Source organism: Periplaneta americana, chromosome 2, assembly GCF_040183065.1.
Source record: "Periplaneta americana isolate PAMFEO1 chromosome 2, P.americana_PAMFEO1_priV1, whole genome shotgun sequence".
NCBI classification, from domain to species: domain Eukaryota; kingdom Metazoa; phylum Arthropoda; class Insecta; order Blattodea; family Blattidae; genus Periplaneta; species Periplaneta americana.
This window is the reverse complement of record NC_091118.1, coordinates 74,897,260-75,021,666: the sequence shown is the minus strand read 5'-3', so window position 1 is coordinate 75,021,666 and position 124,407 is coordinate 74,897,260. Positions and strand designations below refer to the sequence as shown.

The window sequence follows — 124,407 nt, the reverse complement described above, 5'->3', positions numbered from 1 at the left end:
TTGGTGACTTCAGAACGCTGGGGGGGATAGTAACTGAATACTATGGAATTGTGCCACATAGTTTCATTTTAATATTAGACAGGTTTTCTAAAATGTACCTTGTTTTCAGTTTACTTTTTGTATTTATTCAGTGCTAACATATATTTTTTAAATTTTCTTTTGAGATTTAGAAAGCCAAAGCGTCTCCCTGACCTACCCACTTGCTTACGCCCATGAAAGCATTGTAAAAGGATAAGATATGACGACTTTATAGAAGTGTAGACAAAGACTAAGAAATTATTTAAAGTAGTTTTATCGGTAGGCCTACCTATATAAACAAGCTCAATCTTTCTTCCCCCTCCCCCCCACGATATTGAAAGGCTAGATCCACCTATGAAATTAGTAGGCCCCTAATGCGACAAATCATGCAATAATAATTTATTTTAAATATTTTAAAACTTTATATTATTACGAAGGACATCAATAGCTTATGATATATGATAAACTAAATTGATTTATTCGTCATGACTAATTTTTGTGATGGTTTAGCTTGCATATATACATTCCACTTCTGGTGGAAATATTTTATGAAGAGTATAGCGCTTTTTAATACATTTTCTTACAGATTTAATAACAGTAACATTGTGAAATATCACATTCTCGGCTCTGATCGAAACCATGCTCTGTGCTCTGCTTAAGGGAACAGACTTAGTTGATATTTTTGTACCCAGATGGTGAAACACATTAGTAATGCCGCGCTATCTCGTGGACCGGTTGAACACTACGTAATGACGTTATTATAACTAGTTTCTTTTGCAGAATTTAGACGAAAGTAACAGTGTAACAGCTAGTAACTAGTTATTTCGTGTCCAAGTTATTTTTGTAACCGCTACAATTAAGTAACTGTTATAAAGTAACTGCTACGTTATTTTTCGCCCATTCATAGTGGAGGGGGTAACACTTGTTCAGTCTCGCTTGCATCTCGTCACATAACATCGGTCGGTAGTAGATCCCACACCACAATACTGTTCTCTCCCTCCGAGTTTCACCAGGTTCCGCACGAGCTATACTCAACTATAATCTCTAGCTCTCTTCTCTAAACTCACGCCGTGTAAATGTACAGACGCAATTCCGCCGCTCAGAGCGCTGTTCGGTTCTAGATATTAGTAACAGAACACTTATTGACATTGACATTTGGGACATTTCAAGGACTCATTGTTGCGTATTAAATGCTTCGTACAATATTTTATGGTCAATAGATGTAAGTTCAAAACTTCTACGTCTCAATTATATTACAATAAATGGTTGTCACTTTTTATATGAAAAGGTATTACATATTATAAACTCAGGCACTACCTTCCTGTTGTTCAATTCATACATCATATCTTTTCGAACATAATGAAAGACACTTAATACATTTTACATGAGCAATGTAATCTACCCTTTTCATATGTTTATTATTATTATTATTATTATTATTATTATTATTATTATTATTATTATTATTATTAATTTATTCTGTTAAGAACAATAAAATAATGTGTTTAGGGTACAAACCTGTTGCTAGGAAGCGTAATGTGACCAACAGCCTTTCCTTTATACTAATGGAAATCCTCATAGCTGTGTCTTTTTTGCCTATTATTACAGGTCCGATGTGATATCCAGGGTTTTTCCCACGTAGATCTAGTTCTCCTCTGCCTTCTTCAATTCAGAAGAATTTCACACTATAGCCGCCGCAAAACGTTGTGTTTCTGCTGTAGTTGTAAACACACTGACCAACCTGTTCTTTTCTATATGCTCGCAACACTTTCTCTCACTCTAAACTGTCTGCACTATGTAAACGGTCCGGAGAGTAACATTAGAGCTTAGAATTATATAAATCTCATGAGAGCTCGCTAATGGGTTTAGAGAAGCTATATTCTGTCACCCTGTAAACACTCCATTAGATAGCTCTCCTGATACTTTAGATCTTCTCTCGCTCTAAACTGTCGCCGTGTAAACCTAGCATAATGGCATACTCTAGAGCAAAGTTAAAAAGTAAAGGTGATAGTGCAGCTCCTTGCTTTAGCCCGCAGTGTATTGGAAAAGCATCAGACAGAAATTGTCATCTAGCTTGTACTAAAAAAAATTGAAAGTTACAATATACAAAACAGTTATATTACCGGTTGTCCTGCATGGTTGTGAAACTTAGACTTAAAGTACTTAGAAAAATAATTGGGGCTAGGAGGGACAGGAGAATGGAGAAAGTTACATAACGCAAAACTGCACGCACTGTATTCTTCACCTGACGTAATTAGGAATACTAAATTCAGATATTTGAGATGGGCAGGGCATGTAGCACGTATGGGCAGATCAAGAAATGCATATAATGTGTTAATTGGGAGGCCGGAGGGAAAAACGCCTTTGGGGAGGCCGAGATGTAGATGGGAGGTTAATATTAAAATGGATTTGAAGGAGGTGGGATATGATGATAAGGACTGGAATAATCTTGCTCAGGATAGGGACTGATAGCAGACTGATATGAGGGCGGCAATGAACCTCCGGGTTCTTTAAAAGCAGTAAGTAAGTAAGTAAATAACTAAGGAAATCTTCTTCGAATGTGGTGTGATGTTAAGGTGGAAGTCTAAAAAACTAATAGCCTGGCCTTAGCGTATTATTTCCTAACTTCCAACATTGGGTGCCAACGAATTTTTATGAAAAAAATGGAACATTTACATGAAGTTTAAGGAAAAACTTGCTACCGGCGTAGCTCAGTCGCGTAAGGCGTTTGCCTGCCGATTCGGAGGTGCGCTTGGGCGCGGGTTCGATTCCCGCTTGGGCTGATTACCAGACCCCGTGGAAAGTATTGCTTACAGGAAAACGTGCCATATAGTAGGCCTATAGCTAATGTTCATGAACCGAGGACTCTTGCACGCATCAGTATGCAGGTAGGAGTACTGGGTGTTCATTTCAAAGTGTGTCATGACGTCACTGTTGATGAGTCAGCGATTTGAAGCGAGTTTCAGCTTTTGTGTCAGAGAAGTTGCCTATTAATCTAGGCGTTCAATCTGAACTTGAGAACGTGTACGGTATAACTTGAACGTCGTAGCAACAGATGGCGGTCTGTACGGTCTATGTGCTACCATAAACCTCTTTCGAACTGTGCTTTGCACGGGCAAGTCGTACATCGGTTGCGTACGGTAACATTCCACAATACAAATCAGATGCTCCGTTTCCATGTTGACCGTCGAAGTTAATGTCAACAAATACGTAAGTAATCGTCTTAACCCTCTCCACATATCCCGAAAGTAAGAAAAAACTCACCTCAGTACATGTTTCCAAACAGTTCACATTCCTGCCACTACCGGCGTTACCGTACGTATCGGTAAGTACTCTTCTGAATGAACGCCGTACTTACTAGGCAACTTCTCGTGCACATAAGTAATACACCTCTGCGGAAGTGTAGGAAAATTGAATTCTCTAGGTTCATCGGCTAGCCACATAACGGCATACAGCGAGCCATGACACACTCTGAACTGAACACTCAGTAGTGCCGGCGTAGCTTAGTACAACGCAGTCAAAAGCAATCGACACGTGTCTTCACAATACCGAGACCAAAAGTACGCAAGATAGAAGCACTAAGGAAATATGTTCGTCAATTTGGAGAAAATGTCTTTTCCATCCATGGTAATGAACTGTTTTGTGTGTAAAATTGGCAGCCGACATGGCATGCAACATTAAGAAGCATATAAATAGCACTAAGCATAAACGCACATGTAACAGACGACAGAATTTAAGCAAGGTACAGCAGAAATCCCCTTCACAACTACTTGAACGAACATTTTATGAAGATATGTGTGGCATTTATTGCTTCAAATATTCCATTAAACAAATTAGAAAACGCGAAAATCTGTGGCTTTTTACAAAAGTACACTGGAAGACAAATTCCTAATGAAGCAACACTGCGGAAGAAGTATGTGCAACATGTATATGAAAAATGTCAGTGTGAAGTGAAGTGTAAATTATAAAATGAGAAGATATGGGTTTCTATAGATGAAGGCATGGACTCCGTTGGAGTCACGTTGCTGTAGACCCTATCTCTTAATGAGTGAAGTGTTAGAGAGGGTTAATTATTCCACCATATGTGACATTTTTGATAGTGCTATGGAGTTGCTATGGCCATCACGTGTGCAATTCGAAAATGTGTTACTATATGTTACAGATGCTGCAAGCTATATGAAGAAATCTGCTAAGTTTCATGAAACACGTTATCCGAATATGATACACGTTACATGTCTTGTACACGCATGTCATAGACTGGGAGAAGAAGTGAGAGCACAATTTCCGGACGTAGACTTATTGCAAAAAAAAAAAAATTGTTAAGGCGCCACATGGTGTTTCTCAATTAAAACATCAGTATTCTCAAGTACCTATTCCTCCATGTCCCGTCATTACCCCTTTGGGGATCATGGTTAAATGCGTGCATTTATTATAGTGACAATTTCGAATCTGTAAAGAACATGATTCAGTCATTTCCTTCAAGTAATGCCGCAGCAATCAAGATTTCTCAAGAACTCTTTAATAATACAGACATTAAACATGATATAAAGCAGCGGTCGTCAGCGGAGTGCACGCTCGTGCTAGCATCTTTTACCCGCTAGCCCTCTAGTGCATTTATGGCAGCGGACGGGTAAGTAATATTTCAGTGGCGGCTTTTGGTTTGTACCATAAATTACGTAACTCAGTGGAATTCAATAGTACTAATAGTGTAATGAAGCACCCAATGTTCACATGCGTATTTAAGTAAGCATATTTTACATAGTCAATAAATACTCAGGATTTCCGTTTCTAATGTCAAATAACTTAAAAAAGTCACCTCTGAAATTGTGGAGTCTAGTCAATGGAGGAGACAAGCCACAGATCCTGATATTTCACTGGAACGTGAGGAAATAATTTCTCCGGACTAAATTCTATGACAATATATTATTCTAATGGTAGGTAGCTGCTCAGGACAGAGTCCTTCGGCAGCGTCTATTATACATTCTTTCAACAAATCACCATCTGTGAATGGTCGGAGTTTTCTTCCAAGACGCAGAGAAATTTTGTAACTAACTCGAACACTGACATCATCTTCATGAACATCTTACTGTGAATAACACAGAGTATACTAAAAAATCCACAAGAACGCTAATGTGAGCAAGGCCGGCAGCATATTGTATGGAAATTCTTCCCGGTCAACCACGGACGGTATCGACCTGTGATGTCACCTAAAGTTTCGTCCACTAGCGCACAAGATCGCACATTTCATTCTTCGCATGTGTGAAGTCTGCTGTACACTTACTCATTCACGTGATTTGGTGTATATCCAACGTGGGTTATGTTCAATAATATAATTTTATTGTTACATTGTATTTACGAGCATTTTCCAATTGAATTAAAAATGGATAGACTTGTTATGTGCATGCAAGAACCCCCACTTTTTGTTTTACATTGAAAAAATATATCATTAGGAGAAATCTAATACATAAAGTACGGAAATAAGTTTTGAAAGAAACTGCTATTTATATGATTCTCTTTTTTAAACGCATAAAATAATCGATCATTGCTACGATTTTGTCGTGTTACTATCAGGTCGCAATTGAGAATAGCAATGTATGGAAAACAAACTACGTACGTCGTGGCGAAACTCTGTTCGAAACTGTCGACAGTTCTAGAAAGATCGAAACAGTCTTGTCCAGTATCAGACAGTCCGGGACAAAATTGTCTCGTCCAAGACACGATGTCCGACGCAGTATTCTGTGGGCCTAGGGAAACGCTCTCTGACTAACTGCACATCAGTATCGGAATAATAATAATAATAATAATAATAATAATAATAATAATAATAATAATAATAATAATAATAATATCTGTCTTGAGTTGGTGTTTTTTTTAACTGCTTGACCGTTTCGATTCTTTCGTCGTCTTTAATTTGTCATATTCATTAGCATGACAGTTGTCATAGTCACGCTGCAGGTTGTACTTTCTTATCTATCACATTGAGTATCTTACTGCAAATTAAACATCTGGCTACATTTTCAAACTCAGTAAAAATGCCTCCTCCCACGAAGGGTTAAACAACGTAGGGGTGGAATATCTACGTAAATCACTATTTGAACTTTCTGCCATAGTGTACGTACACAAACCATCCACAAGTGTGTAGTACTTACTACTCTAGTCTCCACTGATCGTCTGCATCATCTAAGGCCAGATTCCTCCCTCTCCCTCCCACGAAGCATGCACGGACGCGCAGGCTTCCCTGCTCTCTTTACCCAATACCCATTTCAGCGAGTGCTGACGACCACTGATCTAAAGTATATTACGTCAAATGTTGGGCTTTTGCCAGCTGCTATTGAAGCTTTAGAAAAATCTGGTGCAGAACTCGTGAATCAAATACACTTGGTAACAAACATTATTAGTAACATGAATCGCGTTGAAAATGATGTTGGGAAACGTGTATCTGCAAAGATGAAAACAATGTTGGACGCAAATGATGGATACCAGACCCTTAGTAAAATTGCTTATGTTCTGTCAAATAAATGTTCTTCTAGTGATGTTAATATAAGCTGTAGTGATATGAAGTATTTTAAATATGCTCCGATTGTATCTGCAGATGTGGAACGTACATTTTCTATATATGAGTCATTCCACGTCAAATCGCACAGCAATAAAACACGACCTTCTCGGAAATGGTCGAATTTTTTTTTTCATGAATCCAGACATCAAATAAGGAGACCCGTATTGTTTTATTTTCACAATTATTAATTATTTGTGTAGTTATGACTATTTGAAGTTACGCAAATTATGCGCGCACTGTTACATAAACTCACTTGGAACTCTGTGTCTACATATAATTGAGATTTGCGGTTTGGCGCATTTGAAAGACTAAATACAACACTTTTTATTACTTTAGGCGTATCACAAATAAATTAAAAATTTGGCCTATTTTTTTAATCATTTCTTTTTCAAAGCAAAATTACTATATTAAATAGCCAAGTTAAAAACCTGAAAAAAAAAATATAGACTTGTTCGCTGATGTATTATCTGGAAACTACTGCATTTATAAATATGGGATCGGTACCCATACATTTGTAACAATTTATTTTCCGGAGGCATACACGCGCTCGCGATGCCCAGTTAATGAACTGCTTGCAGCCATAGGCTAGAAGGCTGCTCGTGGAAAGTTTTACGAAATTCCCCGTTGCATCTGATGTCACTATACTAATCAAATGATTAATACCTTAAGGAACAGTAAATATCTTATCTAAAATTATTTTATTATTGTCAGTTCAGTTAAGAGGGGAAGCCCTTCACAGTGCTCTATGTTTATACTGTATTATAGCCAAGTGTTTGATGATAGCAAGGCTGGGTAAGGCAGTAAACTTTATGACAGTAAACAGATGGCAGGAGACAAAATATAGAAGAGAAAAATAATCAGTTTGGGTTTGAATTTCACGCAGTGACGTGACTTCTATACAACATGAGTGATGGTAAAGATCGCGTAATATAATATAACAAATGTTTAAATCCATTTACCTTCCTAATCACGCTTTTAAAAAGGAAAGTACACTAAGACGCGTAAGTCGCGACTTATTGATAAAGCTCAATTTAAAGGAGTCTTTGAACGTGCAAATATGTGATTCGTTCCGTAAAAATCAATCAATTTCCGGATAGGCCAGGTGAAATTATATGTGAAGCCGGAAGTCTTGTGATATTAATAAACATGAATCAAATGAAAGTGCGGACAGAGAAAGTGATTATCCCAGTTCTTCTTCTAGCAGTTCTATGGATACAGTGCTAGAAATCACTAATATTGAGGAATGAAACAAGAGTTTGATGTCAATAGAATCTCCTATCAAAAAAAGAAAGCTACAACAAAAACGATACCCCCGTGAAAAGTTTCAAAAAGTAAAAGGCTCCCTAGCATGTAAAGTTTTTCATATAGAAGATGCATCGTCATCCATTCAAAAGTCAGCCATATTTTATTTTTGACGGAATGCAAAGAAATCTACAACCTGAAAATTACATAGTTATTGCAGATATTTCTGAAAATTATTCATTTGTAATACAAGATTCAATACAAGGTGTGCATTGGAACATATGCCAAGCCACAATACAATACAATTTTAATTTTACTTCCTATTTTATTTTATTTTATTTTATATTCTCTTATAGGCCTATTAATATTATATCGGAACTGCGACCGAACACGAGCGCTGCTCATCCGGTCTCAAATTTTGTTAATACTTCTGTATCTCCTTTTTTATATTGATTGTATTATTTTATTTCTATTTCACTTATTTGTAATTATAGTCTTTATTCTGTATATTTAAATAAATAAATTAATTAATTAATTAATTCTTCCGTAGTATATTTCAAAGGAGGTACAGAAATTCGTTACAAAAGTATTGTCATCTCAGAAACCATGAAACATGAAACCGATCCCTTTCACTTTTTTCAGTCCGAAGCAATCAATTTCTTAAAGCAAGAATTTAACGATATGAAAAAAATCATCTAGTTTTCCAATGGATTAAGTTCACAAAAAAAAAAAAAAAAAAAAAAAAAAAAAAAAAAAAAAAAAATTAGAAATAATTGCTTACATGAAGACGATTATGGAATTAGTGCTGAATGACACTTCTTTGCAACGTCGCATGGTAAAGGTCCATGTGATGGCATTGGAGATACTGTTAAAAGACTTGCCACGAGAGTTAGCCTATACAAGATCCTATAACAACACAAAAAAAAAAAAACTTGGTCACAAAAAACATTTCTAACGTGTCATTTATATTTTGTCCATTCAATAAGCACAAAAACAACACTGAAAATTTGCAGGCCAGATATCATAATCCAAAACCAATAACTGGTACATTAAAATTATATTCTTTCACCCCGTTCTCAAAAACTGAAGATTTAGTAAAACAATTTTCTTTCAAGAAAGAAGGTAGGCGAATGAAAATTTAAAGTGTGAATGAAAATAAACATTTAAAAAGCATAATGTACAATTATTTGAAGATATCATAATAAGTAAATTAGCAGTGTTTCCTCGAGTGACTTGATCCGTACTGGGTGTAATGTTGCAACGTTCAGTCAATCATCCAGCGCCGATAAACCTCCCAGCGCGCTTTAACGCTTCCCGTCCACTGCTACTGCGCCGACCGCTACACATTGTGTCGTAAGTAATTAAATTTCCATTAAACTATTGGAGATCCCATTCTGATTGTTTCTGGAATTATTAAGAATACTTCAGTGCACCTAGTAGGAATTTTTTTTAGATTTTTAATAGGGCTATTTCACATTGATATATAACTTTTAAAAATTGAATTATAAAAAAATATTTGTAATAATTATATTACAATTAGTTAGTAAATATTTAATAAAAGACAGTACTTTAAGCTTTTAAATGCATTTTTCAAAAAATTTTAACATCAATATCGTCAGAAATATGACGCTTTAAATGTTGCATTGTGCGACATTTTTAACGAATTTTAACATGTAATATTTAAAAAACATGTGGACTTAGGAGGAAATAAAAATACACTTGTTGGTTTATTAGACCCATAGAATTGGTAAAAAAAAAATATATATATAAACGCAATCAGAAATATGAAGGTCAAAATTTGTATAATTTTGTGCGATTTGACGTGGAATGACTCATATAGAGTTGGTAAAAAAAATATAAACGCAATCAGAAATATGAAGGTCAAAATTTGTATAATTTTGTGCGATTTGACGTGGAATGACTCATATAGAACATTGCTGTCAGATAACATAAAGGGATTTTTCGTTCAGAAATTTGAAAATATTGGTAGTTCATTGCAACGCATCAATACGTAAATAATATTACCAGTATGTCAAGTACAATGTAATATTTATGTCTCTTAATGAGAAAAACTTAGAATTACACTTTGTAAACTTCATAGCTAATCATTGGAAACTAGTCAAACGAACGCACAAATAATGAGGCTTTCATGCATTATACTTCATTTCTCATGAACCAAACTGTAATACTGCCAGCGTCACGCGGTCTATCGTTATTTACCCCATCCCTCTCAAAGCAGGTATGCTGTGTTGCATACTAAGCTGATAGCAATACTTTTCCCGGAGCCTACTGATTACCTAGTTTGATATTTTCCAAGGTTTTCCACAACTTTATGACAAATTTCTGGTAACCTCTGCCGAATCTTCGATCTCATCCCGCCAAATATCATCTCGCTATCACGAATCCTATCAACGCTAAATAAACTCATAATTGATACAGCGTTGTTAAATAACCAAATAAAAAAGGTGAAATCTATAAAAAAAAAAGTATTAAAAGGTACAAAAATTGCTAATTCTTGTATTGAACATTTACCTTTATATTGAGATCAGCTTAATCTGATCAGCAGAAGGAAGAGATATTGGCTGGGTTACTGGCGAAGAAGCTTATTGAAGGATTCACTGGAAGGAATGGTGAACGAAATAAAGGTTAGAAACAGAAGAAGATACGGTACCAGATGGTAGATAAGATTAAGATATATGGATGGTATACGGAGCTTAAGAGGAAGGTGGAAATGGGAAAATTGAAGAATACTGGGTTTGCAGTAAAGGACCTGTCCTTGGGCAGAAAACTTTAAATTAATACATTAACTTTATTTTTTAATTATTTATTTATTGTTCTATTTGCTACGTGTTTGTGAATTGACAGACTAAAATGAAAGCTTCTTGTGATATTACCGATGATGATAATCAGGGAACGGATTTATATGGACTAAAAATATATGAAATATGTAAATATATATGTAGTTATTTTTACCAAAATATGGAATTAAATATGGATTTTTACCAAAATATGGAATTAAATATGGACTTAAAATTATAAAAAAATGACTATGTACGTTAAATATTGGTACATTTTAATCAAACTAAACAAAAAATATAATGGACGTACCTTATCTTCCAATGTAGTTTCAACAAAACACAATTTTTATTGTCTGTTACCATAACAATAGGTTACAAACATTTCTTTCAAGTGCTGAAAAGTGAATCTTCTTCTATTGTCTCTGAGGATAGATTTATACTGACTAAAAGAGCGTTCGACGTCACAAGAAGTAACTGGTACATAATTCAATTTCACAATGTCTGCTGGGGATAAGTCCAAGTTAATCTTCACTGTTGATTCACCACTCATCACAGCATCAACCTTTTGTAGTTCTTCATATCCAGGGTTTTTTGAAAGTACAGTGTCCACCTTAGCTCTTACTGCATCTGCAACTTTACCTCTACCACGATTCAGTTGTTCCACAGTACTATTTATAATTTCAAAACTTTCAGATAGTGAAAGGTGCCTATTTTGGAGACTTTTGAGCGTTTTTATGATGCATGAAAATGTATGCTGAATGTGAGCTAAGTCATTCTTCACACTTATGTCACAGGTAACTGTTTTCGCAGTATCAATTGAGACTGCATCTTCAGAGTCCAATGCAAGGAGAACATTGTTAATAGAGTCTATATGTTCGGCATAATATTCAACTGCTTCTAGCCATGTACCCCATCTAGTTAAAATTGGCTTTGGTGGCAATGGAATTTCAGGGTACATTTCTTTCAACACGTTAACTCTACTGGGAGCTTTGAGAAATACTTTTTTCACTGATGAAATCAACAAATCTACTTTAGGGAAATTGTCTCTGACCACTTCTGCCACACGATGAAATGCATGCGCCACACAAGTAAAATGAGTCAATTTAGGATATACAACAGATAATGCTTGTCCAGCTTTGACCATATAAGGGGCAGCATCGCTAATAAAGAATAACACATTATCGTACATAATACCCTTTGGCCACAGGATACCCATAGCTTCGTTGAACAGTTTAACTATAGTTTTGTTATTGCACTTTTCTAGAACATCACAATGTAAAAGAATTCGTTCAGAATATTGTTCACTTAACAAACCGATAACTACATTACCAACAAGTCTACCTTCTTTGTCGGGAGTCTCATCAATGGAAACCCAAATTGAACTATCTTTAATTTCATCTCTTATCTTCTGTATTGTCTCATCGTAGATGGATGGAGCATACGTCTTCCTAAGTGTTGACTCATCCGGGATTGTATGTTGAGTATATTTTTCAAGGAATTCCCTGAAGACCTTATTCTTTAGTTTGTAGAGAGGAATATCAGCAGAGATGAGAGAACGGCACAGGTCGATGTTAAACTCAGATCTTACATTCGATGTTGTTGGTTGTGTTAAAAACAATTGTCTCTGCTTGGAATTTAGTTGTTTGTTGGCCTGATGTTTACTAGTTGTAATGTGTTGTTGCACCAGGAACTTTTGTGTAGATGATACTGCACACTGACACAAATTACAAAATAATATTTTATTGTCAGTTGATAAACCATCTTCTTTAAATTCTGAAATGTAACTTGTTAGTTTTGATTTTAAATTGACTGAATGACGTACTTTTGGCATATTTACCGTCTTTATAGTATGATTTACAAAACTGAACCTATGTGTACTCTGACTGGCATTTAACTGTTGAGCTGCACAACTGAAGTCTGTTAAAAATTTTAAATTAAATTAATACAGTTTTGTAACTTACTTTCCCATTGTTGATAGGACTGCTAATTTTCAAATAACTCTGATGTTAAAGGGATTACTGAACATGTGTTTAAATCTCTATTGTTGAAATGTATTTTTAAAAGTTAATGGAATTTTGTTTTGTTTTATTGTTAAACCTAATATAATATGGACTGTTTTATATGAAATATGGAAAATATATGGAAATTAACGAAAATATGTACTAAACTCTAAAATATGGAAAAATATGGAAAATAAAAGTAGGATTTTTCAACCCTACACATTGTGAAACATAAAGATAATGCAAAATATAAATTATATTAGCTTTATAAGTAAATATGTATTTACATATAAATCCTTTCCCTGATGATAATAATATGATAATATAATTAATAATAATAAAGCCATCACGACGGTGCAGTGACTAGAGTGCTGGACTCATAATCCTGTAGACCTGGGTTCGATCCCCAGTGTACATTCGATTTATGACATGTTGGGCAAGTCCATGGTCCACGTAACACAGTTTTTCTCCGGGAACTCCGGTTCCCCTGTGGCTTCCCAATAAATCTCCACCACCACCACCACCACCACCACCACCATCATCATCATCATCATCTCATTTCATCGCGGGCGTAGCATAGACCAGCCTCATATGACGCATCTGGGAATTACCCTGTCGGTAAATTGGTCGCGGTGTGGAAGAGAAGGCCTAATGGCCTTAACTTCACCAGAATAAATAAATAAATAAAATAAATAAATAAATTTAAAACAACAGTTTAACGTCAGGCACATGATGAAATGTTTTCTTTTCGGTGGCTGATTTACAACTGTTTTAAATTGAGTTAACCCTGGCAGGCATTTGGCTGAGTTCATTAATTCATGTAAGTGACGTTAAGTAAAGATTCATCTTTATGGGCGAGGAAAGCTTAGTAAAGACAATTCGTTTTGGTTGCGTATAGTTAGGTTTCCGAGATTTCCGAAAATTTAATAACCAGTTTAATTAAAAATAGAAGCAGAAAGGAAAACCCGGGCAACGCCGGGTACTTTCAGCTAGTTATTAATAATGTTAGAGGAGGTGATAGTCTACGCAGAATTGACGTCGTAATTGTTCGGATAAGTTGAGAATCTTCTTCCGAGTAAATTACCTGTAAAGCGAACAGCTTCTTGACACATCTATTGTTAGAGGTCGCTTAAAATCTCTAGCAAGATTGTACATCCTATTCTTGACTGCGTTGGGTGACTTCATCAACAAATCCGATGCACATAAAATCGAAAGCAGCCGAAAAATTAGATCACTTCAGCGAATACTGAAGTATTTTTCACATCCTCCTAGTTAGTCCAGGTTTGTCTTTGATCTGTTCTATTCCATTTTGTGCTACGCGTTGTAGTTAAGATTCTTTCAAATAAACAGAATAGCCGATGTATTTGACAGAAATACACATAACTTACACTAAAAGATTCCAATTTAAGAAAAGTAAATGAAACTAGATATTTTATGTATTCTCTTCACAAAGGAGACTATAGAATGATTCTGAGAATAGCACCGTGCTATATTTGGTACAGCTGTGTGTGTTTGGGTTTGAAGAATGAATACGCAATAATTACTAATAAATTTTAGTGTAATTCGATTAACAAGAAAATGGAATGAATAACTGAATAACAATTAGTACTTGTTATTCAGTTATGAACAGGCTTTGGTCCAGGGCACAGAAACGCATGAAGTTCAGAACGCACGGACTATAGTGTTGTGTTGGTCGAGTGGAGTGGGAGCTGGAGCGCGCCGTTACTTCGTGTCTCAAGATGTAAACAGTCCGTCACAGTACGGCACAAAATGTATTTCACTCTGTACAGGTGCAGTATATACAGTACATTCCTAGTGTAGACAATAAATGTCTACAGTTAAAGTATTAACGTGAGTTGTAACCTCCAATCAGGTGTCCCTACGCTGAAGCCTGTTACACGTACCGCAGCCAAGCAGCAAGAGGGATATCCTGAACCAGCACCAACAGATAGCGCGCGTGTACTTTGAGGGATGCGCTTTGCGTGTGCACTTGTTTTCCGGTATATAAACATTGAGGATTTACGTACTGTATTAGTACAATAAATACTCTTAAAAACAACTCAAAATGCCAAATTTTTGTTGTGTTCGTATATTTAAAAAACAGGGAAAGCCTTTTGTCTTCATTCAGGTCCCGAAATATTCTGAATATATGCTTTAAACCTTAAAAAAAAAAAATTACCAATTAAATTGCGCCTCGAAAGTGCTAGCTATTAAACAAAAATAACAACTTCAAGTAAGGAATTGCTGGCTACAGTTTCATTTTGGAGAAGGGGAAAGAAAAATTAATAAAAACATATGCAAGCTCGACAGCAAGCTATGTTAGCTTAGATTATATTCAGTGCTTCTAGAAGTTTCTGAAGTTTACGCCAGCATTTTACGCCTGCAGTAAACTCTCGATTAACTGAGATATTTATTATCCAGGACGATCCATGGTGAAATCCATTTCGTGAATAATGTTTTAATGTGCTGTAAACTAATTAAAACCATGTTTTTACTTCAAATTTTCAAAATCATCCTACATAGTATTGAAAAGTGCATGTTCTTAACCTACAAAACACAGTAATAATCGTGATACTACTGCTATCATATTATATCATCTCATCAAACATTACATTTGATCTTTCTGCAATTAGAGAAAGAAATATGAGGAATTAAATCTCGATAGTCCCTTCCCTATTAAAAAACACATTGGTGGCTGCATATCCTGTTTTTACAATACTAATGATTAAAGAGGTAATATTCATCTTCGACAAAGTTCCTATTTTTTTATTCGTGCACCTCGTTCTCAAAGTTCTGGTTTATGTTCATGAATATTCAATTTACTCATATCTATATTCTGCATACTGCAGATTTCCCCATCCATCTCTTAAGGGGAATCGCTCAGTATTATGCAAATTTACGCTATTATTTATTGCAATTTAAATTAAATTATGATGTAAGAAAATGCTGAATTATATTAAAATATATTAGGTTATACAAAATAATTATAAATATAATTTGACACGCACAGATAACCAACAAGCAGGAGAACGTAATCAACTGTGGCATATGACATAATATAGCCCTACAACTTGTTGTGCCGCATGGAACGCTCCTGCCATCTAACGGTAAAACTTCGCATAAGATATCCCTATTCACATAACGGTGATGCACATTACGGACCCACCTGTGCTGTTGCAGTTACCCCTCTACACGGATCAAGACGTCATTTATACTCCGTGTACTCTAAACCTCATTCTGGTTATTCTGTGTCCCTAGGCCGAAGCCTGGTTATGAATTGTCACGAAAACCATCACTAACAAACAAAGGCTTACAATAGGCTTCAAAGTTATAAATACGAATAGCCTTCTTTTGTAATTACAACATTATTACTATATTCCCAAATGTTAATATCACATACAAATGTACTATGAAACATGCATAATAAGCAGACTACGGCCTAGGGTCACCAATTCGCGAGATTAAAGTTTGGAACGCACGGACGTGACATGACGTCATGATCCATGGTGTGCGATGGCAGTTGGTTACGTAAGAAATTAATTACACTACCGCCTTTCAAATTCTGCTTGGAGTGGGTCCTTGCAATCACCACACGTACTTGAGATCCTGTGAGTAAACAAGTATATTTTATTTCTTTTCATTTATTTATTTGATTATTTATACATGCATATTTGTGTTAGTGTTAATTTCGCTGTTTTATAATTCACACTACAGAGGAGCATGTCAAAAATAAAGAGCACCAAGCGATCCCTTCAGAACGAATTTATAGAGAACTTCAGAAAGGAATATTTTCTCATTAAAGGAAGAAGCACTGAATTTTTCAAATTCTTAAAGAAGTATGACAGAACAGAACTAGAATATTTCAAAAGCAGTGTAATAGCAAAAGGTTCTCATCATCACCATCATCATCATTGGCTCAACAACCCATTGAGAGTCCTAGCCTTCCTCAGTATTTTATTCCAGCCGTCTCTACTTCTGGCCTTGACTGTCCACATTCGTGCACCAATAAAGTTTGCGTCTTCGTACACATTATCCTCCCATCTGCTCCTTGGTCTTCCTTTGGATCTGCTTCGTCCAGGATTGGATGTAAAGACTCTTTTAGCGGGTTTAGTATCGTCCATTCTTACCAGGTGTCCAGCCCACAACAATCGATCAATTTTAATAACTGTTATAATATCTGGCTCCTTAAACAGATCGTATACAGGGACATCATTTTATTTTTACTTCAATGTTTATTGTACCTGAGGTTTTGAATGTACTTCACTCCCACCCCCTTACTAGTGAACTTACAACTGTTCTCCTCACAAACCAAGCGTATACAGTCAAAGTCGCCTTAACGTCGTAGTAAAAACAAACAGTATTGAGTTAGTGAGTATAGTACGTTCCAGATATGTTCGCGTTTTCCAGTGACGAAAGAGCTTTCAATATTGAATTATATTTGCGCACAGGTACTGTCGTCCGTTTGCCTACGTCGTATCCCGATTTTATCACCCGCAACTGTTTAAAATAACTTGAATAAAAGTAATTGTCACGTGATTTCCCCCCTTTCTACGATCCTGCGACATAACCACTTGGACGAACAGTAGATAACATGTCTGAGTAATGTTATCTTTGGGGGTTGGACAGAGGTGAAGATTGAATTTACAGTACGTAAGGTACTATTTTATATAATAGGTATAGAATTATTTCAACATGAGTTACTAGTACGAAGGACGAAACTGCTAATTGGAATTAGATGGAATAGTCTATAGTGCGATAATATGCACAAAAGAACTGAAGCCTGTATCTAAATGAACGGTCACCATTTTCAAAAATGTGTTTAAATATCCATATTATGATTATTTTTCAATTTAACTTCATTCTCTATATTGTACGCTAATGTGCTGTAGACAGTACCATATACACCACATGGATAACTCAGTTCGTGAGTAAAAACACTTACTGTTAATACTGTACTGTATTTTGATTAAACAAAATGCTAATGACAATTATCAAACTCAAAATTACGATATCTCCTAGTTTACGTAAATGGATGAACTACTTTTCTTCCTTCCTATACCTAGTAAAGTGATTTGTTTGTATTTTACGCCAGTATCATAGAACTGCAATCGTCGAAGGGGATAGCAAACGGTGTTGCCGGGTCTGAACCATTAACCCAAAGGTATAGCCAGGTTAATATTAAAAATGTTAGTAAAAACAAAATGATGTCCCTGTATTTCTTTATTATATCTAATTCTCCATTCATTATTTATTTTAACGGGTCCATAAATTGCTCACAGAATTTTCCTCTCGAAGATACTAAGTCTTCTGATGTCCTGGTTTTTTTATAGTCCAAGTTTCTGAGGCATACATAAACACCGGCCTAATAAGCGTCTTATATGTTCTTATTTTAGTTGAGATGGTTAAAAATTTCGATTTAATATATTTCAGTAATCCAAAGTAACATTTATTTGTTATATATATTCTTCTCTTAATTTCAAGACTGATGTCGTCATTATTGATCATGGAGCCAAGATATATATGTATATTTTTTTTTTATATATTCAAATTAATAGCAAAAGGTACATGGTAAATATTTAATCATACAATCAAAAGTGGCCTTCAACATCAAAATCAGATATAAAATATGAAAAGGAATTTAATCGTGATTTCTGTATAATGTTGGTGCCTACATGCCAACATACCTTTAGCGTTTATTGAAAAAAGTTATTTTGAGTGAAAGTAGGAGATATTTTTCTTTTGATACGTTGCGAATGTAGGCCTACCTTGCAATTCGGTTCATTGAATTGTGAAGAATAGTAATATGCGTTACAAGAGCGGTATGTTGAAGTTTTCATGTTCGAGGAAAAGATTGAAAAAGCGAAACGTAGTTGAGCTTTTTTAATTTCCGAGAACATGAAAACAAACATACCGCTCGTGTATCGTACATTATTTTGTGCGAAGATCGTTTATTACATACCTGAAAGAGGAATTTCTAATTAGTTGCAATGAAATCTCCATCTTGGTTTCTGTTCAATGACGGCAACTTTGGAAAACAAAGATATCTATCTTCAACATTGTTCCTATAAAATGTTTTCTGTGTTTACTATACTCCAGCAGGCCGTGATATACGTCTGTCTTTTTTTTTTCCCCCAGTCTATAAATGCGAACTTAAAACAAACGGTAAGGTTATGTAATGATTTATTTTCCATTTTAATACTTTAAGAAAATTATTTATTTCTGCACATTGAAATTATAACAGAATTATTTATTTCTGCACGTTAAAATTAATTGTTACATTTGTGCAGTTATTCAGAGTCACTGGAGCACCACCACCAGTTTTTTCTATTGTGAAACTTTTTTGCATGAATATTGATTTTCCAGTTTCCGTCGAAGTTGAAGCATTAGCACTATAGATGGCAGCATTTGATAAACCCTCCGCCTGGCAGGAAGTCGATGCACTGGAGACTGTGGTTGCAGTAGCTTTTGTGGTGTAGAGTTTACTTAATTTTGCAAATATTTAAAAACAATAATTAACAGTGCAATTTATGTGAAATTGCAGTGGTAAGTTTCCAATTTATAATTATTACTATATTAAACGTCTCTAAAAATAATATGTTAAAAGCCTAAAGCAGTAAAATGAATATGACGCTTAAGCGGTAAGAATAGGGAAATTGTTATGTGTGTTAGGTTGGGAGTACTGAATGTGGAATTTCACACTTACCGCGGATTGGTTTTGTGCGGAAAGCAAGCAAATACGCACGATCTCGCACAAATGTATTTTATGTAAGTACTGTATATTTTTTTCTTTTCTCCTCACACACAAATTATTATTTTATATTGTTAAAACTTGTACAGTATAATGTAAATTGAAACATGTCATGTTATGCAATTATTTGTTGTACTAGAAATGCACAGTATATATTATATTTGTAAACGTGAACATTTATTTTCTGCCCTGCTGTGACTGAATGTTTACTTGTTGAGGCAAGGAGTAGCTGCACTCTCAATCTCTCATTCCCCCGACCTACACAACACAGTGGTCCGTGCGTTCGTAACTTAATGCGTTGGGTACCCTGCGCCGCAGCCTGATAATAAGCATTCTTGAGAAATAATTCCTTGCATACCAAGCTTTTAGTTTCTACTCTTTTTAAAACCATTTATTGGAGATATGTGGATGCGGTATCGATTTTTTCGCATCCATTTTCATATTGCTTAAGCTCAACAACACTCTTTCATGCTTAATAAAACAATAATTTTAAAGTAAAAGCCAGCTACAAATAGAACTCGTCTGTATTCCTTGCATCACTGTTATGTAATATAAATAAGTATGATCGAACTAATTAGTAGTAAACTGTAACAAAACTAACATAATCCAATTTAAATCCTATCCAGATTCAACCTCGCAAATTTCAAGCGCAATAATTAACAACAGATTCCTAATAGAAACAACTACCAAATTTCTTGGCTTACAAATACACAATATGTTAAATCGGAAAATTCATATTAAAGAAATTACTTCCAGACTAAATTCAGCACGTTTTGCTTTTAGATCTCTGCAAGAGATAGCAAATATAACAATATACAGTATTTTGCATAATTCCACTCGGTAATGAGTTTTGGAACATTATTCTATACAGGCTGATTCAAAACCTCTGCGACAAACTCTGAGGGATGATAGATCTAACAATAAGGAGCCCTTTTTGTTAAACAACCTATGTCTTTTGAGGCGTCGTTTCGAAGTTACCATTGAAAATCTTTTGCGCGGGCGTATGTCAATGTATGCGAATGTGTATCTTTGTTTGTTTGTTGACATGTTTGAAAGAGACGAGAAGGGTCACTGCCGTCTGAAATGTTATATGATTCGGACGGCAGTGGTATTTACGTATATTGTCGTACTTAAATATGTAACCTGTAAGTATATTGTCGTACTTTACAAAGTATGTACGAACGCTACTATGTTGAATCTGAATCTTCAGATGATGAGGAAATGGAGTTATATGAACATATTTTATTAATGAAAAGAAAAGGTAGGCCTAAAATTAAAGCCGGACTGGAAATCACATTGTATCTCACGAAGATAAGGGCGAGTTTCCGTCACTGATTTCGGTTTGGATGATATTTCAGGTTGAATAGTCTCAGTTTTTTTGCCATTCATGATACGATAGAGGATTCTTTGCTATGTTCTGATTAAAATTATGTAAACTGTTAAGACATATAAATACATTATTTCAAATGTTATAATTAATATGCCTACTATTAAATCTAATCAAAATAAAATATAGCCCTACTTATTTTCAAACTGCATGATATTTGTCTCCAGATTTCTTTATTTTTCTTCTTATATAGTTTTCATCCCGGTGTACCATATAAATAGGCCTATGGGTGACATCGTACAAGTTCGATAAGTTTCTAACTGCAATTATCAGCCATCTTTCCTCATTATCAATAAAAACAATACAATTCATCATATCACTCTTCTTCATCTTTTTCTACATTCAATCGTCATAAAGAGTATAAATGTCAAAACATCTTTGTTAAATGTGTCAAGAAAATTCGCAGAACTACCGATTTCAGCGAGAAGCTCGCTCGAGGTTTTCGCCTCGAACGAGAATCTCTTCCAGTGTGTGGACGTCCATTTGAATCCATGTTATCAATCTTTGAATTTCCTCGTAACACATTTCTCGCTAGCGAGATCTCTTCAAGTGTGTACGGACCTAATAAGTGGGATCAAAGAGAATTATTATGATCGTTGGCAAAGAGTATATTCCGTCGATGCTGCTTCACCTACAGGCAATTTACTTGGAAAGGGAGTCAAATAGGATGATTTCAATATATCAGGCATACAAGTTACGAAAAAGAGGCTCTGTCCTGATTTTTTTAAATCGGCCCGGACCCCGGGCAAAGGCCTAAAAAGGAGGACATGTCCGGACAAAAGAGAACGTTTGGTCACCCTAGTTCAGACTCACTCGTAAATCATCTGCTTGTCTACCTACCAATTTCGCGCTGTTCACTCATTCATTGTTCATTAAAGTTGTGTGTCGCATTGTTGAACTGCTGTGTTTCTAGTAAAAGTAAAAGACAGAAACATTTCTTTGTACGAATTTCCGTGTTATTCAAAATTAAGACAGCAATGATAAAAAGTTATTTCGAGACAAAGAAAGGCCACAGTATTATAATTCAGTAGAAATAGGGTTATCTTATGCGAAGTTTCACCGCTAGATGGCAGGAGCGTTCCATGCGGCGCAACATGTAGGGCTATGTTATGTCATATGCTACAGTTATTTGCGTTTTCCTGCTTGTTGATTATCTGTGCGTATCAAAATTATATTTACAATTATTTTATATAAACTAGTATAATTTAATATTTTCTTACTTCATAACTTAATTTAAGTTACAATAAATAATAACGTAAACCTGTATAATATTGAGCGATTCCCCGAGATGGGTAGGGAAATCTGCAGTATGCAGAATATATACGAGTAAATGTTCATGAACCTAAACGCGAACTTTGAGAATGAAATGAACGAATGAAAAAAATATGAACTATGTCGAAGGTGAATATTGCCCTCTTTAATCATTAGTATTTAAGAACCGTACGCAAAATCAGGATATGCAGCCACCAATATGTTTTTTTATAGGGAAGGGACTATCGAGATTGAATTCCTTGTATTTTTTTTCTGTAGTTGCAGAAAGATCAAATGCAATTTTTAATAGGAAGATATAATGTGATCGCAGTAGTTATCACAATCAGTCTGCGTTTTGTAGGTTAAGGACATGCAGTTTTGAATACTATGTAGGATGATTTTGAAAATTTTAAGTTAAAACATGGTTTTAATAATTAGGGTACAGTACATTAAAAACATTATTCACGAAATGGATTTCACTACGAATCGTCCTGGATAATAAACATCCCAGTTTATAGAGAGTTTACTGCAGGCGTAAACTTCGAAGACTCCTACAACTACTGCATATAATCTAAGCTAACATAGCTCGCTGTCGAGATTGCATATGTTTTTATTAATTTTTCTTTTTCCTCTTCCAAAATGAAACTGTAGTCAACAATTCCTTACTTGAAGTAGTTACATTTTCGAGGCGCAATTTAATGATATTTTCAAGGTTCAAAGCATATATTCAGAATATTTTGGGACCTGATTGAAGACATAAAGCTTTCTCTGGTTTTTACATATAGGGACATAACAAAAATTTGTCATTTTTAGTTGTTTTTAAGAGTATTTAATATACTAATACAATACGTATATCCTCAATGTTTACAGTGGTGTAGCATGAAATTTTGAGCAGGAGAAGCTAACTCAAGTTGTCTTTCATGCAATATAAGAAAACGTATTACAAAAATAGTCTTAAAATAAACAGTACTCAATGTCAAGTCAGCAGTCGAAGATTGGTTGGAACATCGTACATAACACCAATAAGGCATGACTTTAAACGATACGTAGTAAAATATGATTTACGGTTTACACATATCTCTTAACATATAGACACTTATAAGTATAACATTAGCTCACTCCCTGTCATACTTAGAGAAATCACAATATTAGAATCATTACGTAAGTATGCGTCTGTCTTTTGGTTGTGTCCTTCATTGACAGCAAGGGAGTCGATCATTTCTTTTTTAAATCACACTTTTGTTCGTAAGTCAGTCTTGATAATGCAATTGTCCTAAAAAAAATCAAATAAATTAGTGTCAGGAACTGTTATTTCGCTCATTATTTATTATATCAGCCACAATGCACACTAACACTTCAACTGAGGAAGGGGATAACTCGGAAACTACTTATTTTAAATGTTAAAGCTAGCTTCTTGAGAGCCTTGCGACTAGGGTAGTTTAGTTAGAAAGGGATGGAAAATCTGTGGGGTGGATTACACAGAAGAAACCAGTCTGCTTGGAAGCTGGTGTGTGCAGGCTTCTTGTTTACTGCTGCATCACAAATCATCCTGAGCTGCCGCATCACAATATTTAACGCGTAAATATAAATTCTATTAAAATTAATAAATAATTTTGTCCATAAACTGCAGGTTTATTATGAAATTATTATTAACTGGGGAAGCTAAGCTTTTTAGCTTACATTGACGCTACGCCACTGAATGTTTATATACTGAAAAACAAATGCACACGCAAAGCGCATACCTCAAAGTACACGTGCGCTATCTGTTGGTGCTAGTTCAGGATATCCCTATTAAAACATATCGAAAAGAAGGACTGTTCTATCAATGCTTTATTACGTATCGATTAAAAAATCAATTAAACTGAAATAAGCTCTAGTAATAAAAAAACTATTGTTTCGTTATGGGAGAAGAAGGAAAGTTTTGGCAGTCGTCAGATCGTTCGATAGTCTGTAGCTTACACTTTATAACAAGTATCATAATTTCCCATAACTATGGTCCAGGCACCCAGCTATGGTCCAAAACGCATTATGTACTACTTAGTCCCCCAAGAGCTCGGTGTTTGCCATTTAAGGCGCCAATGTGATGGAATTATGTTCCCCATAGATGCTTCTATCTATACCTTATTTTATTTCAAGGAGTGCAGTTCGGTGGCTCCTTTGAACACCGAACTGCACTCCTTGAAATAAAATAAGGTATACCATTACACGTGGCAATGATATGGATGCTTAACAAGGTCAGTGTGCATCGTTATATTGAATGTGTGAAGACACGAAATCATTCATTTTGTGATTGTTTTATTAAGCTCTCCTCTGTAGAACTGGTACGTTACAGATATACGATTCTTTGTACAATTAAACCTGGCTATAAAGTGTTTACTTTCACGTAATAATTACACTGGCAGAGGTTAAGGACTCTGCGTGAAAAATGTTTAACCTCAAGGCTAGAAGTCAGTCCTTAACTATGTACCACAATTTTTCGTGGACCATAGTTGTATTTCATTTTGAAGTATTTGTTTCAATAAAATGTGATCAAAGTGATATTTACTTCTGCAAATACGGTATCTCAGTATATTCTAAAACACCATTTAACATTATCGTCAAGTAAATAAAGAAACAGGCTGTTCCAGCATCAATGGTACTAGCACGAATGATGGTCCGGTAAAACTAAAACTTCAGGGTAGAAGGAAAACAACCGTCCCTGTAAATGACTAGGAGAGCGATGAAATTGAATTGGATACAGATTATGATGTTTCCGGTGTACTCTCCATATTTACAGATAGTGAGTCAGATATGGAAAAGAAGACGAAATCTATTAAAATAATGCTAAAGCCACATAGTTATATGGTAGTTACTCATGGGGAGGGATTGTGGCCAGGGAGGAATTGTGGTCAGCGTTATGTGGCTGCAGCTCTTGGGATTCCTCGATCGACCGTATAACGAGTGTACCATCGCTTTAGAGAGACAAGAGGTTATTCCAGGAGACCCTGTTCAGGGAGAAAACGAGTAACTTCGGCTCGTGACGACTATTTTATTGTCCTAAACACATTAAGAAATCGCCATTCCACATCTATTGAGATCAGAAGAGCCTTCCAGAAAATAAGACAACTTAACGTGAGTGAGAGAACTGTAAGAGGACGTCTGGATGAATGTGGGCTGATTCCAGAATACCAGCTAAAGGCCCAGAATTGCTTCAGCAACATCATGTTGAACGATTACGCTTTGCTCACAATCATGCTAATTGGAACCTGGGGAGTGGCGACGAGTGCTCTTCACAGATGAATAGAGATTTAGTTTACAGATGGACGTGAAAGAGTGTGGAGAAGAGAAGGAGAACGTTTTTCTTCATGTTCCTTCAGTTCACGTGTCAGTTTCCAAGGTGGATCAGTAATGGTATGGGGTGGCATTTCGTATGAAGCTCACACAAAACTTGTTTTCATTAATGACTGCTCCAAGATACATCGAAGAAGGTCTAATTTAACATGTGGTACCATATACCCCACTTATTGGTGGAAAGTTCCTGTTAATGCATGGCAATGCTTGCCCTCATGCTACAAGAATCGTGGATGAGTTCCTTCACGACGTTGGATTGAATAGGATGACATGGCCAGCAAGAAGTCCTGATATAAACCCTATTGAACATGTGTGAGAAATGCTAGGGAAGCAAGTTAGAAGTCGTCTAACTCCTCACAGCAACTTATAGCAGCTCCGAAATATTCTAAGTAAATAGTGGAATAGAATCGGCCAGACTGACATCCAGAATCTGATCGAAGGGTTGAATCGGCGAATAGTAACAGTCATACAGTCACGGGGAGGCAATACCGCTTTTACTAACATTTGGGTGGCCACAAAATCAGTTGAATATTTGGAAGAAAATTGATATAATTTGTAAGTTTTTACACCTTTTAATTATATCCATTGTTTGGCGTTGAAAATAATAGCGCAAATTATAATGAATAAGTTTTTTTTTTCTGAGAAGCAATGTTTTCTTAATTTCATAAAGGATTTTCTGATTCTCACCTAATAAAAAATTGAGAAACTTTAGGTGGCCCGGTTTTTTTCCGGTGAGTGTAGTTGTTCATTATTGCAGAAAAATGACTTTCAGATTGCACTTGCTTATTGAGTGTTTATGTAATGTGTACTAATAAAAAGAATCCAAGTACTTTTGATTTATTTTTAATATTTCTGTGCTAGATTATGTTTCTATCCTTAAATGAGGAACTCAGTGTATTGATTTACGAATAATTACAGCTCCAGCTATAGTCCATTCATGCTTTAAAGCATGAATATATGAGTGGACAATAGTTGGGCAACTCAGAATACAACTATGTACCAATGCTTATTATTTTTTAACACTTGTAATTAAATAATTTCAAACACATATGTCAATATTTATTTAATATAAACTTACAAGAATCCGAAGCCAAAATTTAACTTAATCTGGATGAATAGTACTGAATATACAAAGAAAAATGTGACAAATGTGCGACACAAAGAAGAAAGCACTTAAAAACAGCACTATTCATTCTCTGTTTCCAAATTACCCGAAATATTTACAAAAGATCACATACAAAGCTGAGAAAGGTGCTGAAAAGAAGAGAGGAATTTCAGATAATTTCTAGTTCAGGGAAAAAACCTCACAGCAATATAAAAGAAAACTCCAATATAAATGATAGCATTGAGGGTGAGTAACTAAAATTGATATTAATTATAGGTTTCTTCATACAACGGATAAACAAATTCGAAACTTAAAACTCAGAAACAGGAGGCTGGAATGTAAAGCAGGGCAACTGAGAGCTGCAATAAAAAAAAATGAAAAATAAATAGGAATGCGGCTAAAGATATTCAGTCTACGAATATAGCACATATTGACTGAAAAGTGCAATATACACGCTTTATTTTTTTAAAGAGCAGGTTTGTGCATTTAGACAAACTAAACACTATTAGAGCAAACTAAAAATTCGCTATTGTATTTTATGATAGAAGACAATTTCTTAGTAATGAGACTTATGATGCTCTTTTTTAACTCTCCACTGCCATGTACACTTAACGGCAAAAAGAATGGGCCGACTTTTGGTCGATAGAAATGCTAAGTTCTATCGCGAGGTTCACTCGTGTAAACGTAACCCACTGCAAGGCATTGCTGTGGTGTCTCTTCATTGAAAGTCGTCCGTCTATAATGTGTAGTCCACACCTGTGGAGTAACGATCAGCGCGTCTGGCTGCGAAACCAGGTGGCCCGGGTTCGAATCCCGGTCGGGGCAAGTTACTTGGTTGAGGTTTTTTCCAGGGTTTTCTCTCAACCTAATACGAGCAAATGCTGGGTAAATTCGGTTCCGGACCCCGGACTCATTTCACCGGCATTATCACCTTGATATCATTCAGACGCTAAATAACCTAAATGTTGATACAGCGTCGTAAAATAACCCAATAAAATAAAAAAAAAAACGAGAATATTGTACGAAATGAAAATATAAAAATTGGAAATTTATCCTTTGAAGAGGTGGAAAAATTCAAATACCTGGGAGCAACAGTAACAAATATAAATGATACTCGGGAGGAAATTAAACACAGAATAAATATGGGAAATGCCTGTTATTATTCGGTTGAGAAGCTTTTATCATCCAGTCTGCTGTCAAAAAATCTGAAAGTTAGAATTTATAAAACAGTTATATTACCGGTTGTTCTTTATGGTTGTGAAATTTGGACTCTCACTTTGAGAGAGGAACATAGGTTAAGGGTGTTTGAGACTAAGGCGCTTCGGAAAATATTTGGGGCTAAGAGGGATGAAGTTACAGGAGAATGGAGAAAGTTACACAACGCAGAACTGCACGCATTGTATTCTTCACCTGACATAATTAGGAACATTAAATCCAGACGTTTGAGATGGGTAGGGCATGTAGCACGTATGGGCGAAACTAGAAATGCATATAGAGTGTTAGTTGGGAGGCCGGAGCGAAAAAGACCTTTGGGAAGCCGAGCCGTAGATGTAAAAATAATGTTAAACTGGATTTGGGGGAGGTGGGATATGATGATAGAGATTGGATTACTCTTGCTCAGGATAGGGACCAATGGTGGGCTTATGTGAAGGTGGCAATGAACCTCCGGGTTCCTTAAAGGCCAGTAAGTAAGTAAGTAAGTAAGTAAGTAAGTAAGTAAGTAAGGTTATGCTGGTAGGTGGAATCACTTGTCAACAATGTGACGCTGAAACTTATGTTCAGGATATGCAGATTACTGCCCAGCGACAGTCCTGATATATTTTATGTTTTTGAAAACTGGCTAATTAATATTAACCCGGCACACTCACAATCATGCAAATTTCCAGACTCTAGACACCCAGGGAATTCACCCAGAGCCGAGCCCGGGAATCGAACCCGGGACTTCCACATCTGGAAGTCAGCATGCTGACCAACAGATCACGGAACAGAATTTCTTGTTTCGGATATGATCAATGTAATCGTGAAGCCTTCGTGAAAAAGAAAAAAATGAATCACATCCATTCTTGGAGGCTTAATTTGCTTACTTTTGAAAGTTATTGCTGAAATAGTACGTATACAGAAAATTACAATTCAATAATATAAACGGAGGAAAATTAATCAGTTTTGTTCAACTATTGTATAACAAAACACGAAAGTACTACCGTAATAATTATTCCCGTGATAATGCTTGAAGAGAAATAAGTAAATTAACGGAAATAAGGTAAAAGTTAAAATCCAAAAAAGTGTATGGAACGAAATTTTTCTTCGTCTCTCAAATAAAGTGAAATTTCCCCATGTGTATATAGTTAAAATATCATGCATGCAGAATGTTTCTTGTTTTGGATATTTATTTCCGCCTCTTCACATAACTATACTAAAGCCATTGTGCGATCCAGTTTAATCTGGAACACGCTTCGGTTCGTTTCGATTCCACTAGATGTGAGCGGCAGCAGACGTTTCGATTCCATTCCGCTAAGTGGGAGCGGGCCTCTACATTTTTCCTTTAGAACAAAGATTTGTTAAACCAGTGAGTAAAAAACATCGCCAGCGATGTGCGCCCGGCGATGATCGCCGTAAACAAACCGCAGCTTAATGTGGGAAAAGGCTCATTGAATAAATGTAACAATTCTTTGTATAATGACATATGTGTTTAATAGTACCGTAAGTTGATTGAGTAGGCTATAATATAATATAATATAATATAATATAATATAATATAATATAATACAATATAATATAATATAATATAATATAATATAATATAATATAATATAATATAATAATACGTTTTCCCATTACTTGCACAGGCAGTGTAAGCAACCATAAGATGCAGTAGGCAGTGGGTACCTAATTGTTGACATTGTTGAGACAATTTCATAACGGTGAACACAAACTTGTGTACGTAAATGTATGGTATAAAAAGTATACTTATAAAATATAAATAAATAGCAATTCATTGGAGGCTCAAGTACAGTAAGTTTGTTTCGAATGATTCATCAGAGTAAAATGCTATATTTTCATTCTGTATAATGTAGAATGAAGTTTATCATAGTCTAAACTGTAAGCTGAGTAATACGTTGTCTCTTTATTGGAATAGCTAGTTTTTATTGATTGACATAGTAGACTAGTTATTGCAATTTATTGTTTTGTGTAAATACATTACCTTGAGGTAATTTTATTGGTGGCATTCTTGTACGTACTAGACTTGAATATTTAGGTCTAGTAGCTTAATTGAGTTGTAAATGTAACTTGATATAAAGTCGAATCCTGGTCCAGATCATTTGGGAGAGGTTCGAATCAGAGTCATCTACATAGAAAGCCGGGGCTTTGGACCAGCAACACTAAGTAACTGTATTTTCGAGACCTAAATTATGTAATATCACATAAGAATAGTAGTTAAATTTATATTATAGGTATATTTACCTTAACCAATCGAGTTTAAATGAGAAATTGTGCATTCAAGTAAATTTAGTGTATTTTTTTTACATAGGTACTATAGAAACGTATTGTATTCGTTTACATACCATTTCACAAATTGCATTTAATCCGAATTCGTTCATTCATTCATAGAGTTCTGCACAAGGTCAGGTGTTTCACTACAAACCCAGCATTCTCCAGTCTATCCTAATTTCTGCTTCCTCTTAGTGTCTGCATATGATCCATATATCTTAATGTCGTCAATCATCTGATATCTTCATCTGTCCCGAACTCTTCTCCTGTACACCATTCATTCCAGTGCATCATTCAGTACGCAGTTTCTTCTCAACTAATGACCCAATGAATTCCTTTTCCTCTTCCTGATCAGTTTCACTGTATCATAGTTTTATAACACATAAAAGTCCTGCCTCTCAATAAGAGGGCTTCAAGTAAAATTCACTAGCCATTTCTCGACCACAAAGGTCCCTACTTCATGTATAGTTACATATGCAAGTAAAAGTCTCATGAAACGAAATTTAACACTGGTGTTCCAAGAGTTCCCAAAATGTTTTATTTTATTAGGTTATTTTACGACGCTGCATCAATATCTCAGGTTATTTAGCGTCTGAATGAGATGAAGGTGACAATGCCGATGAAATGAGTCCGGGATCCAGCACGCAAAAGTTTTATTGCCTTTGAGGCTGGGACTAGGATGGATCAATGCACTTAGGCTTATATTGGTCCATTGTGTGCTCTAAATGCGATGATTGTCAAAGTCTGGCAGGTGGCCTGGTAAGTTGGAAGTAAATTCCATAGGGCCGTATTCATAGACATTCTTAGCGCGGGCTTTCGGTGGATGATCAGCGAACTAACGTTTTTCGTATTCATAAACCAGTGTTAGGGATATGATATGATATGAACCCTGTTTAGCACGCTCGCAGTACGGGCTATCGAAATGTCTATGAATAGCACCCGAAAAGACTAAGTATATGATTATGTCTCATGACCAGAATATTGTACGAAACGGAACTATAAAAATTAGAGATTTATCCTTCGAAGAGGTGGGAAAATTCAAATATCTTGGAGCAAGCAACAGTAACAAATATAAATGACACTCGGGAGGAAATTAAACGCAGAATAAATAAGGGAAATGCCTGTTATTACTCGGTTGAGAAGCTTTTGTCATCCAGTCTGCTGTCAAAAATTCTGAAAGTTAGAATTTATAAAACAGTTATATTACCTGTTGTTCTTTATGGTTGTGAAACTTGGACTCTCACTTTGAGAGAGGAACAGAGATTAAGGGTGTTTGAGAATAAGGTGCTTAGGAAAATATTTGGGGCTAAGAGGGATGAAGTTACAGGAGAATGGAGAAAGTTACACAACGCAGAACTGCATGCATTGTATTCTTCTCCTGACATAATTAGGAACATTAAGTCCAGAAGTTTGAGACGGGCAGGGCATGTAGCACGTATGGAGGAATCCAGAAATGCATATAGAGTGTTACTTGGGAGGCCGGAGGGAAAAAGACCTTTGGGCAGGCCGAGACGTAGATGGGAAGATAATATTAAAATGGATTCGAGGGAGATGCCATCACCACCATGACAACGATGACATTTTCTTCATACAGTAGTATAAAGAAATTAAAAAGTAGAAATAGATTCAGTACAATTTGGACAATAATTCTACAAAATATGAGAATAATACGTTTAAATCTCGACGAAAATAGTGAAATGATTATGTTGAAACTATTTTTCCTTTCTTTCCCGAGTTTCATAAGGATAGAAAAAGCTCCTTTAATTCACTGAAGAACAAGAAATTTACTTTGGCGGACACATTTTTTTTTTTACGGTCCAGGACACATCAATGTCGGTAATTTCAAGAAAACCACAAACGCTTATCTAGTCACTCTCCGTTGAATTGTTGCAGATAATACATTTAACAGTAGATACAATGATAGAATTTTGCACACTAAATGTGTAGACCATCTTAACTTTTTTTTAAATAAAGACATAAACACACTTAATTCCTATATATAATTATAGCGACTAAGAATTCAATTTCAGTACTGACGCATGCATTGAAGTCTTTCACATAATATTGCACACACTGAACACATTTTACACACATTTTACAAGTACTTGTCTGAAGAATATATATTTTTAAGGATCTGTTTATTCCCATACAGCTTCACACTAAGTACTTCACGTGAGAAATGAAAGTTTGTTTCCTCTTGTAACAAAGCTTTAACTGTTTCCATTTTTATTCTTGACTTTTTTTCAGTCCAGATTGAGTTCATTGTGCAGAGAAGTCTTACAACTGATGAATTACTGACAGGAAGATACATGATTAATGAGACTAGTTTGAGAAGATTACCAATGGAATGATTTTGTTTTGAAATGTTCAAAATCATCATATCACATTTCACCTGTTTTTTTATTTTATTGGATATTTTACGACGCTGTATCAACATCTCAGGTTATTTAGCGTCTGAATGAGATGAAGGTGACAATGCCGGTGAAATGAGTCCGGGGTCCAGCTCCTAAAGTTATCCAGAATTTGCTCACATTGGATTGAGGCAAACCCCCGGAAGAAACCTCAACCAGGTAACTTGCCCCGACCGGAATTCGAACCAGGGGCCACCTGGTTTCGCGGCCAGACGCGCTGACCGTTACTCCACACGTGTGGACCCGTAAAATCTTCAGCCCAGTTGCCTTTCTCATATATTTCGTTGCGTATTAATAGAATTTCCTTCTTTTTTTCACTCAAGCATTTCACTAATTCAATGAGAATTCCTTCATCTCCTGTTGCTTTCCCATTCTTAATTTCCCTAAGCATTGGATAAATAAAACATGGTTGCAATAGATCCCACATAATACGCAGAATAACCGCACAGTAAGGGGAAATTTCACTTCTTCCTTTAAAATTGAAAATCAATTATCGTCTTCTGATATGTTTGCTTCGTCTTCTATAGCCAAGTCCCATCTCATTATAACTCTTCTATATATTTCGTCCATCTGTTCAGTATTACTGGTTTGTCTGTTATTTAATTTCCGATTTCGTCCAATATCAACCACATGAATTTACTTTTCTTATTTGTGAAGTCCAGACATTTTACTTCGGTTGAATTTAATGTTATAATTTTATTATTATTGTGGTCGGAAATACTTTCATCAGTTTGTTGTAATCTGCCATGTGGCTGTGAATGGATCACGAAGAGTCATCGATTTTTTTTATTGTAAGACTAAATTTAAAATTAATTATAATTACAGTTTTATTGTGCATTGTTAATATTGTATTGTAATCTCCTGGTAGAGGGGAAGGGAAAACATGATGGCCTTATCTCTACCAGTTTCAATAAATAAAAACTAAATAAAAATGCAACGCTCTTGGACTGTGTATGGGGAACCAATACTTTTACCATGCTTCCACCCCCTCTCCTTCTCTTTCTGAATTCTGCATTCCTGGTCTAAATTCATCGTTGTCTGTTCTTTCCATACTCCATACATCTCAGATCAAAAGAAACATATTGAAGGCATAAAATTTACTTAGTCATACGTTAAAAGTGTTAAAATTGTTAAAAAAAGGTATATACCTTCGACAGACGGCCCGTTTCGACGCTATGTGTCGTCGTCCTCAGTGTCTCTTGGTTCAATTACAATTTAACAATTTTAACACTTTTAACGTATGACTAAGTAAATTTTATGTTTTTAACAAAGTGTTAACGAGAACTTTAATCAATGATATTGAAGTATTTCATTTGCTAGTATCTTGCTGTTCATTTGGAGAACATGCAATATACAGGATTTCCTGTTTATACAGGAGTAATATTAAATATAGTAATTAAATAGAGTAATATTAAATTCTATGCTTTTTTTTCAGAAATGAGACGTGTATTGAGACAGTTGTGTGCTCCTAAGCAAAAAGTAAGCAATAACGATAATTGGGCCTACATGTTTTCTTTATTTTACTTCTCATGTGAGCATATGTACTAATAAGTAAAGACGTGATAAACGTGTTAGTAGATAGCAACACAAATCTTGATTGGTTTTGAGTGAAATGACACTTCTGCTAGGGGAGAATGCGAAGTTCTAAATGCTTTGTTGAGTTAACAATCTGTTTGATAGTCTTCATTGAAGGGTCCCGGGATCGATACCTGGCCCCTAAACAATTTTTCCCTTAAAATTATTCAAGCTTGCTTTACAGGGAGATTCTATCTGAAAGTCAGATTTGCATAATATATTCGTTACTGTAGGTATGTTAACAGAAAGCCACAATTTAAGTCACACAGAATTGTGTGCACTCAAAGTTGGGTTACTGGCGTCTTGTCAGAGCATTTGAGTTGAGAAAATTGAAGCATGCAAATCTGTCTTCGAGAAACAAGACGTCATGGTTTAAAAATGTCTTCATTCTCTCCGTGGGGTAGGGGGGGAAAGATAAAATGTTTGATGCTTTAATTTTGACTTTTGATTAGGCCTACTAAAAGAAACATGTTCTTTCGAAGTTTCCACACCAATCTGCATACTGTAGCAATACCCTGGGGATGCGCTACTGAAATGTGTCAGTTTTTGAAGAAATGTCATGTTTTTTTGTTTTTTTTGTTTTTAATCTAAAGATACACTTTATAATCTCTAGAATGGCCTGCTAAAATTCTTCGTCGAAATTCGCACTAGAAATATGTTATTTCACGCCATTTTTAAATCACTGCACTCTCAGACATTTAAATACGGGGCGTGACTCTAACAACATTTCATTCCACGCGGTACTTACGCTATTTTATGAATAATTTTGAAGTTTTGAAAGATTCTCGTGTGGTGTGAGCTTTTGCTTCATGTTACCGTAAATTCGTTTCCCCTTAAATTAAGAAGAAATGCGCACAAGTGTGCATAGGTTGTTAGTGTTCGGTGCTAAGTTCGGTCACTCGGTACACTGCAGAACGTGGTACTTGTCACACCTTGCACCACAGAATTTACAGATACACTTCTCGGACACTGTATGGAATTGTGTTGTACTGCACAACCAGGCTACATTAGACTAGATGAAGAAGAAGAAGAAGAAGATTGCTGTAATAATAATATTAGTACAGTATGCGCCTAAACCAGTCATGTCAATTGATGCCCATAGGTGCAAGCGCGTGCTTTAGAGCTCAGGAAAGCCTGAGCGCTTTGCAGCGGAAAGGAAAGAGACAGACGAGAGAGGTAGTATATGCTGCTTGGTCGAGCTATATACAGGGATGGCCGGCACTGATTCAATGGATAAAGGGAAGAGAACTTATTAAAACTGTATCCATGTTAATTTTTAGATTTGTTTGAGAAGTATAACTGCATTATAAGAATGTAGGTGTTAATTTTAATGCTCATTTTTCACAAGTTTTTTTTTATTTCAAAAGAAATATTTTCTCAACTTCTTTTTATAGAAAAGTGAAATTTTCAGATATAGGCCTATTTATTTAGTAGCCTTACAGGTACTGAAACAATGTTTTCGTAAATCTAATATAGGCCTACAGTAAATACGTATTACTGAAGATAGTGTATTTTTGATTTTGATAATATTCGCATGGAAAATGTTTGTAAGAAAATGAATTAACAAAGCAACTACTGTTACATCATAAGCAAAAGATATGTGCCCATGTGTTGTAAAAATGTCAGCTCTATAGCTTCAGCTGGTTTCGAGAAAATAATTTAATATTCTGATGATAGGAAGTTGCTCACCAATATCATCTTAAAAGCATAATGCGATAAAAGTTTTGTTATGGAATATTAGTTACACTTAAAACATATACAGTACATAGATAACTTTCCTTTGTACTGTAATATTGTTTCCATTAGTTCACCGTTTATTTTTATAAGACTAAAGATACCATCAATATCAATTACAATTTACCACGTCATACTCAATCTCTTTCTTTGGGATATCACTTTCTTTATGAATGATGTGTTTCATCCACTTAGTATAATATAGTTATACTGCTATGGAATTTATGTGAATACTCTTTCTTAACTCTTTATTATGTTATTAACGTTTCAAACACAACTGCAATATTAAGAAATTGGTGTTAGTATTTTTGTTTTACAGAAAGAAGCCATAAAAAATGACATAAATTTCACGTTCCGTTTGAAGTTTGTGCACCACTGTTTTCTTAATCCAACAGGCTGCTTATTCCTTCTTCCACATTTAGCACTTGATGCCTGCGCACGACGTCAAGGTCAGAAAAATGCGCTTGCTTTGACATCACTGGCCTAAACAAGATTTATAATATATATATATATATATATATATATATATATATCGATGACTTAGTGCACACATGTGTTAAGTACATTTTTCGGTCAAATTGTGTTAAGTACAAAATCGAATTCCTGTGAGATGTATCTTTACTGTGCACAAATGTGGAAAGTGATTAATAAAATTTTCCTATGTTATGTTCACTTTTTGAGAATAGATGTTAATTGAAGTGTAATTAAGTATTGCAAATTGAAACTTGTTTTCCTCAAAATTAAGAAATTAGCACTTACCACATGTGTGCACTATATATATATATATGTATATGTGTATATATATATATATATATATATATATATATATATATATATATATATATATATACACACACACACACACACACACACATGTTCAAAATGCTTTCCATTAAGTTCCAAACAATACTCATAATGTTCGCGTAGATTTCAAAACTTGTTTGTAAATATAGGTTTTGCAAGTGGCAAAAAATCTGTACGATATTTCCTTGCAATTCCACAATTATTATCGATGGATTCTGTCGAAAAATTGATTTCTTCAAAAAACGAAATTTCGAACATTACCTTTGCTTCATATGCTAAATTCCAATGCTCCATTACCACAAGCTGTCTTTCAGTTATAATATGCACTACAAAAACTATAGACAACTCTTGTTTTATATTCCAAAGAACGGTTTCCAAAAATAAACATGTTATTTTCAGTTTTTTTAACTTATTTCTTGACTTAGGTCATTAAAATTTGTCAGATTAGTTCATAATCATGATCATAATATGTTAAAATTTCATTACATTATCTTTTAAAATGGAGAAGTTAGAAAATTCAGTAGCGCATCCCCTTAACCTCTGTTCCTTTCACAACAATGCAATAGTGCACTTTAAAATAATTTTGGAATAAAGGTTGACGATGACTGGCACTAACCAACCAGAACGGAAATCTACAGCAGTCTGTCTTCCGCAGAAAGTCTTACATTCACTGTTCAGAATATTCCGGTACCAGTTGACAGGCAGTCTGGTTTCAATCATGGAGTGGGATAGTAGTGATAGTAGCAAATTCTTAAGATGATTTTATTTTATTGAGTCTTTTAGCTGATGACGAGGGAAAAAAGAAAATATGGGGGTCATAACATTATCCAAAAAAAAAAAAAAAAAAGAAGTAAGTGTTTTAGGTAAATTTAACCATCTTTTCCCAGATTTGTGTAAAGATCCTGAATGTTTTTTTCAGTACTTTCGTATGAGCGAAGAAAAATTGTTAGATCTTCATCTGTTATTAGCACCTGAAATAATAAAGGGAAACACCACATTTCAAATATCAATTAGCACAGAAGAGCGATTAAATCTGTTAAAATTAACTTTTCATCATTCATTTTAAGAATAATCTCACTGAATAACACATAATCACGTGATGAGTGGGAAAATACTGAGAACAGCCAACACACGCCATCAGCCATCTCGGAAATTTCTGCTAGGGTTGTGTCGCGAAAATCCTGTCTGTCAGGACCGGCAGGCGATTGTTTCCATTCCGAAAAGTGTGTGTTTACCGTCTAAAATACATGCATACATCTCGCGCAGAATACTTCCGGTTCGTTCTGTTCTAGTCGGTTCGTGCCAATGAGCATCAACTTTAAGCCAATGTGTTGCCTTATGCGTAGTGAGTATTATGATAAACGTCTGTAACGTTTTTTGTATTCCTTGCTTGCAGGACACAGGCACGAACACCGATGCAACTAATGAACAAGTCGTAAGTATTTAGTCCACCTTTATTATTGCATAATGATGTACACGGTGAGCATAAATGATTGCCCTAGTTACGAAAATTATTTGTGGACCAACGATTTAACATGGAAAATATTTAGATATACAAGTACTCGTAGATAGACCAACGATTTAACATGGAAAATATTTAGATATACAAGTACTCGTAGATAGAGAAACTCTCCAAGTTTTTTAACATACCTTATAGGTGTTCGATATGGGCTTCCCTTGTGACCCTGCAGACATCAAGCCGGTAGTTCAATTCGTCCCACACACGGCTAAGTGTATCCATATCGATAGCAATGATGGCGTTGATGATGCGGGCGCGTAGCTCTGGCAGATTTTCCGATAATGGTGGTACAAAAACAGAGTCTTTAACATACCCCCACAGGTAAGAAGTCACACGGTGTTAAGTCAGGGGAACGTGGAGGCCAGGACAAGAGCTGCATGTCGTCTTTCCTCGCGCGACCAATCCATCTGTTTGGCGATCGGTCGTTCAGGAATGTCCGGACTTCGTAGTGGAAGTGAGGTGGAGCGCCATTTTGTTGACATATGAAATCAGCACTCTCACTCTCCAGCTGTGGCATCAGCCACTCTTCTAACATGTCCAGGTAAGAATGCCCTGACACGGTGGGTTCGAGAAAAAAGAAAAGGCCGTACACCTTGGACTTGGAAAGTGCAACGACAAAGACATGCATCTCTTGTTCTGGCCTCCACGTTCCCCTGACTTAACACCGTGTGACTTCTATCTGTGGGGGCATGTTAAAGACTCTGTTTTTGTACCTCCATTACGGAAAATCTGCCAGAGCTACGAACCAGCATCATCAACGCCATTGTTGCAATCCATATGGATACACTTAGCAGTGTGGGATGAATTGGACTATCGGCTTGATGTCTGCAGGGTCACAAGGGTTCTGTCGAAAAACTGATTTCTTCAAAAAACGAAATTTCGAACATTACCTTTGCTTCATATGCTAAATTTCAATGCTCCATTACCACAAGCTGTCTTTTCAGTTATAATATGCACTACAAAAACTATAGACAACTCTTGTTTTATATTCCAAAGAACGGTTTCCAAAAATAAACATGTTATTTTCAGTTGTTTTAACTTATTTCTTGACTTAGGTCATTAAAATTTGCCAGATTAGTTCATAATCATGATCATAATATGTTAAAATTTCATTACATTATCTTTTAAAATGTAGAAGTTAGAAAATTCAGTAGCGCATCCCCTTAACCTCTGTTCCTTTCACAACAATGCAATAGTGCACTTTAAAATAATTTTGGAATAAAGGTTGATGCTGACTGGTACGAACCAACCAGAACGGAAATCTACAGCAGTCTGTCTTCCGCAGAAAGTCTTACATTCACTGTTCAGAATATTCCGGTACCAGTTGACAGGCAGTTTGGTTTCAATCATGGAGTGGGATAGTAGTGATAGTAGCAAATTCTTAAGATGATTTTATTTTAGTGAGTCTTTTAGCTGATGACGAGGGAAAAAAGAAAATATGGGGGGTCATAACATTATCAAAAAAAAAAAAAAAGTAAGTGTTTTAGGTAAATTTAACCATCTTTTCCCAGATTTGTGTAAAGATCCTGAATGTTTTTTTCAGTACTTTCGTATGAGCGAAGAAAAATTGTTAGATCTTCATTTGTTATTAGCACCTGAAATAGTAAAGGGAAACACCACATTTCAAATATCAATTAGCACAGAAGAGCGATTAAATCTGTTAAAATTAACTTTTCATCATTCATTTTAAGAATAATCTCACTGAATAACACATAATCACGTGATGAGTGGGAAAATACTGAGAACAGCCAACACACGCCATCAGCCATCTCGGAAATTTCTGCTAGGGTTGTGTCGCGAAAATCCTGTCTGTCAGGACCGGCAGGCGATTGTTTCCATTCCGAAAAGTGTGTGTTTACCGTCTAAAATACATGCATACATCTCGCGCAGAATACTTCCGGTTCGTTCTGTTCTAGTCGGTTCGTGCCAATGAGCATCAACTTTAAGCCAATGTGTTGCCTTATGCGTAGTGAGTATTATGATAAACGTCTGTAACGTTTTTTGTATTCCTTGCTTGCAGGACACAGGCACGAACACCGATGCAACTAATGAACAAGTCGTAAGTATTTAGTCCACCTTTATTATTGCATAATGATGTACACGGTGAGCATAAATGATTGCCCTAGTTACGAAAATTATTTGTGGACCAACGATTTAACATGGAAAATATTTAGATATACAAGTACTCGTAGATAGAGAAACTCTCCAAGTTTTTTAACATACCTTATAGGTGTTCGATATGGGCTTCCCTTGTGACCCTGCAGACATCAAGCCGGTAGTTCAGTTCGTCCCACACACGGCTAAGTGTATCCATATCGATAGCAACGATGGCGTTGATGATGCGGGCGCGTAGCTCTGGCAGATTTTCCGATAATGGTGGTACAAAAACAGAGTCTTTAACATACCCCCACAGGTAAAAGTCACACGGTGTTAAGTCAGGGGAACGTGGAGGCCAGGACAAGAGCTGCATGTCGTCTTTCCTCGCGCGACCAATCCATCTGTTTGGCGATCGGTCGTTCAGGAATGTCCGGACTTCGTAGTGGAAGTGAGGTGGAGCGCCATTTTGTTGACATATGAAATCAGCACTCTCACTCTCCAGCTGTGGCATCAGCCACTCTTCTAACATGTCCAGGTAAGAATGCCCTGACACGGTGGGTTCGAGAAAAAAGAAAAGGCCGTACACCTTGGACTTGGAAAGTGCAATGACAAAGACATGCATCTCTTGTTCTGGCCTCCACGTTCCCCTGACTTAACACCGTGTGACTTCTATCTGTGGGGGCATGTTAAAGACTCTGTTTTTGTACCTCCATTACGGAAAATCTGCCAGAGCTACGAACCAGCATCATCAACGCCATTGTTGCAATCCATATGGATACACTTAGCAGTGTGGGACGAATTGGACTATCGGCTTGATGTCTGCAGGGTCACAAGGGTTCTGTCGAAAAACTGATTTCTTCAAGAAACGAAATTTCGAACATTACCTTTGCTTCATATGCTAAATTCCAATGCTCCATTACCACAAGCTGTCTTTTCAGTTATAATATGCACTACAAAAACTATAGACAACTCTTGTTTTATATTCCAAAGAACGGTTTCCAAAAATAAACATGTTATTTTCAGTTGTTTTAACTTATTTCTTGACTTAGGTCATTAAAATTTGCCAGATTAGTTCATAATCATGATCATAATATGTTAAAATTTCATTACATTATCTTTTAAAATGTAGAAGTTAGAAAATTCAGTAGCGCATCCCCTTAACCTCTGTTCCTTTCACAACAATGCAATAGTGCACTTTAAAATAATTTTGGAATAAAGGTTGATGCTGACTGGTACGAACCAACCAGAACGGAAATCTACAGCAGTCTGTCTTCCGCAGAAAGTCTTACATTCACTGTTCAGAATATTCCGGTACCAGTTGACAGGCAGTTTGGTTTCAATCATGGAGTGGGATAGTAGTGATAGTAGCAAATTCTTAAGATGATTTTATTTTAGTGAGTCTTTTAGCTGATGACGAGGGAAAAAAGAAAATATGGGGGTCATAATATTATCAAAAAAAAAAAAAAAAAGTAAGTGTTTTAGGTAAATTTAACCATCTTTTCCCAGATTTGTGTAAAGATCCTGAATGTTTTTTTCAGTACTTTCGTATGAGCGAAGAAAAATTGTTAGATCTTCATTTGTTATTAGCACCTGAAATAATAAAGGGAAACACCACATTTCAAATATCAATTAGCACAGAAGAGCGATTAAATCTGTTAAAATTAACTTTTCATCATTCATTTTAAGAATAATCTCACTGAATAACACATAATCACGTGATGAGTGGGAAAATACTGAGAACAGCCAACACACGCCATCAGCCATCTCGGAAATTTCTGCTAGGGTTGTGTCGCGAAAATCCTGTCTGTCAGGACCGGCAGGCGATTGTTTCCATTCCGAAAAGTGTGTGTTTACCGTCTAAAATACATGCATACATCTCGCGCAGAATACTTCCGGTTCGTTCTGTTCTAGTCGGTTCGTGCCAATGAGCATCAACTTTAAGCCAATGTGTTGCCTTATGCGTAGTGAGTATTATGATAAACGTCTGTAACGTTTTTTGTATTCCTTGCTTGCAGGACACAGGCACGAACACCGATGCAACTAATGAACAAGTCGTAAGTATTTAGTCCACCTTTATTATTGCATAATGATGTACACGGTGAGCATAAATGATTGCCCTAGTTACGAAAATTATTTGTGGACCAACGATTTAACATGGAAAATATTTAGATATACAAGTACTTGTAGATAGACCAACGATTTAACATGGAAAATATTTAGATATACAAGTACTCGTAGATAGAGAAACTCTCCAAGTTTTTTAACATACCTTATAGGTGTTCGATATGGGCTTCCCTTGTGACCCTGCAGACATCAAGCCGGTAGTTCAATTCGTCCCACACACGGCTAAGTGTATCCATATCGATAGCAACGATGGCGTTGATGATGCGGGCGCGTAGCTCTGGCAGATTTTCCGATAATGGTGGTACAAAAACAGAGTCTTTAACATACCCCCACAGGTAAGAAGTCACACGGTGTTAAGTCAGGGGAACGTGGAGGCCAGGACAAGAGCTGCATGTCGTCTTTCCTCGCGCGACCAATCCATCTGTTTGGCGATCGGTCGTTCAGGAATGTCCGGACTTCGTAGTGGAAGTGAGGTGGAGCGCCATTTTGTTGACATATGAAATCAGCACTCTCACTCTCCAGCTGTGGCATCAGCCACTCTTCTAACATGTCCAGGTAAGAATGCCCTGACACGGTGGGTTCGAGAAAAAAGAAAAGGCCGTACACCTTGGACTTGGAAAGTGCAACGACAAAGACATGCATCTCTTGTTCTGGCCTCCATGTTCCCCTGACTTAACACCGTGTGACTTCTATCTGTGGGGGCATGTTAAAGACTCTGTTTTTGTACCTCCATTACGGAAAATCTGCCAGAGCTACGCACCAGCATCATCAACGCCATTGTTGCAATCCATATGGATACACTTAGCAGTGTGGAATGAATTGGACTATCGGCTTGATGTCTGCAGGGTCACAAGGGTTCTGTCGAAAAACTGATTTCTTCAAAAAACGAAATTTCGAACATTACCTTTGCTTCATATGCTAAATTTCAATGCTCCATTACCACAAGCTGTCTTTTCAGTTATAATATGCACTACAAAAACTATAGACAACTCTTGTTTTATATTCCAAAGAACGGTTTCCAAAAATAAACATGTTATTTTCAGTTGTTTTAACTTATTTCTTGACTTAGGTCATTAAAATTTGCCAGATTAGTTCATAATCATGATCATAATATGTTAAAATTTCATTACATTATCTTTTAAAATGTAGAAGTTAGAAAATTCAGTAGCGCATCCCCTTAACCTCTGTTCCTTTCACAACAATGCAATAGTGCACTTTAAAATAATTTTGGAATAAAGGTTGATGCTGACTGGTACGAACCAACCAGAACGGAAATCTACAGCAGTCTGTCTTCCGCAGAAAGTCTTACATTCACTGTTCAGAATATTCCGGTACCAGTTGACAGGCAGTTTGGTTTCAATCATGGAGTGGGATAGTAGTGATAGTAGCAAATTCTTAAGATGATTTTATTTTAGTGAGTCTTTTAGCTGATGACGAGGGAAAAAAGAAAATATGGGGGGTCATAACATTATCAAAAAAAAAAAAAAAGTAAGTGTTTTAGGTAAATTTAACCATCTTTTCCCAGATTTGTGTAAAGATCCTGAATGTTTTTTTCAGTACTTTCGTATGAGCGAAGAAAAATTGTTAGATCTTCATTTGTTATTAGCACCTGAAATAATAAAGGGAAACACCACATTTCAAATATCAATTAGCACAGAAGAGCGATTAAATCTGTTAAAATTAACTTTTCATCATTCATTTTAAGAATAATCTCACTGAATAACACATAATCACGTGATGAGTGGGAAAATACTGAGAACAGCCAACACACGCCATCAGCCATCTCGGAAATTTCTGCTAGGGTTGTGTCGCGAAAATCCTGTCTGTCAGGACCGGCAGGCGATTGTTTCCATTCCGAAAAGTGTGTGTTTACCGTCTAAAATACATGCATACATCTCGCGCAGAATACTTCCGGTTCGTTCTGTTCTAGTCGGTTCGTGCCAATGAGCATCAACTTTAAGCCAATGTGTTGCCTTATGCGTAGTGAGTATTATGATAAACGTCTGTAACGTTTTTTGTATTCCTTGCTTGCAGGACACAGGCACGAACACCGATGCAACTAATGAACAAGTCGTAAGTATTTAGTCCACCTTTATTATTGCATAATGATGTACACGGTGAGCATAAATGATTGCCCTAGTTACGAAAATTATTTGTGGACCAACGATTTAACATGGAAAATATTTAGATATACAAGTACTCGTAGATAGAGAAACTCTCCAAGTTTTTTAACATACCTTATAGGTGTTCGATATGGGCTTCCCTTGTGACCCTGCAGACATCAAGCCGGTAGTTCAGTTCGTCCCACACACGGCTAAGTGTATCCATATCGATAGCAACGATGGCGTTGATGATGCGGGCGCGTAGCTCTGGCAGATTTTCCGATAATGGTGGTACAAAAACAGAGTCTTTAACATACCCCCACAGGTAAGAAGTCACACGGTGTTAAGTCAGGGGAACGTGGAGGCCAGGACAAGAGCTGCATGTCGTCTTTCCTCGCGCGACCAATCCATCTGTTTGGCGATCGGTCGTTCAGGAATGTCCGGACTTCGTAGTGGAAGTGAGGTGGAGCGCCATTTTGTTGACATATGAAATCAGCACTCTCACTCTCCAGCTGTGGCATCAGCCACTCTTCTAACATGTCCAGGTAAGAATGCCCTGACACGGTGGGTTCGAGAAAAAAGAAAAGGCCGTACACCTTGGACTTGGAAAGTGCAATGACAAAGACATGCATCTCTTGTTCTGGCCTCCACGTTCCCCTGACTTAACACCGTGTGACTTCTATCTGTGGGGGCATGTTAAAGACTCTGTTTTTGTACCTCCATTACGGAAAATCTGCCAGAGCTACGAACCAGCATCATCAACGCCATTGTTGCAATCCATATGGATACACTTAGCAGTGTGGGACGAATTGGACTATCGGCTTGATGTCTGCAGGGTCACAAGGGTTCTGTCGAAAAACTGATTTCTTCAAGAAACGAAATTTCGAACATTACCTTTGCTTCATATGCTAAATTCCAATGCTCCATTACCACAAGCTGTCTTTTCAGTTATAATATGCACTACAAAAACTATAGACAACTCTTGTTTTATATTCCAAAGAACGGTTTCCAAAAATAAACATGTTATTTTCAGTTGTTTTAACTTATTTCTTGACTTAGGTCATTAAAATTTGCCAGATTAGTTCATAATCATGATCATAATATGTTAAAATTTCATTACATTATCTTTTAAAATGTAGAAGTTAGAAAATTCAGTAGCGCATCCCCTTAACCTCTGTTCCTTTCACAACAATGCAATAGTGCACTTTAAAATAATTTTGGAATAAAGGTTGATGCTGACTGGTACGAACCAACCAGAACGGAAATCTACAGCAGTCTGTCTTCCGCAGAAAGTCTTACATTCACTGTTCAGAATATTCCGGTACCAGTTGACAGGCAGTTTGGTTTCAATCATGGAGTGGGATAGTAGTGATAGTAGCAAATTCTTAAGATGATTTTATTTTAGTGAGTCTTTTAGCTGATGACGAGGGAAAAAAGAAAATATGGGGGTCATAACATTATCAAAAAAAAAAAAAAAAGTAAGTGTTTTAGGTAAATTTAACCATCTTTTCCCAGATTTGTGTAAAGATCCTGAATGTTTTTTTCAGTACTTTCGTATGAGCGAAGAAAAATTGTTAGATCTTCATTTGTTATTAGCACCTGAAATAATAAAGGGAAACACCACATTTCAAATATCAATTAGCACAGAAGAGCGATTAAATCTGTTAAAATTAACTTTTCATCATTCATTTTAAGAATAATCTCACTGAATAACACATAATCACGTGATGAGTGGGAAAATACTGAGAACAGCCAACACACGCCATCAGCCATCTCGGAAATTTCTGCTAGGGTTGTGTCGCGAAAATCCTGTCTGTCAGGACCGGCAGGCGATTGTTTCCATTCCGAAAAGTGTGTGTTTACCGTCTAAAATACATGCATACATCTCGCGCAGAATACTTCCGGTTCGTTCTGTTCTAGTCGGTTCGTGCCAATGAGCATCAACTTTAAGCCAATGTGTTGCCTTATGCGTAGTGAGTATTATGATAAACGTCTGTAACGTTTTTTGTATTCCTTGCTTGCAGGACACAGGCACGAACACCGATGCAACTAATGAACAAGTCGTAAGTATTTAGTCCACCTTTATTATTGCATAATGATGTACACGGTGAGCATAAATGATTGCCCTAGTTACGAAAATTATTTGTGGACCAACGATTTAACATGGAAAATATTTAGATATACAAGTACTCGTAGATAGAGAAACTCTCCAAGTTTTTTAACATACTTTATAGGTGTTCGATATGGGCTTCCCTTGTGACCCTGCAGACATCAAGCCGGTAGTTCAATTCGTCCCACACACGGCTAAGTGTATCCATATCGATAGCAACGATGGCGTTGATGATGCGGGCGCGTAGCTCTGGCAGATTTTCCGATAATGGTGGTACAAAAACAGAGTCTTTAACATACCCCCACAGGTAAGAAGTCACACGGTGTTAAGTCAGGGGAACGTGGAGGCCAGGACAAGAGCTGCATGTCGTCTTTCCTCGCGCGACCAATCCATCTGTTTGGCGATCGGTCGTTCAGGAATGTCCGGACTTCGTAGTGGAAGTGAGGTGGAGCGCCATTTTGTTGACATATGAAATCAGCACTCTCACTCTCCAGCTGTGGCATCAGCCACTCTTCTAACATGTCCAGGTAAGAATGCCCTGACACGGTGGGTTCGAGAAAAAAGAAAAGGCCGTACACCTTGGACTTGGAAAGTGCAACGACAAAGAAATGCATCTCTTGTTCTGGCCTCCACGTTCCCCTGACTTAACACCGTGTGACTTCTATCTGTGGGGGCATGTTAAAGACTCTGTTTTTGTACCTCCATTACGGAAAATCTGCCAGAGCTACGCACCAGCATCATCAACGCCATTGTTGCAATCCATATGGATACACTTAGCAGTGTGGGACGAATTGGACTATCGGCTTGATGTCTGCAGGGTCACAAGGGTTCTGTCGAAAAACTGATTTCTTCAAAAAACGAAATTTCGAACATTACCTTTGCTTCATATGCTAAATTCCAATGCTCCATTACCACAAGCTGTCTTTTCAGTTATAATATGCACTACAAAAACTATAGACAACTCTTGTTTTATATTCCAAAGAACGGTTTCCAAAAATAAACATGTTATTTTCAGTTGTTTTAACTTATTTCTTGACTTAGGTCATTAAAATTTGCCAGATTAGTTCATAATCATGATCATAATATGTTAAAATTTCATTACATTATCTTTTAAAATGTAGAAGTTAGAAAATTCAGTAGCGCATCCCCTTAACCTCTGTTCCTTTCACAACAATGCAATAGTGCACTTTAAAATAATTTTGGAATAAAGGTTGATGCTGACTGGTACGAACCAACCAGAACGGAAATCTACAGCAGTCTGTCTTCCGCAGAAAGTCTTACATTCACTGTTCAGAATATTCCGGTACCAGTTGACAGGCAGTTTGGTTTCAATCATGGAGTGGGATAGTAGTGATAGTAGCAATTTCTTAAGATGATTTTATTTTATTGAGTCTTTTAGCTGATGACGAGGGAAAAAAGAAAATATGGGGGTCATAACATTATCAAAAAAAAAAAAAAAGTAAGTGTTTTAGGTAAATTTAACCATCTTTTCCCAGATTTGTGTAAAGATCCTGAATGTTTTTTCAGTACTTTCGTATGAGCGAAGAAAAATTGTTAGATCTTCATCTGTTATTAGCACCTGAAATAATAAAGGGAAACACCACATTTCAAATATCAATTAGCACAGAAGAGCGATTAAATCTGTTAAAATTAACTTTTCATCATTCATTTTAAGAATAATCTCACTGAATAACACATAATCACGTGATGAGTGGGAAAATACTGAGAACAGCCAACACACGCCATCAGCCATCTCGGAAATTTCCGCTAGGGTTGTGTCGCGAAAATCCCGTCCGTCAGGACCGGGAGGCGATTGTTTCCATTCGGAAAAGTGTGTGTTTACCGTCTAAAATACATGCATACATCTCGCGCAGAATACTTCCGGTTCGTTCTGTTCTAGTCGGTTCGTGCCAATGAGCATCAACTTTAAGCCAATGTGTTGCCTTATGCGTAGTGAGTATTATGATAAACGTCTGTAACGTTTTTTGTATTCCTTGCTTGCAGGACACAGGCACGAACACCGATGCAACTAATGAACAAGTCGTAAGTATTTAGTCCACCTTTATTATTGCATAATGATGTACCTACAGAATTCACAATTTATGTTCGAAATGACCGGCTTTGTGACATCTGGCAGGCTGCATATCTCCTGAAGATATGTCCAGCAATTCGCCAAATTTGGTTCTCCAAAATGGTTCGAATTTCGTTCCAGATATTTTGTTTGAGTTCCTCAAATGAAAGTGGGTTATTCATCTAAACTTTACTTTTCAGTGTGCCCTATAAATAAAAATTGCATGGATTTAAGTCCGGTGATCGATTTGGCCATAATCCAGGACTTACCACACTGTCATCAAACTCTTCTTGAATGGAAGTCATTGGCACAGAGCAGTGTGAGCTTTGGCATTATCCTGCATGAAATAACTGTACAATTTTCGTCCTCATCAGCTCATTAAAAAGTGGACGGAATATGAACTATATATGTCTTTCTCTGTTAGGCGATTCCTCAATGAAAATGGGGCCATTCATTGCACACCATACATCAATTTTTATCTCATGTAGCTGTCGTTCGTGAAAACGGTGTAGATTTTCACTGTCCCAGTAACGATTGTTTTGAGTGTTCACATAACCACTAGGGTGGAACCATGCTTTGTCTCTATAAAAATTAAAATTGGTCAAGTAGTCCATCATACTCAGACTGTTGAAACCACATGAAGTCTGCTATGATAATCACGAATTTTGTAAGGTTTTATTTTTAATTCTTTCGTACCTAGTACTGTTTAGCATAGCAAATACTACTGTGGTTAAATAGTACAAATGGCCAAATCACAAAATCACTATATTTTCCCACAGTAAAAGATAGACTAACAGTAAAGAATTATGAACCATCGTACATATCCACGCAATTCATGACTGGACACAGAAAATTTAATTCATATTTTGAACGTTTCAAAATTGATAACCCAAACGGCTCTTCATGTCCCTGTGAACACCCCACACAAACAGTCGACCACCTGTTATTTGAGTGCCCATTACAAGAACACAAGAGATACCGGCTAGAAACCCACCTTAGCAAGTGCGATACAACTTTCTCACTACCAATAACGAAAGTTCTTCTGAAGCAATGTTGCATAAAGGAATTTCACAGATTTATTACAGATGTATTTAAGACCGTGTAGAAAATAACAGTATTTAGTAACAGTGTCCTATTTATCCTTTTTGGAGCCAAATTTGTAACTTTTAAAAGTATAGTTATCATGTTGAAGTGTATGTGTTGTAGAGGATGCTTGATTTGTTGTGTATGTGAGTCATAGTTATGGGATGCTTGATTGTGTTTATGTGACTATTGTGTATTAATTTATGATGTATGTAAGGGAAAGTTGCTTAATTGTGTTATAGAGTACGACTATAAGAAATGTTATGTTTATGTGTTGTAACTGTTTTCTGTATGTCTCAATTGATGCCTGATGTTTGATTTGCAATCGCAATGTTTAAATTACGGATTGTTTATGTTTTGTTTCCATTGTGTAATATAATTTATTTTTCTTTTCAATTTGTTTTTATGCTAAGGCCTATTTTTTTGTGTAAAACTATAGCCCTAGCATACATATGTAAAATAGGGCTACCCCCCATTGGAGATACAATAAATAAATAAATACTACTGATGGAGGAATCCAAGATTACGAATGGATATACTCATAATGTAGCAACAAGTGATACAAGCGTACTCGGATGCTGACAACCGACATGAGTTGAGTAGGACCATGCTCAACTTTTAAGAGTATGTTCGGATACAAGTTTGAATTAAAAATGGTGGCGGATAGCGGAGCGCCGAAAGAATCGCTTTCAAGAAAATGGTCAGAGTGTGAAACAATATAGTTTGTCTATCTGTATGAAGCACAAGGAGTGCTGTAGAATTTAATTTTGCCTGAAAATAAGAACAAGAATGTGTGGACTTCTGCAGTGAAGCGTATAATGCAAAATTTTAACATTCCGGGAATCAGTGCTGAAGATATTAACAAGAATATCAACAATATAAGAAACACGTACCAGCAGGAAAAGTAAGAAAATACAAAAATTGTCTGCAGATGATGTGTTATGTTTCTACACTGCTATGATCGGTTTCTACTCAGTGTACACTGGGACGGATGGATAATTTAGCTGGAGTAAACTAATAACTTCTCTCCTATTTTACAGTTTTTCATAAAACTCTGTATATTACAGTACCATACTTGTTTTGTGTACGAAAAATGCTTACATTTGGATAAGGAAAACTACCCCTTTATAGGAGGTGAATCTACACAAAAAAGAATTTATTCTCTTCTATATAACAGATATACGCAAAATATAGTACACATATTTTTACGAGTATCATTCTTGTTTTGTGTACGAAGTCTGGTTACGTTTGGACAAAGAAAACTATTGCTTTATAAGGTGAAATCTATACAAAAATAATATAATATCTCTCCAATCTAACCAATTTTCATAAAACTTTGTAGATATATGTATACATGTATGTAATACAAGGGGCAGGGCTGGGCAAAATACTGACATCCAAGTATTTCAAATACAAATACAAAATACTTCAATTAATTGTATTTGAAATACAAATACAAAATACTTTAAAAAAATTAACTGAAATACATTTGTATTTCAAATACTCAAAATACATTTGTATTTCTAATACTCGATACAATATATAGGCCTAAAGAAATAAGAATATTACTGTACTGAAAATCTAAAATATTATATTAACATTAAAAGTATTTTTACCTCGAAGTTTTATATAAACACTGTAACTGAACATTCTTCCTTTTCCCAGTCAGCAATGAAATTATGCTACTTATGAATAATTACTGCTCCCTTTCAAAAAAAAAAAAAAAAACAGTTCCTCAAATGTTCATAAGATAACGATCCCCTTGCTTGTGAATGAATAAGTCCTGCAAGACAGAACAGTCTTTCTACAAGCGCAGAGGAACACAAACTTGTATTATACTTTATAAAACATTGTTTCACTGTTAGTAATTCTCTAGAGTGCACAGGGTCGTCCCTTTGCCATTGAAGAATTGTATGAGCTCATACTCCACAGCAGACAAATTCTTTTATTTTTGCTTTTCAAAGTCTGTCTTCATCGTCTGAACTGATCAAAGATGTAGCAGACAACTGCTCAGCTGATTTCATACACATATTCTGTGTCCTCTTCTTATCACTTAGTGAGGAAATGTCAGGTAGCCATCTCATCTTCAATGATGGATGGAGCAAGCTGCCAAAATAGCTCAATTTTCTTCTGGGATCAGATCAAACATCAATTTAAATCTTGATAAAAGTGAACTTATTAGGATCGGAGTTACTTGGAATAGATGGCGTAGATTACTACGTAACAGAATATGTAATCTGTTTTTAAGGGAAATTAATGTGGACAAAAGTTGGCCGTAATAGCACGTCTTCTCATTTTGCATTAAATTAAGGGCTACGGCAATGGGTTTCAGAACTGCACAATATTCTTCAAGGTACTGAAACTTAACATCTTTGAAGGTTGGCAATCCCAGTTTTTCACATATACTGCTTATATCATGTTTGAATTGCAATATTTGAGAGATTGAGTCATAAAGAGAATTCCATCGAGTTGGGCAAGGAAACTTTAATGAATATTTCAAGACATCTGATATAATTTCTGAGTATTTGAATCTCCTAGAAGCATTCCATAATGCTAAACATTTAGCAAGTGTTGGGTGATGGATCCTTGATACTGTTGGAGATTTCTTTATGACATTAAAGAAATCAGTTCTGGCAAGAAAACTAAGTGTATGGCTAGCACAACTGAAATGGGTAGGCAAATAAGACAAAAGTTCATTCATCAAATCCAAATCCAAAACTTGAGGAACAAGAAGAATAAAAAAGTATTTTGAGTACAGTATTTGAAATACAAAATACATCAATTTTATGTATTTAAATACAAAATACTTTCGAAAATCCTTACAAATTACAAAATACAAATGTATTTCAAATACTGCCCAGCCCTAACAAGGGGTCAATCAAATGTATACGAGAAATAATTTTTTTCTCCACAGAGGAATTTTAGTTCTCAAAATAATCTCCATCAGTGTTTAGGCACTTATCCCACCTGCTCACCTGATGTTTGATACCTTGTTCATAAAAGTCTTTTGGCTGCTGGTGGTAACTCTGCTGGAGTCTAATGGGATGTTTAATCCCCCTGTTTGTTGCGGCAACTAAGCAACACTTCGGCATTTAAGACCACAGTTTTCCTCTTCGTACTGTGGACAGAGCTGTTGTGAAGTTAAAGAGAAATTTCTTGTATTCGAGTGATCTTTATTGTGCCATTTATGTGAGTGAGTGAGTAGATCCGGTTATATCACCTATAAGGAGACAAGATGTTTCTTTTTTCCACCCAAAGACATTGCTGTTTTTCAGAAATGGTGTAAAGCAATTCCACAAAAAGGCAGAAAACTGCATGCTCTTTCCTATGTCTGTGATACCCATTCCTCGGAGGATTTGATTGTAAAAGCCGAGAAGTTTATTATTGACAATAAGGAGGTAGAACTTCCACGGAAGATCTGGCGACTAAAACCCAATGTCATACCATATATTTTTCTGAACTTGCCTCGATAACTTACAAAAAATGAAAAGAAGAGGAAATCCCCAAGAGAACATCAATCCCTTCTCTTAAAAATGTGCCCTTAACTGAGAGTAACAATAACGCCCATACTTCAACAGTATGACAAGCCCTGATGAACTTATAAACATTCATGCTTCCAACAATTGTGAATACTTAAAACAGAAAATTATTACTTACTGGCTTTTAAGGAACCCGGAGGTTCATTGTCGCCCTCACATAAGCCCGCCATCTGTCCCTATCCTAAACAAGATTAATGTAGTCCCTTCATCTTATCCCACCTCCCCAAATCCATTTTAATATTATCTTCCCATCTACGTCTCGGCCTCTCCAAAGTTCTATTTCTTTTCGGCCTTCCAACTAACACTCTATATACATTCGCTCTTATGTGCTACATGTCATGCTCATTTCAAACGTCTGGATTTAATGTTCCTAATTATGTCAGGTGCAGAAAACAATGCGTGCAGTTCTGCGTTGTGTAACTTTCTTCATTCTCCTGTAATTTCATCCCTCTTAGCCCCAAATATTTTCCTAAGAACCTTATTCTCAATCACCCTTAATCTCTGTTCCTCTCTCAAAGTGAGAGTCCAAGTTTCACAACCATATAGAACAACAGGTAATATAACTGTTTTATAAATTCTAACTTTCAGATTTTTGACAGCAGACTAGATGACAAAAGCTTCTCAACCGAATAATAACAGGCATTTCCCATATTTATTCTGCTTTTAATTTCCTCCCCAGTGTCATTTGTTACTGTTGCTCCAAGATATTTGAATTTTTCACTTCTTCGAAGGATAAATCTCCAATTTTTTATAGTTCCATTTCATGCAATATTCACGAGATATAATCATATATTTTGGTTTATCAGGATTTAGCACACGCGCACACACACACAGATCCACATAATATCTTTATGTCGTCTATCTCCTTCTGCCCCAAACTCTTCTCCCGTTCACCATTCCTTCCAGTGCATCCTTCTGTAGGCAGTTTCTTCTCAGCCAGTTTCTTTTCCTCTTCCTGATCAGTTTCACCATCATTCTTTCTTTCACTCTTTCTAACACAACTTCATTTCTTATTCTGTCTGTCCACTTCACACGCTCCTTTTTTCTCCATATTCACATTTGAAATGCTTCTATTCGTTTAACTTCACTTCTCGTAATGGCCATGTTTCTGGCCCATACAGTGCCACACTCCACACGAAGCACTTCACTAGTCTCTTTCTCAGTTCTTTTTCCAGAAGTCCGCAGAAGATGCTCCTTTTTCTATTAAAACTTTCCTTTCCCATTGCTCTCCTCCTTTTGACTTCCTCGCAGCTCTTGTTACTGCTTATAGTACATCCCAAGTATATGAAGCTGTTCACTTGCTCTATTGCCTCATTTAGAATTCGCAAGTTTATCTTCTTTATTTTTTCCGACAACTATAGTATTCGTCTTGTTTGCACTTACCTTCATTCCATACTCTAGTAGAAGACATTAATTATGAGACATGGATAACTGATAACTGCAGAAGTTGCGAGCAGTCTGACGCAGTAGGTCGAGTTATTTAGAGATGTTTTTACAATCTTGTTCACTTAATGGAGACTTATTTTTTAAAAATCTTTATTTCAGTGCTCAAATTGCGAGCAAAAGCCCGAAGAAGAAACTGAAGCCAGCGAAATTGGAGAGTATCTTAAGAAAAGATTAAACAAATTGCCACTTATTGAAACATGTTTAATGGAAAAAGATCTTTTGACCAAAGTTGCAGATAAAAGGTTGGAAGTGGAAACACGCAGGTTAACTCCCACCAAAGGTAAGTGACGGAAACCTAGTTTTGAGGAAATTACGATTGAAGTTCTACATACAATAAAATATTACACACTAGTTTTATGAATTTTTAAAAATTTTCTATCTATTAAGTATGTCATAAGCAGGGAAAGGGATTTGGAGTATTATAAAGAATGGTGAAATGTAGTATAGATATTCGTAGCTCAGTGACTGTCAAGCAAGCTTAATGGACGAGTACAGTCCACTTCATACAAACTTACACGCAACGTGCTGTAAATGTATTTCAGAATAAACAAATGGAATAGTTTAATGACATATAGTGGCCTACATAAATAATCTGCATTTCATTTTGAACTACATGTGCTTTTCTTGCCAACGCACAAGACATCAATAAACAACATTACAAATATACATAATTAAATATCAACCTCTTCATCCTCGCATGTCAGTGGAAATGTTGATGACTGATAGACAGTTGTCTTCTGTATGGAACTCGCCTCTGAATATGTGTGTTTTTCTGTCAGGAGAGTGTTAAATTAAATGCTCTTATTTACAATGCCATGAAATATGACAATATGTATACAACGTACAGTATACTACAGTATTTACAATATATACAATATACTACAATATTTACAACATAGCCTAATACAGTATTATTAAAGACTGAACGAAATGTAGAACCAAACGAAATGGCATTTTCAATTAATGCTATGTTTTGTAGATGAAACAATTATTCCTGCTGTGCCTTGTTTTAATAAATTGTAAATATCATTTTCAAATTTTCAAAATACAACTTTGCTCTGTTGCAAGGAGGGAAACTTTTTAACATGGAAAAACTCCGCTCTTCATCTGCAGAGACAATTGGAGACTACTTGAAACAAGATAAGTCAATTAAATTCACATGTTCAATGACGTCATTGGGACACGGCTTTGTTAGTACATTTGAAATCCGAATAAGAATACTATACCCATAATTTCTAATCAAAACTCTTGTTCATTTTTGTCACCAACACGCTTTCCTACTTCACTTTCTACTGCACTCAGTTTATTTACAATAGTCCTCACAATATATTTATTTGCTCAAGTAGTTCTACTCCTGACTCTTCTAATTGAATAATGGCATCCGGTAAATATAAAAAATTTGACTTAATATCCATGACTTCTTTTTCGATTGTTCTATCATTTAACAGTTCCTGGTGTATTTGAATCGCAGCCGCGTCATCGGGATCGAAAGACTGGACCACTTTCTTCACAGATTGGAGGTGATGTGCGTAATAATAATTGCAAGCTTATAACCATGACCTTCATCTCTTAAGAACTGGTCATGGGGGAAGCGATAATTTAGGGCATTGTTTCCTGAATTTTGATACTCGAGCTGGAGCATTTACAAAAATAGTCTTTCAATTTTGTATTGTTAGTTGGTTTCACTTTCGGCATTGTACCTGCACTTCACTACTCTGAACTGCAAACCTGCATGTTGAAGTTCTTATGCGACAACTATTCCGTTCACCTGTTGTTGACGTGCAGAAATCTGCGGAGGGGAGGGCTTGGTATAAAGGGTTGTACACAAATGGCTGTGTAGATGCCAATACTAGCTTTTATTGCTCCAAATTCCGTTCCCTAGTCATAAGTATTAATACCGAGGTTAAATTAAGTTTGTGCATTCATTATAGGCATAGGAATAATTATTATCACAAAATACTTAAATGGTTTTGAAAACATTCTCATTGAAATGTAGAAACAAGGTAAGTGACTTTAACATAGATTATGATGATAATAATAATAATAATAATAATAATAATAATAATAATAATAATAATAATAATAATAATAATAATAATAATAATAGACATTTAGCATTTTCTTCTGCTTTGTTTACGGTTAATTTTCCGTTATTTAATGACTCTTTCATTGATGAAAGTCGACCTGCGTGGCTCAGGCGGAGGGTAGGTACTGGCCGTCTGTTCCCAAGATCATGGGTTTGATGCCAGCTCAGATCGATGGCATTTAAGTGTGTTTGAATGCGACAGGTGATGTCAGTAGATTTATTGGCATGTAAAAGATCTCCTGCAGGACTAAATTCCGGCACACCGACGATGCCCAAATGACCTAAGGTGTTGAAAGCGTTTTTTCGTTGAATAAAGAGACACAAGAGTATCACTTTATTAATGGCTTTATTGCTAATCATTGGTTATTTTTATTGTTATTATTGTAAAATTAAAAAATGTATATAAAAAAGTTTATACTTGTTTTCCTACGTGTGATTTAAAGACTACAAAATGCCAGATTGTGCCGTGTTCAGAATAAACAATTATGTGAATAAAACCAAAGTCAAATACTTCCAGTTCACAAGAAATGATGACCTGGCTACAATATTTAAACAAAATGACAAACATATTGACACATCAAACTCACACTGTGGCTACATTTGTAGTGACGTGTAGCCACCCAGCAGCAGTATTTGTCGCAGAAGAAATAGATCTGGACACATTCGAGTTGCGGCACGACGTCGGAATGCGCCTAACAAGCTACATTTACTGCTCCGTGTGGCCGCTTGCATTTAACCCAACACAGTCTAATTCCAGCTACATTTGTCGCAGAAAACCAGCGACAAATGTAGCTCGTCTGGCCATGCAGAATTAGAAGGATCTATGTATGGTCTGTAAAATTTTACCTTCCTCAGAGAAGAGCCAATTGTAGATCCATAGTTAAAATGAGAGATGGTTGAAGCAAAAGTACTACATAACGATACCATTTCAAACACTCTAAATTTCACAATGTTATTAATTTTTTTCATTTCCAGGTTTACCAAAGTAGCTAGGTATCTATTGTTGTTAAGAATAAATTTTTTATTCAGCTTCCTCCAACTGAAGGCTGCCTAGAAGACAAAGCTTACCATAAAATTTTCGTTATAAGGGGGAAAAAAAAACAATGGAGAAGAAAAAGAATAAGAAATAGCACAATTAGAAACAATTGAAAAAGACTAAACAAAACATCATTAATTCCAGAAGAAACATAAAATTTCCTAGTATCTATTTGCTATTGGGTGATCACAGTCGTCTATTTAGCACTAGTTGCAAGACCCAACTGAAGTGAGCAGATCGCCATAGCAAAGAGATCAATCTATATAACTGTAGAGATGGTTTCTTAGGATTTTTATAGATCCTTTCACTGCAGACATAGATACTTCAGTGACAAGAGTTTGTCCTAGACCAAACTGCTTACAAAAATGCGCGAATACAGATATTATCTCATAAGTAATGTCGGTTTTGGAGCAGAATTTTAGATGGAGTATGTTGTGCTCAGAAATTAATCTAATCTTCAAAGTAAAGGCCATTAGATTCTGTGGTCTCAAACCATCTTTCAGCAAGATTTGTTATCTGCGATGGTATCAGTTTCTGCTTTTTGATGCAAAGGATTCAGTGATACCCATTTCAGCGGCTTCCAAGTTTTGAAAATTTCTTTTATGCAGGAAGTGGACCATGGATTGAAAAACATGGTAATCTGAAGGTGCAAGATCAGAGCTACTTCGATTAACTAAGGCTGGGTACCTCTCTTTCAAAACTTCCCGAACTCGTTCTGACTGTTGAAAATAAAGACCCACATCAACTACACATCCATTTGCAATAAATTCTCAGTGAATCACACCTTCAAAATTCCACCACACACATAATATTATTCTGGGGCCAAGCTGATTTTAACAACGACTTTGGTAAGCTAACAGATTGAGCCACTGTTTTGAGATGCCAGGGTTTCGGTAATTACCCATTTTTCATAACGTGAAAATTCTCCCTTTTCTCTCATTCATGAGATTAGTGATAAGTTGACAGATATCCACTCTGTGTTGAGCTTGTTCAGGTTCAATTTATGAGGTACATCGATGTGGTGAGACGCGATGTTTTGCTTTACAATGCCTCGCGACAGCTTTTAACATGGTCTGCTCGTGACAACTAATTTGCTGGATGTGTGGATTTGAAAAACTGGCCTAGGTTAGAAAATGGCGTCAATGAAAGAGGACTGTCTATATGAGAAATTCTATTGTATTTGGTTATTATTTCCTAAGGATGCCTAATATGCCTAAAAATCTATAGGATTGAAAGAATCTTAAAATTAAATACTACTAATGTAGTACACAAATATCATTTTGTATGTTTATGACTACTTCACGACTCACAATAAAGAAAAATAGTACCGGTACAGTATATTAAATCAATAATGAGTGATAGTATAGAGCAGAGAAGTAGGTCTACTACAAATTATTATTATCATCAATATTATTATTCACCTGATGCTTTCATCTCATTTGCAATTTCTTACATATTTTTAAAAACCACATTATTGTCGTGATATTGTTTCAAAGATTTTATAGAACCACTGTTTTGAGATGCCAGGGTTTCGGTAATTACCCATTTTTCATAACGTGAAAATTCTCCCTTTTCTCTCATTCATGAGATTAGTGATAAGTTGACAGATATCCACTCTGTGTTGAGCTTGTTCAGGTTCAATTTATGAGGTACATCGATGTGGTGAGACGCGATGTTTTGCTTTACAATGCCTCGCGACAGCTTTTAACATGATCTGCTCGTGACAACTAATTTGCTGGATGTGTGGATTTGAAAAACTGGCCTAGGTTAGAAAATGGCGTCAATGAAAGAGGACTGTCTATATGAGAAATTCTATTGTATTTGGTTATTATTTCCTAAGGATGCCTAATATGCCTAAAAATCTATAGGATTGAAAGAATCTTAAAATTAAATACTACTAATGTAGTACACAAATATCATTTTGTATGTTTATGACTACTTCACGACTCACAATAAAGAAAAATAGTACCGGTACAGTATATTAAATCAATAATGAGTGATAGTATAGAGCAGAGAAGTAGGTCTACTACAAATTATTATTATCATCAATATTATTATTCACCTGATGCTTTCATCTCATTTGCAATTTCTTACATATTTTTAAAAACCACATTATTGTCGTGATATTGTTTCAAAGATTTTATAGAACGTATATTTCCTGTACTAAAACAACTAATTTATCCTCATCGAGCTCCATTATGAATAATGTGCACTACACAACAATATAGTATTTGTAGATAGTGAAAGCGTGAAATTACAGCCACTATTAACGCATGAGCAGTACACTGCAGCTATCAGACAGTCTCCTTGCGATGAACTTCTAGCAGTCATTCGATGTTGTCTCTTTATGTCTCCTTGTGTCTGCTCGCAACCGTCGTGCCGCGTCTGATTCTGTGTGTATCACATCATAAGAAATAAATGGGAGACAAGTACCATGAGACAAAATGTCGCTTCGTGTCTGATTCTGTGTGTACCTGGCCTAAGTGTTTTATTGTAGCGATGTATCATATCTTTTGAATCACTAAGTTCTTCCGATAACCTATGAGTACTTTTCTGTGGATTTTCTTTCAAAACTCTGCGTGTATTCTCAATATTCTATACCTTAAATCTTTCAAGATGTTGTAAATCTTTAATGTTTATTTTTATATTATTGCTATACTCTAAACAACACCATCACCCTTGGGTTCACATATATTCAAGCTGCAGCAGCTGCTCTATAATCTTGTTTCCAGTAGTGCTTTAGAAGGACTCCAATCTCAAACTTTATCATTTCCATTTTATGTTCTTTGTATTAACAATATAGGTATTGATAACTGTCACATGCTCACAGTATGCAGTAATAACCATAACATCCTGTAAATTGAAACAGTCATTTAAGAAAGGGCTCAATACTATGTTTTTCCAAAATTGAGTTTTCTATGGTTATATGTTCCTAGACGGTAGACCCATCTATTCAGTATGAAATGGGCTCAATTCAGCAATATAGTATTGGAGAATCAAGCTGTGTGGTATATCGTTCATTTTAGAAATGGCTCAATTCTTAGAATGGAGACCTTTCTAAAGTGAACTTACCTGACATTTTGTGGCAGCATTCAGGAACTTATTTTATCTGACAGTAATGAATGAGCGTATTCCGAATCTCACCGGTGAGCAATCCGATGGCATCACGGTATTCCGAATTCCACCGATGACGTCATTGATGCTCCACCGGTATCACACTGGTGCCATCAACTTGCAGAGGTGGTGGCAGTCTCCATCAGCCGCCATCAGTGAATCTGATTGGTTCTTGTATAGGGTGGGAATTAGCAGATGAATAACATCATGCACTGTTGTGTCATGGCGGTGTGTTCTGCTTTAGTTCTGCTATATTGTTTGTAATGAGTACAACGTAAAAACAATATGTTAAAGGCTTCTGAGCGAACATGTCAATGGACCCGTTATTACTACCGGTTCAAGAAATAAATTGTTTATGCTATCTTGAGATGGCAATACGAAAATTTCGCAAAATTTTGCTAGCGTAGCACAGACAACAACTTGTACAGTCGCCATGACAGCCATTGATCCTTCCAGCAGTTTTGTTCCTTATTTCGCTGCAACGTGACGTCATTGATGCCACCAGACCGGTGAGATTCGGAATATGCTGAATGTAATAAACAGAGATTATGTTCAAGCAATGCAATGCAAACTGGAGTCAGTTACAGAAGTGTGTATTTCTTCAGGCAAAAAATTACCCTCGATTCAATGCCAGGAAAATGTATGAGATGTTTAAGGAGAAATATCTCGATACTATCTTAAATACAAGTACTATCTAAATTATTTTCTTGACAAATTTAACCTGGTAGGCCACAAATTGACACCTGCGTAACTTGTGAAGAGCTTCTCGTTAATATTAGAAGTCCTACTTTAAATGATCGCGGTAGAAAGGTGACAGCAGCAGAGCTCATGTTTCATAAACGTAGAGCCCACAAGTTCTTCACAAGCATGAAACATAGAAAAGAAAGGTGCCTGGAAAGTAACAGTGTCTTATCACTGTGCTTTGATTTCATGCAAAATTTGGCTCTTCTACAGATTCCTGTGCAAGATGTATTTTACCTTATACGACTTGCGGTTAATGTATTCAACATTCATAATATTGCAACTGGCCACTGTGTCATATATGTTTATCACGAAGGATTGGTGAAGAAAGGAGGAAATGATGTGTGTTCATTTATTTTGGACTATATTAAAAATCACGTGCCGAGAAGTGTTACTGAACTTAATTTGTACTCAGACGGATATATTGGACAAAATAAGAACCATGCTATGGTTAGAATGTGTGCTGCATTAGTTGAAACTCAAAAGTTTAACAAAATAACACATTTCTGCCCTCTTAGAGGGCACTCATGTAATGCTTGTTACAGGGATTTGGTTTCATTAAAAGATCAATTCGTTGGGAAGATAGGATGTATTCTGTTAAAAAATATCTTTCACTTATAGTGACAGCTGCTAAAAATAATAGATTTGTAATGACTTTGATGGAAAGTGATAATGTTTTGGGTGTTAGTAAATGGCGGTCTAAGTTTTACAGAAAGACTGCAGTGGCAACTGAAACAAAAAACAAACAACGTTATCAAAGAATCATGTTTCAGCCTACTTTGTTCAGTCAGATTGAATATTCTACACCCTGGGCAGGTAATTGCTTCAAGATACATTGCTGGTCTTGAACAGTATACATTTGATCTAAGGTTGCCAGCTCCATCAAGAGTGGTTCAACTTGCAATGCGTAAAGCTCATGACAGCAAAGTGCCTATACATTTTAAAAAAGATTGCAGACTTGAAGAGATTTATGTGTTATATCCCAGAAGAGCACAAAGACTTCTATGAAGAAATTTCAACTTGGCCTGCATGCAGTGCAGATGTTCATGAATGAACTCATTTAAGTGTGTCTACTTAGGAAGTTTCAGACTGAAGTTAATTCAATGATACAAATTATTTTGTTGAATATTTTGAACTAATTTTGATGTCTTTTTATTTAATAACATTATAACAGCTGCAAAAAATTCTATAATAAACTTAACCATATCACTCATGTTAAATTTCAGTGCAGTCAGTTTTAAAAGGGCTCAACTCCATGACTTTCACCTTAAAATTACTGGTATTTAGTTAACGACAACAAAAGGTTACGCATAAAAAATATAAAACATTTCTAGTACAACAATTTAGTCTAAAAAAATTAGTTAAAAGTAATACATTATAAAAGAAAAAATGTTTTTTCACTCTACTGAAAATTTTACTTGAGCCTTTTCTTAAATGACTGATTCAATTGCATTTCTCGACTAAACAAAATCATTCAGAACGTACAGAACGCCAAACTTAAAAAACCGAAATGACTTATGAGACGACCTAAATATGTACTTTTGGATCAGAATACGGTTTACTGTAATGTTGTAAAAATTATATACAAGATTATGTTGAGCTTTTCATTGTAAGCTTCTGGATCTAAATGAACCGAGAAACAAATTGGAGATATTGCTGAAGTGCAAATGTAACAATCCATCTTACAGCCTTAACTCTGCCAGGTCAAATAAAGCCATTATTATTATTATTATTATTATTATTATTATTATTATTATTATTATTATTCGTACAATGTAATGTAGCCTACCCTCATGTTGCAAGGCTGTTTCAAATTTGCAACTCCTATTGATCATTTACCACAGATGTAAGAGAATAAGAAACCTACTAATAAGATGGTTAGGGTCATGCTATTGTCACTTACATTCCAAGTTGATTATTTTACCACATTGTCTGTTACCAAAAATTTTATTTTCCTAAGTAAATTTAAAACATCAATAAAACATGTTTATTCTTCATTCAATTCCCTACATTTTGATATATTTTGTTTTAATATAGTGATTTTAATAAATGGAGAAAAAATTGAAATGTTGTTGTCACTCACATGCAGGTCCAGGTCCAGGGCGAAGCGCAGCTTCAAGCCCTAAGAAGAAGGGCCAGAAAAAGAAAGGGAATTAGATTGTAAGTATACCCAGTACATTACAGGAACGTTTATAAAAAGGTGAAGGACATCTGAATTTTTTATTTTCTTAAATTTTTAATATTCAAACTTGTATTATTTTATGAGATGTGCATGTCCTACACATAGGCAGAGAGAGAACTGTTTCCTGGGGGTAGAGGGGGGGGACAAGCAAAACTATAGAAACCCGATATAACGATGTTATAGGGGACATCATTTACCTTCTCCCCCCTTAAATCTTGACCATGCTACAGTATATCGAAGTAGGATCATTTAATAAAGGTATTTTCGGGGGGTATGTTTCTTACAGTGTTACATCCACATCCGCTATGTTTTGGACCGGGTTGTATTACTGTAAGGCTTGAACTGTAAGTCTACTACAAATTATAATAGGACATAACTCAAAACAGTGCTAACAGGAACTTTTTTTATATGAAGCTTACCTTCCCGAAGAAAGTAATCTGCCCATACTATTGCCTCAATATCTTGCCACCTCTGCAATTATTAGTACACTAGTTCATATATTTAAATAAACAGTATCACTAGGAATTATACATACAATAGTCATACAAGTGGCTCTTCACGAATGAGAAGTAACGCAAAGAAAAACACTATGTCACTACTCATCAGAAACTGTTTTGTGTTGAGAAATTCACTGAATTGTTGCAGTGTGAATTTTCTGTTTCCGTTTTGCATGTATTTATAAACATTCACATCACGGTCCAACCACATCTTTTCATTCCTACTCGACTCCAAATTTCCAATAGCCCCTTGAACTGCCATATTGCAGGAAGCAATATATGAATCAGGACGCTGTAGTGATCTACTTACAACATTTATATTTGAAAAATGATGTTTTAAAATTATTAGAATCTTTAGCAATTGAACATCTTGGGTGTCTTAAGTTACTAGATATATTCTTTAGCACCCTTACTATTGTAGAATATGTTGCTTTAACGGAAATCAAAGCTGTAGCTCTACAAGCCCAGTGAGTATCACTGAGTTTGTTGATTTCAAGCTTATTTATTTTAAGCTTTTTCTGAATATCCACAAATTACACATGCGTATTGGGATGAGAGAAAAACTTATATAACGACTGCATTATATTAAATCCATAACAAGCAAGTAGAAACTATAACAAGATTCAATAAGATTTAATTTGTGAGTCATGCAGTGTATGTAAGTTGCATAGGGTACTTGAGGTTTTCACGAACTAAAGCCTGCAATCCACTATTAACATCCGCCATAGCAGCATCATAAGATTGCCCAATCATTAATGCTGTGATCCCCAAATTCTTAACATACGACTGAAATTATGGCACATAGGGAATGTCCACTACCAGTACATGAAGTTGAAACGTCTCCCATTCCTAATAAGTTTTCCTTTACAGCTGATCCCTTAGCTACCGTAACACATATACTCATCTCTTGGCACTTATGAGACTTAGCTTCATCCACAAGAAGTGCATAAAACCCCGCATCATTAATTTCTTCAACAATATTTGCCACTGTTTCATTATAACATGTCTCTAACAATTCATTCTGTACGGTTCCACTGGTCAGATTATAATAACAACTGAATTTACTTTTGAAATGTTCGTGTTTCGAAAAAATTTCACATAACCCAGAAGGTTCTTTATTGCACGATTCTTCACCCTCATTATGTCCTCTTATACCTAAACCCTGCTTTGCTAAGTACAATATTATGTCAATTATCTTAAATAAATACTGCCGATTTTTGTTAATCAGATCCTTGTGTGAACTGAAAATCTGTGTGATTACTGATTCTTTACAAGTTTCATATTAACCCATTATATCCCAGAGATTTTTTTTTCGATTTTTTTTTTTGTGAAAACTCTCAGAGATTATCACTATATGTCAAATAAGAATATAAAATATAAAGGAATTCGAAATAGTATTATTTAGGCCCTTTTATTCTATGTTTGATATATCAAACGCTGGGCGTTGGTGTATAGCAATGTTATTTGGAAGGTTCTATACAGAATTATGTGGGATGTGACAGAGTAAATGACTGTTTTGGAATATGGGGATCTCTGGTAAAGTTTTGAGCATACGTAAAGTAGTCTGGGATAAGTGGAACCCATAGCTTTCTATGGGGAAAGCAGAACCTAATGTATGACAGTGCCAGAGAATCAAATATGAAAATGAAATTTAGTGCATATAAATTCCAATTTCCTTTTTGAGTTCATTATTACCTAATAGTTTCACCAGGCTTTAATAGTTTTAACGTAACAAACTATAGGTTCCACTTTTCCCAAGTTTCCACTTACCCCATTGTACCTTATGTAGAATAACTTACACTGAATTTTGCAAGAAACTAAATTATTATTATCATAAATCATAATGGAATAAATTGTAACATAAATAGGCAGATATTGTGAACACTTATTTCAAATTATCCATAAATAGAAAAATAATCCACATTATACACTGTTAGCCTACTTAGTGTGGAATTTTAGAAAGCAGTCTTTTGGGTGCAAGGCAACTTTACATTTGATGCAATTGTATTTTGCATTTTTCCTGCATAATCCACAGCGCCTTTGATTGTCCTGAAATTGCACCAAATGATTTTTTCCATCATATCGCAATTCAGTTGGTATCAGTGATGGTTTCTTTGGCAAAACAGACGTCCTTGGGGAGCTCAACTTTGGAGTTGAAAGTGTTACCAATGTTGTCCTCTTTATGAATTCCAACAAAGGATACCCTGCAACATTTTTTCTGTACAGTAACCACATGTTTACTACTGCCCCATTCAAACAGAACCTGAAAAATGGCCACCACCATTTTTTTGACCGGATTCGAATTCGATACAATCCCCGGTGTTGATCGAACAAATCAACACCCCCATATACCTGTTGTAGTGTTTGATGATTGTCGGTTGAGTAACAGTAACACATTTCTTTTCACTTGCATTCCATCGTTGACAAGTTCCGTAAGCAAGTGTCACATTTTCATCTTTAACATTAGTGCCCATAGTCACTTGATTGTTATCTTGCCATTTGATGAGCGTTACTTTTTTGTCTTATGATTGAAGGGTGTGAGTTGCACCTCTTGACTGTTTTCCTAGGTCTTTTAACGGTGCATTTCCAGTCCTATCAGCTCGAATTGTTCCTATTACATTTAAGTTATGTTGTAACATTGTGTTGAGGAGTTCTAAAGAATTGAAATAATTGTGAATGAAGACAAAACTGTTAACAGGAATAAATCCAATACAAATACTTTGAACAACTGACGACCCCAATGATTCACCTTGAATCCTATCTTTTTTTCCTGTATAAGGAGAAAATTTTTAAGAAGATAACCTTCAGGTGTGGCTAAACACCAGAACTTGAAGCCGAACCATATTGGTTTGCCGCGAATGAATTGCTTCATTGAGTGACGGCCATAATACGGTTCCATAGCTTCATCCAGTGAATACTTCGAGCCAAGAGGTTGAGCAAATTCTTGAAATTTGTTGTTGACATAGTCAATGAGGGGCCTTACTTTGAATACCCTATCTGTTTGATCAATTTCAGAATTGTCACTGAAGTGAAGAAATCTATGAATTATGTCAAATCGATTTCTTGTCATTGCATTTGAAATCAATAAGTTGTGTGTATCATCTCATGTTTCCCAAAATAACCGCCAGTGTGGTACCTTCACATAACCTGACACTAAAAGAATTGCAAAATATGTGTATAGTTCTTCAATGGACAAATGTATAATGGATCCTTTCTGGGCTGCATATAATACAGTCTGCCGACATATCATTTCCATAATTTCTAAGTCGAATACCATTTTGAACAACTCATCGGGAGACTTATCAAAATTCAACTCAAAAATATTATCATTAGGGGTGGGTGGTAGAGAAATTAAATTAGCTTTGTGAAGATTTCTTTCAGTCCATTCAGTTGTATATTTAGCTTTCTTGGGTACAGATTTGTTTGCTTTCTTCAGTATAGACCTGTTTACATTTTCAGAATTTGAGGAAGGATAAACATTCAGACGAGATGAAGTAGTAGAGTTCGATGGTAATTCTCTATGAGAGGCGACTGTTGTTACATTTTCTGATCGTTTCTCAACCCTAGGTTCATTCACGTTTGATTCAAAATTTATATCCTCTCTCTGTTTGAAATGGTCCCTCTGTGTAACTATCATCATCTCACCTTGAAGTAAAATTCCTCTGCCTAGATCCATAAAAGTAGTTTTTTCATCATCGTCGCTGCCACCATCCCGATCACTGTCGACGCCATCAGCAGGAGGATTAAGTACCACCTCTATTTCGTCAGCAGCATGTACACTTGCACATATTTCAGGTTCATCTGCATCTAACACCTCATCTAGCCATTTTATCAATTGTTCTGTATCTTTCCTTTAAGATGGATAAAAGTTCACATAAACGCCTAGTGTTTGATATATCAAACATCAAAGTTTACGTAGTCCTCCAGTCCATATTGTTCAAATTATTATGAAAAACTGTAATAGAACTGAAAGGATACACATTTCCCAACACGTTAAAATAATTAATTAAAATCGAGATTTCAAAACCAACTATTCATAAAATAAAAATCCAACTTACGTGTTATCCATCTTCCCAGCAGACTGGTACTGGAATTTCAACACTCGCAACAACTACCAAATTAAAACATTTAAGTTTTCCATTGTTACCAATATAGAGGTTGATGATTTATAAGCCAACTGGTGTATCAACAATCACAATAAAAACAGAATTGCAAATATACAACAATAAAACATCATAAGCTGCATTGTGTTTGATATATCAAACGGTGGGATATAATGGGTTAATCCATTTAGTAACTGAAAACAAATGAGATGAACTTATCGCGTGTTTACTAAGTTTTTCTGATATTTTCTTACAGTTGTGAATACCCTTTTTGGTAAATACGTATTCTTTACCAGAACTCAAAAACTGTCTACTAGGAAAACAAAGTACAGCATCTTTCCCCACACCGTACTCTAGCCATTCAGATTTACTGTACCATGAAGTTGTAAAACTTCTTTCAACACCAGCATATTCACTTTGGGGAACCCCGAGAGAACTGGTCTGGAAGCGCCACTATAAGATTGCCAAGATCAGAAATATCTATTTCACTGACTGCGTGATCACTAGCACTAGCAATAGGTTGATGATCACACAGATGCACGGTACTGGTTACACTAGTATTAGCATCAGTAGTGATGGTGGTGGTGCTGATGGTGGTAGTGATTACTGATGTTGCAACTGGAGCATTTTCAACACTAGTTAACCCATTTCTAGATTTTTGTACAGTGACAAAGAATGAACGAATGTCTCACAAACTCATTGCCCCAAAATCTCTCGCACAATTGGCAATCATAATAATGGTGAATTGACAGTACAAAGTCACAGTTCCGTTTTCATTGTGCATTGTTGTCACTGATCGATATTTTTATAACAAATTCACAACAATAAACAAAATTGAAAGTAAAATTGTAACAAAATATACAGTGTTACATTTAATTTATCTGTTTATTTCAAAAAGCAAGATGTTATGAAATATAAATTCAAATTATTTTATTTAATCTCGTCTTTAAGTTTATTTACACATTATACCGGAATCATTTTTCTTTTTTTCTGCATTGTTGTGCAGTATGCTATTCATATTTCTCCAAGTGGCAGCCTGAATACCTGCAGACTTATAACACATGAGTACAGACCGTTACAAAAGAAACATTACAATGCTTCCATTCCTTAAATGAGGTATAGAAATTCTTATACATTCAGAAATTTAAAATAAATATTATAGTCAAACACATGATCTGAAGACTTAATTCGTCAATTTAGGTACAGAAACTTAATCAGAAACAAAACCGAGAAAAATCTTTTGAATGCAATATTTTCTAAAGTTAACAGAAAAAAAAAAAGAGTTGAGACAAGTTTGTGGGGGGCAGTGTTCCCACCATAATTCCACCTATGGTCCTATATATGTAATTTCAAACTTGAATTTTAAATTTCTGACCACCCAGTTCCCCTCAGGATATAATATATCTTAAAATGCAGGTGATCTCTTAAAATGATAAACTTCACTCTCCTTGGACTTAGAGAGTTGTTTCAGGACTTAAAAGAAAGTTAATTCATTGTTCAACAATTTGGAGTGAGGAAATTAAAAAAAAGTAATATTTGATTTATTTAAAAAATAAAAAAGCTATTTTAAAAATATTTTATTATAATTATATATTAGAAAAATCATAAAAATTGTAAATTAACAGATAACAAAATTCCATCTCTCCAAATCACTAAATTGTAGGCTATGTCTTCATCATGCCATGGAAATTTGAAATATTGTCTTTAATGGCTACAGAGTTCTTACAGTTTAAAGAAAGAAAATTGTAGGAATTTTGTTTATCAGGAAATGACAAAAGAAGTTTCATGGTACTATTAAACCTTTTACAACTACATTTCTTGTATGGCTGCTTTAACTTACTTGAACTATTCAGAAGTCTCCTGCACCATAGGTTGGGCCCTCAGTCTGCTTTTATTGTTCCTCAACCCTGTTTTTGCCCAGTCGAACAGCTTTACAATACCTCCGCATTTTTTTCATTTCTTTAAAATTTACTCTGGGATACTCTTCGGTAGTTCTTCTGCTGTGCAACTTTCATTGTGTTTTTTCCTGGTGTGGGACCTCCTTTTCCCAATCTCTTGACAATGTAAAGGCTGCTTCCACTGTTGAATTGTGTAATTTCTTCAATCACTGCCAATTCAATTCTTTTTCGTGTCACCATGGTAGTCTTGGGGCATTTGGACCTATCACAGAGTGTAGACACTCATTGGCATTTTGCGTCTTTCCTTCTTTGCACCTCATTAACAAGTCATCACTGGTCAGTCTCTGGAACACTGGCATCATTTTGGCAATCACAAAATCTGATAATGGGGTTTTTATCTTATGCATGGGTAAAGGTGGTGGCACATTCCTTGCAGCATCTCTATTGAAAATGCATCATGAATCTTCACCAATAGGACACTTCTTATGTTGTGGGTTTTCATCAGGAGATCTGTAGTGATCCAATATGGCATAAATTGCAGTTTTCATTTGCGCAGGATCTTTATTACTACGAATGGCTTTTCCATAATACTTTTGAACCTTTTCGACCATGTTTTTCATCAAAGAACCAGCACGTTTGCTCCCTAAATTGGTGCCCTTCTTTGTCTCACTAATAATAAGTTGACACAAAGCAGTCCCATTTCGTTTCACAACGTGGTTCACACAATCCTCTTTCTCAATGGGGTGACTGTCTCCATATACATTTAGGTCCATTGAATGTGCACAGGTGTTAGAGAATCGATACTTATTATATATAAAGAGATAGAAAATATATAAATATATCACGAGGAGTAGATGGGGGATCGTCATCTTGTATTTTTTTGGAAATCGTCAACAACGCCAGAGATAATACAATACGCTCAAAGGCAATACCAACTGCAGTATGAGCACCACAGGAACTCAGAACGCAGACAGCGCTAACTGCGGAACTTGCGAAGAACTAATCTCCAAGGATGACCTGTCCATGGGATGTGAGGACCAGTGTAAGGGCCGGTTCCACAAAGACTGTACAGGACTGAGTGCAGGAGACTACAGTACACTCAAGAAACCAAGGTGTTCTCTCATGTGGCTATGCAACGCATGCAGAGATGACCTAGCCACGATGAAGAATGGGAGAGAGGAATTGAAGGCACTATGTGAAGAAATAAGCCTAATACGTGCAAGCATCCAGGAAATGATGGCTACGGAAATAAGAAAGGCCTTAAAAGAGCTTATAAATACACGGCCAACAGTTATTGCAAATACAGGGATAAAGCAGAGAGAGAATAAGAAGCAAGCCCCAGAACCACCGGAGAGAAAAGAAGTGACCACAGAAGAGAGAGACAATGAAATTAATCACCAAGCATTGGATCTATTGGGAGAACAGGAACCGGTAGGAAATACATGCAGTGAGTTACAACAAGCACCTTCCCCAGAAACCGAGTGTAGCAGGGCTGCAGAAGAAGGGACTTCATCAATAGATGACACAGAAGAAAATCCAGAGCAGGAAGACCCAACCCGAAGAGGATGGAACGTTGTTGCAAGAAGGAAACCAAAGGAAACACCACTGAGCAAAAACACAAATCTGCCTCGGGATGTAGGCAGTAACCGCGATAGTAATGAATACATCATTGGAGGAGCCAAGCATGGGGCTAGCAGAATACAAGCCGCACAGCAAGAAGATGACAACAACCATGGTGCTAATGGACACATCATAAGAGGATCTAAACAAGGTACACACAGACTGCAAGCAGCAGAGAGAATGGGATGGTTGTACATAGGAAAATTAAGTAAAGAAACGACTAGGCAGGACATCGTAGAATACATGGCTGAAAACGGGATCACCAGCAGGATCATCTGCGACATGGTGAGCGACGGAGAAATAAGCAGAGCCTTCAAGATAGGTATTCCCCTACAAGACATAGAGCGCGTGCATAATGAATCATTCTGGCCGACTAACATAATGTGTCGGCCCTTTCGTCAGCCATGGAAGTACCGAGGTCGGAGAATGCAATATTAAACTCATAAACTGGAATGTAGAAGAACTAAGAGGAGTACTAAATACGATGCCAGAAAATATATTTAGTGATTACGACGTGTGTATACTAACAGAGACATTTGTAACAGAAACAACTACAATAAACATAGAAGGTCACTACCATGTGCATATATTTGCGACTCTGGAACTCAGAGGGAGACCAGCGGGAGGAGTAACTTGCCTGCTAAAGGCAACCATGTCACTGTTCAAAGTGATAATCAATAGCGATAATTTAATAATGGTCAAGGCAGCACTAGGAAGAATAATAGGTGCATATTTCCGACCATAGTGCAGTGCAGTAGACATAATAGAAAACTTAGGTCAAGCACTGAACAACGCACCCCGAACAGACCGCATAATATTGGCGGGGGATCTTAACTGCAATATAGAGAAACAAAACAGGAAATCAGAGCGAGTGCTGGAATACCTGCAAAGTGAGGGACTACAGTTAGTGAACACTAGGGAGTGGACATATATATGTCATAACGGAGGGAGCTGCATAGACATAATATTCACACGCGGCTTTAATGTGTAAAATACAAGCACACTGGTTAATACACAGAACAGGACACACCTGCCTGTAAGTGCAACACTGGGAAACGCAGTTAGTAAAATTACGAGCATCAGAAACACGGAGAAATCCGAGAAGAAACTGGATATGGAAAAGCTACACGCAACAGCACATGTGCTCAATGGCATACAGGAAGATATCTGCAAAGGAAGCATAGATAAAGCACTAAAAGAGATAGAAGATTGGATTAAAGCAGCCGTGCCTGAAAAGAAGAAACAGAGATCAAAAATATGGTTTGATAAAGTATGCTACAAAAGCAGGTCAGAGACCATATCATCCCTACATCGAGTTCGGAAAGAAAGAACCGAGGACGCATTGCAAGAATACCATTCATCAAAGAAAAAATATAAGGAGCTATTGAGACAGAAAAGAAAGGAGTATAAGGAGAAACAACACCAAAAAATGATAGAGGACATAGAGGTTGATCCATACAAAGCTATACGTACGCGGCAACCTAGATTCCCAGCAGATATTCCTATACAGACGTGGGAGAATCACATAAAACAAGACCCTTGAAATGCAATGATAAGATGATAAACAAGGAACCCCCATTCGAAGTAGACGAAATAGATAGAGTTATTGCTACAGGAAGGAACAACAGAGCCACAGGCCCAGATGGGATATGTAATGAACACCTGAAAATGGCAGCACCTATTCTGACGGAAACATGGACAGCCCTGCTGAACAAATGCCTGGAAGAAGGAGAAATCCCGGAAGAATGGAGAAAATCCAAGCTGAAACTTTTATATAAGGGGAAAGGGGATACCAACAACCCTGGTTCATACAGAGGGATTGCACTTGTGTCCGCAGGACTTAAAGTTCTTACCAGAGCCATTGCCAACAGAGTAATCAGACGGATAGAACCACTTCTCCCAGAAGAACAATTCGGTTTTAGACCGAAGAGATCGACCCTGATGGCTGTGAGCAATCTTCTGCAGGAAATACTGAATGCAATTACAGAAAAGCAGATGAAGTTATATGTCCTGTTTATCGATTATTAGAAGGAGTTCGACTCAGTGAATCGACAACTACTTGTGACAAAACTAGAGGATATGCTTGGACGATCAACCCTAACAAGACTCATTGGAAATATAATGGCAGAAAATTACATTCAGATAAACGATAGTGTGGGCGAATCAGACTGGATCAGTCAAAAAAACAGCGTATTACAGGGCGATCCTATGAGTCCAATACTGTTTAATATACTAACGCACGACGTGGGAATGGCAATAAAAACAAACACCAAAGCGAGTATATACATATACGCTGATGACATGGCACTAGCATCAGAGAATGTGGAGGACCTCCAGAAAGCCACGGACATACTAGGGAAGTGGGCGGCAGAAAATGAAATGAAAATAAATTAAGATAAGACTGACCTTGTAGTATTTAGAAGGGGAGGAAGAGTTACGGAGAGAGAGAGAGAATAATATGTAATGGGAAAATAGTCAACCGAAAGAGTACCTTCAAATATTTGGGGAGTAACAATACAAACAACAAGGACGACATTCGCTGTGCACTTAAAAGAGAAACAGCCACAATAAGGAGCATCAACAGTATTGGAAATCTCTCAGATATGTCCATGAGCTCAGCGATGAAACTTTTTGAAGCTAAAATCTGGCCTACCTGCACATACGGTCTGGAAATGATATGGGAATATCTAAGCAAAAAACAAATGAGAGATCTGGAAAGTATAAAATCAAGAGACTTGAAGAGGGCACTCGGACTCTCCAAATACTCATTGTCAAGGTACGCATACGAGTTAGCACGGGAAACATTCTTTCTGGACGACTTAAAACTAAGGATGCTGCTACCAGCCACGGAGAGCTACAAGAAAGTAGTGGAAGAAAGAAGACAGAAACGGAAGGAGATCACAGAGGATTTCTACACAACGAATGCAATGATACAGCGAGACTGGACGAATGCCGGCTACGACACAAGATGGCTGACCACAGGGCTAGCAACGCACGGATATCATCACAGAGTGTGTGCAACCAAGAGATAACACTCCCCAAGTGAAATGTGTATCTGTGAACTGTGCGGGGTCCAATGCGGGAGATATCACATTCTCGAGTGTAGAAAGCATGTGAAATCTATTAGGGAAACAATACAGGAGATAGTATAACCGTATCTATGCACAGTGTGCGCAATCCCAAACTATTAATATACATTTAGCCCGACCAGTTCTTTGAAAGTTTTGGAATCCACATCATTGAGTGTTGTTGTATATCTAAATCCATGGCCAACAGACCTTGTCCACAAGTGTACAGCAGCGTCTCGTTCCATGGCAGGAGAGGAACCAATATAGTTTATGTTACAATCTGGTTTATGGCCTTCATACCAAAAGTGAAATTCTGCACTGTTCTCATGAAGCTTTTATTTGCTACTGAACATCTTTGGCTGTTTTCGATAAAACAACAAAATCTATCTCATATCCTGTGACTACATCAATCACACAACCAACACCAAAGTTTGAGGTATGGCCTCGTTTGTGCCAAGTACCATTGAAACTGACCATAATATTATGTAGCTGTCTCTCCAGTCCACACTCACAGACCAGTCTGTGGGAATCAAGCACTTCTTGTATAAGATAAGCTAGAGCATCTGTACTAATGTATGTAGCAGTAACACATATTTTACTTAGATGGTCATTGTATGCAGTTTTAGACAATGGGTTCACATCCATGATCATTGCAAAACTTTCTTAGACCGTGCAACTTTTTCCAATTTCGGAAAATGCTCGTACAATCCTGTGTTTGACATCAAAAGCAAGGCTTGAAGTATCATCACACTCTACTCCACTTGATGAAGTAACATTCCCTCCAAAGCCATAATCTTTGCACATAAAACCAGTGTGTGACTATAACCACAAGAACTTATTTCAAGGTTTGTTCTGCCTCCACACTTACATCCCAGCCTCCCAACTAATTCAAAGAGTTTATTTTTAAATAAAAATAAATAATTGGGACCCTCAATATCATCATCAAGCCTACCATTACTGTTTCCACATTTTGAAAAATATTAAAAAACCAGTCATACCCGTGCGCTTCACTGCACTTGTTAGAAATAAATATGAAGTAATTACATAATTAAAATAGGACATTTGGTCCAGGGAACATCCCTGTTTGATAGAAGGATAAATCGTTTAATATGTTACTTAATTGAAATTGTATTTAAATAATTAAAATACGATCAGTTTGGTCCAGAAAGCACTCATTTCCTGCAAGGATAATTCTTTTAACACGTTTCTTAATTGTTATTATATGCAAATAATTCAAATAGGATCATTTGGTTCAGATAACATCCTTTTTTGATGCAAGAATAATTCGTTTAATATTTTTCTAAATTAGTCTTAACTGCATCTTGTACTAAATCACTCCAAATTAATGTCAATATAGAGTGGATTCTGTAAGACAGGGCTGGGCACCTGGAGCAAATCCAATCTCTAAATGGGGACACTTCATATTCATCCCTCACAGCATCAACAATGTGCCGGGTTCAGCATGGAAGAAAGGAGTTGGAGAAGTCGTATGGCTCCCCGTGAGAGAGTAGAATTTGTTCTTGGTCCCCAGCCCTGGTGTAAGAAGATAATTTTTTATGTTGGCCTGACTGTCATCTTTTTTCCTTTGTTAAGTTTATTTATACATGCTTTAACATCTATGGTCATGTCGCGTGTTTAGAATGTGTGGGTATATCAGTAGGTCGTTTTTACTCTTGTCGAGTTTCTGTTTCTATAGTGTGTAGTGTTCATGCGCTAACTGATTACAGATTTTGATTAATGTTTATTGTATTGGTAATTGAGGCGGTGATCAATCATGCATGTAAATTTCCAATCTGATATTTGCCTTTATGACTAAGGGAAACCATGAAAAACCCCAGTCAGATTGGTTGGCCACAGAGTTTGAACACATGACCTCCAGAATGTGAGTCTCAAATTCTACCATCTGAGCCAATTCGCTCGGTTGTGCATCATTGTTTATGTAAATAATAAAATGAAAATGAATCTGGTACATAAATATTATTTTAAGAAACACAGGAAACGAATATGGATAAATTATAAGCACAGGAACGCCATTTTGTGACCCTTTATAAATAACTCAGCTCCAGTGAGCTCAATGGCAAAATACTTATTTTCACTCTAGACCAGTGGTTGCCAAACACCACGAAATTGTGACGTAATAGAAATGCAACCCGCACACCACTATTGCAGGGAGAAGGGTAGAGTGCATATGTCCTCAGGTAATGCAGTGGATAACAGTGCAGAATCGGACTGTGACCAAAAAACGAAAGCAATATAATATTCTTCTACTTATTAACTATACACACTTCTTTCCATGTTAATTTTTTATCCTCCTATTAATTATTTTTGTATTATTAATAAAATAACATAAATTTATTTTCTTATTTAACATAGAAAAAGCGTGTACTTTACATCAGCAGTAATTTGAAATTAGAAAAACGTACCAGGCTGGTCACGAAGTTTAGATTACACTACATACTTAAAAAAAAAAGTTGAAGTATTTTACTCCAATTAAGACATAGAAGCCGATATTTTTTATTGTTTATTTATCAATGAAATATTCAAATTACACTCAAACGTAGAAAAAAAGTGGAAGTATTTTACACTGATTAAAACATAGAAGCCAATACTTTTCATTGTTTATTTATTAATTAAATATACAAATTACACTATATACATCGAAAAAAACGTCGAAGTATTTCACTCTGATTAAGACAAAGCCGCTACTTTTTATTGTTCATTTATTATTCAAGTTACAGGTAAGGGCGTGGTAGTCTTCATAACAAGAAAAATAATGACAACATACATTGTTCTTTTATACTTCATTTAAAATTTTACACAGATTAAGTATCTCATATTTTTGCCATCTGCACAAAATAAATACTTTTCCTTCCATGCTCCTTAAAATTAAGTTTTTACTTACTATCTGTTTTCGAAAAGAGATCGAAACATATTATTCTACACACTTGTAACATTACATGCGTACATCCGCTGCTGATAAATGTCTTTACTTATATCAAAGTGTTGGCTATAAACAGAGGGTGGGGATATGATGTCATGGTTACGCTTGAATGGAGACAGGGGCATGTGTCGCAACACAGCGTTTGGCGATCACTGCTCTAGACAGTATGTGCTATATTTTTGGTCCAGTAAAAATACTCATCATTACGACAAAACTCTTAAAAATACTATTGTGTTCTGTAGACAAAAAGAAACTGAAATGTATAAAATTAGAGTATTTTAAGTGGACCAAATAATGTTTAAATAAGTTATACAATATTTCGACAGAATATCAAGTTTTCTGTGCGTAAAGATCTATTATAATCTTAACTCAGTCCTCATATAGTATTACATCCATCTAGAGAAACTACAATATGACTCAGAATATAATTATGTGAATTTTTTGTCTCATTTATGATTATGCTATGGATTAACGTAACAATATACGATGGTGACTTCCTAAGTCATGTCATGACGATTATTTTTTTTTGCAAGCAAATGTGTTGTTATACAGACATTTCATAATATACATATGAAAATACATTATGTATTTTTCCATTAATGTCTGTTACATGGGTTACTCAGGAAGTATTGTAGGTAAGGGAGAAGAGTAAAAATAATAAAAAAAAAAATTCATCTACAGTAATAATGTTGAGCACAGTAATCTGCACGCACATTAACACATTACGAACCTTCAAAGTAATCATCAAGGCTATCAACCTTCACTGCCAACGATGAGGAAGGTGACGAATACCATCAGCTGCCTCATTGTCCAATCTAGTAATCTTGCGTTGCACTGCATTGGCGATGTCTTCTCATGTAGGTAAGCTTCTCCCACACAATGAGCTTTCAATTTCGGTATCAAATCGAAATCGCATGGATCAGATCGGGCAAGTAGGGGAATGGTCTAGTACTTCCCATCTCCAGTGCTGTAGAGCCCATAGTCTTTCACTCTCTAAGCATTGTGTGGTCACACCATGAGCAACATCGGTACAAACAGTCGTAGTGGGTTCTGTACGAGGCATGTCGGTACTTGCCACTCGTCCACGTTAGAAAGCTGCAACTCACCTTGCAACAGTTCTGTATGTGAGAGCACGATCTCCATCAGCATCTAGGAGTTGTGTGTGACATTCCCTCATGTTTTGACCACGAAGCTCTGCTATTTTTACATACCTGCACAAACAGCGCTCAACGAGCGCGCACGCTCCTTTGGAGCGGGAGAGCTGTGTTTACCGCTCGCCAAAACGGAGAGGAAGATATGTCAGAATGACATAGACTTGCTATAGGTAGAGGAGAGGGAAACGACCACTCAGTTATCTAGTGGAGTGCAGTGTGTAGGCCTATTCTCAGTAACTGTTTCACGTTGCTTACCTACTGCTACAGTACAGTATGGAGGAATCTAAAAGACGGAACATAACATTTAACGATTTACAGTTCGAACTTATTGATCTTCAGTGTGACCTAAGGGCTAAAGATCGTTTGAATAATACTACTAGCCTGGTTGAGTTTTACAAGACTAAACATTAGCAATAATATCCACGACTACACAGGCTGGCTGTGAAAATGATTGCTATGTTTGGCTCAATATTTATATTTGTGAGCAACTGTTTTCTATAATCAACTTTAATAAAGGCAGACATCGAACATCTGTAACTGATGTTTCATTACGATCAGTAGGCTACTGTTCCTTTCAGCTGCCAACAGCATAAAACCTCGTTCTGATGTACTGGTAAATAAAAATATAACAAAATGATATTGTACATTTAAGTACCTATAGAATTTCTATTATTTCTGTAAAATAAATATTTCTTTATTAATTAATTATAGTCCAAGATAGTTTTGCAAACACTGAACGGGAATTCATTTCATGAGCTCTCGTAATAGTACTTCCTTTTGGGTATATTTTGTACGAGATCACCCCTTCTTCCAGTCCACCCTTATACAGAGTGCAGCTAGTATCTGCATTCCGCTCATGAGCTGTGAGCTGACTCGCAGAGCGCAAACCTTGTGCAGGCCTGATCTACACCATCTAGCGACATCACTAAGTACCATACGTCTATGTCATTATTGCATATCGAAAAATGTGAATTGCAGTCTGGATTTCGCAGAAAAAAAAAAGTTGCCATGACTTAGTAAGTGGCACCATGTTTCATCACTCATGATTCATGAAAACAAATTTGGATGAATTATCCATTGTGAACTTTTTGAATTACGCAAGTGTATGTAGAATCTAACCCTTGCAGTGAAATCTGTTAGCAGTCACTTGTGAACCATTTGAATGTAGTATGTCTGGAAATGTAAAATTGTTGTTCTCTGCATTGAAGTATACAAAAATGCCAACTTTTTGAAGTAAAGGGGTTTTCAAGGGCTTAACTGCAATCTTGCTTGAATATCAGCTAACTTTACTTCTCTCAGTACACTTCTTTCTTTCTTTTTCTTTGTGTAACACAGAACCCTTATGCCACTTTGAAATGAATGCATGAACATACGATAATATGACTTGGTTGGTACAGGAGATTGTGAATATCTGTGACGAAATTTACAAATGTACTGTGACTCGTTTTACTGAGTAAAACTTTTGCTCTGTAAATAAGTTCCCATTAAAAAAATTCTCTGCCTAATACTATAGTGAACTATTGTGCAAGAATGACTAGACAGTCACATGCTGCTGCTTTTCAGAAAGGTTGACTCAGCCGATACCAGAGCAGGTGACGTAAATGCCAATAAATCATTGCATCCATGTGTGCTGTGACCCCTCTCGAATTATAAATATATCTCTCTGTGTATCTTAACCAATTATAGATTGATATTGCTTGTTCATTTAAAATACATAAGAATAAAATGTAAATATCAAAGCGTTGCTTTGTATTGCTACAGGGATTGAAGTGTTATAAATATTACTCTTTTGTTACAGCTGCAGAATTCCGTCAACATGAAGATCAAGATGGTGTTACAACAATTCACTGTAAACAGTTAGTTAGTGCATCAAGCATCATCTAATCATCTCATGTGTCGTGCTATACTCACAGAAGACGTAGTTTGTTTCTATTTGAGTAACAGACTGAAGATCCTCATGTGGTGTCACATTTAGAACTTTTCGTGCATATCATCTATTACCGTCAACTGGGGATACTTGGGACAGTATTTTTTTTTAAGGTATTATATTATCTACTGCATTTGTTATTTCAAACAATCACAGTTTTCTCCCTTCCAGTAAACATTAATACTACCAATTGGTGCCAGAATATTATGGTAAGGATAAATATAATATTTTATAGATGTCCCAAGTTACACCCTACTTTAGGAAACTTGGGACAGTTCATCATAATCTCATTTGGAATTAGTATTAGAACATTTATTGTCCCAAGTTTCACTATTTTGGTGTAATGTGGGACATTATATGCATTTTAAAATAATTATAAATTATTTTACACCCTTTGTTATAATTATTTAATTCTGTAATATTACACAATAAGGAAAAATTTCAAATGAGAAGCATAATATGAAGAAATGCATAATGTTTTGAAATAATTAACAGACACACTAAAAGAAATGCCTGCCCCTTTGTATGGACTTGGGAGTAATTTTTTTCATAATTTGGGGAAGAATCACAACTGAAACATCATCTTCATCCGGAAACACAAAGATATTCTTGTCTCCCTTGTAGTTCCTCATGAACTTGCACTGATAATGCCCATGAGAAATTGATAACACTGTTGCTATAAATTGTTTTTCAGTTTCTTTCTTAGTGCCTTCATTGTAAACAAATTTTACACTAATAAAATCACCAACTTGAATTTGTAGAGCTTCTGTTTGATTGTCTTCCTTTTGAACTGATTCATTACTGACGCTTGCTTCATTACACTCATCATCATCTACCAGGAATGTCAGGTTGTTGTCACAGGAGGAATCATGTACTGAGTACACATCATCTTCTGATGAGGATACAGGTTCCATTTTCCTTTTCTTTGAGGGGCAGCGACCAGTATGTTGTGGAAATTTTAGTTTCTTTTTTGATTTTTCTGTCTTCTTCTTCTCTCTTTCATTTATGTGTTCTTTTAGGATGTCTGATGTCACACTGGCACCTGGAGAGATATTTAACTTTTGTCTTCTTTTCTGCTTCGTTGTTTCAGTCATTCTTGATTCCTTCAAGAATTCCTCGAACGTCTCAGACCATGTGGTTTCATCGGCATTTGTGGTGCAATTCGTTTCAGTACTTGTTGTGCATCCACAGGATAGATGCCACTAGCCTTGAAACCACTTACCAAATTTGGAGCAATGTTGGACTCAAGTAGTGCAAGACACCTCTTCAGGAGACGTGGGAAAGTGTCTTTTGGAATTGAACCACGGTTCTTTCCCTTCCATTCCTCCAACACTTCCCTCCATTTCACTTTAAGGGGTCTGAAAAATGCAACGTCTAATGGTTGGCAAAGATGAGTTGCATTAGCACAAATCTAATATTATTCTTTTCACATGTTTCAATTACATTAATTGAAATGTGACTGGCCAAATTGTCACCTATAATAACCTTCGGATGATTGCCTAATCTTCGGCAGTAAGGAAGGACTGTTGTAAAGAACCAGTCTTCGAATATCTGGCCTTCAAACCACCCAGATTTCGAACAATTGAAGCGGGTTCCTGATGGTCCTCCCTCTATCCAGATGTGATATAATTGCTCCGATCTGTACACTACATATGGAGGTAGACAATGGCCAGAGGCTGTACCAGCAAACATGACAGAGGTGCTGGATTTCGTGCCAACCATCAATCTTTCTGGATGTTTACAGTTTCTTCTCACGATTACTTTCTTTTTTCCAGGTTCATCGCACATATTGGTCTCATCATAATTGATAATACCCTCTGGTGGTACACCTTGGAGAGATATATATAGTTCGTCAAAATATTTCTTTAGTGTCTCTTCATCCACTGCCGCTCTCGCTCTCTTAATATTTTCGCTGAGGCGTACTTTCAGTTCATCCTTGTGACGATTCAAAAATGACTTTACCCAGTCAATTCCAGGCATATTATCCTTGAATATACTCTCTTTCAATCCCTTTTCGTCCAAATATTTCTCACAATGAATCGTATATCGATATCGGTTAAGGGAAATCCCCAATTGCCAGATATTTTAAGTCCTTCAACTATGCAGTGTTCATCAGCAGGCTTAAAAACAGGTGGACGTCCAAAATTATTCATGTTTTCGCCTTTCACCTTCCTGCTTATTGTGCTCTTTGGAACCCCATACTTCTCTGCCGCTTTCCGCAGACTTAATTCCTTCTTCTTCACAGCATCTATGGCTTTTTCTAGGTTTTCTTTGGAGAAATCAGAGTATGATCTGCTACCATACTTCTTATTATGCTTTCTAGCCATTTTATCAACTGCAATGAAAATTAATACAAATTTTAGACGCACGTAATTGTTAAAAACCATGTTATAAAAACAACAGGTTACTTGGGACACTGTCCCAAGTTAGCCCATTCATGACATTCTTAAGAAACTATGGATCATGTCTTTTAGGTTACTTATATGCTGTAGTATCAACGTGGCTGTGCTTCAGTAAAAGTGAGGTTATAACTCGGATCAATCAGAAATAGTATAGCTTTAACAGTATAGGATTTATAAGCAAGGTTATATTATGTAAAATTAATGTCAAATTAACGTCATTTGCGATATATAAAATATACTCATACTTACCAGTCCAGAAATGACAATTCTTTTCATATAAGAAGAGCAAGTCTTGAGTAACATGTAAATACACAGAAACCCGCCAAATTGAAGTAACAGTGTTGCCAGGAAGATAGAAATTAAATATACCGCAACTGTCCCAAGTTCACTCCCGTGTCCCAAGTATCCCCAGTTGATGGTATGTATTTAGACGAAGAAAATCTTATACCTTGTAATAGGTGCAGAAACATAAAATTGTAAAAATTGATTACCCTTATATTCATGAGACCTAAATGTTAGTGATTAAAGTTTCTGTTTTAAAACTATGTATAAAAATTTAATTTTTCTAACATTTCGGAGCTATATATGCCTATATGTTATATTCTCAGAGAGTGTTACTTGAGACCTTGAAATTCTCCCACTTTTTAAAGTTCATTATGATTGGATAGCCCAAATAACTAAGTTTGTCATAGTAGGAGAACCTTCGAAATATTGATTACTGGTATATTAAATTTCAATACCCAGTTTTGAAATCCAAGCTCATTATCACTTTTGAGTCATTGTAAAAGCCTTTACTCCCAAAAATACATTTTATTAACTGGAAATTTGCTACAGTGGAATCTGCCAAATGAAAACCACGAGCTGTTGGCTCAATAGCAAAGCCAGTGTTCTTCTTCCTATTGATTGCAATGATGTCAGCACATTTGTTGGAATCTTCAGCTGAGATACACTGTACTACTTCATAGATTTAAAAATTTTTAAATTTTCTAAGACATTTTGTAGTGCTACTCCTCACCATGTGGTGTACAAATTGTCTTGTTTCTTTATTGAAGAAGAGTTCTTGAAGTCAAATATTGATATAAAATGAATATAAGGTGTAGTTAAATATGCTGTACATGTACGAATTTTGTAATTTTTGGAACAGTATAATAAAATGCACTGATTTGTTTCCATTTTTTGTAAGATAAATGTTGCTATATTTCTGTGTGCAATATAACTGAAGTCTTAACTTAAGTTTTCCCGAATCTCAGAATTTTATTAAATATGAAGCCACAATAAAATAACTGTAGGAAAATCAGTCCAGAATTAGTAAAAATACTTGGATTAACTACACAAAAGATTAGAGAAATAGGAAAAATTTATTTAAAAAAAATACCATGCACAAACACAAGTTTTGTAGTAACAAAATTTGTGTCTTTGATCATTCGAATTTTCGAAAATGTCTGTTGTAATGTGTAGCTTTCTGAACTTCGTTGTTTGTATGAATTTTTAATTATGACTGTGAATAGCATTAATTGTTCAATAATTATGAATGGTAAACAATCAAAGTGAAATCCTACATTTCATTATTCTGTATCTGAAGTCAACTGCCCTTCCTAGTCTTTTTTACACGTAAGCCTACTTTCCTTCAAATAATTAATGAAAGATTGGTCACAGTAATTTCGTGATCAAAAATGAAATATTGCAATGGTTATTACAACTTGCACTCACATATCAACATAATTTATTACCAAAGCGTTTTCGTATTTTACAAAAAACCCTTTACCTTGTGCACCACATTCATGAAACCAGTACTTGTAAAGAAAATGCCATATTTTGAAAAATATCATTCTTGTTAAAATAAAGATAATTAATTCTGTACGATTCTACTGTTTCATCCATCACATAATGACTAACGTGAGTTGCATTGAATTAAAGACACAGGATAATAAGCTTATAGGAACTTCAGTATATTATCCTATCAAATTTCGTATATACATATTCTTGTTAAATTAAAGAAGTGCCAAGTTACAACGCGAACATCCTGTACTGTTTGTAGACAGACTTAGTGTTTTGTCTTCCAGCTTGTAAATATCCTCGTGAATTAAGGAAAGTAGGCTAAAATGTGATATTTTAGATTTTTAAAATTCAAAATGTTGTTTTTTTTTTTATCCAATGCCACCAGGTTGTCTTTACGACATTTCTGGTCTTCTCTCCTGGCTGTGGCTTAATTGTAACCCACTTCTGAGGTTGGGGCGCCTGGAAGGCGGAGTTACATTACCCCGATTATGTGAATGTGAAATATTGTATAAGGTTCGCGTAAATAGTGCTCAGTTGATGTTATGAGAAAAAATGTATTTTAAAAAACTGAAGAGAATAAATTATACTTAAATATTAGAATTATGTCTTATAATTAGACTGTGGACCTTAGCTTCCAAAAATATTCGTTTTAGATGTCTGATTCATAGTTTTCTGCTAAAGTGCAGTTCTTTCCACTGCAAACCCAGCATTCTCCAATCTTTCCTATTTTCTGCCTTCCTCTTAGTCTCTGCATATGATCGATATGTCTTAATGTCGTCTAACAACTGATATCTTCTTTTGCCCTGAACTTTTTTCCAGAGATGTCTAAAATAAACACTTTTGTTTACTGAAAATAAGTAGTTTCCGTATCAATATGATAACGTAATTTTAATTGTAAATAAATATACTAAGAGAACGGGTATTTCTTCCTTTGTCTACAGCAGCATCTATCATAGGTTACGACTCAGAAGTCTGAACTTGTAGGAATTGCATATCAGATTACAGTACGAATAAAACTGTCATTATTATTTAAAATACCAGGGCATTCAAAAAGTAATGGCAACATAGTTACTCTTTCACACTAAATTTATTTAGGTTACTTTTGGCATTACATACTTCAAATATAGTCCTCTACCATGTAAACAATAAGTTGCCAAATTCATGGGAAATGGCGGATTCCATCTGCAGCATCATTTCTGGATGTCTCTCTCACTGATTGATCTAAATGTCTTTGGTCGTCAGCTCTTGATAGAAAGTGAATGCCTAGCTTCCGCGCATTTTGCAATAGTTCATTGTGATAGGACTTCTTTTAATACCGTACCCTAAAGCACCAAGTTGCATGTTTTTCTATTGCAAAATATGGCTACCTAGAGACTTTCAATATTGCCAATTTATGAAACAATTGCTGCTCTATTATGTAGTACAAGATTTCAATGGTCACCACTAGGAGCACTGGTTTACAGCATTGTTGCCATTACTTGGAATGCTCTTCCTTTATCTTAAAAATCTGGAAGACTTACAGTAATGTATGGAATAAGAATACACACAGAGTTTTGGTAGAAAATCCACAAAACAAAGTATCTACTCGTAGTTTGTCAGAAGAACTTGGTGTTTCAAAAGATAGCATCACCACATTTAGACGCCTAAAAAATCGTATAGAAGTTGTAGATCTGTACCACATGAATAGACACCTGAACAGGTTCAACACAGAGTGTATATATATATATATATATATGATTTATCAGGAAAATTGTCACATGTGATGAAACGTGGGTACCGGTATATTTCTGCAGCCCTGACAAATCAAAACAGTGACTCGATTACCATCAGTCTGCCAAAGTTACTGTCAAACAAAATCACTTCAGCCCCAAAGTAGAGATGAGATATAGCAATGTTTTATATTATTAAATGTATTTAAATGTAAGCATTCATAATTTTAACGTTCCCGTTCCCGGCCTCCAGTAAGTTTCTCGTTAATTGTGAATGCTCACATTTAAATACATTTATTTTAACAATATTTCCGTTCTTGCTCTCATCGTTTCCATTCCTGGTTTATTGTGGACCAGCCTTTAATTAATATGTAACAGAAAGTATGATTGTCTGTTTATAATATATCAATCAAGGCTTTTCGGACCAGCCTCATGGGCTAGTGGTCAGAGCGTCTGACAACAGTTTGTGAGGTCCCACGTTCGATTCCCTGTTAGAGCACAGGAATTTTTCCTTAAAGGGGAATGTTCCTGTATTCGTCCATGGTCTGGAAATTCGGTTAGGCTTAGGTTTAAGACCTCTCCTGGCACTTCATAATCATCTTATCATAATATCATCATCGGGGCAGCTTAACTCTGCCTTCCAGGCACCCAAACGTCAGAAGTGGGTTACAAATAAGCCATTGCCAGGAGAGACCAGAAATGTCAAATGACAACCTGGTGGCATTGGATAAAAAAAAATTCTATTTGCATGCCTAACATCGCATTTATTAAAGCAACCCCTTTCTTCCCCACTGAACACCGTGCAGCGTTGATGCTGTGATGGATGAATATTAAGTGACCCCCGTTTAGAGTTTGGAATCGCTGCTGGAGCCCAGCCCTGAACTAAAGTGATATTAAAAACTTTTTCCTTGCATTTTTAACTATGTCATGATTGTACCTATGCAGTGTAAAATATTACCATGGCAACTAAAACTTACCATTAAGCTAGGGCAGCGTTTCTCAAACTATGGTCTGCGGACCACCTGTTGTCCTCGAGTTCTGTCCTTGTGGTCCTTCAAAAAAGACAGAAGAAAATATAAAATTCAAATGAATTGCGTATCACACTATAGCTGAAAATCTCAGACTTTGGAAATTACACATGGCAATCGCCTTTCGCTTTTTCTTCCAGTACTAATATTTTATGAAATTTCTTACCCTACCTGTCTACCAAGTTCCCACTCTACTCTAAGCAACAAAAGAGGGATTGAAAGCACTATTAGGACCTTTATTATTTTTTTAATACTACTACTACTATTCAAAATATTAAATTATTTTTCTTTTTTATTATTTTTATTATAGATCCTATTCCAAATATTTGCAAATAGTATTTTCTGCCTGGTAGCTTACTTTCTTTTTTGTATCCATTAACGAAACCTGAAAACTTCTGGTGAATATTATTTCTTCCTTGTTGGTCTGATGTATTCATATATTCATATTCATATTCATATTCTTTATTTGCCTGAAGGTACAAGAATACAAAAGACCTCGTCAATATAATTATATAAAAAACAATGTGTCAATATTTAAAACATTAAAAGAGTAAAAAATAATAAAATTTAACTAAAATACTACATCATTTTCAAAAAATTCATTCATATTATAAAAAGGATTATTTTGTAGCCATCTCTTAATTTGAAATTTAAATTGTGTTTCATTAAGTGCCTTTATATTTGTTGGTATCTTGTTATATACTTTTAATGCAGTAATTACATAGCTTGATTGTGTTTTTTGCAACCTGACATGTAGTACATTTAATTGATCATTATTTCTGGTTTCATAGCGATGCAGATTTACTATACTTGTATAATTAGTAATATTCTTGTTTACATACATTAAAAGTTCAAAAATATATAGATTGTAGACTGTCATAATCTTTTCATTTTTGAAAAGAGATCTACATGATAGTCTGGATGGTGACATTGTTATAATACGAACTGCCTTTTTCTGCAGTAACAGAATGTTTGGAAGGTCAGAACTATTTCCATATAAGAGTAATCCATATCTAATAACACTTTCAAATAGTGCATAGTAAACTTGTTTTAAATAATGTTTGGGAATCTTGTACATGATACTTCTCAAGAGATAAATTACTCTAGAAATTCTTTTACATACATAACTGACATGGCTGTTCCACCTTAGTTTAGGATCCAAATACATACCCAGCATCTTTACAGGTTCATTTATCACATTATTTAGGGTTTGTCTCAAACTTAGAGTTAACACATGAGTTTTTTTATCATTAACAATAAATCCATTAATTGAAAACCACTTTCTTATTTCAGCAAATGAGCTTGCTTCATGAAATCTAACTCAGCAGTATTATTATGTGTGATAACAAAAGTTGTATCGGTCAGCATACATTATATGGCAAGTCATTTATCATAATAAGAAACAAGAATGGACCAAGAATAGAGCCCTGAGGAACACCACATTTAATTGGAGCTACAGTACTTCTTTTTCCATTTACTTCTACAATATGGGAACGTCCAAGCAAATATGAATGGAAAAATGTTTGTTCTATCCCCCTTATGTCATAGTATGCAAGTTTTATTAACAATACGAGGCCTGTCTAAAAAGTATCCCACCTTTAGCCAGAAAAAAATATTTCAAATACCTGACGGGGTTGGGACCCTAATCCCCTTCAAAGTAGGCCCCTTGTGCTTGCACACACTTAGCCCACTGATCCTTCCACTGCCGGAAACACCTCTGGAAGTCTTCTTTTGGAATAGTGTTCAGCTCCGTCGTCGCGTTCCGCATTATCTCTTCTCTACTCTCAAAACGGGATCCTTTCAGTGGTGTCTTCAATTTTGGAAACAACCAGAAGTCGCAAGGAGCCAGGTCTGGAGAGTAGGGAGGTTGGCGAACGGTTGTAATTCCATGTTTGGCCAAGAAAGTGTGGATCAATTGGGATGAATGTGCGGGGGCGTTGTGTTGCAAGTGCCAGTTGTTCGCCGTCCACATATCTGGTCTTTTGTGCCGAACTGCATCACGGAGTCGCCTGAGAACATCGTGATAGTACTCCTTTGTCACCGTTTGTCCTTCCGGTGCGTATTCGTGATGCACAATTCCACGGACATCAAAGAAAACAGTCAGCATCACCTTGATTTTGCTTCGCACCTGCCGCGCATTCTTCGGCCTTGGAGACTCGGGATGCTTCCATTGCGACGACTGTCTTTTTGTTTCTGGGTCGTACCCGTACACCCATGACTCATCTCCAGTTATCACGGTGTTCAGAAACCCAGGATCAGTGTTGGCGGTGTCCAGAAGGTCCTGTGCAACATCACGACGGAGGTCTTTTTGTTCCGGGGACAACAACTTGGGCACGAATTTCGCAGCCACTCGGTTCATGTTCAAATCATCACGCAAAATTGCATGTGCAGAATCTTTACTCACTCCAACCTCTTTGGCAATCTCCCGCACGGTCAAACGACGATCTGCCATCACCAAATTTCGCACCCTCTCAACAACAGCTGCACTCCGAGCAGTTTGGGGCCTGCCACAACGCTGCTCACTCTCCGCTGATGTGCGGCCATCTTTAAATCGGTTGAACCACTCCTTAATTTGTGTTACACCCATCGCATCTTCCCCAAACACCTGCTGAATCTTACGAATTGTTTGACTTTGAGAATCACCAAGCTTTTGATAAAACTTGATGCAGTATCTTTGCTCAATTCGTTCAGTCATCTTGCGAGAAAACTAAATCCGACAAACACTTAGAACAGCACCTTACTTGGCGACCACCAGCCAGTGACTGGCACAAGCGAATGCGGTGAAAAAATTCAAACATGCGCATTACGGTTCCTCCTTCCACCGTGCACAGTGGCGCCGCCTTAGAATCACTACTTTGCGCGGGAAAATTTAAGGTTGGATACATTTTAGACAGGCCTCGTACATCATACGGAATGGAATCAAATGCTTTACTTAAATCATTAAATATAGCATATGTATAATTTCTATTTTCAAAGAATGTGTATATATAGTACTCAATAATTCATCCATTGCATCCTGAGTAGTTTTACCTGGACAGAACCCAAATTGTGAAGGAATAATAAGGTCATGTAGTTCAAAATATTCTCTCAACTGTAGGAGTACAACACTTTCTAATATTTTACCAAAGATGGATAAAATAGCAATTGGTCTATAGTTTCCAGCATTATTTCTTTCACCTTTTTTATAAATAGGGACAGTTTTTGCTAATTTAAATTTCTGAGGAAAAATTCCATCCTTTAAACATCTGTTAATGCAAACAGTAAGTGGCAAAAGTATATGATGTATTATATTTTTTACTAAAGTATTAGTTATACCATAAATATCCATACTATTGGAGTTTTTCATTTTTTAACTACATTTAGAACCTCTATTTCTGTTACTGCACGCCACTGAAAACTCATACCCTGAGGAACAGGGTTATTTAATAACAGACTTTGAACTGATACATCATAGGTGTCAGAAATTAATTATTCAGCATTCACGACTATAAAAATCAATTTATAGTGGAATAATGTTGTAATATTTTTAAAACTATTTGCTTTCTGACTTTGTGTTTCAGTGTAATGTATATTATTCAACAGAAGTGTGTGATTGTGTAAGGCTTAATTTTTGTATTGTGATTTTTCATGATACAATTTAATCTAAATACATCAATTCTGCAACATGTTGCACTATCACTGTCTTACAGATTCATCAAATATTAATATTACTATTGAGCCAGCAATAAATAGTGCTTTTTTTTTTTTAATTGAAAAATAGGTTATTTCTTTTTGTATTGGTGTGGGAAGATTGCAGTCTTGAAATGATGATTTCCTACAGTGTCACATTATTTTAGTAGTAGAAATGCTAATAGTATTCCTATTAAAGCAAAACTTATAGGCCTATTGTAAAATATACAGTTTTATGATTATTACAGTTTAATCAGCTTTGGTTTCTTTGATTCATGTAGAGAAATAGAAATTAATTTTATTAAATCTTTGTTTTCCTTGTATTGGGAACATATGTATGGTGTTTTCAGGAATGTTTGACAAGCAGAACAGAGGAACAGTTAACTTTGAGGACTTCGGTGCCTTATGGAAATATGTAACAGATTGGCAGAATTGTTTCCGGACATTTGATCGTGATAACTCAGGCAATATAGACCGCAATGAACTCAAGATAGCCCTCACAACGTTTGGCTACCGACTGTCTGAAGGATCAATTGATATGCTTCTTCGGAAATTTGACCGCTCTGGAAGAGGCATTATATTCTTTGATGATTTTATTCAGTGCTGTGTTGTACTGTATGTAAGTATTCTGATTTAGCTGTTGTAAAATAATGTTTATGGTGTATTGACCAAAATTGTATTTTCTCTCTTTCCCAATGACCTGTAACATGAGTGTATTCGCAGTATTAATTCTTTTCGAGGACATTTTTTGGTCTGTAATGTTAATATTGCGTTATATTATATTTTGGCTCTGCATGCTTTATTTTCTATTATTGTTACTATTTTTGTTGTTCACTTTAACACTTATATTAAAACTATAAAACTTTGTTAAGTTAAAACGTCAAAGTGTTAAAAATTAAAAAAAAAGAAGTAATATACCTTAATGACAGATGAGCCCGTTTCAACAGCATTGTGGTGTCATCATCAGTGTTCTTCGAACTAGTAGTTACCTTTTCTTATTTTAACTTAAGAAAGTTTTATAGTTTTATTGTTGTTATTGTTTTATTATTATTAATATATTATTATTATTATTATTATTATTATTATTATTGTTATTATTATATGATGATGATGATGATGATGATGATGATGATGATGATGGCAGTACCATTCAGGGTAACGCAGGACAAGTGTAAGCAAAAAGACACACACCAGTTCATATGCAGAGAAAATAGGTTTCTACTTACTTGCTGGGAATAGAAACTGGGCCCACAAGACCTTTAAATAAAAATGTCGCCAATTGAGCCGTAGTGGACAACTGTTAATACTGCGAGATCTATATTTTGTAATTTGAGAGGGCTGCGGCGTGTATCGATGTAATGAATTATTAGCAGTTAATGTCATCTGATATGTACATTTATTATCAGGCAGTTCATCTCAGTTGATGATATGTGTCCGAGGAAGAACAATTGTTTGTGTGGATCTGTAATCTGACTAGTGTAATATGTAGCTAGTTGGCGATGTATGCAATGGAAGGGGAAAGGAACTGACCACCCTACCCCATTATCTCCTGGCTTAGTCGCCTCGTAAGTAGTGCCTTCTTGGTATCACTTGTGAGGTTCAGACCTGTCTTCGGACAGTTAACAAACAACAACGTCATCTCCTCTCATATCATGTCTGTTAACTTCTTGGGGAATCAGCAGCACATGATCATCTAATCATTTTAACACAAGAATTCGCTGCTGTTTTAGGCAATGAATATTTTAGTGGAAACATAGGTCTATTTACAGAATAAATATTCAGCAAAACATGTTAAAAAGTGCATTTATATGTTTCATCACAAATGAATTGTTCCAAAGAGAAAGGGCCTAAATTCACAAAAATGCGAAATCACTGGAAAAATGATCGTACTTGACAACACATTTTCCATATTGAAAGGTCCTATGTCCTACTAGCATTAATAGTGATGTGAGATTGCCAGTGTGTTTGTTCCAAAGAGATATGTTCTATGTCCAGGGACTTGTGACCTTTCTTTCCATTTTGTAATTTTACGTTCCAGATTGAGCATTATTACTATGAAGAGGGCTGTATGTAAACCATCCCGCTTCTGTTCTTTTTGTTTTTCAAGTATTGCGCAGTTTCATGCATTTTAACTGGTTAATTTAATATTCAGTAAAAATTCCTTTCCAAAGTTGAAGATAGAATTTATTTAAACTCTTTCAAGTAGTCAGGGGCGGCTTTCGAAGGGGGGCTGCGGAGCTGCAGCACCCCCAGACATTTGTGGCTCTTGTCTCGTTTTATGTTGTGAAATACATTTATTATACAATCTCTATTTAGCGGCTCGAATTTTTCATAAAATTTCGCTCTCATTGACATGCACGCAATCTTTAGTGAAGTCACTTCCTCCCCTGGTGCTGCCAGAGTGAAACCAGAGACAAGGACTATAGGATGAAGGCACTTCTTCCCCTGGAGCTGCTAGTCTCTTCTCGGTTGCTTTGTGCGTTAGTTTTACCCCTCACCCTGCTGCCCCTTGCCATGAATCCAGAGTTTCCAGGCGCTGCAAAATTTGCAGCAGTTTGTCAGTAGCGCACAGTTTTAAATACAGTTTCTTTAATGTTGTGAGTATAACAAGTACAACACTGTTTAATTCTGTACAATATTTACAGTCTATTCAGTTCAGTATCTTAACAATTCAGGAGAAATGTGAAATTAAGTGCCCATCAGTTGAATCTCATAATGGAAAGAGCCGCTAAACAAAATACAAAAGCTCGCATATTTTTTGCTAATTTATCCAGTGTCCCTGCTTTCTTCTATCGATCTCCTCACAGTCTGTATTAGATTAATGTGTTTCAAAGACAATTCCATCAACTGGGGCAACAAGATGGAGTTTTAAAATAAGAACAGTAATTTTTGTTCATGAGAAGAAGAAGCCATTGCCAGAATGTTTTCAAACCATAATGGAATCTGAAACATCTAACAACATCACAATAAATGAGGCAAGCATGGAACAGTGCACAGTTGAGCAGCGAGATCTGTGAAAATGAAAATCCTAAAAAGCGTCGTAAAGTAGAAGGGATTCAGACAAGGGTTGCTGCAGCCAAGGAAGTGTGTGACCTTATTATCACACAAGCTAACACCCGATTCCAGTTCATAGATCAAGAAAAATTTGAATGCTACAAAAGCTCATTTCCTGAAAATGACCTAAATGTATGTGTGAAGCTTTTTCCAATGTTCGATTAAGACAAACTAAAAACGGAACTCACTGTGTTGTATCAGAGACAAGAATTCAGAAATATCAGTAACGCAGTCAAGCTCTTGCAGTTTCTTCTATCTGAGAACTTGCAGGACTCATTTTCAGAAGTTGTGGAACTACTGCGCATAGCTATCACCATACCAATGACAGCTTCCGAACCAGAACTTTGTTTTTCGTCTTTGAAGAGACTAAGATCCTATCTTAGAAATACGATGAGAGAAGTGACTGCATTAGCTATGTTTTCCATTGCAAAGATTATGTTAAACGACATACCGGATTTTAATAAGAAGATGATTCAAAATTTGCAACCTACAAGACAAGGCGCATGGAACTAATCTTTAAATAAAATAAGTTGCTTGGTTTATTTTTGTATGCAGCCCCCCTTAATTCTATACCACAAGCCGCCACTGCAAGTAGTACAAACGGATTTAAAAAATAACTCAGTCTTGAGAAAGCTTTAGGCTACTACTTTTACGAATCATAATAATGGTTTAGGATAATTTCAGAAATTGAGTAATAAAATCAACAAATCAGTTTTTTGCTATTTTCCTAAAAATTTTGTTCCTGGAACTTGGGCCTTTCTCTTTGGGATGACTAAAATATTCGGAATCTCGCACTCTACATGCTATGCACAATCGATTTTATAGTCCAAATTATTAATATTAGTAATAATGAAGAAGAAAAAACAGAATTTTGGGATTTATTGAAATCACGCAAAATGTTGAAAAGATCTTCTGATTGAATATAAGCTCCACATCCAGTCAAGAAGTTTTGAAACAAGAGTCTGAAGTTTTTGTGTACTGATGACTGCACATTTTGAATTTCAGTTGTAGGTTTCATGGATTATTTTTATAAACTTTACTCTTGAGTATACTGCACAGGAAAAAATCATACAAATGGAAAGATAGGGGAGTGCAACCATAAATTTGGTTGATTATTTGTTCATCTTCAAATATACCCAGCAAATATTGAATTGCCTTTTTAGCTGTATGTGCTGTTGCATGCTGGAAATAAATAAGTTTTTGTCCTGTTATATTAGTTATTTGAAACATGATCCAAGAATTCTGCAAGCACTCAGCACACTACACTCCTCCTACTTTTACAACATGCATTCATTCATTTATAGTTTTCTGCCCAAGGGCAGGTATTTCATTCCAAACCCAGCATTCTCCAATCTTTCCTATTTGAGTCATTCCACGTCAAATCGCACAAAATTATACAAATTTTGACCTTCATATTTCTGATTTCGTTTATATTTTTTTTACCAACTCTATGGGTCTAATAAACCAACAAGTGTATTTTTATTTCCTCCTAAGTCCACATGTTTTTAAAATATTACATGTTAAAATTCGTTAAAAATGTTGCACAATGCAACATTTAAAGCGTCATATTTCTGACGATATTGATGTTAAAAATTTTTTGAAAAATGCATTTAAAAGCTTAAAGTACTGTCTTTTATTAAATATTTACTAATTAATTTTAATATAATTATTACAAATATTTTTTTTATAATTCAATTTTTAAAACATATATATATCAATGTGAAATAGCCCTATTAAAAATCTAAAAAAATGCCTACTAGGTGCACTAAAGTATTCTTAATAATTCCAGAAAAAATCAGAATGGGATCTCCAATAGTTTAATGGAAATTTAATTACTTACGACACAATATGTAACGGTCGGCACAGCAGCAGTGGACGGGAAGCGTTAAAGCACGCTGAGAGGTTTATCGGCGCTGAATGATTGACTGAACGTTGCAACATTACACCCAGTACGGATCAAGTCACTCAGGGAAACACTGCTAATTTACTTATTATGATATCTTCAAATAATTGTACATTATGCTTTTTAAATGTTTCTTTTCATTCACACTTTAAATTGTCATTCGCCTACCTTCTTTCTTGAGAGAAAATTGTTTTACTAAATCTTCAGTTTTTGAGAACGGAATGAAAGAATGTAATTTTAATGTACCACTTATTGGTTTTAGATTATGGTATCTGGCCTGCAAATTTTCAGTGTGGTTTTTGTGCTTATTCAATGGACAAAATATGTTATTGTTGTTTTCTAATGCCAGGCGTTTGACATTAAAGTCATTTGACCTCTTGCACTCCAATATTTTTCAAAGATATTATCATGGCCAGCCACTCTCTGCATCAAAATCCACAGTTAATTCCCGATTTACCACGAAAATCGTCTGTAGCTGCATTTAGATTGGCAACAGGCCATGATTGTTTGGTCAAACACCTGCATAGAATTGGAATATATCAGTCTCCTAACTGTCCATTGTGCAACTCAAACCAAGAAATGGATTCGGAACACCTCAAAATGGACAAAATATAAATGACACGTTAGAAATGTTTTTTGTGACCAATCAAACAATTTTTTTTTGGTGTTGTTATAGGATCTTGTATAGGCTAACTCTCGTGGCAAGTCTTTTAACAGTATCTCCAATGCCATCACATGGACCTTTACCATGCGACGTTGCAAAGTAGTGTCATTCAGCACTAATTCCATAATCGTCTTCATGTAAGCAATTATTTTTAAATTTTTTTTTTTTTTTTTTTTTTTTTTTTTTTTTTTTTTTTTTTTTTTGATCCATTGGAACAGTAGATGATTTTTTTCATATCGTTGAATTCTTGCTTTAAGAAATTGATTGCTTCGGATTGAAAAAAGTGAAAGGGATCGGTGTCATGTTTCATGGTTTCTGAGATAACAATACTTTTGTAACGAATTTCTGTATCTCCTTTGAAATATACTACGAAAGGAGTTATTTATTTATTTAAACATACAGAATAAAGAGTATAATTACAAACAAGAGAAATAGAAATAAAATAATACAATCAATATAAAAAAGGAGATACAGTAGTATTAACAAAATTTGAGACCGAATGAGCAGTGCTCGTGTTCGGTCGCAGTTCAGATATAATATTAATAGGCTTATAAGAGAATATAATAGTACATTATGCAAAGAGCCTATATGATAGTAATTAAGAAAGCGAGTATGGATGTTTATGAAATGAGCGCAAGCAAGTTTCATAATTTTCATACGAGCTTCTTAATTACCATTATAGGCGAGTTTCATACGACTTTTTATGCTCGACCATATTTCTAACTTGAAATTACCGGTATTCAGATGTATACATTTTATTTGTATCTGACAAGATCGGAAGTGACCTTGTTCTAGGTCGTGAATTGTGAGATGTGCGCAGACGCGAAAGTATTGATTTTTTCCGAGGAACAATAATGTCATTGACCTTGATGTATAATCCCGTTAAACTTGATAATATTATAATATTATAACCTTGATTATTGAATTCGACATTGAAAAACGAGATGACAAATTGAATTTATTTGAATATTATTTACAATTAACGCTAATTATTACAGTAACAGAACATAACCTTCTGCAACAGTATTGGATTTCAGCCTCTGTGACTTTTCGCTAATTCTGTTTCGATTGCATATCCGAGAATAATCGATACTTGCGGTTTTATAACGGTACAAAGCTGACTTGTCATTGGCTGAACACATGTAAGCTGAGTTATCATTGGCTGAAGACCTGTACTTTAATGAGTAGTGTACTTTAATGACATGCATTAAAGGACTGCTACCAGGTGTATAATTAGTATATTTCGGCATGGTCGAGCATAAAATAAAATAAAGTAGGAAGTAAAATTAAAATTGTATTTTATTGTGGCTTGGCATATGTATTGAATCTTGTATTATAAATGAATAATTTTCAGAAAAGTCTGCAATAACTATGTAATTTTCAGGTTGTACATTTCTTTGCATTCCGTCAAAAATAAAATTTGAAGGGATGACGATGCATCTTCTACATGAAAAACTTTACATGCTAGGGAGCCTTTTACGTTTTGAAACTTTTCACGGGGGTATCGTTTTTGTTGTAGATTTCTTTTCTTGATAGGGGATTCTATTGACATCAAACTCTTGTTTAATTCCTCAATATTAGTGATTTCTAGCACTGTATCCATAGAACTGCTAGAAGAAGAACTGGGATAATCACTTTCTCTGTCCGCACTTTCATTTGATTCATGTTTATTAAAATCACAAGAACTACAGGCATCACATATAATTTCACCTGACCTATCCGGAAATTGGTTGATTTTTACGGAACGAATCACATATTTGCACATTCAAAGACTCCTTTAAATTGAGCTTTATCAATAAGTCGCGACTTACGCGTCTTAGTGTATTTTTCTTTTTAAAAGCATGATTAGGAAGGTAAATGGATTTAAACACTTGTTATATATTACGCGATCATTACCATCACACTCATGTTGTATAGAAGTCGCGTCACTCCGTGAAATTCAAACCCAAACTGATTATTTTTCTCTTCTATATTTTGTCTCCTGCCATCTGTTTACTGCCATAAAGTTTATTGCCTTACCCAGCCTTGCTATCATCAAACACTTGGCTACAGTATAAACATACAGCACTGTGAAGGGCTTCCCCTCTTAGCTGAGCTGACAATAATAAAATAATTTTAGATAAGATATTTACTGCTCCTTAAGGTATTAATCATTTGATGATTAGTATGGTGACATCACATGCAATGGGGAATTTCGTAAATCTAGCCATGGGCAGCCTTCTAGCCTACGGCTTTAAGCAGTTCATTAGCTGGGCATAGCGAGCGCGTGCATGCCTCCAGAAAATAAATTGTTACAAATGTATGGGTGCCGATCCCATATTTATAAATGCAGTAGTTTCCAGATAATACATCAGCGAACAAGTTTATATTTTTTCAGATTTTTAACTTGGCTATTTAATATAGTAATTTTGCTTTGAAAAAGAAATGATTAAAAAAATGGGCCAAATTTTAAATTTATTTGTGATAGGCCTAAAGTAATAAAAAGTGTTGTATTTATTCTTTCAAATGCGCCAAACCGAAAATCCCAATTATATGTAGACACAGAGTTCCAAGTGAGTTTATGTAAGAATGCGCGCATAATTTGCGTAACTTGAAATAGCCATAACTACACAAATAATTAATAATTGTGAAAATAAAAAACAATACGGGTCTCCTTATTTGATGTCTGGAATTCATGAAAAAAAAAATTCGACCATTTCCGAGAAGGTCGTGTTTTATTGCTGTGTGATTTGACGTGGAATGACTCATTTTTGCCTCTTAGTCTCCACATATGATCCATATATCTTAATGTCGTCTATCATCTGATATCTTCTTCTGCCCTGAACTCTTCTCCAGTTCACCATTCCTTCCAGTGCATCCTTCAGTAGACAATTTCTTCTCAGCCAGTGACCCAACCAATTCTTTTTTATCTTCCTCATCAGTTTCAGCATCATTGTTTTTTCTTCAGCCACTGTTTCCAACTCAGCTTCATTTCTTATCCTGTCTGACTATTTCACACATTCCATTCTTCTCCATATCCACAGTTCAAATGCTACTAATCGCTTCTCTTCACTTCGTCATAATGTCAATGTTTCTACCCTATACAATGCCATGCTCTGTTTTCCATTAAAAGCTTCCTTTGCCATTGCTATACATCATATATATGACTCTGAATATAATTTTGTGAATTTTTGTCTCATTTATGATTATGCTATGGATTAACATAACCTTATACGAGGGTGACTTTCTAAGTCATGGCAACTATTTTTTTGCAGGCAAATGTATTGTTATACAAACATTTCATAATATACATGATTTGTTTTTCCAATAATGTCTGTTAAATGGGTTACTCAGGAAGTATTGTAGGCAAGGGAGAAGAGTAAAAATAAAAAAAAATTCATCTACTGTAATAATGTTGAGCACAGTAGTCTGCACGCACATTAACACATTACGAACCTTCGAAGTAATCACCAAGGCAATCAACCTTCACTGCCAATGATGAGGAAAGTGACGAATACCATCAGCTACCTCATTGTCCAATCTGGTAATCTTGCGTTGCACTGTCTTCTCATGTAGGTAAGCTTCGCCCACACAATGAGCTTTCAATTTCGGTATCAAATCGAAATCATATGGTTACAGATCAGGCGAGTAGGGGGATGGTCTAGTACTTCCCATCTCCAGCGCCGTAGAGCCCATCATCTGTCATTCTCTAAGCATTGTGCAGTCACGACATGAGCAACATTGGTATGGACAGTTGTAGGGCATCCTGTACGAGACTCGGTACATGCTACTCGCCCATGTTAGAAAGCTGTACTCACCTTGCAACAGTTCTGTATGTGAGAGCACAATCTCCAACAGCTTCTACAAGTTGTGTGTAACATTCACTTGTGTTTTGACCGCAAAGCATTGCTGTTTTTACATATGCACGTTGTTCTAGCTGATTGACATCCATACTTGACTATGGTTGAAAACCAAGTGACCACATCCCTTCCTCTTCTGTCTTAAACATCTACACCATCTAGCGACATCAGTAAGTACCATACATCTCAATGTCATTACTGGGTATCGAAAAATGTGAATTGCAGTCTGTATTTCACAGAAAAAAATAGTTGCCATGACTTAGTAAGTGCAACATGTTTCATCACTCATGATTCACGAAAAACAAATTTGGATCACTTATCCATTGAGAACTTTTTGAATTGCGCAAGTGTATGTAGAATCTAATCCTTGCTCAGTGGGCCAGAATTCAAATCTAGCAGGAAAATATTGAATTTTTGAATGTTTTAAATAACGTTTTCTCGCTATGTAGTCTCGAAGTACTAAAACTGATCTTCATAAATCTGTATGCCATCAATTTATACTGAGCGAAATGCCAATAGGGCTGGCTGCTAAAAGTCACTAAGTGGTAAGAACCCGAGCACTGAGAGCCAGACGGTTTATGGTGGTAGTGATGTGAGGATGATCTGTGTGTTGTTCATGTGGAGAAAAGTGTCTTTCTGTGATGGAAGTTTTAGCAGAAGGTTCGTACTTCCTATTTCCATTATTCATACTTTAATTGTATACATGATGTATTGCCAGGGATGCGTTAAACATAGCTTTAAAATATTGCGGAATTATGTCTTTACTTCATTTTAAATTAGGGATATAAAAAATGTTGCACCAGGTGTCACCTTAAAATCTACATCAGATTATAAAGCAATCCTTACAGTTTATTACAAAAGTTAAGATTTGCTTGCGTTTGGTTGCCTTTTTCTTATATTTCCGTTTTTATTTCAGAGGTAGATCCCCATATCCAGTCCACTGTGACTCGGATAGACTTAAACGAGGTGTTGACTATTAAAAAGGGGTCAGCTCAAACTCTCACTGATTTCGTAGTGACAAAATTAGAAATTCAACATTGTTCCAAGGATATTATATGGCATGTCGAAAAAGTTGTGTGCACATTTAGAAGTAATTTAGAAAAACGCTTGAAACAGTGCTCCGGGAAAAAGGACAGGTTTTTGCGTAAAGATTTGGAATGGTTAGTGAAATCAATGGACCACAGACATCCTCCTCCCTTTCCTCTACTTTTCCCACATGCCTGGCCGATTACTCCAGACTCTTTCTTCTCTCCATTAATAAATTGTTGTCAATATTTAAGTAAAACCTGAAACTTTTAAAAGGAGAATTAAATACACTATAAATTCACAGGACTAACGGCTTCAAAGCTGGGTACCTGGTTCAAATAAAGTGCACTGGTACAAAATTTAACATGGAGGCATGAGATAATAACTCTGCTTGCCATTAAAATTTCACTTTAATTTATGTGTCCCCAATTTAAAAAAAGGACATCAAATTTCCCCAAAGAGTTCTTACTTACTTACTTATTGGCTTTTAAGGAACCCGGAGGTTCATTGCCGCCCTCACATAAGCCCGCCATTGGTCCCTATCCTGAGCAAGATTAATCCAGTCTCTGCCATCATATCCCACCTCCCTCAAATCCATTTTAATATTATCTTCCCATCTATGTCTTGGCCTCCCCAAAGGTCTTTTTCCCGCCGGCCTCCCAACTAACACTCTATAAGCATTTCTGGATTCGCCCATACGTGCTACATGCCCTGCCCATCTCAAGCATCTGGATTTAATGTTCCTAATTATGTCAGGTGAAGAATACAATGCATGCAGCTCTGTGTTGTGTAACTTTCTCCATTCTCCTGTAACTTCATCCCTCTTAGCCCCAAATATTTTCCTAAGAACCTTATTCTCAAACACCCTTAATCTCTGTTCCTCTCTCAAAGTAAGAGTCCAAGCTTCACAACCATATAGAACAACCGGTAATATAACTGTTTTATAAATTCTAACTTTCAGATTTTTTGACAGCAGACTAGATGACAAAAGCTTCTCAACCGAATAATAACACGCATTTCCCATATTTATTCTGCGTTTAATTTCCTCCTGAGTGTCATTTATATTTGTTACTGTTGCTCCAAGATATTTGAATTTTTCCACCTCTTCGAAGGATAAATCTCCAATTTTTATATTTCCATTTCGTACAATATTCTGGTCACAAGACATAATCATATATTTAGTCTTTTCGGGATTTACTTTCAACCCTATCTCTTTACTAGCTTCAAGTAGAATTTCCGCGTTTTCCCTAATCGTTTGTGGATTATCTCCTAACATATTCACGTCATCCGCATAGACAAGAAGCTGATGTAACCTGTTCAAATCCAAACCCTCTGTGTTATCCTGAACTTTCCTAATGGCATATTATAGAGCAAAGTTAAAAAGTAGAGGTGAAATGCATCTCCCTGCTTTAGCCCGCAGTGAATTGGAAAAGCATCAGATAGAAACTGGCCTATACGGACTCTGCTGTAAGTTTCACTAAGACACATTTTAATTAATCGAACTAGTTTCTTGGGAATACCAAATTCAATAAGAATATCATATAAAACTTCTCTCTTAACCGAGTCATACGCCTTTTTGAAATCTATGAATAACTGATGTACTGTACCCTTATACTCCCATTTTTTCTCCAATATCTGTCGAATACAAAAAATCTGATCAAAGGTCAATCTATTACGCCTAAAACCACACTGATGATCCCCAATAATTTCATCTACATATGGAGTTAATCTTCTCAAAAGGATATTCGACAAAATTTTATACGATGTCAACAAAAGTGATATTGTATGACTTGAGGCTTTCCCGGCGTTTGATGTAGAATAACTCTTCTCGGGTTCTCAGCCAGGTGAGTTGGAGATTAGCTTCCAAGCTTTCGACGGCTAGCTCTGCCATCTTCTTCAGGGACGAAGTGATGTGGGACCACGTCTAGCTAGCTAGTTCCTAGTCCCGACCGCCAGGCGCATTCTGGTTGGTGGACACGTCAGCCAATCAGGAGCCACTTGCTGGTCCCGACTGTCTGCCGTGTGCTGGTGGTCTAAGCGTATTGATGGCAGGTTTCCATGCTGTACTCAGCTGTAGACCCCCGTCTCTGTTGAAATTATTGCCATCTAGCTGGATTTCGATGGCTTCCTTGATAACTAAGTCCCAGTAACCTGATGTCTTGTCCAAGATGGTGGTGGCGCTGAAATCTATCTTGTGGCCAGTTTCTAGGCTGTGTTGGGCTACTGCAGACTTATCAGGATAATATAGTCTTATGCTGCGTTGGTGTTCCTTGCAGCGTTCCATAATAGTTTGTCCCGTCTGCCCGATGTAGCATTTCCCACAACCACAAGGTATTCTGTAGACACCAGGTGTCCTGAGACCAAGGTCGTCCTTAACTGGTCTCAGCAAGTTCTGGATCTTTGTGGGCGGCTTATGGATGGTTTTAATCCCGTGTTTTCTTAGCATTCTGCTAATTTTGCCCGAGATGGGGCCGTAGAACGGGATATATGCCATGCCCTTTGTCTCCTCTTGTTCCTCGGCAGGTGGGTTGTCCGAAAAGGCCCTTCTGAGGGCCAAGCCGATTTCCCTGTTGCCGAAGTTGTTCTGTAGGAACGTCTTACGTAGGTGACAGATCTCAGAAGGGAGACTCTCTTTGTCCGAAATCCCTCTCGCCGTGTGTAGAAGAGTCGACAGGACCGTTCGTTTCTGTGCCGGATGGTGGTGGCTGTGTCCATTGAGATATAGATCGGTATGAGTCGGTTTCCTGTATACTTTGTGACCCAGTGTGTGTGGAGTCAAGGACTTCGTCACTTCGGCTGGCAGATTGGCCTTCTTTAGTAAGGCAGTTGTGCGCCTTTCTATGGAGCTCGTGGGGTCGCGGCTGAGTATCATCTCCAGGAAGTCAGATGGCACACTGGGTCACAAAGTATACAGGAAACCGACTCATACCGATCTATATCTCAATGGACACAGCCACCACCATCCGGCACAGAAACGAACGGTCCTGTCGACTCTTCTACACAGGGCGAGAGGGATTTCGGACAAAGAGAGTCTCCCTTCTGAGATCTGTCACCTACGTAAGACGTTCCTACAGAACAACTTCGGCAACAGGGAAATCGGCTTGGCCCTCAGAAGGGCCTTTTCGGACAACCCACCTGCCGAGGAACAAGAGGAGACAAAGGGCATGGCATATATCCCGTTCTACGGCCCCATCTCGGGCAAAATTAGCAGAATGCTAAGAAAACACGGGATTAAAACCATCCATAAGCCGCCCACAAAGATCCAGAACTTGCTGAGACCAGTTAAGGACGACCTTGGTCTCAGGACACCTGGTGTCTACAGAATACCTTGTGAGTGTGGGAAATGCAACATCGGGCAGACGGGACGAACTATTATGGAACGCTGCAAGGAACACCAACGCAGCATAAGACTATATTATCCTGATAAGTCTGCAGTAGCCCAACACAGCCTAGAAACTGGCCACAAGATAGATTTCAGCGCCACCACCATCTTGGACAAGACATCAGGTTACTGGGACTTAGTTATCAAGGAAGCCATCGAAATCCAGCTAGATGGCAATAATTTCAACAGAGACGGGGGTCTACAGCTGAGTACAGCATGGAAACCTGCCATCAATACGCTTAGACCACCAGCACACGGCAGACAGTCGGGACCAGCAAGTGGCTCCTGATTGGCTGACGTGTCCACCAACCAGAATGCGCCTGGCGGTCGGGACTAGGAACTAGCTCCTGATTGGCCCGCAGCGGGAAGCCCTACTTTTGCATATATACCGGCTAGACGTGGTCCCACATCACTTCGTCCCTGAAGAAGATGGCAGAGCTAGCCGTCGAAAGCTTGGAAGCTAATCTCCAACTCACCTGGCTGAGAACCCGAGAAGAGTTATTCTAAAAGTGATATTCCTCGAAAGTTACTACAGTTAGTCTTGTCCCCCTTCTTAAAAATAGGTACGATTATGGACTCCTTCCATTGTTCTGGTACAATTTCCTTTTCCCAAATTGCAAGTACAAGTTTATAAATTTCGCTAGATAATGCCCTTCCACCCTCTTGTATTAATTCTGCTGGAATTTGATCAATACCTGGAGACTTGTACTTTTTCAGATTTTCTATTGCAATTTAGACTTCAGAAAGTGTAGGTTCCGGTATAAATGGCTCAGCAGTTTGTATTTGAACTTCGTCCCGATCATTTCTATTTGGCCTATGTATATTTAGTAGTTGCCCAAAATAGTTTTTCCATCTGTTCAAGATTGAATGAGCGTCTGCAAGCAAGTCACCATTCTCATCCTTAATCACGTTTACCCTTGCCTGATATCCATTTTTAAATTCCTTTATACCCTTATATACATCTCGAATGTTCTTATTCTTACTATTTGTTTCTACCTCATTCAGTTTTTCCTTCAAGTAATCTTTCTTTTTCTTCCTAAGTGTACGACTTGCTTCCCATCTTTCATTGAAATAATTATCTCTATTCTCCTCAATTGGATCCTGTAAGAATTTCAATTTTTCCTGTTTCCTTCTATCTACTACAATAGAACAATCTTCATCAAACCATGGTTTCTTTTTCTTAGTTTCATGATAGCCTATGCTCTGCTCAGCTGCAATTTTGATATTGTCTCGGATATTGTCCCACACGTTATTAACGTCTAACTCTTCCTTAGCTTCGTCGGAAGTTGCTAAAGCAGCAAACCTATTTGAAATTTCAACCTGATAACGTTGCTTAGTTTCGTCGTCCTTTAATTTCAGAATATTGAATCTACTAATATTAGCTTGTTGCTCTACTCGCTTAGCTACTGATAGCCTTTCCCTTAATTCTCCAGTTACCAAATAATGGGCAGAATTACAGTCTGCTCCCCTGAAAGTTCGAATGTCTATTATACTAGTATGTCTTCGTTTATCTATCAAGATGTGATCTATTTGGTTGTGTGTCATTCCATCTGGAGAAGTCCAAGTATATTTATGTATATCCTTATGGAGAAATGTTGTACTCTTGACAATTAAATTTTTTGATGTGGCAAAGTTGACTAACCTAACTCCATTGTCATTACTACTTATGTGTAGGTTCTCTTTTCCAATTGTTGGTTTAAAAATATCCTCCCAAAGAGTTCTACAATAAATAAAAACTCGCCAAATGTCCAAGGATTTAATTCCATCCGTTTCAGGAGTAGGTAGACCTCAAAAATTGTTTGAAGAAAGTGGTATGAAAACAAGAATTAAACATGAAGGGTACGGTCTCTGAAAGATCAGCGTTCTTAAAGTGAATTAGTTCTAGCTACTAAATTGTCTTTGCAGGGTTCAGAGAAAAGAGATGCAACATACTTTCTACAACAAATCACCACAAATTACTCCAAAAAGAGCATCAAAGTATAAGATAGCCTATAATAAATTTCCAACTTTACCAAGACCATATACACCAGAGAAAGCATTACAATTTTTAATATATAACGCCACCAAACGTAAATATAATGTGCAGTGTTTCCTATAGGTTTGCCCAAGAAGCCAGACATTAGAGCATTAGGAAGTACTGTGGAGATTATTCAAGAAACTTTTCACGAATTCAAACAATGTAGGATATCTTAAATAATCTTCTTGTAACTCCTGATTCTATCATATCAAGTATTTATCCGTTTTAAGAAAATAAGAAGAATTCCTTTCCCGCTAAAGTGCAACAAATATTGAAGGAACTCCGTACAGTACAAGTGAAGATGTGCGTGTGACAAGAGGGAAGGATGATGAAGCGGACGAAGAGCAGCTGCAGCTGGAAAAGGAGGAGGAGGAAGAGAAAGAGGAAGGAAGATAAGGAGGACGATGATGCAGACAATGACTCCTCCTATTAGAGAATATTGGAAACTATAAGTTCACGAAAAGAACAAATGATATAATTAAGTACCTAGTAGGCTCCATGAAAATAGTTATTCAAACTCCCAGTCATAGCTCATTACTACGGATAACAATTCCATACTGGCTTATTAGTATTCCATAAGCTCTTGGAAATCATTATTTAGTAAAACAGAATCATTTACAATTATATTCCATACTTATTTAATTTTTTCCCACTAGATTTGAATTCTGGCCCACTGTGTCTTGCAGTGAAATCTGTTAACCATTTGAATGCAGTATGTCCGGAAATGTAAAATTGTTGTTCCCTGCATTGAAGTGTACAAAATGCCAACTTCTTGAAATAAAGTGGTTTTCAAAGGCTTAACTGCAATCTTGCTTGAATATCAGCTAACTTTACTTCTCTCAGTACACTTCTTACTTTTTTTTTCCTTTGTCTAACACAGAACCCTTATGCCACTTTCCAATGAGTACATGAACATACGATAATATGACTTGGTTGGTACGGGAGATTGTGAGTATCTGTGATGAAATTTACAAATGTATTGTGACATCTTTTGCTCTGTAAATAAGTTTCCACTAAAAAAAAATTCTCTGAACTATTGTGCAAGAATGACTAGACAGTCATATGCTGCTGCTTTTCAGAAAGGCTGACTAAGCCAAAAACAGAGCAGGTGAAGTAAGTGCCAATAAATGATTGCATTAATGTGTGCTGTGACCTCTCTCGAATTATAATATATCTCTCTGTATATTTTAACCAATTACAGATTGATATTACTTTTTATTTACAATACATACGAATAAAATGTAAATATCAAAGCAGTGCTTCTTATTGTTCCAGGGATTGAAGTGCTAAAAATATTACTCTCGTGTTGCAGATTTTAACCATTAACCACCCAGGTCTAAATTAAATCACACTTTCACCCAAACATGGTCACAGAGGCTGCTGAAAAAAAATTATATATTAAAATAACAAAACAGCACAGACTTCTGAAAATTATTTCAAATATATTTTAATATGTCTAAAACAAGATTATCAGATTGAAATTATTTTAATGAATAATATCAAGATACTATTTTGATAATATTTAAGGCTGTCATAAATGTTAAAATGAAGCAGATTTTGAAAATGATCAATTCTACAATTTTTTTCTTGCACTTTTACATATTTTTCCATGTTAAACTTCAGATTAGATCCCGTATAGTACATAATTGGTCTTTACTTTAACAAGAACGTAATTTTGTTGTAAAACTACAAATTGTAAAATTGCATATATTTTTAGGATACACTGCAACATTGCAAGTTACATATAAAAATCTAGGGTCTCCTTTTTTACTTTCTTCACTTTTTCCTTACTATGTGCCATTGCAGTTGCGAGATGTCTTCATTCCAGACAGACAAATTTCCTGCAATAATGACAAATGTGTGTTGTTTTTTGTTGCTTTTTTTGGCGGACAGGTGTAGCAAGTCTTCTGTTTGTCAACTTTCTCTTCAAATGGTGGCACAGACTCTTCAACTCTCAAGATTTTTCTAATAGAGGCTCGGGTTTCATAAGTGATGAAATTGTATGTATGCTTACCCACTTCACTTTACGTGATTGAGGTTCTGCATATAGCAGGTAGATGGTACGTCTATGACTCAGTTTGTAGTTGCATAGAACTTTGGCAGGCCACGCTGTACATGATGTGTATCTCTGGAGAGTTATATCGTGCAGTAGGGTGAGTGTATGTTTAAGTGTAGTGTATGGAATGGGTGATGATGAGGAAGAGAAAAGGAGAAACTTGGTGCCGGCATGTAGCCTACTTCTGTCGAATAGCACCCACGGGTTCACCAGGCTTAACGTCTCCGTCTGACGGACAAATCACTATCAACAGTAACATATGCCTTGTTGTCTAATATCCATGCGAGTACGTTTGCAAGATTCTTAATGAAAACCATTCTGGGAACTGGTTCATTGTTTTTGTAGGAACCTTATATGAATATTGTACATGTTAAGAATTCTAAAAAATATGGCCATAGGCCAGCGTCTGGTTCGACGACCACAGCTATAAGCCTATTGTGCACATTTCTCGTCTAGGGAATCGACGCCACCCTTAGTCATATTATAATATGCAATAATTTCTAGTTTACCAATTACATCATCAAAAGTTTTCGAGTGATGTATAGAGAATACCAGGATAACAGCCCTATTCTTTCTTGGAACATGAGACACACATGGTCATATTATTGGCGAACCTGAAGATCATCAGTCATATTTTGCTCATCATTCTCGCCAACATCATTCAGCTCTAACTCAGATTCTGACTCATGCTTCCTTTCTATCATTCCAATCTAGATCACAAGCACTTCCTTCATCATCCTCATACCACAGTGATATAGTACTGTTGAAGTTGGGAGCATTCACATTCACTGTGTTCGAAGGACTAGGCTTGTTATTTATGATCATAGATTATTGACATTCATTCTTGCATAAAATGTTTAATGTGATGACGTTAATTATTATGAGAGATAGATAACATAGCGAAGTATGGGGATAAATTCAATGTTAGTACCTATAGCGACATCTCCAGAATTTTGTTTACTGTCTAAAAAGTTGGAGAGAAAGTTGCTACTGGAGCGATTGTAAATGTGTATAATTTAGTTCAATGATTAAGTATTGTAAAATATTATCGAATTCCTTAGAAATGAGTTACTAATTATCACATTCGTTTGCTAACCTTTTCTTTATTTTGCAGAATCTATTGATTTATTTTATGTAATTGTGTTTTGTTACCAGGTTGTCCGCTCGTTTTCCAAAGATATACTGTTTGGTTTATGAATCCTCATTTATGTTAAATATATACGAAGTAGTAATAGTGCTTTATAATGCATATAGCCTACTTACAATTCCTATTATGGTGAAGTATTTTAGAAGGAATTACCACAAATTATGGAATATAATTGATCACAAAATTACTTTTACTAGTTGTGTAAAAATACAATATATAAAGGAAGATGAATTTACGTTGAAGATTCCAGACATAGTTTCAGTATACAAAGGTTACAAACCAGGCTAAAGCAAAAATCACAATTTCAGATGTCTCCTTATTCATGTTAAAAAACTTTTGTGGTTAAAAACATTAAATAAATCTATTACTAATGCACATGCACGCACATACATGCACACATAAAACAAACAAAACATAGCACTTTCAATTATATAACATCCACTTATTTCTCAGTAATTTTTAAAACAACATGAAAATATTGCATGAATCCTGAGTGTGTTAATGAGATACACTCCATTGAATGTATTTGGATCGTAATAATTTTAGAATAAATTTGAAAATTTGATAAAATTACTTATTTTGTTTTGTTTTATGTTTTTGAGTTGGGATACCTGAGAAGGATCTTTGGCCATTTCAAAATACGTGCTTATGTCTGAGGAGGGTTCAACATATATTACTTGATATTCTGAAACTCTTTATTTTAGAATAAACACTATGCCAAATGAATGAGAATGTAATCTGGTTTGCCGCAATTACATACTTCAAGAACAGATGTAAAATGTGATTGCTTCAACAAAAATGAAACACTCATTTCAGAAGGGGAAAGGAACTGGTCACTAGTGATGGGCGAAGTTGTTCTTTTCCCGGAACAGTTCCGACTGTTCCGGTTCCGAAAAAATACTATGTTCCAAATAACAGTTCCGAAATAACAGTCACCAGTGGTGATGAGTCGGAGTCGTTCAAACGAACGGTACAGTACCCTCCCTCTTTACCATGCTGCTCACACTGGAGCACTCATAGGCATGACATAGTACACATTCTTATCTATAGATGGCACTGCAATGCACATTCGAATCGATTTTGGAAAATTGCTGTGCATGCGGACAGAACTCAAAAGCTTAATGTTAGTAATTAAACAGCTGTTGACTACAAGGACAGAATACAACACTTTGTTTTCGTACATAAAGTTATAAAGACATGGTAGCCAACTAAAAAAAATAACATAACATTTAAAACATATGGTATGTAATTTCTCTTCTCTCTATTACATAATAAAAAAAAACAAATCATTAATTTTTATTTTTACTTGTCTTAATGCAGTTATAATAATAATAATAATAATAATAATAATAATAATAATAATAATAATAATAATAATAAATATTACAATTTCATAAATAAAAAAGATATATATTGGCAGTACTGAAACCTGGAAACCCCGCAGTGGGTTAGTAAAATGTTGGAATCGCATCTTTACCAAAGTGTAATTTAAACTTCGCATTAAACCTCGCTCTCCAAATCAGTACTTATATGGGTAGTTTCCAACAAATAATGCTACAACATTTTTGTCGTTCTTTGATAACAGAGAAGATAGCACAAAAACTTGTGCTTGTCAGACTTAACCTCAACAAACGACATACAGACATTGTAACTTAACCACTCATTACCATTTACGACTTTAACCTTTGTATAGAATCAGCTGATCAATGAATTAATAATAGTATGCGTACTTTATGACTTTGTAGAATGTTTATAAAACAGAATTAGTCAACTAATGGTGAAATAAACCATAAAGCGGGAATGAATATTACAGATTATTAAATTCTTACTATAACATTACAGATGATTGGCCAGTCTTACAAATGTTGATATTAAAGTTCGCGCCACCGCAAGGATTTCAATTTCCATGCGCCCCCCTCCAACCACGTGAGAGTTTCAAGTACCAACTTCATCCAACGAAGTTCCAAGTATAACATAAAGAACAACGAGAACAGTGTAACTGCAGCTGTCGGTTCATCGGAACAAGCTCCGACGTTCCGACTGTTATCTCGGAGTCGGAACATACCTTGTGCAACGCGGTACTGCGAGCCCGCAACAGCTGGGCAAGTGAGCAGCTCGGAGTCGGAACACTGTTATTTCGGAACAGGAGGTCCCGACCTACTGTTCATTTTTGCAACAGTTCCGAGTGAGTCGGAACATACCCTGTGCAACGCGGTACTGCGAGCCCGCAACAGCTGGGCAAGTGAGCAGCTCGGAGTCGGAACACTGTTATTTCGGAACAGGAGGTTCCGACCTACTGTTCATTTTTGCAACAGTTCCGAGACCGGAACAGTTCCAAAATAACTGTTGTGTTATTTTTTACCCATCTCTACTGGTCACCCTACTCCATTACATCCTGGCATAGTTGCCTCATAAGTGGTGCTCTTTGGTATCACTTGTGATGCTAGCTCCACATTCTCGCAGAGTCAAACCAAGCCAAGGCGAGTGCAAGAGTGTGGAGGGTGAGCTCGCCTCGCTTTGCTATGTCTCGCCAAGACTTGCACTCGCCTGCGCTCTGCTCCATGTCGGTTTTTGGTGTCCAAGTCAAAGGAAGCGAATGGTGAACAGAGTGTCACCACATCCCAGATAACAAAAAGTGTAGACCAGTGGTACTCATTACGCAGCCCATGAACCGCATATGGCTCTTAAAGTCATTTATTGCGGCTAGTGAACTAATATTAGGTTACTATTACTATTTTTTACCTGAGACGTTTGTTTTTATTTCTGTATGTGCAACTGGAGAAAACTTTAGTTATCCTGCATCATTACTGCCAGTGAAGGTGTTCAACAATGACGCGTATTTGTTTTCATTTTTAAAAAGGTACAGTAGTGTCATGTCTCATGTCTTATTATGTCTTGATATAATAATGGGTTATAAATTTTTTTCTGCGAGATCGTGCGTATTTGCTTGTTTTCCGCACAAAACCAATCCGCGGTAAGTCTAAAATTCCACATTCAGTATTTCCAACCTAACACACATAACAATTTCCCTCTTCTTACCGCTTAAGCGCGATATTCATTTTACTGCTTTAGGTTTTTAACACATTATTTTTAGAGACGTTTAACATAGTAATAATTATAAATTGGAAACTTACCACTGCAATTTCACCTAAATTGCAATGTTAATTATTGTTTTTAAATAATTGCAAAAATTAAGTAAATTCTACTACTCCACGAAAATTATTGCATTCCTGATACAAGTAACATTAAGGAAGCCGTGAAAAAAATCAACAAGATTCCAGATGCTGATGTTATTACTGCAATATGTTATATAAATAATATTGCTAAAATATTAAAATGAAAAATAAATCATTACATAATCTTACCGTTTGTTTTAAGTTCGCATTTATAGACTGGGGGAAAAAAAAAGACAGACGTATATCACGGCCTGCTGGAGTATAGTAAACGCAGAAAACATTTTATAGCAACAATGTTGAAGAAAGATATGTTGGTTTTCCGAAGTTGCTGCCATTAAACAGAAACCAACATGGAGATTTCATTGCAACTAATTAGAAATTCGTCTTTCACGTATGTAATAAACGATCTTCGCACAAAATAATGTACAATACACGAGCGGTATGTTTGTTTTCATGTTCGAGGAAAAGATTGAAAAAGCGAAACGTAGTTGAGCTTTTTTAATTTCCGAGAACATGAAAACGTCAACATACCGCTCTTGTAACGTATATTACTATTATCTTAATAGACATAGTGTGCATTCAAACTTTTGTAACAGGTATTCAAAAGATTCTCAATCAAAGATAGAGAAACTGATTTCTTCCGAGGTTTTCCCCAGCTGTGGGACTGAAGCCAGATGGTCTATGGCGAGTCCTCAGCATCACTTCATTTCATCCCTTTGATTTTATTACCTGGTTGGGTTTTTCCGAGGTTTTCCCCAACCAAAAGGCAAATGCCGGGTAATCTTTTGGCGAATTCTCAGACCTCACCTCATCATTGTAGAAAATTACTAAATTGTAAAACTGTAAAAATTGTAAAATATTGTAAAAATTGTAATTGTAATATTGTAAAATTTTGACTTGTTCCACATCTTAAAGCTTCATTGCTCATGTAAGATCTATGGAATATAATAAATGAATGAATGAAAAGCATCGTGCCACATAGCAGAAATTAAGGCATTTATAGATTCGGAGATTGTTAAGGAGTGTCTTTTAGTTGTATGTGACACTTTATTTTCTAGATTTCCAAACTCATTCAAAACAGATTACAAATGAAATAAAATAACAAATCAACCTCCTCATATCGATATGAGTTTGCATAAGGATAGCAGACTCCACCCTTTAACTTCAAAATGTCAGTAATATATAAATATTAGATAATGATGAAGCTGATGATATTAATAACAATAATAATAATAATAATAATAATAATAATAGTAATAATAATAATAATAATAATAATAATAGACAAAATTATATAATAATTAAAAATCCACGCATTTTGTTAAGCTTCACTATTGTAAAATGCATTGTGGCTCTCGGCAAGTTTCTATTATCTACTTTTGGTTCTCTTTTAATTTATAGTGAGTGTCACTGGTGTAGACTCTTATACTCACTTACTTACTTACTTACAAAGGCTTTTAGGGAATCTGGAGGTTCACTGCCGCCCTCACATAAGCCCGCCATCGGTCTCTATCCTGAACAAAATTAATTCAGTCCCTAGCATAATATCCCATCTCGGTCAAATCCATTTTAATATTATCCTCCCACCTACACTTTGGCCTCTCCAAAGATTTTTTCCCCTCAGGTCTTCCAACTAACATTCTATATGCATTTCTGGATTCATCCATATGTGCTACATGTCCTGCCCATCTCAAACGTCTGGATTTAATATTCCTAATTATATTAGGTGAAGAATGCAATGCGTGCAGTTCTGCATTGTGTAACTTTCTCCAGTCTCCTGTAACTTCATCCCACTTAGCCCCAAATATTTTACTAGCACCTTATTCTCGAACACTCTTAATCTCTGTTCATCTCTCAAAGTGAGAGTCCAAGTTTCACAACCATACAGAACAACCAGTAATATAGTAACTGGGGCCATTTAAGTTTTGTAGATATAAAGGGAAGAATTGTTACGGTGTCGTGTATGGTTCCTGGGGTAGCTCAGTCGGTAGAGTATTCATGCGCTAAGCGAATGGTCCCTGGATCGATACCTGGCCCTGGAACAATTTTTTCCTTGAAATTATCCAAGAGAATTGATACTTTACTTGATGATCAACGAAGAACTGATACCAATAAAAACAATGAAGGAGTAAAGAAAAAACCAGGAGTTCCCTCTACGGGGACATGACAAATCAGATAGTTCTTTGAACAAAGGAAATTTTGTAGAATTTTTGAGCGTGTTAAAAAATTGTGATTTACTTTTAGAAAACCATCTAAATTCTTCCACAGTGTTTCCAGGAACTTCTCCATTGATTCAAAATTATACCATAAAAGCTATAACTGATGTAGAAAAAGAAGACATAAAAAATGAAATTAACTCTGTTTCATTTGTAGCTATAATACTTGATAAAACTTCTGATATTGAGAACAAATCTCAACTATCTACAGTTCTCCGCTATGTCTATGAAAGATTCTTGGGCTTTGTAGATGTTAGTGCTGATAGAACAGCAGATGGTTTATTTACTCACGTAGCGTAGCATGAGTAGTTAATAAATTTGAAATTTCTACTAAACCAGTGCGACAATAGACCAATTATAAATTTTTAACAGAACACCCATACTCCAGGTTCAGCATACACCACTGTAGGTTACTCAGGAGAACCCTCTGCTTTGATTACGTAACAGGGAGCTTAGGAAGAGCAGTGTTATGTATATATACATAGATTCAAAAAGGTAAATGTATGACATATACTAACCTTTTCGATGATTAGTCTTTAAAACAAGAAAATAAAAATAAAACGATGTGAAATCAGCTGATCTTTAAGGTATTTCTTAATAAGAACCTTTGCCAAGAATTGAGGTTGAGTCTGGTTTATGCATGGCAAAAACTAGTTGTAGGGTGGTGAAGAATGAGTAGAACGAAGAAAAATTCTCTCCGGCACCGGGATTCAAACCCGGGTTTTCAGCTCTATGTGCTGATGCTTTATCCACTACACCACACCAGATTAAAGTTCTGATGGCGGATTGAATCCCTCTCAGTTTAAGTTCTAACTCTCTGTTCCCCTTTGCTAGCCTAACTTCATGTACTGTGTCACAGTATATGTAACAGTGGCACAATGTCCAACACTATGTACAGAAACTTCATATGTACTTCGGTACATCATAAAATAAAAATAAAAAGTATATAGTTGTAAGGTAGCAAGAGTAAGCAAATGCTGTCATCAAAATATACGATTATAATGCCTGAACTGAAAACTTCTAGTTTTAGCAAAACCATTGGATATACAGGATGATTCAGGAAGAAAGGATAAAATGTTGAGGGGCGATTCTAAAGGAAAAAACATTATGTAAACAAATATCTTCTTTTCAATGGTTTTGGAAATATGAATCAAAACCACGAGGAATGGGAACAATGCCAGTAATAATAAATTAAGAGATAATTGCCGTATGTTGTGTTTAATTCTACATTTCTCATTAGATAACATGTTCAAAAATACCACCATCAACCTCGATGCACTTTCTTGCTCGTGTAGCCAGATGTCGTGTTGCTAACTTGAGCTGGTTCGGACATTCCTTAATGTGATGACAAGCATTGCTTCATTGTTTCCAATTTGCGCTTGTAGACGTCGCTCTTTAGCCAACTCCACAGTAATCTGTCAAGGTAAGGGCTCACTTACCGGAACAGATCTATACGGCGCATTCTAATTTTTATTCTTTGCATTATTTTAAATGGAGCATCTCCCACTTGGCCGTATCGCCTCTGTCCACATGACTGAATTCTGATCAGAATTCTGGCCAAAGAATTTTAAACGGATTTCCGTATGGTCCAAGATCGAAATAAAGAATGTCATGGCAAATTATATCGATTGCAAGTCCTCCAATTGTGGTAATATTGAAGGTATAATTAAATGGATGACGCGAAGATTATTTCATTAAGTGTCCACACCTGCGGAGTAATGGTTAGCGGGTCTAGCCACGAAACCAGGTAGCATTCGATTCCTGGTCGGGGAAAGTTACCTGGTTGAGGTTATTTCTGGAATTTTCCCCTCAACCCAATATGAGCAAATGCTTGGTAACTTTCGGTGCTGGACTCCGGACTCATTTCACGACATTATCACCTTCATCTCATTCAGACGCTAAATAACTTAAGATGTTGATAAAGCGTCATAAAATAACCTACTAAAAAATTCATTAAGTCAATCAGTATAGAGAGCTTTATAATTTATCGAATTACAATTATAGCAATGTAATATGAGAAAGAACATATGGAATGAGATTGGGAAAATACTAAATTAACCTGGTATGTTTGTTGTAGTTTATTTAAGTTACAGAGCTATTCATTTTATTTCCAGGTTTAGTTCAGAACATTACAATGAAATAATGTGCTCTAGCAGTAAATTACAACTCTATTTGATGAATAATTCGGAAATGCGGACAAGTGAGCGATACTACAGTGAAACTCCCAATAGTGGACACTGCCGGGGAAAAATTAAATATCCGTTATTGAGAAGTGTCTGCTATTTAGAAAATCGTTAGTATGTATACAGTACATCAAAATACAAATATCAGTAAGTTTACTTTCCCAGTCAGATGCAATTTCTGGATGAACCGAAGCAGATTCACCACATACACTTTTGTAGGAAATATTGTGTCGTGACCGAAGCTTTAAAATTAGAATAACCCAATTCTTTTGCAATTCCTAAGGCTTTTTCTCCAATCACGATCCCAAATAAAGGCACCTTATTTGCTCTAGCACGTCAGAACCATTCATATGTTAAATTGGCAATGGCAAGCCCCTCAGTTTTAGGAAAAGGTCTTTTTGTGTTCTCATTTGCATTTTCAGTGTATGATTTTAAAATAATATCCTTGTTTTCCAAAATTTCACTAACCTGAGTTTTTCCCACATTAAACTTCGTGGCCAGCTCACGAACACTTAATTTCTCTTTCTCACTATGCTTTACAATATCCACTTTCTCTTTTAGAGACAAATGTTTACGTTTTGTGACTTTTTAATGTGAGTGTACTTCCGAACACTGAATTTGACAAACTAAGAAAGTACGGACTGCTTACATACAGTATCACAACTAACAACTGTGCTGCATACCTTCAATAAAGTACAAGAACGTTCAAATGCACGATAATGATTGTTGCAAAGAATTCCGTTTAATTTACAACCTTCTTTTTTCTTTTTCTTTCACACTGTCCGTTATTTGGAAGTTTTACTTGTTGTTGGGAGATACATTTCAGTGTCCACGTCCGTTATTGAGAATGTCCGCTATCTGGAAGAATTTTATCATAAGGGCCAATGTTATTTCGCAAGGGAATTTTAAAATGTCCGCTATTGGGAAGTGTCTGTTAAGGGAAGTTTCACTGTATAATAAAAATCCGAATGCAACGAACGAAATTTTTCTGGTAAGTGAGCGCCTACCTTCAGTGTAAGTTTGGGTGATCTTGATGGCCAGTAAATGACACCACCACGACCGATCCAATGCCCAAGATAGGTATTGCTTCACTGGTTGGCTGGAATGTACAGTGGCTATATCTTGAAAGTACATCCTCCAAGTATTCTGGTAACACATGCACATGCACACATGTGCAAGTGGCCAACATGACGAAGGCTGTAGTACAACCTAAAGTTGTTTTGGTTGCGTCTACATCAATGTGAGCAGTTATGCAGAGGAAAAAAATGAGACTCGTGCAGTTGTTTTCGAAGAGCTGTTTCTCAGAAACCATTGAGAATAAGATTTATTTATATAACGTTTTTCCATTAGAATCACCCATACTATCATCCCTCAATGTATGGCCCTTTTCTCCTGAATCACTCTGTATAAAAAAAAAATATGTAGGCCTTTTCGGATTCAAACAGTATCCTTTCTTTTTCTAGCATGAAGGTATGCAACGCCCTTACACTCTCCAGTCTGTATATGTTTTTTTTTTAATTTTTCCAGAGATCTGCGTTCAAATTACAGTGAGTAAAAATTAAATTTATTATAGTGATTTTCTCGAGAGACACTCATTCCATCTGCCATAATTCCTCTAATTTTCCACCATTACCAACACTATTATCATCTACTAAGGGAATCTATGGCAAGTTCAATAAATTTGTAGGGGCAGAGCACGTTGTATTCATACAGAGCGGTTAGTAGCATTCTAGGCTATCAGACTCCATTCTGTGTGCTTTATTCTTCACTTGCACCTGGGAAAAGGGAGTCAACATTGTCACTATTAATAGTATTCAGTGTAACCATTTTGTTACTGAAAGCATAAATTAATATTTCAAACTGATGAGTGCTAACCTGTGTTTGTTTTAGGCTGTATTTATGCTGTGCTGTAACTAACAATGAACAGTGTAACTTGGCTGAGACACTTGCCTGGTGACCCGGAGTTGAGCTTGGGTGTGGGTTCGATTCCTGCTTGAGCTGATTACCTGATTGAGTTTTTTACGAGGTTTCCCCCAGCCATAAGACGAATGTCAGGTAATCTATGGTGAATCCTCAGTCTCATCTCGCCAAATACCATTTCATTATCATCAATCCCATCGACCCTAAGTAACCTAGTAGTTGATACAGCATCATTAAGTAACTAAATAATAAATAAATTAATAATTTTAACACAGAACTACAAATCAATAAAATCAAACACAAGTCATAGCTGTTGAGGAAGAATTGAGGACCGTTTTTGCAAAACTTGCTAACTGAAAAAACTAAATTTTACAGGAGAGACAAAACACTATAGCAAGCCAGTTTTGCTGTATATCTCACTTATAGCAGAAAGCAAGTTTTGAAAAAACGATCACACTTTGACATACTACAATGAAGAGAAATAACCCAATTTTACTAAGACGCTTTGAACAGCATGTAGAGGCTTGCCTTATGTTAATGAATCCATCAAAAACTCAATTTTGCAAATTTTGCAGTTAGCAAGTTTTGCAAAAAACAGTCCTCAATTGCACAGTTTTCCTAATCATGAGATGTAATTTAAAAATGCAATTAACTTATCTGAAGCCGTGATGAATGTTTTGAATTTATACATAATTTAATTAAAATAAGTGAAAATTATTATCTAAGGAACTAACGAATCTTTATGAAATATATTACTATCATTTAAATGTACAGACACAAGAAACACAACGAATTTGAAAGCAATTGATAAAACATTTTTAAAGTTTCTAAACTCAGTCCCAGTGTCCTTTATAGGAACAATGGAAAGATTTGAAATCACAATAAAAAACACAGGACAATATAAACCATAAGTAATAACAACTCACACTTGCCAGTTGATGTCAAACATGTAAAGGAAAATTATCCAGATTGTACACGGTTTGTTCCCCACAGCTTGACAGAAGATCATGATGTGACTATATTGGATATGCCTTAGATATCACAGAAAATGCTCCAAGAAAAAAAAAAAAAATTCTTGGAATCGATTTATTGCAATAGATAACTCTGAAACAGAGTACTGAATTACGGAACGGGAATGCATAGAAACTGTGGTTTCAGAAATAATTAAAAGACAAAAAAAAAGTGACTGCTGATTTGCTTCAAATGTAGTAAAGGTTTTAGTCATCGAGAATTTGTCTCTTTACTGTAACTTCTTTTTTCTTCATTGATAACACAAACTTTAGTCAGTCGGAAGCACTAAGGCTCACTATAATTGTCATTGGAGAGCAATAGAATCTCCATTATCCATCCCAACTAACCGTACTGTGGGTTCTTTGCAAAAAAAAAAAAAAAAACGCGATTTTTTTAAGTGGTATAGAGTGATGGTTTTAGACTGCCCTTTTCTAGTTCCTGAATTGTTCATACTGCTCACAGTAAAGAGATAGGTTTGGAAGTAAATCCCGAAAAGATAAAGTATATATGTTTATGTCTCGTGACTGGAATATAGTACGAAATGGAAATATACAAATTGGAAATTTATTCTTTGAAAAGGTGGAAAAGAATGTATATAAAACCTTAATAAGACCACTTGTTTTATATGGTGCAGAAACATGAATGTTAAATGTTGAAACGTGCAACAGGCTAGCAGTTTTTGAAAGAAAGACTTTGAAGTGGTTCATGATGGTGTCAACTGGTGAAGAAGATATAATAATGAGTTAATGGATATGTATGGTTAGTTGGGAGGCCGGAGGGAAAAAGACCTTTGGGGAGGCAGAGACATAGATGGGAGTATAATATAAAAATGGATTTGAGGGAGGTGGGACATGATGGTATTGAATGGATTAATCTTGCTCAGGATAGGGACTGATGACGGGGTTATGTGAGAGGAGCAATGAACCTCCGGATTCCTTAAAAACCATTTGTAAGTAAATTAAGTAACCCACTTGCTCGTATATTTCTGATTAATAAACTTAAAACGAACATACAACAAGAAAATTAGTTGTAGGAAAATGCAGAAGAAATAACCGACTTTTCAAAATATTTTAATGGCATCAGATAGATGTATGTCCATTAAAATTGATAATAAGTACCGGTATTATTATTATTATTATTTTTTTCGATTGACTGTTCATTATGTGCTGTCCATTAAAATGGTTAACACGCGGCATTTTAGATCCATAATCTCCGGCGTATTTCTATAGACTCTATTTTTTAGATGTTCACCACAAATAATAATAATAATAATAATAATAATAATAATAATAATAATAATAATAATAATCGCACGTGGTAAGAAAGAAAGACAACATAATAACAGAAATTAGAAGGATAATGAAAGAAGAACTTTTGCGTATGCATTCAAATTTCATCAAAAGATATCAGGAATGTCTGAATGTTAATGGACACCACTTTCAGCAACTACTGTAACACAGGCTAATGAAATAAAATTATGATTGTGTGCATGTCATTAATTAATGAAAGTTATGTCAATGCAATACGCCGAAGATTACGGATCTAAAATGTCATGTTTTACCTCGTGTTCTACAGACTTGGGAACATTCTTCGGATCAAGTGTGACGCGACCACACTGTATTTTATGCACAAATTAAATAAACACAGCAGAAGTAGGAAATATACACTTTCAGAAATAGAAGATAGGCACACGTGTTCCTTACTGAGAGAGAACAACTTATGGAATAATTTTTCTCGGATTCTTAGCCAGGTGAGTTGGATTGTTGCTTTCAAGCCTTCGATGACTAGCTCTGTCATCTTCAGGAATTCAAGTGCTGTGAGACCATGTCTAGCCAGTATTAACCAGTCACCATCAATGACACATAAACGAACAGTCCTGTTGACTTTTCTGCACAGGGTGAGGGAGATTCGGACCAAGAAAGTATTCCAACAGAACCACTTCGGCAACAGAGATTTTAGTTTGGTCCTCAAAAGGCCTTCTCCTCCGAGAGCAGAACAGTGTCATTTCCCCAGGACGGATATTCTATGTAATGCGACAACTATATATTTTAATGACTATATAATATCATCTGCTTGTCTACGTGGATGACGTGAATATGTTAGGAGAAAATCCACAAACTATTAGGAAAAACACAGGAATTTTACTTGAAGCAAGTAAAGAGATAAGTTTGGAAGTAAATCCCGAAAAGACAAAGTATATGATTATGTCTCGTGACCAGAACATAGTATGAAATGGAAATATAAAAATTGAAGAGGTGGAAGAATTCAAATATCTTGGAGCAACAGTAACAAATATAAATGATACTCGGGAGGAAACGAAATGCAGAATAAATATCGGAAATTATTATTATTCAGTTGGGAAGCTTTTGTCATCCAGTCTGCTTCCAAAAAAGCAGAAAGTTAAAATTTATGAAAGTTATATTACCGGTTGTTCTGTATGGTTGTGAAACTTGGACTCTCACTTTGAGAGAGAAACATAGGTTAAGGGTGCTTGAGAATAAGGTGCTTAGGAAAATATTTGGGGCTAAGAGGGATGAAGTTACAGGAGAATGGAGAAAGTTACACAACACAGAACTGCACACATTGTATTCTTCACCATTAAATCCAGACGTTTGAGATTGGCATGACATGTAGCACTTATAGGCGAATCCAGAATGCATATAAAGTGTTAATTGGGAGGCTGGAGAGAAAAAGACCTTTGGGGAGGCCAAGACATGGATGAGAGAATATTAAAATGGATTTGTGGGAGGTGGGATATGATAGAGACTGGATTAATCTTGCTCAAGATAGAGACCGACGGCGAGCTTACGTGAGGGTGGTAATGAACTGCCAGGTTCTCTAAAAGTTATAAGTATGCTTAAGAATTCTTTTGGTATAAGTCTCCTTTTCTGTAGGTCTATACAATTCCCTTGTGACTTCATGAATAGAATTATTAAAAGGAATGGGTGAAAGGAGAAATGCTTGTTACCGGTATACTCCTTGTTATTAATCTGTGGCTCCTATGTACTACTTCACTTTCACTTTGATGTTTGTGTTATAGTGCAGTCTTTGTATGGTGCTAATGATATATGTAGAAGTACACATTCTTCTTACTGACCATATTTTGGACAACTTGTAAAATATAATTAAATATGTGAATTCATTGTTTGGTTGGTTCTTTTAGGACTATTCTTTCTCATTGTTCTTTCTGACTTTTCATTGTGTAGTGCAATAGTACGTTTTAAATTGTAAATATTTTTTACATTTAAAATGGTTTCATCTGTATGTTGGTTTTTAGAATGTCATTTGTGCCCCTCGTATTATTTACAACCTGAAGTTCA

General features: G+C 36.1%; 1 protein-coding gene and 1 long non-coding RNA gene across 2 annotated transcripts; one reads left to right on the top strand and one right to left on the bottom strand.

Moving 5' to 3' along the window:
* The first annotated feature begins 28,962 nt into the window (after positions 1–28,962).
* LOC138694339 (uncharacterized) lies at positions 28,963–85,656 on the top strand. The gene is made up of 7 exons (XM_069817958.1): positions 28,963–29,135; positions 33,771–33,814; positions 37,845–37,883; positions 48,405–48,443; positions 54,639–54,819; positions 63,606–63,676; positions 80,778–85,656. The coding sequence occupies exons 2-6, from the start codon at positions 33,773–33,775 to the stop codon at positions 63,671–63,673; spliced, it is 369 nt and encodes a 122-aa protein (XP_069674059.1). The 5' UTR covers positions 28,963–29,135; positions 33,771–33,772; the 3' UTR covers positions 63,674–63,676; positions 80,778–85,656.
* Positions 63,490–111,323, bottom strand: LOC138694340 (uncharacterized). The gene is made up of 3 exons (XR_011330906.1): positions 111,193–111,323; positions 87,774–87,848; positions 63,490–63,638 (listed from the first exon to the last, which is right to left on the bottom strand). It is a non-coding gene; the product is annotated as an uncharacterized lncRNA (long non-coding RNA).
* Between the last annotated feature and the right edge of the window lie 13,084 nt (positions 111,324–124,407).

Coding starts and splice junctions, on each gene's coding strand:
- LOC138694339 (XM_069817958.1), top strand. CDS start 33,773: ATGAGACGTGTATTGAGACAGTTGTGTGCTCCTAAGCAAAAA. Junction 33,815..37,844: donor TGTGTGCTCCTAAGCAAAAA/GTAAGCAATAAC, acceptor CCTTGCTTGCAG/GACACAGGCACGAACACCGA. Junction 54,820..63,605: donor CAGGTTAACTCCCACCAAAG/GTAAGTGACGGA, acceptor ACTCACATGCAG/GTCCAGGTCCAGGGCGAAGC.